Source organism: Sturnira hondurensis, unplaced genomic scaffold (assembly GCF_014824575.4).
Source record: "Sturnira hondurensis isolate 20B ecotype Veracruz unplaced genomic scaffold, ASM1482457v3 Scaffold0005279, whole genome shotgun sequence".
NCBI lineage: Eukaryota > Metazoa > Chordata > Mammalia > Chiroptera > Phyllostomidae > Sturnira > Sturnira hondurensis.
The window spans coordinates 15,325,360-15,468,784 of record NW_028077910.1 but is presented as its reverse complement, the minus strand read 5'-3'; the positions used below and the strand labels follow the sequence as shown (position 1 = coordinate 15,468,784).

The 143,425-nt window shown below is 42.1% G+C and overlaps 5 protein-coding genes across 9 annotated transcripts in view; 3 read left to right on the top strand and 2 right to left on the bottom strand.

Moving 5' to 3' along the window:
* Window positions 1-11,216, top strand: part of RSRC1 (arginine and serine rich coiled-coil 1) — a 322,201-nt gene extending 310,985 nt beyond the window's left edge. For all 3 annotated transcript variants that reach the window (XM_037046661.1, XM_037046660.1, XM_037046662.1), the window contains 3 exons: window positions 3,165-3,271; window positions 7,255-7,407; window positions 8,242-11,216. In XM_037046661.1, the coding sequence (XP_036902556.1) occupies window positions 3,165-3,271; window positions 7,255-7,407; window positions 8,242-8,334 (353 nt within the window). In that variant the 3' untranslated portion in view covers window positions 8,335-11,216. The remainder of the gene's footprint in view (window positions 1-3,164; window positions 3,272-7,254; window positions 7,408-8,241) is intronic.
* A 16,071-nt stretch (window positions 11,217-27,287) lies between these two features.
* Window positions 27,288-61,535, top strand: MLF1 (myeloid leukemia factor 1). Of its 3 annotated transcripts, XM_037046659.1 has the most exons (9): window positions 27,292-27,452; window positions 27,817-27,935; window positions 45,221-45,365; window positions 51,599-51,640; window positions 53,300-53,383; window positions 54,416-54,544; window positions 57,264-57,423; window positions 59,016-59,154; window positions 60,602-61,535. In XM_037046659.1, the coding sequence occupies exons 3-9, from the start codon at window positions 45,249-45,251 to the stop codon at window positions 60,705-60,707; spliced, it is 777 nt and encodes a 258-aa protein (XP_036902554.1). In that variant the 5' UTR covers window positions 27,292-27,452; window positions 27,817-27,935; window positions 45,221-45,248; the 3' UTR covers window positions 60,708-61,535. The 3 variants fall into 3 exon arrangements, with proteins under 3 accessions (XP_036902552.1, XP_036902553.1, XP_036902554.1); XM_037046657.1 differs by lacking the exon at window positions 27,817-27,935 and having other exon boundaries at window positions 27,288-27,452; XM_037046658.1 differs by lacking the exons at window positions 27,817-27,935; window positions 51,599-51,640 and having other exon boundaries at window positions 27,289-27,452.
* A 4,909-nt stretch (window positions 61,536-66,444) lies between these two features.
* GFM1 (G elongation factor mitochondrial 1) lies at window positions 66,445-105,689 on the top strand. Its single transcript, XM_037046654.1, has 18 exons — window positions 66,445-66,647; window positions 67,910-68,062; window positions 69,413-69,545; window positions 69,986-70,190; window positions 71,981-72,097; window positions 74,013-74,163; window positions 75,268-75,425; window positions 76,691-76,775; window positions 79,220-79,357; window positions 80,866-80,967; window positions 83,088-83,144; window positions 85,972-86,109; window positions 88,184-88,266; window positions 98,148-98,310; window positions 99,921-100,065; window positions 104,123-104,283; window positions 105,038-105,091; window positions 105,246-105,689. Exons 1-18 carry the CDS (start codon window positions 66,558-66,560, stop codon window positions 105,375-105,377), a joined length of 2,265 nt encoding a protein of 754 aa, XP_036902549.1. The 5' UTR covers window positions 66,445-66,557; the 3' UTR covers window positions 105,378-105,689.
* Window positions 88,296-94,409, bottom strand: LXN (latexin). The gene is made up of 6 exons (XM_037046655.1): window positions 93,900-94,409; window positions 92,549-92,611; window positions 91,289-91,466; window positions 91,053-91,189; window positions 88,893-88,955; window positions 88,296-88,630 (listed from the first exon to the last, which is right to left on the bottom strand). Exons 1-6 carry the CDS (start codon window positions 94,026-94,028, stop codon window positions 88,532-88,534), a joined length of 669 nt encoding a protein of 222 aa, XP_036902550.1. The 5' UTR covers window positions 94,029-94,409; the 3' UTR covers window positions 88,296-88,531.
* Window positions 105,690-109,860: 4,171 nt separating the features above from the next.
* Window positions 109,861-140,478, bottom strand: RARRES1 (retinoic acid receptor responder 1). Its single transcript, XM_037046653.1, has 6 exons — window positions 140,052-140,478; window positions 121,712-121,774; window positions 118,477-118,663; window positions 115,845-115,981; window positions 110,282-110,344; window positions 109,861-110,200 (listed from the first exon to the last, which is right to left on the bottom strand). Exons 1-6 carry the CDS (start codon window positions 140,424-140,426, stop codon window positions 110,048-110,050), a joined length of 978 nt encoding a protein of 325 aa, XP_036902548.1. The 5' UTR covers window positions 140,427-140,478; the 3' UTR covers window positions 109,861-110,047.
* Between the last annotated feature and the right edge of the window lie 2,947 nt (window positions 140,479-143,425).

The window sequence follows — 143,425 nt, the reverse complement described above, 5'->3', positions numbered from 1 at the left end:
CTAATTAGGGCCTATACAAATAAATTTTCATATTGATAAATTAAAGTTGGACCATGTGGTATAGTATACAGTGTAATTTTCCTCTGCTATATTAACACTAATAAAATATTATCCACTGGTATGAGATGTGTTAATATTAAAAAATTAGCTGGACAAAGACTCTCCTCTCATTCCACCTGCTCCGTTGGTCCAGTGCGTGATTAAAGTGTACAGGGGCTTTTATTCTGCAGCGTGTGGGACTGTTAGCTCTTCCACAACACTCCACCAGTGCTCGCTGTTAAGTAGGAAAATACATTCTTCCGAAGATGGGGGTGTTGGCTCTGGTGGCTGTTACTTTCAACCATTCCGTGTGTGATTTCTCACGGGAGAGAAGACTCGTTACAGCTGCCAGGGATGCACCTTTGGGAACACTGTCTTTCTCTTAAGTAAACTGGAGCTTGCACAAAACTATACAATCATAATTTGTGATTGGCTAGAAGTCAAGAAAAAGATTTTTCATAAAATGTTCATTTTTAGTGAAGTAATAAAATCAAATTTTTCATATCTTCTTTAACATTTAACCTCTTCAGCTTATGTCTGTTGGCATATAAATATTACTTCAATGCAAGTAATTCCCCCTTCTAGTTACCAGTTATTACAATTGTTTCTTAGAGAGTAAATCTAACCAGAGTCTAAAATCCCGACATTTTTGGATGACCTAGCTGAGTATACAGTAGCTCCTAATTTCTCTTTTTATTCTTATTAGCTTAGAAGAAGGGTTTAAACAGCAAGAGTGTGAACCATAATGTTGCGGTTTTCCTGCCCAGCTACTGTGTGAAAAAAAATATATATGAAATGGCACGTGCATGTGGCTATTTATTAAAGCACTAATTGTAAATGCAAAAGACTAGAAACTACTCAAATGGCCATCAGTTGGGCATTGGTGGGGAAAACTATCATAAATCCTTAAAAGAAATTGCTGCAGCCATGAAATGGAATGAGAAGTCTCTGTATTGCTATGGAGTGATAGTGAAGACATATTGTTAAGTGAAAGAATATACACAGGTATGTGTAGTATGCTGTTTTGTGTAAGGAAGAAGAGACTATGTACAGTTCTATTTTCAGAAATAAAAAATGGAAGTATAAAACCCCCAACTTAATAAAAATGATCACCTGTGGCTTGGGGAGCGAGCTGGGAGAGCAGGAATGGAAAGGAAATGTACACCTCTCTGATGTGGTTTCAAGTTTTTACTCTAGAACCATGTGTTTTATACAATTTTTAAAAAGCAGATGTTAATTGCAAAACCAATAAAGCAAGACCTAAAAGTCAAAAATGAACTGAAACAATGACTTGCTGCAAAACAAGTGTTGAAAGCTATTTTCACTTTTTGTCTTTTTCCATAAAAGTGAAAATCCTCTTCAGATTTTTCAGTTGACAAAAGCATGTACTAAGGTTGGTCTTTTGTGAAAGTGAAGTGACGTAATGGGAACTTCGGAAAAGCAGGGGGAATACGTGTGCGTTCTATCCCACTAGCTGAAAAGGCTGAGAAACAGTGACAATCCAGTAACAGTGCGCACTGCTACAGCCCAGGTCATTGCCTCCAAGAACCATTCTTCACTAAAAGGAGTCCAGGCTCTTTAAAGAAATGGCTACTCTCGAGTCTGGGATGGGAACTATTAGATGAGCCTGGAACATCTTACCACACCTTAACTGCTAGGGGTCACGTCAAAAGGATGCAGGAACCAACTTGAAGAGGTTCCACCACCCAAAGATAGGATAATTGGAACATCAGACTATGGAAATGACTACCATGGACTGAAATACATGGACTGTATAAATATTTATTAATTCATAGTGGTCATCTTTGGGCCAAAACTGGTAGAGGGAATGAATTAAACATATATTCTGCCTTCTTCCATATAGACTATATTTTACAGTCCCCAAGTAGTCAATGAGGGAAGTTCTTCATTATAGAGGAATCAGAACTGATAAATGTGGGAAGAATAATAGAAGTAGAAAATCACCATTTTGCAACCTCTAATGAAATGATAGATCTAAGCCACAAATTAGTGTCTGCTGGAACATCTAAGTAAGAGCTGGATGGAGAACTCCATAATAGAAGGGTCAGGCTGACGTCCCCGTGGACGCACTCAAGCTCAACCTCACTGTGTGTGGGAGCAGCGCACCCTGCTGTAATGCAGCAGGAATTACACAGCAGTGCCTGTGATGCATCCCGATCGAAGAAATTAAAACTGGATCTTATCAAGCCCCTAGACCTAACTACTGGTTTACACAAGCTGTCAGGGGGTAGAGGAGCATGTTGGATGACACCATGAGAATGAAAATAAGCAAAATCCAGAAGGTGCAACTTTTTAAAGGATAAATGATCCAGTTTCATCAATAAATAAATGGCAGTGGAAGGAAGTACAGTGGACTGGAAGTGATGAAAAGGGATTTGAGACATTTGTTAACCAAGTGCAACATGTAGGCCTTGCTTAGATCCTGTTTGAAGCACACCAACTGTATACAGGAATGTTTGGGGACAATCAGTGCAAATAAAGCACAGTCTGCATAAGGTGATACTAAGGGAGTTGTTGGCAGTGCTGGGTGTGAAGATGGAATTGTCATTATGTTGCTAGTTTTTCTCTTCTTAAGCCCTGTCTGAGATGTCTTCCGAAATATGTAGGGATAAACGTGGCATGATATCTGGAATTTACTTTTAAATACTCCAGGTCTACCCCCCAAAAATGAAATGGGGATGGACAGATTGATTAAGAATGACAAAGTTGATGGCTGTAGAGCTGGGTGATGACTACACGCGGATTTATTGTGCTTGTATGTGTATGTTCAAAATTAGGGGCAGGGGGTTGCTTGTTGGGTTTTTTTTTAAGTTCTCCCGCTAGGTTAGCCCAGATCAGCTGAGATGGTTGCAGCAGTGCCTTCTCGGCAGTGCTGTGGGTTTCAGGTGGGAGTCTTAGTGGGCAGGGGTGTTATATCTGCAGATCTTAGGGGAAGGAGAGTTTCATGCCGTAGCTTAACCATAACTGTAGCTTTTCATCCAGTTATATTCATCTTTTCATGCAGTTAAATTTTGTAAGGCAAAAATCACTTCATAGAAAGAAAGAACACTGCTTAGGCATAGTGGCATTAACAAGCTTACACCGACATTGTACTTTTTTTTTAGACCAAACCACCCTGGTAGAACAAGTAAAAAGAGTAAAAGAAATTGAAGCCATTGAAAGTGATTCTTTTGTTCAGCAGACATTCAGATCAAGTAAAGAAGTCAAAAAGGTAAGTTTTCATCCAGGCAGTATGAATAAACCTTTAGATTCCAACTGAAGAGATGTTTTATTAATGGATATCACTTAAATGTGAGTGCTTCTTCTAATAGATAGATGAAGTAGGGTGAGAGCATGTCAGCATGTTATTGAGAGAGAGCGCGAATGAACCAGTGAGAATCAGTTTAACTTGTCAAAAATGTGCTGTAGAAATGTATCCGGTGCCATTTGTGTTTTAAAATCCACTGCAGAGCCAAAGTGAAACAGCCCAGCAGCTCTGCGGCAGTAACACACATTTCATGGACGCACATGCATGGTTTCCTCTTCAGGTGCACGTGCCTCCTTTTCGAATTGACATTGGAAGAGGAAAATTTAAAAAGGGCTTTAACAATAAAATTATCATCCAAATAGTGCCATAACAAGTATCTCCACTCTGGCCCGGATGGGCGTCACTTACTCAACTCTAGTAAAGGCATTTTTTTCACTGGCATTTTTTTTCTGTTGAATATTTTGTTTATTCTTTCAGTCATCATTAGGGCTGCTTTTTTTTCCTTTGGTAGGAAAAGGCATTCTACATGAAAGACATGTAATTCTTAGTAACATACATGTAACAAAGACATAGTAGAATTACAAATTATTCGAAAATATTTTATGTCTACAGATTATAGAAAGTAATCCAATCAATTGGAAAGCCCAGAATTAGCTAGTTTTAGGTTGGATGAGTGTGACAGAGAAGCAAAAACTGCCTAGAAACATTATTAATTCAGCACCATGAGTTGAGTCAGTTATAAATGTATTTAGTTAAAGTATTTTACCAGCATTTTTGTTACTTTCCTCTAAAGTCACAACCGAATTACAGAAACCTAGGGCTTAGCGATGGGGAAGCCGTGGTCAAAAGCATGAAATGTAAAGTCAGACACACATGGAACCACATTCTGATTCCACCATTTACTGGCTGTGCATCCTTAAACTATGGAACTTCATTAAACGTTGGCTTTTCTTGGTCACAATGATCAGAAGAGCAGTGATGGGCCAACAATGAGTCAGTTCACACTCCACTGTAATATAAAACAGGGAGCCAATTTATTAGTTTAGAAAGTGATATCCTTTTCAGTTTCTAAAATGACTGTGTCTACAGTATAAGGTAGGAATTCAGAACGCCCAAGAAGCTGAATTATTTATTAGGAGATTACTTAGCACAGGGAGGTAAATTATCTCGTTTCATCCAGATCATGGGGGGACAGGATGGGCTATCCCTGATGCATAGCAAAGACTCTCTTAGGACCAAGTTACCCATGACCCAGATTTCAGTATCTTTCTCTCCTGGAGAGTTCTGCATCCGTGGGTATAGTGTGTATCTCTGATAAAGACTTTCTATACTAGCCACCCCTTCAGGTGGTAGTCTTTCTTTATCTATGGCAATTCCACTAATTAAGCTAGGGAGCTCTTACCAGAAAAGTGGCTATTACTAATGACGTGCTAAACATTGTGTCATGTGTGACACACATCGATGTAACTAGATTCACCCTCTGCAATCATGCTTCTCTTGTGAGTAGATAACCGGAGAGCTCCTGCCGCAGCATCAGCTTCAGGAACCAAGATGCAGCCGGTTTGCAAACTGCCATCCCTAATAACCGTATTTCCAATTATTCAGCCCTAAAATTGTTATATCTGGCAGATATCCACCTATGTTTAAAAGGAGGGCAATTTGTTTTTTAACTTGGAAGTCCAATTTCAAAACAGTTTTTCTAAACTGAACCACCAGGTGGCTGTACTACCCAAAGACAGATGCATGGTAGTGACCGTGCCCAAGGGGCTTTCACAGTCAGATTTTCGCTGACAATTCTCCTTACTTAAAGAAGCAGTTAGTGCTTCTCCTCACACNGATATCCACCTATGTTTAAAAGGAGGGCAATTTGTTTTTTAACTTGGAAGTCCAATTTCAAAACAGTTTTTTCTAAACTGAACCACCAGGTGGCTGTACTACCCAAAGACAGATGCATGGTAGTGACCGTGCCCAAGGGGCTTTCACAGTCAGATTTTCGCTGACAATTCTCCTTACTTAAAGAAGCAGTTAGTGCTTCTCCTCACACGTTTTAAATTAAGTATTACTGAGTAGCTTCCACGCTCTGATCCAGACCTCTGAGGACTTCACTTACGTGTGCGTAAGGACTTCTCAAAGAAGTAGGGACTGTGTAGGTAAAAAAATAATGAGATTGCTTGGTTTTTATAATAAAATGTTATTGCTGCCATACATTTGGCAACTAGAATAACAGCAGTCCACAACTCTTCACGGCAGTTGTACGCAGACATCCAGTCTTCCAGCTAAGTCCTATCCGAACAGTGAGACACACAGAATGACGAGCTCTTATATTTTCTGCACAGCACCAGGCTACCAAAAGATGCCCTGGCCCCCACTGGATTAGAATACTCTCCATTTTTCCCTGTGTAGAATATTGGGCTTTACTGATGTATATGTCCTCAGTTTTATAAAGAGCCAGTACAATATCACTTATGTGAGGGCTGTGAGTCTTCCAGGCCCATGTGCTGGAGGCATAGAAACGTTTGACACTTAGCACGGTGGGGCCAGGTCAGGAGGGGGGCAGTATTGCTCCGAAATATGCTGCCAATCAAATTTAACAAATATTTCTTTGAATATTTTATGTCACTTGTTACAACTTGTGATTCTGTGTTTATTTTGGTATTTATTTGTTAGCAATCTGTCAGTCCTGTTAGCAAAATGCAAACTCCAGTTGGAACAGGAAACACAACTCTTTCATTCTACCTTGTGTACCTAGTGCTTAGTAATTAATAGTGCTCAGTAAATACTGATTAAATAGATGAATCTCTGTTTCTAAGGTAAGTTATTCTAAGAAAGGATTAACTCATTCATGCATGTTTCACTTTCTAGGTGATGTTCTCAGGGAAATCTGTTTTGCACTTCAGAGAAGTGAATGTTCAGAAATAGAAATCAAAAAGAAAATGGAAATTAAAAAATAATAGGTACAGAAAAAAGGCTAATACATTGAATTAATCTCCCAATTGTCTTGCCTTTTTATTTTACTTTTAAATTTCAACCTCTCATCTAACCTATTTTGTATTATGCCTGAAAATTTTCTGTTAATCAGCTACTTCCCTGGCTTTCTCCTTTCTTAGGGAAAGAAATATTGGGATTAGCCCAGGTTAGCACATGCTGCTGGGTCTTCCAGACAGGGGCTGTGATTTACCAGTCCTTTTGTCCCCAGCACTTAACACGGTGCCTGGTACATATCATTCAGCAATAAAATGAGTGAAGTACTGATACATGATACAACATGGATGAACCTTGAAAACTGTGCCAAATGAAAGAAGCCAGTCACCAAAACACACATATTATGATTTCTCATACATGAGTGTCCAGAATAGACATCCATAGAGGCAGACAGCAGATTAGTGGTTGCCTGGGGATGGGAGGGTTGGGAGAAATGGGAGCAGTGACTTCTAATGGATACAGAGTTTGGGAGAGGATGACAAAGGTATTCAGAAGCTGCTTGTGGTCATGGCTACAAAACTATGATTAGGCTAAAAACTCCATAATTGTAATATGTGAATTAGATCTCAAGAACACTGCTATTAAAAGAAAAGTAACCTATGAATTTGCCTTTTATACCTAAAGAGGCCAACTAAGTGCTAGAGATTTGTTGCAAGCTTGTTTTCTGATAGAATTTACATATATGAAGTATTTTTTCAATAGTATAGACTCATAAGGACCAATTTCTTAAGAAAATTATGCTGATCATAAGAAATGATAAACATTTTCCTGGTGTTTTTTGGAGGCTTTTTTTTTTTTTTTTGCTTCTTTTAGGAATAATTATTTCTTCTCCAGTAATCTTGGGCTTTTTCACGATTAGTATCATCTCAAATGAGACTATTGTGCAATTGTTATTCAAGCTCAGAAATGTTATTAACACAAAATTCTGTTTCTTATGTGCAATCAGTATGGACTGTGTGTTTCAGTCAGCAGACCCCACTGAGGCGAAGCATGCAGCGGCAGCATCGGGGCCAGCGTCGGTGGTTGCTGGTCTGCCCAGCGGTGAGAAAGAAGTAGACCCGAACAGCATCCCTACTGCCATCAAGTACCAAGACGACAATTCTCTGGCTCATCCAAATGTAAGATCCTTAAACCTTAAGATTGTCAGTTGAGGTCTGGTTGACTGAAATTAATTCTTACTGTTGTCCTTTTGTGTTGGTGATAAGAAGACCATTGAAGAAAATGGATTCATATGTTCTGATTTGCTAAAAACAGGCAGATGAGCCAGAGAGCAGGGAGGAGAGGGAGAATGGTGGAAAGAAGGGGAAGGGACTAGTCAGAGAGCATGTATGAATGACCCATGGACATGGACAACGGGGTGAGGACTGACTGTGAGGTCGGGTGTGGGCTGGGTGGACGGGGGCAAAGGGGGAAAATTATGATACAATAAACAATAATAAACCAATAGGCAGCTGACCCTCAGCCCTTGGAGCTGTTGCAGGTATTTGAATATGGTATGTCCAACACATGTTGCCTGACTTTTAGAAGTAGTCTTTCTGTGGTTAAGAAAAAGTGTCAAAAAGAAGAGTTTTGTTCTGTGTTTTTAGTCTGCCACTGACAAATCTAATTCAGGCTCAGCTCTCATTGGCTACGAGCATGCCACTGACATATTTTGTGACCTCTGTCAAATGGTGTCATTTCACTGTCTTGCAGAAAGACTGCAGGAGATGCACTTCACAAAATAAGGTATAAAGTTGGAAACCAGTGATGCTGACATTAGTCCTCTTACTCCACAACTTTCTGATCATTATGAATTCCAAACAGATGATCTTCAATTAAGAAGTTATCAAAAGTTAAAACAGTATGCAAATCTCATACTGGAAGATTATTCTATAAAGGCAACTTGTGTCATATAAAGTCAAATCCAAGTTATTGGCAGACAATAACATTTTTTCTTTCTTTTTTTGTTTCAGCTGTTTATTGAGAAAGCTGAGGCTGAGGAAAGGTGGTTCAAGAGATTAATTGCTCTTCGACAAGAAAGGCTAATGGGCAGTCCCGTGGCCTAAATAATATGTGTGGTTGAATTAACAGTAACATTGAAAATTTAGGCTTTTAAATCCCAGTTTAACTTTTTATTCATAAAAAGAATTGACCCAATTATATAAAAAGGTAATCTTATTTCTTTCTTTTCTCAAGTGGGCTTAAATATTTGTTTTTTGAACTTAAACATTGTGAATATTAAAACTAGTATAAGATTGAGGAATGCATGAAATTGTCCTATTGTTAATAAAACTAATCCAAAAAATATCAATCTCAATAAATAGCACACAATAGTGTTTCTGTGTACAATTTTTAAAATATCAAGTTGTCATTTAAAGACATAGTTTTGATTCATCATGCGTATGTAAGAATCAAACTATGCTATAAATACAAGATTTCATCTTCCATGTATTATGAAACCATTTTTAATCTTTTATTTTACCTTACTGGAAAATTTTAGGCCCAGTAAAAAGCACTCTTAACAAGCTAAGCAGAACAAGCATGTTAATATTAAAAGAATAATTTATTTAATGAAAAACTTTGTAGAAAATTAAATATATTGATGATTTATGGCTTAGAGATCAGGTTTTACTAAGCCCTTCTTTTCAACGTGTTAGCAGAGTTAAGTCCGTCCTTGTAGAAATCACACGTTCCTGCTAGACCCGACCAGCTGGCCCAACACCCGTCATAGGGAAGGTGCGTCTGAGGAAGCAGTGAGAGTTCTCGCCTCACCATCCACTCTTCCCGGTGGAGGAAGCCAGCTACCTGTGATTCTGAGAAGACTGTCTCTCACTGTACAATGAATGCTTTTCTCTAGTAGCTGAATGAAAATCAACAGCGCATTCCATCCTGAACGTGCCAGAGATGAGGACTTTTCGGCCTTGTGTTATAAAACTGGCTTTCACCAGCTGACATAAATATTTCCCTTTCCTATTTTGTTCTGTTGCCTGGTCTCATTCTAAGTTAGTCTCTGTGGAGACTGTACCTCAGAACATAAGATAAACATGAAGATAAACATGTTGACCAATTTATGCCATATCTAATGATATCTTTTTTTATGTTTCTGAAACTATTCAAAGGCTAATAATTCCTGTTAAAAATGAAAACTATAAAGAGCTTACACTTACTTGCAAAAGGTATGGAGAAGAGACTGGTGGTAAAGTACACGTTTCAGACACAGGTTTTCACATTTTAAGCGGACGCCAGTGCCCTGTTTTCCTTGGCTGTGAGCGCCCAGTATGAACTCAGGTCTGCTTGGGTTTCAATTCAGATAGATACATTTTTAGTGACTTTAAAAAAAGATGACTATTTCTGAAATATTTTGTACTTCATTCTCTGCATAACTTGTGAACCATAAAAGCACTGCCCCCCTTCTGGAAAGCACATTCTAGTGGCAAGAATATGGGTTGTCACTGGGGCCCCGAGAGAGTCTCCGAGGACCTGGACCGGGCACTTTTGCTCAGTGTGACCGACGTTTCTCACCTGCGAACAGTGGGAACGCTGTGACCTGCTTTAATTATGAGTAATGCCAGTGTTCTTCTGTGGCAAGTCGCCCAAAATACAGAAGCTTGTACTGCCATAGATTTGTATTTTAAAACTGAATTTTTAAAGAGAATGAAGACAGAGAATCGGTTTTCTTCTTAATAACTAAACTCTAGTCCCTGCAGGAACTCTGAGTACTCTCCCTTCTTCCTGGTTCCTTTCTAATATGATTCATTTTAAGGCATTATTAGCTGCATTTTCCTACATTCCTATTGAAGACGAAAGTATTACCACACAAGCCAAATCAAATTGAATGAGGAAGACTTCATAGAACACTATCAAACATATCACCAAACTCGGGCTTGGTGATGCAGTATCCTAACATACCTATAGTATCCTAACATAATGAGCCTGTAAAACAGAGAATACCTTTCACGTCACTTGAATGATGACAGTGATTTGGACTTAAATGAGACCTCCAAGTGTTTTTCCGTAATGTTGACTTTGTGTACAATGATGAGTACTAATTATACAAGTCAGATTTTCATTCCTGAATTGAGTCCATTCTTGGGGAAAATGAGTAAGAACACCTTTTTTTTTCTGCTTCTCCCTACTTAAGGGGAGGGAGGTTCGTAAGTATCTGAGGACAGAACACTTTGAGTCGTTAACCTGCTTCCCTTCAGCATCCCTGTGTGTGAAATGAGGATACTGATTGTGGACTTGCCTACTTTGACTTTTCAGTGAAATGACATAAAAGAAAGCCCTAGACAGAAAAGGTTTACTATTTATGCCAGTGTGACATTTGGCTTGGTAGCCATCTTAACGTGATACGAAGCAAACAGTTGCACGGAAAACTATTGAAAACGCTGTGCCCCAGCTTCAGTGCAGTGCGCTCCCTTTGCGTGTGTTTGAGTGGGGGCCAGTGGGCCTCCTGCCTGCTGTCCTAGCCGTCCCTGAGCCCCCTGCCTGCCGAGACCGCAGGAAGCCCTATTTGCTCTGCAGTCACTGCCCTGACTGACTCGAGGAGTCTCAGGTCTTCTTTGGTCAGATTTATCCACTTTTTAAACTTTTTAATACCTAGCTTGTTCTAGGTACAATAAGGGCTGCTGGGTATACAGAGGTTTCATTGTACATGTGTACATGTGATGTAAGAGATGAAGTATTTAGTGGCAGAGGAGAGGGCATGATTGCAAAGAGGATAGAAATTACTCCAAGTTACAAAATTAAGGTGGGCTTCGTGGAGAAACCACAGCTGAACGAAGACTTGAGAAGAAGGCGCCTGGGACTCCAAGAACTCACATCCAGCCGCTCCACTTCTGATGGCTGCGCTAGGCAGCTGGGGACTGTTGCAGCTCTAACCCAGGGAAGAGTCCTGTTCATAAAAGACCCAAGTGGCCCTTCCCTCTCAATCTTATTAAAATTTCAGGAAAAAAAATGTAGGTTCCTGGTCACTCTCTGGCATTCTCTGATCCCTTCTTTTTTCAGTGGATAATCTAGCCCTTCATTTGGCCACTAGCATCAGCAGGCTTTGGCTCACTACTGCTTGTCAGCCAAGATGACGTGAGCCGAGCTGTGCGATGGTAGTTGAACGGAGATTTTCAGTACCTCTAGGAAAGAGTTACATCTGCCAGTGAGGCCTTGCACAGCCACATGGACCACTGCATGTCCACTGGCACTCTCTGTTTTTCTACTATGTGTTATACAAATCATTAGTTTGGAGCTGAAGGACACAGTTCACTTACCTATGATGAGATCCCTCCATAAATGTCCTTTGGTTGGGCATCAATGAAAATCATTACGTGAGCAAATGAGATAGTAACAAAAGCTAAGAATGAAACGAGACATGGAAGATTTTTGGTCCCCAAACCATGGATGAATTGATCTAGAATTCTTATACCCCTGTTACTCCTTTGTCCCCCCCCCCATTTCCCAACCCCCGTGCTCCTGGTGAGTATTACAAATGAGATTTTAAACCAACTCTGGGCCATTACTCAACTGATGCAGTGTTTGAATTGTTTAGAAGGTGTCTAAATGCCATCCTTTAAATGGAAGCCTTACTCTTTGGAACTCCCTTGTGGAATAAGGGGAAAAACGAATCATCTTGATAAGAAATGTCTGAGTGTGTGCAGCAAGATGAGAATAAAAACGGAGGTGAGAGAGAACATTGAATTCTCAGGTCCTCTTCATCTTCCATTGCAGGGATGGACGTTGGTACACATATTCGGCTCTTTTTTGGTGTGTTTTTTCCTAAATCAAAGAAAATATTCTGTCATAATATTTTTAAGTTATTTTTGCTATTCTCGTATCCCCAGAATCAAGTGCCATGCCTGACACAAGGTTTTCAGTAAATATTTTTCAATGAAAGAAGAGTGGATTTCTTCATCTCAGATGGGCAGTCTGTTTAACAGTCTGGTTATTTAAGTTACTGAAGTTATTTGGAGCCAGCGCAAAAATAAATAGGTGTCTGGGTGTGTAGACCCACAATGATTGAAAGCAGGGTCTTGTGGAGATGTTTCTACACCTGTGTCCAAAACAGCATTAGCCATAGTAGCTAAACCATGGAAGCAACCCAGATGTTCACGGCTGGGTGAGTGGATAAGTAAAGTATGGTACATACCTACAATGAAATATTATTCGGCCTTACAAAGGAAGGAAATTATTCTACAGTGTGGATGAACCTTTAGGACATTATGCCAAGTGAAATAATCCAGTCACTACTGTCTTAGAGTAAGTAGTCAAAATCAGAGAGACAGAAAGTGTAATGAATGAAGATTGCCAGGGGCTGGGGGAAGAGAAGAGGGGAGTGACTGTCCAATGGGGACAGAGTTTCAGTTTTGCAGGAGGAAAGTCATGGGCAGCTGCATGACTGTGAATATTTAATACACTGAGCTGCACATTTACAAACGGTAAATTTCACGTGTATTTTACCACAATACATGTAAAATTGCATACACATACATTAAATAAGCAAATAGATGAGTTTTATCACCCAGTTTGTTTGGTTTCTCTGATTTATATCTCCAAATGCCTCTGAGCAGACAAAGACCATTGGACGTCATGGAGAAGCACAGAGGACGTCGTGCCTGCTCTCTTGCATTAGGGACTGACGACGGGCTCGACTTGGCTAGTGCCATGCTTGCCAAACTGACTTTCTGGCCTGATTTTGTTACTGTATAAATATCGCTTCAACTGACCTGGATGTGGTCATTCAGGGCCCACCTACTGTCTCCTGTCGGAGGTGGCTCTCCCTGGCAAGCCATAGGTCAATTTTCAAGAAATAAAGGCTGCTGATACTGTAAGACAACACTCGACTCAGCAAGGTACCCTTTTATTTTTAGCCCTGAAAAGGAATGGCAAAACGATCCTGCTGCTGTTCTCAGAACGATGAACTGAACTGACCCTCTTACTAGCATCTCGTAACATGGCCCTCGAGCTTCAACCCCACGGTGTAAAAACCTAGTGCACTGCACGCAGCCTTCATGATCATGGAAAATGAACAACGAAAATCCCGCGTCCCAAATAAAACCCCAAACTGCAGTCTGTCTACCTGTGTATGTTCCACAAAAGTTGTCATAAACTTAAAACCAAATTGAAAACATACATTTGAGAAATCAGTGTTTTCCAAATACCAGCACCACAGATTGAATGGCCATATTGATGATTGGGTAAATGTTTCAAAGAATAAATTCTGTAACTGCATTACTTATGTAGCCCCATTGGAGTTGTTCTCTTTCCTCTTCCTACTCTGGTAAGTCTAACTGACCTGCAGAAGACAACTCATGGTAACTCATTTATAATAGTTTGGGAAAAATACTTTTTTCTTGAAATGCTGTGTATTTGAATCAACTGTAGAATCATTATATGAAGTAAAAATAGTCATCCAAAGCTATAATAATCTCTGATAAATATACTTATCTCTATGGTGAAATATTCCATTTAAAAAATGTGTACACCTGCCATAGAGCATAATTAGCATCCCAAGCCATGTCGCTTAATGGTTGTTCCAACAAAAACACTTGAACCTTCAAGGAGAAAACCGTTTTCACACTAACACATGTTCTCCAGCGACCACACCTTTCGAAGATCATGTGTGCTCTCTTCAGCAAAGGTGCTCAGAGACTTTTATTTCACCTGCTTTATAATTAATAAAAGAAGGTGACAAGTGGTTGGTAAGTAGATTAGCATCACCACAGCCTAGAAAATACCAGAGACCCAGTTTCTATTTGGGGCCCTTAACATCCCACTGAATATCTTGCTATGAAAACCGCAATGCAATTCCCAAGAGACATTGTTCAACTAATTTCTAAATTCCTTTGAAAGGCATTTACAGAGACCTTAGGAAGCTGTGAGTTATAAAAATATTGTACTTTTTATCTTATTTTTTGAAAAACCCATGTTAGAATTCCCACAATGTATGACAAAAAATCTGTTCTTTTACTAACAAAGGCAGCATGGATTTCAGGTGCATTTTTTACTTTTGGAGTTTAAAAAATCAATATAATTTAAACATCAATGAGGGCTTGAATATTGGATTCCAGTTCAGATGTGCAATTTTTAAATTAAATATGAATGGCCACCATTTACTAACTCTCCTTCTGCTAACCACCTCGACGTTCTTTTCAGTATCCACGTGCACATTTTCTAGAAAAACATGGCAGCGAATGGTCACATGCAGTTTAGTAAATCCGCATGTTTGCTCACCTTGTGTGAACACAGGCGACCTGATGGAAGAATAAAAATGGTATCATGTGAAATAAAAGTGATACCAAGAATTACACTTTCTGTGTGTTGGTTTCATAACTTTGTGATTTGTGTTTTATTTTTTCATTGGAAAATACAAAAAACACAGAAGGAAAGTAAATCGACTCACATGCAACCAATCTGGGAATGCGAAGCAATGCCTGTCCCTCCTGTTCTGCTCCTCTGTGCTGTGCCAGGTGACCGCGGTTCTTCCCAGCCTCTCCCTGTGCTTAAACACACACAGCTCTAGAGATACCGACACACTGGCTGTCTGTCCAGACCATGAAAATACACTGGTGTGCCTCTAACTTTCCCTGGACATAAGCCTTGGGTACTCTCCGAGTGGTGCTTTACTCTTTGCAATGGGCGCATGGAGTCTCTGAGACTGGAACTGCTGAGCTGTAGGGCATGTGCCTTTCACACGTAAACTACTATAGCAACAGCAATGATAAGTAAACTTTCGAATAGATGATTTCATGCAAAGTAAGATTGTATCAGTCCCTTCAAATCATTTGAAAGCTGAAAGGTCATTTTTTTAATTAGTGTGTATTGTACATAGCTAACTCTATCGCCCTTCATAATTCTTCTCCACTTTCCTTTCCCTCTGTAGTGTGCCAGGAGGCTGACCTTTACAGAGGCCACTGCCCAGTTCTCCTTGCCCTCTGCTTCTAGTTAGGTCCAGCTCATGGGAAACTCAGCCGCAGAGGGGAGAGAATTGGGCATCTAACCATGTTGGACCACGTCTCTGGTGTGGCTGCTTTCCTGAGGCCACAACTCCTGGGGGCTGGCCTCTCCCCCAGGATACAGCTCTCACCACGTTACAGTAGCAGCTCCCTCCTGCTGCCCCTGCCCACCTGGAGGCTGGCACGGTTTCCTGTAACTGCTAGTCCTGACTGCTTCCCTTAACCCTGACCATTCACATTCCTGTGAGCAGTGCTTTCATCAACCTTTTGAGTATGTCATCGTCTACTGCCAGGACAGAAGCTGATGAAACTACCTTCAGTGTATCAATTAGGGTTAATTAAGTATACCAATTTGTTTTTTCATAAATAATGGCAATAGCAGCAACAGTGAACAATGGCTTAAATTTTAAAAAATGTTTATTTTTCAAGAGAAAGTCATTTAAATGCAGCTGTGGAGTCCTGCTGGGTGGCATCGGCCCTTTCTCATCCCTCCAGAGGCTGCTGGGCAAGCGCCCTTCCCACGAGGCTGTGCAGCTGTAGCCGCAGTAGCTGGGCGCACAAACATTCCAGGCGGCGTGAGTGGCATTTAGACCCTGAGCACGCCTAATCACCATTGCTCCTCAGCTCTATTCCAGGCCCATACTAATCAGTTAAGGGTGTTCTCTGACCCTGAATGTGTCAGGTTTAGAGACGTCTGGCATGAATGTTTCGGCTTGTCTTTGTGTCCTAATGCTGTATCTTGGGGGGAGGCTCCAGGGGACAGGAGACACCAAATCACCCATTTAGCTCTGGTGCCTCATCACCTGCTCTTCCATTTAAATACTTTCCGTGTCTTTATTCAACTTTTTATCCTTTAAAGGTTAAAAAAAAAACACCTTTCATTGATCTTACATTGTGAGCACATGGACAATGCTTGATTCGATTGTAATTCTACATTTGTCAACCAACCTTGATCAATGATTTCCTTCTCCACCAGCAGGGTCTTCCTGTCAACAAGTATTTTAATTTACTGAAGATTGATTTAGCGAAGTGCATGATCTCATGCGAGTGAAGCAATACATTTGAATTTTTGCAGCCCGCTCTTGTTCCTGAAAAGCCAAGAGAAACCGTCTAAGGTAAATGACAGGCATATTCTGGCTCTCTCCGTCTTCGGAAGGAAAGGTTGAAAGGAGTCTGCCAATTTATCAACGTAGCAGATCAGCTAGGGATGAGGGCAGGAGCCCCACCTGGTGGTAGAGGCGCGTTTGCCTGGGCATGCTTATAATTCTGGGAACCGAGTGAGCTACCAGGCAGGGTCCCACAAGGGACATGAATAAGAACTCCCACTCCAACATCTAAGCCACAAGAAACAATATGTAGTCGAGTGTTTGTTACCCACTGTGATTTGCATGTCTACAAATTCTTTAATACTTCTTTCATTGAGAGGTAGGGTCACTGTGCCCTTCCTTGAATCTGGGCCATTCTTAGTGACTTGCTTGTAACCAACAGAATGCACCAGAAGTGAGTGGCACATCATAACTTCCGAGACTAATTCAGAAAAGGCTAATGCGTAATTCTCTCGGAATACCCCTGGAACCCTAAACTGCCATGTATGGCGACCAACTATTGAGGGGCGGTCCTATTCTAAGAACACCCGGGCGACGTGGACAGTCTGCGTGTCGGTGTTCTGGCTGGCAGCCTCATCTGAGGTTCCAGTCAACCAGTATGTGAGCGGAAGCTTGTCCAGCCGCACAGTCTCCCCAGCTGAGGCTCCTAGAGGTAAACTGTCTCCATTTCCCTGTCTAAAACCCTTACCCACAGACTCTATGAGCCTAACAAAATGGTTCTTTTCTACCACAAAGTTTGGGGTGTTTGTTTGTTACACAGCAATAGTGACCAGAACACCAACCCTACTGAGTCACTGAAAATCTGCTTGCAGCACATACTGATAAACGCTGACGTTTATTGGAGTTCTGAAAGCTGGGTGGCTGCCACCATGGATGGAGAGGCTGCATGACATTATGTCATGAATACATATATATACTCTTGTGAGTGATCTTATTGGATAAAGCCAACCCACCAAATGCAGGTAAGTTGGACAGGCAAATCTATAAAATGTTTGGGTTAAGTGACAAATACAATTAGAAAACAAGAGTGCCATGTAAAAACAAATACAGGGTTATTTAGTGCCATTAGCCAGCAATCAGCACGTCGTATAAAGCCGACTGTTGTAAGATTGAATGAGCTGTAATCATTAAAGTGACTGAGAATTAGGAAAGAAAATTAATTCCTAAAGGAAATCACTATAGATCTCATTAGTTCAGGAATAACCCACCTTAGGACTTTAATTAAAAATAATATTTATTCCAAATAAATGAGTGTTGGCAGGTTTCCATAGAATCCATAATCTTGGTTATGCCGAATCTTCTCTGATATTAAGGCAGACATCATTAATCTCCTTTGCCATGCCCTCCAGTCCGACAGCCCTCCCAGCGCTGGGGTGATTTCTTGCAGCAGCCTTTTTATCTTCACAAAAGCGTTATAACTCATGCAGATACCTAATGTAAAAAGGTCTGGGCAATTAGAGACAGCACTCTGAGATCTTCCCTGGCATTTTATCAGCTTAGAAAGCACCTCATAACGAGTTTGTCCCCCAGTGGAGGCCTGCATCCCAATGCTACCATCACATTAACAGTGGTTACTTTATTGTTTTATTTCTTTCCACCATTCTTTGTCCCGGGAAAGTATCAAGTGTTCCGTAAACACATACTCATGGAATATGACCAGATAAAAGAGAAATTCCAACAAGTCAGTGCAGAAAGTAGGGCAAAGGCGAGCATGACAGTAGAGAGGGAGGAAGAGCTCCCAAGGGATGAGGTTAATACCCAAAGTGTAACATACGGCTCTGTAAAGGTACACGCCTCCTAGCTTGCCATCTGATTTTTGGTTCATAATTTTGAAAACTTTGTCCTGTACCCGTTTTATTATTTTTGTACCTGTTACTAATAGATGCCCTGGGTTAAATCGTGTACCCCCCAAAATTCATGTCTCCCTGGAACCCATGACTGGGACCTTATTTGGCAGGATCCTTGCTGATGTAATCTAGTTAAGATGAGGTCATACTGGATTAGAGTGGGCCCCCAATCCAGTGACTAGTGTCCTTATAAGAGAAGGAAATTTGTACTGAGAGGCACACAGGGGAGAAGGCCGTGAGATGCCCAATGACAGAGGCAGAGGTTGGAGGGATACAGGGGCCAGCCAGTGAGCACTGCAGACTCCGCTAGCAGGAGGCGAGGAAGCCAGGGGTCTTCAGAGATCGCGGCCCTGTGGGCAGCTCAGTTTCCAGCCTCCAGAACTGTGAGAGAGCACAGTTCTATCATAAAAGTGCCCCCTTCTGTGGTGCCGTTATGACAACCTGAAGACACTAACATAACACTGAAACATGTTTTCCTAAGGACCTAGAGCACAAGGCCAGTACAAATATAAAGGCTTGGAAGGGAAACAATGAAAGAAAAGAAACAACATTCTGAAGATGTTGCCTGGTAACTTTCTGTGTGAAGCCTGTGGCTCTCCCGTGCTTGCTTGTTGGCTGGTGACAAAACAAGTAGCAAGTAAACCAGTGACAAATCTTAAGAGGGAACAAAACAATCTGGGAAGCATCTGGTCACATGAAGTTTAATAGATTGTTTTTATATGGATAAGTAGGCTTTTGATATTTTTAAAGATTTTTTAAATTTATTTATCTTTAGAGGGGAAGGGAAGGAGAGAGGGAGAGAAACATCAATGTGTGGTTGCCTCTCATGTGTCCCCTGCTGGGAACTGGCCTGCAACCCAGGCATGTGCCCTGACTGGGAATCGAACCGTGATCGTCTGATTCACAGGCCCATACTCAATCCACTGAGCTACACCAGCCAGGGGAGCTTTTGATAATTTATTGCATACTGTAAGAGCCTACTATTTCCAAAGCTGCACAGGGAGGACCATGTTCAATAAACACAAATCTGGAATACAGGCATTCTAGAGCACAGGCAAGGCGATTTCACATCCACTTTAAGGCTGAGCAGAATGAGAAAGCTAATACAATACCCAGAACCAGATAAACTTGTGCCAAACTGCAAATCAGATCCAAACAATAGTTTGTAACCTAAATAGCCTACAAAAATGAAACTGCTATCTAATGGCCCTCCTATTTTAACATATGGACAGCCACTAATGAGGTAGTGATTAGTCTCCACTCGCAAAACCCTTCTGCTCAGATTTGCCAAGAACCCAGTTTTGAATTACATTCAGAAGCCAATATTTGTGCATGACTGGGTTCGGGCATCTTCTCATGCCATGAAAACTCACGGTCTCAGTAACCAGATCACACACGCGAAGCCTGTGGGCCATACTCAGCCCAGAAGCTTGTTTTGTTGGCGTGCTCAGATATTTTATTTTAAATTTATTGCTCACTTTAAAAAATTGAAAGTTATTATGTGCAATTCCATATTACCAATGAACATGAACTTCAGCAGGGCAATCACCTGGAGCTGAATAGCAGTTGCCCCCCTTTGCTGGAGTCAAGCCCCCTCCAGTGCCCCACAGTGCCCACCCTTCTGGGGGCCTGCGTCTATACCGACAGAACAGGGTTAACAGAGCAGGTTCTTGGCCAGACTCCTGGAATGTGTGACCTTGAGCCAGAAGCGTCTCTTCTCTGACCTTTAGCTTCCTTTCCTGTCAAATGGGCATAATAATGGCAGTTATCCCATCAGATTGTTTGGGGGATTAAGGAAATTAAAACATGTAAGCACATGCCCCTCACAAGGAAACCCCATACATGTTTGATATTATTTTGATTATTATTAATCCTTATCCTCTTACCCATCCCATTTCCCTCACCTTTATTACCTGCATGCTGTTTGTGTTTTTGACTCTGGTTCTAAGTAAAGCCCCACCCGCAGTGGGAGATGGAGGAGATGACTGGTCTCCTGTGTGCAGTGGGGTGGCAGGGGTTAGACTGGGTGTATTGATGAATAGCCGAGACTCTACAGCCAGACAGCCTGGCTTCCAAACCCAACCCTTCTACTTCCTATAAATATGTCCTTAGACAAATAACAACTCTCCGAAGCCTGTGTTTACTTCCATAAAATAGTAATGGGACGGTTGTGAATCAACGCGCCTAGTACATAGTACATTTTAGCTTAATATTATTAACAAACACAGCAGACCACAGCATTCTCCTGCCAACCAACAACCCTAGGCCTTGGCTTCAGGGGCCACTCAGTGGTATGAGCCTGCAGGAGACTGTGTCCCCGGGGGGGTTTCCAGGTCCAAGGGAGAAATGAATTAGAAGGAAACCAGGTATAGCTTGAAGCTACTCATTATTCTCTCCCCGTTGCCCCTTTGTGACCCCAAAATATATGCCCCAGATAACACTTGCATGCCCTTGAAATTAAGACAGTTCTTCCAGGATGGAAGCAGATTCTTCTTGCCATTTCAAATAGTAAAGGCATCTACGCATATGACAAAGGATGAAAGCGTTTTAAGTTCTTAATGTTTTCCAAAATAATTTTCTCATTCCCTGCACGGGCTTCTCAAATGGTTGCCTTCGAAGTGGGACATCCACCCACAGCTTGAATTCTTTCCAAATCTTATCAGAGACTTAAAAATAACCTTTAAAATAATGCTTTAGACCATCACATCAAATAGTTCCTGAGACAGATGACCTCAACAGTATTTCTTAAAGAATGCTTTCTACTCCTCAACTTGTTTTAGGCTCCGTGGTTCCAAAATTAATCATTTTTTTAAAAAGAAGCAACAAAGTGTTTCTTCTATTTCATACATGAAAGCAATGTAGACAGTCACAGACATCAAAGTGTTGACGCGATGAGAAAATCCTCTCTAGGAAATTGTCTTCAGAAAAAAAGCTTTTCCGATCGTACTGGCAATAAAGACTTTAAAGTAGCTGAATGTTAGAGCGACTTTAAAAAGTAATCAAGATACACAGAAGCATGGTCACAGAGCTTTAGTCTTAAAAGCAAAAAAAAAAAAAAAATCCAAAAATCTATCAACTGTAGTTGGGCAAATTACCTAGGGTGAATCNTCAAAGTGTTGACGCGATGAGAAAATCCTCTCTAGGAAATTGTCTTCAGAAAAAAAGCTTTTCCAATCTTACTGGCAATAAAGATTTTAAAGTAGCTGAATGTTAGAGCGACTTTAAAAAGTAATCAAGATACACAGAAGCATGGTCGCAGAGCTTTAGTCTTAAAAGCAAAAAAAAAAAAAAAAAATCCAAAAATCTATCAACTGTAGTTGGGCAAATTACCTAGGGTGAATCCATACAATAAAATACTGCACATCAACCAGAAAGAATAAACCACTGCAACACACAACAATATGAATGAATTTTGCGGACACAATTTAAGCAGGAAAAGCAACTCACAGAATACTGGTCGTTTTTGAGAAAGACTGACTGGGAGCCATAGGGAATTTTCCGGGATATTTTGGAAATACTTTATATCTTCAACTGGGCAGTGTTTACATAAGTTTATGCATCTGTAAAAATGAATTACAGTATGTGCTTAAGGTGAGTGGGCTTTACCATATCTAAATTATTACTCAGTTTAAAAATAAATTTAAAAAACTAGTCAGGCCTTAGCTGTGGATTTTCAGCTACGCCTGGCCCCATTATGGGTTCTGGGGAAGGTTTGGGTTTTGTTGCTAAAAGAAAGCTAGTATAGCATGTTTGCATTTTACATTGTCACTCAAATTCTCGGTCTTTGACGTAATGGCCGTGATTTCAGTCATGAAAGAACATCGTGGTGGTTGTTCTTCAGGAAAACACAGAAACCCCCTTATGCGTTTAAACCAAAGGGTCTGCATCCACGTTGGGTCAGTCCCGGCAGCCTCGTGTGTGCAGGACGGCACACTGTCCGGTCCTTTCTCCTTGGGAGTGCTGAACACGGCATTCTGAGACAGAAACGACCCTGCCAGGGTCGGGGCTGGGTCACGGCCAGGTCCTGTTTCGATGATCACCACCTAGACGACCCTGGTGAGTAAGTCCCTCCCCCTCCCTCAGTCTCTGGGTTCTCACCTGCAAAATGGAGGGCTACTGAGAGCATCAGCTGGAATAACATTTGTAAAAATCTCGGTAAACACTTTTTAAATGGAAATTACTACTAAACACAAGTGAGCATGTATCTACATCTCTATTTTAAATAAGATTATGACATGTGCTCCAAAGTGTCCAAGCCTCAAAGATTTACTTACATCTAATAAATGTGGGAAAGGCCAAAACTTTTGGACCATATTTATTAACCGTAATATAATCTTTGGCTCGGCCCTGTCCCTACAGTGGGTCCTCGCTTCCTCCTCAGGTTTTTCTAGCATCCCCACCCTCTCTGGCCCTCCACCACTAGAGCAGAACATTCCTCTCTTCTCTCCTCCCAACCCCCTCTCTGCCACTGAATGTTAAAACCCTGCCCCTGGGGGACCGAAGCCTCAGCCTCTGCCCCCAAGAGGCTGCCTGGAACATCTTTCCACAAAGGCCATCTCATCACCAACACCCCAGAAGGGGACATTTACTGATGTTTCCAAATAAAATATGACCCAGTTACAATTTGTGCAGAACCAACTCCCAGCCATGGATAGACACAGCCACAGAGAAAATGAGCTATAATGGTCAGCATGGCTGAAACAGGCTGCTGCCTGTTCACAGTTTGCTCTGAACAAAACTCCTGGCCCTCACCTCAGTGGCAGGCACCACGGAGGAGAATTAACAGTAGAATTGAATGGAGAATTGAACTCAGGTTTGCTTGGGAGTTTTACTTCACTGGAGGAACACATGCTCTAGAGAGTGTGCTTCTTAAGGGAGGGGGTGCTGTTGGCATTTAGGACAAGACAGTTCTTCACTGTGCCAGCCGGTGCCCCTCACTGTGAGACGCTCAGGGTCCTTGGCTCCACCCAGTGAGGAGAATAAAGACTCCTTCAGGGATGCAGTGTGATTGACAACCAACTACACCTTGACATTGTCTGGCTGGGGAAGAGGGGTGTCACTCCCAATGGAATGGGAGTCAAGGACATAAATTCACTAGCAGGAAAATAAAAGTACATGTTTGCACATGAGTTTGGATGGAATTTGGCACTCACACCCTTCTGTTAGTGGAAGGAGTTTGGGCTTGAGAGTGGGGCTGCCATGGACGAGTGTGCGAGACCAGAGAGGGCCCCAGGCATATCATGCACACTGTTGGTTTGTGTATTTATTAGACGAATATCGCCATTAATGAAGGATTGTGAAAAGGCACCTGTTCCTAGTTGAACAAAGATGCCATGTGGACTAGAGGCAGCCCTGAGAGGGGGTTTGAAGACCCTGGGACCTATGCTGTCATCAATCAGTCATGTAACTGCTCTTCCCCTTTCCCCATTTGTCTTAAGGGTACCATGCAGCCCTGTTAGGGGAATGGTAAAATAGCTAGGTGAAAAAGGGTAAACACTAAAGAGAAAATGAATAATCTTTTAGAAAATAAATTCATATAACTCTAAATTTTTTTTAAAAAATTGAAAAAAACTTTGTGGGATGAGGACAGAGGCCCCAAAACTGTTAGTGTCTTGGTAGTATTTCCACGGTGCCCCCAGGACCAAAGAAAGACTGAGTAGTTGTGTTTATTATGTAGAAAGGTCCAAACGACTTAAGTATTTATGTTCTAAAAAAACTCAGTAGCCTTGTAAAAAATAATACAGGTAAGTGAATAAAACATATGTCATTCTTAGATACTCACACTCACGGGTGTGTGCAGGTTGGGCACAGCTCAACCTCTCAAACTCTGTAAACAGACTGGACTCTGCCACCGGCATTTCCTGTTCCACCGATTTCCACAAGCTGCTGCCTCTTCACCACGTCAACTTTTAAACACCTAGCTCCCCAAACGTAGGACATCATCTAAAGGAATGGGGCACAATCTAATATCAAAATATGTGAACCATGGCAGGGTAGGAGTGTGCACAATGTCAAACAGATGTCAAGTTTCTCTATTTCTCTCAAAAAATTGAACTGTGTCGTGGTGCTCCTTGTGAATTTGTTGTGACGGCTCACTTCCGGACCACCTCCTGCAGTTCAAGGCAGAGGATCAGGACAATGAAACCCTAGACTCCTTGAAATGAACTGAAGTGCAGGTGTTTATAATGGCCCAACATCCACAGCTCTGTAGAACTAGAATTAAGTCTGAAAAGTCCAGCACTCAAGAGCCTGTTTATTTCTCCTCGGGCCCTTAGGATAATGTCCTCAGAAGCATTTGGGAAATTCTGATGGGCTGTACCAAGGGTAACCACAGAACTGACTGGTGAAGGAGCTAGCTGGTGGAATGTAAGCTCCAAGAGGCCAGAGAGTTTTGTGTTCTCGAAATGATTACCTGCTTTTATGCTGAATCTCTAAGTACGGCCCACATCCCCATCCATGCAAGCAGCCCACACAAGGCAGAACTCCAGGCAGCCAGCCCAGTCCCATCGCCAGCTGTGCGAATCGTGGCAATTGACTTAGCCCTTCTGTGTCTCAGTCACATCATCTGTAAATGGGCATAAAACTATGCCTACTCCCTAAAACTCTTTTGAACATCCAATGACTTAATGTGCATGAGGTGCCTACGACAGTGCCTGGCACATATTCAGTAAACACTAGCTACTGTGATTCTACGTACAGACGAGGCCAGGACCCTCCCTTTGGTCCTGCTCAGCATCTCTATCCTCCCCTGCCTGGGTGTGCACCCTCTCCCGACTGACCCCCCTGTTATGTCCCACTTCCTACCCATCACCTCTGAAATGGATGAGGTCTCTTCAGCTTCGATTCCATTTCCTCTACTAACTTTTTTAAAGCATTTGTCATTCGGCCCAAACTGCTTCTAAAAGCTCCAGGTAGCTCCCTGATTAACATGCGCCACTAAAGTGTTCATGTTTTAACCATGTGATTCTAAGATGAATCCTTGTGGGAACAACAAACAGGGGCAATTTTCTCAGAAGTTGCTATACTTGACCTTAATCCAGAAGTACAGCCAAACCTCAGTTTTTGACTGTCTTGGTTCTTAATTTGGTTCTCAACCAAGTTGTTCATGGAAAAAAGTGTCTCTGTTGTTTAACAAAACTTCAGGTTTGGATTCTCTACCTGACAACCCTTTCATGCTGATACCTGTATGATCACTCATGCGTCTCTCAGGTGCAAAACAAAGAAGACTTGGTTTTTAAACAAATCACTTCTCGAACAGTTTTCCAGTAAGAATTAAGTTCAAGGACAAAGGTTCCATTGTATTTTAATGTTGTCATGATCACCAATAACTTACCCCATCTCATTGATTTTTTCCCAGATGTAGCTTCTTTAACCTCTTAGGTTGTAGTATTTTAAAGAGAAAATAATCCAGGTCTTCTAAAAACAGTTTTTTTCTTGAAACTAATTTAGAAATTTCGTAATATGTATACGCTTCCTTCTGAGGTCAGAGGAGAAGAAAATACCCTCTTCCCTGGGAGAGCGATACTATCTTCCCCTGGGCTGTGAGGTTTGCCTTACCTCATGCCACTAGTCTCAGAAGGAGGAGGCTACCGGAGAACTTGGCAAACGGCAGAGAGGTAAAAAGTCCAAAGGATTAAATTTCCAAGTCCCAAAATAACCCCTAAGTACTGCTGCCACCTCCAAATCAGGCCCTGCACGCTTCTTCACGCGGGCTGAGTGCCACTCTCTGGCTCCATCCCAGGAAGCCCCGGGAGCTGTGGGTGACCCTCTGTCTCCACAGAACAGCACCCTACAGAGGGTGGGGAGTGCAATGAATTAGAGGTGGACCTGCAAGGTGCATTTACTCTCTTCTTACAGTATCACCACTGCTTCTTTAATGTGCTCTCTTCCCCCTTCTCCTCCACCTGCCTCTAGTTTCCTGGAAGCCCACAGGACCGTGTTTCACAAAACTCAGTGAGCACCATTGTCACGATCTCTGCCCCCATGCTCAAATTCCACTTGCACTGTTTCCTTAGGTTAGCTCCCTTTTCACTTTAAGTTTTAAAGACTAGTTATTAATGTGTGCTTCGAGTTTAAAACCAGTTTCACTTGCCATAAAAAGAAGACACACATATAATTAAAACAAAAAGTGTAAAATAATGGAGTTTGAGTTGGCTAGGATTGCTTGCCGCCAGCCTTGAGCCTGAGTCCTGCTCTGCTGGGTTAAAGAATGGTGAAGAACTGTTGAGGACACGCCAGCATCAGGGAGACTTGCTCCTTGAAATAGACTTGTAGGGATGTCCAACCTGGGACCCCCAGGATCCCATGCAGCCCAGGATGGCTGTGAATGCAGCTCAATACAAAGTCGTTAATTTACTCGAGGTTTTTTGTGATTATGTGTCCCAGTGTATTTGATGTGTGGCCCAAAACAATTCTTCTTCCAGGGTGGCCCAGAGATGCCAAAAGGTTGGACACCCTGAATAATAGAGACTGGAAAGAGACCAACAAGAAAACAGTTTCCTCATCTTATTGTTAAATACCATGTGTGCATATAACTTAAGCATTTCCCACTTTGGGATATGCTACTCTGCGTTTTAGACTTATAAAAGCTTAAGTTTGTCGAACTCTTGACAGACGCTATTCAGCCGTTTCCTTCAAGCTCTCAGTACTCTACTAACTATACTCAAAAAAATTCTGCACATTTTTTCCTCGTTATTTTCGCACAGCTTTGACCAACTACCACTGACAATATTCCGGATATAAGAGTCTCTCCAGCGGGTTAGAAAACTTGACGAGTGAATGGGTGTGTGGATACTTCCAAGCTCAAATGCTGACCCATCTCCACTTTTCTGAAAACAGACTAGGGGGGTCCAGGCGGAGGGCGATTCGCCCAAGGTCACACGGAGGGCGGCCTAATTTTCGAGTTCCTGCCGGCGGGAGCACACGCCATCTCGGCCCCCAGGCGACTGAAAGAGGGCTCGCCGCACGGCTGGCACCGGGCTCAAGTCCCACCTGCTTGTTGATCGCAGTTGTCATGGCAGCGGCTCTTGTCCCCGCCTCGTCGTTGTGACGCAAGGAAACCAGCGTCCAATGGGAAAGCAGAACTGCGTCACGCTCCACCTTTCCTGACGGGCGCCGCCTTCGCCGCCCAGACAGAAGCGAGGACCGTACGGGGAGAGCGGACAGGCGCTCCAACCTCGGCTGCGGCGAGTTACACCGTTTCCAATCTGTCCGCGTCCGCCGCTTGAGCCGGAGCCGGGATGTTCAGGATGCTGAGCAGCGGTTTTGAGGATGATCCCTTCTTCTCGTGAGTGTCAGGGGCCCGAGGCCGGCGATTCCGCGGGAATTTAGGGATTTTCGAGGGGAGCTATTTTAAGGGGAAAGCGAGTTTTAGAGGACGAGAGGTTTTTCAGAGGGTTCCAGGAGGCAGGTTGGGAAAGAGGAGGGGTAGGGGAGTGAGAGAAGGGAGAGGAGGATTTGGGGGCTCAGTGAAGCAGGAGGGTTTGGGGCCTGGGGTAAAATGAGAAGTATTTGGGGGGCGAGATGGGAAAGGACTTGGGGACGTGGCAGAGGGGACGAGAGGGATTGGGAGTGTGTGAAGAGAGGTCCGAGTAGCCCTCCCCTGCCCAGCCCCCGACCCGAGCAGCCCTCCCCTGTCCCTCCGCCCCAAGCTGCTCTCAACTTGGCCAGACCTCACACGCCCCGCTTTGCTTCCCGCCTTCGGAGTGACGCCTTCGTAGCTGCAAGGACTTTGCAGGTGACGGTAACTGCCACCTCGGTGAAACTTCTGGTGAGAATTTTGCATGCTCACAAGATCCTTTCCACACACACCTGTTTTAGTTACAAGTGAGGGGTGAGGAATGTCCTTTAGGATTACAATTCTTTGTAAAGGGAAAAGTTTTTGAAACAGCATATTTCATAATATGAGTCTGTATGCGAGCACAATAAAGTTAGAGAACTGTGCTGTCTCTCACCTCCAAGGGCTGGGAAGTTGCCATGTGTGATGTTTGTTTTCTGTCCTCGCTCTGTTACAAAGCTAGCCTTGTTTGGGAAGGGACTCTGCTTTCTGTCAGAAGTACAAATAGGTCATCGAAGCAGGGAGAGGGTGCATTTAAGACCTCAGGTAACAAGTGCCAGCCCTGTGCACGGTTCCAAGTGGAAGAAATAATGTGATGCCTTAGGAAGATGATACTCAGAAGTTAATTACTTGTTTCGTTATGATCCAGATTTCTGGTTTGTTTACTTTTAATTCCCCCCTTTGGTGATTATATAAAAGTAATAATCTACTGACATCTCATAAGACAGGAAGATTTGTGATACTTTTGCCCAAATATTTTGCCAGTTTGAATTTTGACTAGGTGTCCTAATTTAATTTGGTGGCTTAAATTCTCTCTCTAGGCAACTTAGGGATTTTTTTTAAGGTTAAAATGTTAACAACTTACTACATAAGTTTTTTTAAAGAAAAATATTAACTTAAATGTGTTAGTACTATTTTAAAACCAAATAACATCAGGGTAATAATTGAAAGAATAATTAAAAGTAGAATAGATGAAGTTGTTAATAAGAAAATTATTAATATTTTATTCTAAAAGTTATTCATTATAATTAAGGTGTATATGGACTCAGGCAAAGTAATTATGCTGTTTTAGTTCACTTTGATTACAGTCCTTTGGGACATTTACAATTAGTGTGTCATTTTAACAAATTTCAAATTTTGTGTTTTGATTTGCACTTGTAAAAGCATCTGAGAGTAGGGACTAAATATATCCATAGATTAGTTGAGCCGTAGGCATGGTTCTTACGTAATTGTGTCAGCAGGACTATGCACTAAGAAGATTATGATAGACAACTTTTCTGTTTTATGTCCTTGATTGTATCAAAAAGAACAATGGCCCTAACTGAACTGTGAATGTATAATTAGTACCTTCTTTAAAATGTCCGGCAAAAGTGTAATTTAAACTCTTGGGTGACTCTTTTCGAGCAAAGGCAATGAACCCAAGAGTCAGGGTCAGAAATAGTAACAGACCACGAATAGAAGGCACGCCCGGGAGAACACTCTTCCCCTGGCTCAGCTTGGGCAGGACCATCAGTTACTAGGCCGTGGGTCTTTCAGTCATCAGTCTCTGTAGGCCTCTTCAAGTGCAGGGAGCTATCTCATAAAAATTTAGGTTACAATTATTGCAATTAACTTTATAAAACTGATTCATGGTTATAATTTTATTGCTCCACAATTAATGATAAAAAGAATAAACATGCTTTGGAGAGGTTAGAGAGAAAAAGAAGGTGAGTTTATAGTTATTTCAAGTGATATCATTTGACATACCTTTTGAACCTCAACCCTTTACATTACTTAAGTCCAGCATAAGGAATTCACTCCATGTCTTATACAAACATTATCCCTGTTGCTGACATTATGTGTCTGGTTATTGGGCTCCTTAGTGTGGGTAGTTTAACGTTTGACATGTAGAAAGTATTCAATAAATATTGAGTGATAATAATCTGGTGTCGTTTACTTTCTGTCTTCTAGTTAATCTGCTATTTATTGCTGAAAGTGATTATTTGCATTCAACAGATGCCACTGTGGGTGTTGGCACTTTCTAATTAGAACACAGCCATTTTCTAAATAACCCATCAGTTCAGAGTCAAGGATCTCAATATAAGTAATACTGTATTACTTTACTAGTTATTCAAAGTGAGATGAAAAATATATACTTCTTAGATGTAACATTAGAATTATTGAATAATTAGACTGGTGAAATTCTGTGGTCAAATTGTCAAATGCTTAAAATATCTGAATGAAAAAACAAACTGTGCTTTTGAATTCAAATATATCCATTTTAAATATTTACCTCCACATAACAGCATATATTAAATGTTTCATCAGAAAATTAAAGAGAAACTTCAAAAGGGATATTTTAAAGTTTGTTTTATTATATATTTGGGGCTTTGGGGGGCATCCTTTTATGTTTCTGAGCTGAAGTTATTTCAGTGAAAATTGACTCATGGCACACCTTTATATATACCTTGTAAATAAATAATACTTATAATTTGGTTAAAAATACAAAGGCTAAAAAAAAAGCCCTGCTACTTTCTGGCATACAGTTTTCACTCAAGAATACTACTTCCCCCTCCCGTTAGAAGTAAAAGTACGTATGTATTGGCGGGAAAATTAGTTTGAGGTTGAAGTGATTTTGATATCTACCCTAAACCCTAAAAGAGTGGATTATTTACTGTAAAAGTTTCCATATATTTAGTACAACCTGTAAGTTTCTACTTTGTACAGAAACAGGAGTCTTCTGAACTACAGACATGGAATTCCAATCGGACAAGTTCACAAAGAATACCTATGTTACCACATACAAGCTATTAGACATTAAAGGCTCGGAAGCAGGTTGACATATTTATCAGACTTATTTTTAATCATAAATCCTTATATGTCTTGGTCAAAGAACTACATATATTTATAGGAGGTTGCTTTTTCCATCTCCTTGGTCTCCATAGGAGCTAAAACTTGTTTCTCTAATCTCTATTTAATTTTTTAAAGGAAAGGAATTATTTATTTAAAAGTTATACAGACTTAGAGTAATGACTTCTATCTTCATTAAAATACTAAAGTCCTTCAGAATAGCCACAGATGCCCACAGTCCTTCCTTCTCCCCCTCTCTAGTCCAACCATATCTCAGGAAAAGAAGCAGAGGTCTGTGACTCAGGTTCCCGGCACCATCAGCTGTGTTGCTGCTGTGACCTCCAGTTAATCCAAAACCATGTGGCAACTTCTCATGGCCGCCGGCAAGAGTCCCTTCACCCCTTTTCTCTATTTAATTTTTTAAAAATTTTACTCACTTTGCACTTTGGAGGTACTTATTTTACACTTCTTTGGCATATTCACTGACTGAGTTGGAAGTAACTGTATTCCATGTACAAGGAAGGTATTGACTGATATTTTCTTGATTGAGAATATTGTCATAGTAGGAAATAAGACAGAATTACTTTATTAGATAAGTTTTTATGAACAATGTTTGAGTTACTTACATATTTGTTTTCAGACACATACATAGTTTGAGGTAGGGTCTCCATTAAGATTATTTAGTTTGGTGCCAGTTAGTATTCTAATCATAATCACTTAATAAAGGTAGCTTGAGAGTACTCAGCTAAAATTCAGACTTGATTTTCAGGATCCCTTTTATGCTAAGACTCCTAATAGCTACTGTGAGTTTTAGCACTTAAAAATTTGTTCTCTAAAATATTTTTATATAGATATTTCTTATAAATGAACTTTGCATATTTCAGAATATCATATATGATAGAATGAAGTACTATAACCCTTGAACTGAAAGAATTTATAAGGTAGATTTGATTTGGGGCAGTTTTGGGTAATTACGGAGCACAGCACACTGGTGACATAGTTGCTGGGTCAGGGAGTACCATTGGATGGTACTCATCATGTCCTAATGCTTAGTTCTGTCAAAAAACATAAATATCCGCACAAAGGTAGGGGACACTTGCAGGGTGGGAGGGGGCCGTAGTCATTCCTACAGCTCTCTTAGCATCAAAGGTTTGTGCCGAACCACCATTTTAAGCTGTGCTTCTACTCATTGGGAAGACAGAATTGCCTACAGCAATGTAGTTCATTCTTCACGTATTACTTAGGTTTCCACCATATGCTCAGCCCTCTGGATTCTAACATATATTTATAGGAGTTGTGGCTCGTGCCCTCAAGATTTTCTTAGGAATCTTATATGTGTTATTTCTAGCTTCAAAACTTGAATCGCCAGAGGCATTTTCTTTATGGACCCATATACCTCATTGAAACTAGGGAGCATTTCCTAAGGATCAAGAGAACCTTATCCATCTGCTGGCTAAGCTTTTGCTACATACGCATAGTGAATGGAAGGAGGAGTTTGCCCTGATGAATGGGGCCGCCATGTCAGACTGAGACCCTTATGTAATAAGTAATGTGATGGTTTTACTTAGGAGCTTAAATATCTGTGTTCTTTACAGGCCAACTGCAATTGTCAGCTGTCCCCGCCAAATGTTATCTGTGCATGTGGACACATACATATGTGTATATATTTTAAAATAGGACTTATTCTGAAGTGAACCTATACCAGCCCTTAAAAAAAGTTATGTTGAAATTCCTAAGAGACCCAGAATCAATTTAAGAGTTAAAATTTTTTGTGGGGAGAGGGAACAATAATTAATTTTTCCTAGCTTGTCATGGGTTAATAATCTGGAGTAGAAAAACTATATTTAGTACCAAATGTCATTATATTTTTGTTATGGTTATGGTTTTGCAAAAGGTAGTGTGGCTCATCATAATAGTATAAGTAAATTTTTCTTGAAAGAACAAAATACTAATTTACAAAACAGAACAATATGAATAGATAGAAACATATAAAATGATAAACTTCTCACCTGATAAACTCTGTATTAGGTTAAATTAAAAACATATTAAAACAACTGTTTACTGCCACAAGAGATTTTTGGCTTTGATGAAAAAGAATTCAGGCTAGAACAAGAGAAATCATAAAGTCTTTTCTCCAAGCTGTTGCTGTTCTAGGTAGACAGGAGTTGAAGTTACTTAAGGGTCCATCCAGCCAGATTTCTTCCTGAATGGCTCTGACAGGTGCAAAAGCCAGGCTGTAAGCTCACTTTTATATTAATGCTTTTTCCAGCAGGCAGCCTTCTGTTCATGTCACTCAGAAAATAAAGATTTATTTTTTTTAGCATTTGCCATACATATAAATATACCTACTCCTGTTCAAATAAAGAGAAACCCGGGCAACATTTTAAATTAGCCACATTTAGTTGTGGAATTTCTGGCCCAATTGTAATGCAATTGGAAAAATAAATCTCACTAAATGTAATGTTTCTATAGGAAAATAATAGCTGTTTAATACTCATTTATCCATAGTACAAACTCTAGTATTCCCTGAAGTATCTTTCTTCATTGCAGTTAAATCTCATCCACACACCTAAAGGGAAGGTTAACTGGTTTTCTTGAGTAACTGCATATTGATAAGCATGAACATTTCAGCATTTCAATCTCCATCCTTGTATCCATGTTCTAAGCTCTAAATATCCAGTGATTACAGAGCTCTAAGCAAAAGGGCTTTCTTTTGAATGGTTCATTTTAAAACATCAGGTGGGGCCCTGACCCCGAGGCTCAGCTGGTTGGAGTGTCCTGCCAGTACAAACCAGTATTGCAGCTTTGTTCTTCAGTCAGGGCACATGAAAGCAGCAACCAATGACCTCATCAAGAAAAGAAACAACAAACAGGTGTTTCTCTCTCTCCACCTCATCTCTCTCCCCCCATCTCTCTCTCTCTCTCTTTCTCCCTTCTTCCCTTCCTCTCTTGCTCTAAGGTCAGTAAATAAAAAGTTACAATATCAAGTGGTTATGATTTCCTTTAATTCTCCATAGTTCTATTTCTTTTTTTATTCTTGAAAGATATTTTTATGATAAAAAATGTAAAGATACACTACAAAAGTATAATTATATCAATAGTGTGTACTAAGTATCCAGAATTTCAAGATCTCCACCTACTAATTCTGTAACTGCTGCCATCTCCAATGTGTTTTAAAGGCACATTCCAGACTTTCTGTCATCTCACCCATATGACTCTATGTATTTCCAAATACATTTATATGTGAAAAATATGGTTATCTTCTTACATAACCACAATACAAAACCACGTCAAACAAAATGAACAAAAATCCAATAGCATGGTATCATCTGACATTATCACTGAGATATGAAATACTTTGGAATAATCTAGTTTTAGAGGTAAGAATTAGAAGCTTTCTCAGACAACGCACTTAGGGTCTTAGAACTACTCGAAACTTTTTAAATGTAAAATGTAGGGAGATACACCAAATTCTGATTCCTTAATTTTAAAGTAACTTTTGATCTTCAGGACTTGACTTAGAAAAACATAAAACAACTTCCTGTTTTCTAGAAGTGCCCTAAAACGTAAGCTGCTCGTTGTGTGAATTGATCCATTTAATTTGTAAAGTGTACGATCTCCCCATAATGAAGTTACCTGTGATTCAGCTACAAGAGTGATTCTTAAATTTTTAACAGGTAGAAAATCCAGGATTGGTAGTCTGTTAAATTTCTGGTGCCTGACACTCCCATCAATAATACAAAAATCCAAAACCAAAAATCCCACAAGAATTCATGGAAAATCAACTTACTTATATTTTTATGCATTGCGTGTATAATGTCTGTTCTTGTTTCTACCTTAGTATGCTAGAGTATGTTTCTCATTGAAAAGGATATAAAATATAACATCTAAATAAACCAAATGCTCTTGTGTCTTTATTTCCTAACTGAATTTAATACAACTGTGTTTCTCCAGTTAATACCCAACATTCATCTGAAGAGTTCCTTCGTTCTGATCCAGTTACTAATTCGGTTAAGAATGATTTGGTTTCTCACTCCTGTTGAAATTTTTCTGTTCCCGGTTGTGGCAGGAGCACAAATGGAGGAGTGAGAGTAGTGACGTGTTAAAATTTTTTAAATATGGATTATCAACCACCAGCAGTGGTCCTAATGCAGAGGTGGTTGGACATTGTCACACCAGTCAAGCACACAGAGCTCCTCCTAGTTATTTTGGTGTTTCATAACTACATTTCTTTTTCTACTTAACAGCTTCCTTTAAAACAGTTGGTATTGCACAAGAGTAAAGAGATCTGTAGAACAAGACAGTCTGAAGACACTCATATACAGCCTCCTTATTAGATTTATTTAGAGAATGCTCATCTTTTTTTTTGTTTTGTTTTAATACTTTGTAGTATCTTCAAATGTACCTAAGAAATGGCACAGCTTTCTGAGTAAAAGCCTTGATTATGATTGCTGAACTGTTAACACCTTATTCTTTATTTTTAGTCAAACTTCACTGCTGAAATACTATGTTTCTGAACTGCAAAGCAGCAATCTAATTTAGTTGACCTCAGTAGTTTCCAAAAAATCTTTTACATAACTTAAAACACTCACCTTTACACTTTTATGATAAAAATCAACTTAATCATTTGAAGCATTCTACATAACAAATTTCTCCATTCAATTTTCAGTAATTATGTTAAAGTTTGCTTGAGGCAATAAGGCCTCAGAACTACTTAGTGTTTTTAGAATACAGTATCAACCTTAGCATATTTTAACTAGTCCCTGACTAATAACAGCTGGGAAATATGAAATTTATCAAAACAAAACTTAGTAGCATCTTATTGTGAACACCAATATTTGACAAGCTAACATACATTACAGTTTTCACTGAATGAGATAAATAAGCATAATTTTAATAGCATTTTATTGAGAGTTGCCACAAAATAATCTTTATTACTCTTATAAAAGAAAAAAATTTTACAGGCTGGATTGAAGATATGCATTTGATTTGGAATTACAGGAATTTTTTCCATTTTAACTTTCCATGTTAATACATGCACCATTAAGACTTTAAAAAATGAGGTACAGACTTCTGGCCAAGATGGAGGCGTACAGACATGCTTTGCCTCCTTGCACAGCCATAAGAAAGATCTCAACCAACTTCAAAACATAAAACAACCAGCTCTGCCAGACACTTCCAATCACTTCCATACACTTCCAATCAAACTGGATGGAAGTCTAACAACCAAGGATTTACAGATGTAGTATTCATCCAGATAGGTAGGGGGAGCAGAGATGGGGGGCTGGGGAGAGGACCCAGTGTGGTGGTGGCCAAGCAGCAGTGGCCAGTGAACAGGCAGTCTTAAATTCATGTGTGGCAGATAAAACCCTGGAGGGACACCTGGGGTGCGAGCAATCCCAGCCCCAGGCCAGACTGTACAGCCCAGGATTCCAGCACCAGGATATAAAGCCTCATAACTTCTGGCTGTAAAAAACCAGTGGGTGTTGGGGTAGGGGAAGAAATTGCCAGTTTCTCAGGAGAGTCCATTCAGAGGGCCCTTACTGTCCTGGAATGTATGCAAACCCACCCGCTCTGGGAACCACCACCAGGGCAACAGCTAGTGGGGCACCAGCCGCATATGGGGAGTGGGTAAAGGGACTGGAAACAGGACAAGGTCCAAGTAAGAAGCATTGTTCCTTCTGCAGCCCCTCCTGCACAGGCAGCACCACAAAGTGGCAAAGCAGGTAGCCACACCCTGGCTGATACCTAAGGTTCCATTTCATACAATGTAATAGGTGTTCCAAGACAAGGAGTCAGAGGAGCTCTACCTACTACACAGAAACAAACAGAGGCTGCCAAATTGAGGAGACAGAAATATGGCCCAAATAAAAGAACAGATCAAAACTCCAGCAAAAGAACTAAGTGAAATGGAGATAGCCAACCTGTCAGATGCAAGAGTTTAAAACATCGGTGATCATGATGCTCAGAGAACTCGCTGAGTTCTGCAAATGCATAAAAGAAGAAATGAAGGCTACAATACGTGAAATAAAAATCCACAGGGAACCAACAGTGAAGGGAAGGAAGCAGGGTTCAAATCAATGATTTGGAACATAAGGAAGAAATAAACAATCTATCAATACAGAATGAAGAAACAGGGATTCAAAAAATGAGAAAAAAGACTTTGGGACATCTCAAAAAATGCCAACATCCAAATTACAGGGATGCTAGAAGGAGAAGAGAAAGAGCAAGAAATTGAGAACTTATTTGAAAAAAATAATGAAAGAAAACTTCCCTCGGTGAAGGAAATAGACATGTAAGCCCATGAAGCACAGAGAGTCCCAAGCAAGTTGGACCCAAAGAGGACCACTCCAAGACACATCATAATTAAAATGTCAAAGGTAAAAGATAAAGAGAAAATCTTAAAAGCAGCAAGAGAAAAGCAGAGCATCACCTACAAAGGAGTTCCCATTAGACTCTCTGCTGATTTCTCAAAAGAAACTGCAGGCAAGAAGGGACTGGCATGAAATATTCAAAGTGGTGAAAAGCAAGGACCTACAACCAAGATTGCTCTATCCAGCAAAGTTGTCATTTAGAATGGAAGGGCAGATAAAGTGCCTCCCAAAGTAAAGCTAAGAGTCCATCATCACCAAGCCCTTATTACATGAAATGTTAAAGAGACTTACTTAAGAAAAAGAAGATCAAAACTATGAACAGTAAAATGACAACAAATTTACAACTACCAACAACTGAACCTAAAAAAAAAACAAAAACTAAGCAAACAACTAGAACAGAAACAGAATCATAGACATGGAGATCACATGGAGGGTTATCGGCATGGAGGGGAAAGGGGGAGAATCGGGGAAAAAGGTACAGGAATTAAGAAACATAATTGGTAGGTACAAAATAGACAGGGGATGCTAAGAATAATATAGGAAACAGAGAGGCCAATGAACTTATATGCACAACCCATGGACATGAACTGAGGGCGGGGCATTGCCAGAAGGAAGTGGGGTACTGGGCGGAAGGGGCAAAGGGGAAAAATACGGGACAACTATAATGGCATAATCAATAAAACATACTTAAAAAAGTTATTTAAAATTCAGTAACATCCAAAATCTGGCAGTTAATACCTTTATGAAGTACCAAGTAGCTTTACATTTTCAAAAGTGCATTTTTGGAATATGTAATTTAAAAAACTCAAAAGGTACAGAAGACTACATGGTTAAAAGACTCCCTCATCACACTAATGCAAATATATACTTAATGCCAGCAAACTGTACATTTCAAAATGTTTAAGATGGGGGAAGCTCTTTGAGCTGTACGCATTATCTGTGCACTTCTCTGCATGTGCTATACTTGAACAAAATGAGATTAAAAATAAAAAGGACTTCCACCTTTGGCCCTCAACTACCTTGTGACTCTCCCAGAACACAGCCACTCTGATTGGTCCATGGCTTCCTGGGATTTTTTTCCTGCACATTTATAAGCATTTATAAATTAATTTTTGTTCCTTTTGTTCATTATATTACAAACTTTTTAAAAAATGTTTTATTTATTGAATTTATTAGTTAAAGCTACATAGGTTTCAGGTGTATGGTTCTGTAACACATCACTAATATATTGTACTGTGTGTTTACCACCCCAAGTCCCCCCCCCTCCATTAGCATTTATCCCCCGCCTTTACCTTCTTCTACCTCCCCCATCCCCCTTTCTCTCCATGAGCTTTTTGTGTCTACTGAATTTTTTTTCTGTAACCCCTTCACCTTTTCTACCTAGCTGTCCTTGTAATGGAGATGGAGATAAAAAGAGGAAAAGCTGTCTAGGGAAAAAGGCAGTGTTAGAAATGTTAGGTTTAAAGACTTAGGATAGAAATAGGCAAATGTTCCATAGTCAGTCTATCATTATTTGTATTTATATTCTGAATACTTTAGCAAGTATGACAAGTTTCTGGCCAAGAGGAAGTTGAAAGTCGGTGGCCCTCCAAGAGTCAGGCTCTATTTCCACTGCCCCGCACAGTGTCCTTTACATAGCTATCCAGTAAATGTTTGTTAAATGGATACTGTTTGCATCAGAACAAGCAGAAATTGAAGTAGAGGCTCTGGATAACATGGTTGAGGAGAGTAGATTAGTGTTCATTCATTAGTGTTTATCCTTGAAACATCTGCATTAGGTTTACTTAAAATGCTTTTTAAAATCCTGACTACCGGTTTATGCTCCAGATATGCTGAACCAAAAATCCCCGGGCGTGTGCCTCAGGAATCTGCATTTTATTAAGTACCTCTAGTGATTTTTAAGCATGTTCAAATTAAAGGAAATAGTCCAGAGAAAGTATGTTTTTAGCGGGCAGTGCTTTTCAACATTCTAGGGTCATTTGCAATTGAAAAATATTTGCAGAGCACCTTGGAGTACAAGAAGGAGAGCCTGAGGGAGGCGGGAAATGACCATGGGCTTCTGCAGGCAGGTCCAGGCCCTGCTCGCTCGCCCAAGGCTAAGGGTACCAAGATTTTGAAACAGCAGTAATGTGTCTGTGGGACCAGGAAGCGGTGCTGAGGACAAGAAGGAAACTGAACTATCAAAGGAGATTTTAGAGAAGTTTATAAAACAAGGCTCCGAATAGTGTATTGTCCCTCCGGTTGGAAACACTGCAGAGATTTCAAGGGTTAGGAAAGAAAATTTGGGTTTCAGTGATTGGAGAGTTAGGGTGATTTGGGGAGTTTTAGTTCAGAGGTGAAAGGAAGGAAAAAGGACTTGTAAAGAAATAAAGTGAATGAGCTACAAGGAAGTATAAATGACAGAGTATTTTCAGTGATAAAGGAGAGGGGACAGTATCAGGAAAGGGCTTGGGCAAGGAGTCGGGGACGTATACTAGATGCTTCTTTGCTACATTAAGGACAGAAAGTTGTTTTTATTGTTATGGAGTTCATAAACTCTTATTTTTAACTTTGCCATCATTTACTGGTTTCATAAATACCTCAAACGCCCCCTTGAATTATAGCAGGAAATGACAGTTACAAATCAGGCCGTTAGTGCAGAGAGCACGCTGCCATTGGTGTGGATGCTTCTTCAGGAGCTGATGCTTTCAAAATCCCCTTTGGCTTATCCTAACTCAGATTTATGGTCTTTATTACGGCCTTAATCATCAACCATAGAAATCCCATTCATCGCACTGGTGCCAGGTTAATCACAGGCTGTATTGCATAGCATTTCAATCTTCTAAGACTATCTTATGTAGACAGGCAAGAACAGTTGGAACTGTTTTACATAATGTGATTTTAGGAATATATCTGTGATAGGCTGAAGAATAATGGACCCTCTAAAGATGTCCATGTCCTAATCCTTAGAACCATTTAATACATTATTTTACATGGCAAAGGGGACTTAAAATTACAGGTGAAGTTAAGGTTGTTAATCAGCTAACCTTAATGTAGGAGAGTAACCTGGATTATTTACGTGGGCAGCATTGACCAGGAGAGTCCTTTCAATATGAGTCAGTGGGAGAGTTGAAGACACTATGCTGCTGGCTTTGAAAGTGGGTAAAGGGACTGCAAGCCAAGGAACACAGGCATTTTCTAGAAGCTGTGAAGGGCAAGGACACGGTCTGTGCCCTACTACAAGGAACACGGCCCTGCCAACACCTTGACTCTCGCCCAGAAATACCCATTCTGGGCTTCTGACCTCCAGAGCTGTAAGAAAATAATTTGTGTTGTTTTAAGTTACTAAATTTGTGGTAAATTGTCACAGAAACAATAGTAAACTACAATGTCCTAGTTTTATAACCTTAATTTTAAAACATGTAAGTCACTTCTCTGTCAGACTCTAAATTCCTCCAGCCTCTGTGCTTAATACACAGTATGCATAAAAATGTTCATTGAATTTTCTTGTGTATCAGATCATCTCTCCATCATTTGGGGAACAGTCGTTTACCATTCTTAAATAGAGTGCCCACTCAGCTGGCTTCATGCTACAACAGAGAAGCACCTCCATCGCGAGCAGTGCCTGCAGGTCTGAACTTCTTCCTTGATTAGGAAGGTGACTCCTGATTAGGAGGGTGTGATGTGCTCACTTACACCAGGGTTGGTTCTTTTCCAGCCCAAGTGTTTTAGTACATGAACCTGTGTCTCCTGGTCAACAGCTCCATGGGCTTCTTGTGCCCCACTTCCCGCTGCTCTGGAGTGCGACTGAGTCTGTCTGAGAGCCCCTCCCTCCAACGAGGTTTGTTTTATGCCTTAGAATCTTGTATTTTAATTCATTTGATCCCAAACGTAGTCTAAAATTTTGTGGAAATCTGTAGAACATTTTCTTAAGATGCAGAAGCAGATCTACTGGTAAACTACTTATTTTTATAGATTTGTGTTTATTTCTCTTCCAGTCTTTAGATGAAACCAACAAAATAGAACACTTGGAATGGAGGGAGTTTTAAATGTGCTATGCACTGCTCTTTGGGATGTAACATGTATTAGTGATCTATTGCTGCCTAACCTAGCTTAAAACAAATACTTACTATGTTATAATTCCTGTAAGTCAGGAATTCAGAAGCAGCTCCCCCAGGTGGTTCTGACTTACGGTTACTTAGGAAGCTGCAAACAAGCGTGAGTCCAGGCTGTGGTCATCTCAAAGCCTGACTGATGTAGAATCCACTTCCAAGTTCTTTCGCATGGTTGCTGGCTGGTCTCAGAACTCTGCTTCTACGCTCGTCTGTGTGGGCCTCTCTCTCCACAGGGCTGCCTCACAAGAGACAGCTGCTTCTGCGAGAGTAAGCCATCCCGCTGAGACAACACCCACGCAGAGGCCACAGTCTTTTAAAAAACCTAACTTTGGAAGCGACACCCCATCACTTCTTTGTTTTCTGTTAGAAGCAAGCCAGTAAGTCCAGCCCATACTTAAGGGGAGGAGGCTAGGTGAGGGCATGAACACCAGCAAGGGGAGATCATTAGGGGTCATCTTAGAAGCTGTCTGCTACACACATATATGAATTCATTAGTCTAGCAAACTGAATAATCAAGTTTATAGTATTCCTAATTGAAATTAAGTTGAATTATGTCAAAACATTTTGTAAAAATACTACAGTTAAATGTCCCGTAATAGAAGATATAAAATAAAAATGGAAACCTTTTAACTTTTCAGATGGGAAATCGAAGAAGGTACAATAGAACAATCAACATAAATTACTCGAAATAAGCCAGGTGGTGAAAGAGAAATACCATATGACATCACCGTTAACAGGAATCTAAACAACAAAACAAACAAGCAAGCAAAATATGACCAATAACACTCAAATACGGAACAGGCTGACGGTCCACAGGGGAGAGGGGAGAGCATCACAGGGGAAAAGGGGAGGGACTCACATGAACAAGTATAAAGGACACATGGACAATAACTAAGGTGGGGGGCGGAAATGGGAGGGAGGTGGGGAGCACTATGGGGGGGCAGGGCTGGGAATATAAGACAAAAAACTGTACTTGAACAAGAACTAAATAAAAATAAAAATTAAAAAAGAAAAAAACATAAATTACTCTTTTATCCTACTCCCCTTAGATTGTCTACTTCTTCCTTCCTCTTACAATTCTTTCTTTTACTTTTTAAGCTGTACTTATTCTTCATATTCTAACAGTAATCAAATGCAACTTATAAAGGTATGTGAAATGTTATGAGAACTAGAATTATTTCCCCACCTGGCATTGTACATAGATTTCACAGTATTATCGACTGTATTCCCAATGCTGTGCTTTACATCACTGTGACTGTTTGTAACTACCAATTTGTGCTGCTTAATTCCTTCCAAATCCCTTAGTAACCATCAGTCTGTTCTATCTGTGAATCTGTTTCTCTTTTGTTTCAGATCTCAGGGGAAGTATGTGACTGTGTAACCACTATGCTGTACACCTGAAATTAAAACAAAATAATATTGAATGGGAACTTTAATTGAAAAATAAAATATAAAAAAAGACTTGGAATTAAAGAAATACAGGTGAAGGAAAAGACATATAGAAAACTAAGTTAGAAGTAACTACTGCACAAAGATCATAGTCTGGTGAACACAAAAGACTTAACAAAAGTGCATGGCTATATGGCTGAATAAGTTGATGTTAAGAAAATAATCCAGTTTAAAAAAGGACGAAGGACCTGAACAGACACTTCTTCAATGAAGACATACAGAGAGGGCCCAGAGACATGAAAAGATGCTCATTGATCTTTTCATATGTGATCAGACATATGAAAATGGTCTCTAAAAAAGAGACCATTTAAAGCAAATAGGGAACCACTTCACACCATTCAGAATGGCCATCATAACCAAATCAACAACAAGTGCTAGCAAGGCTGTGGAGAAAAGGGAACCCTACTGCACTGTTGGTAGGAATGCAGACTGGTGCAGCCACTGTAGAAAACACTATGGAATTTCCTCAGAAAACTAAAAATGGAACTGCCTTTTGACCCAGCAACTCCACTGCTGGGATTACACCCTAAGAATCTTGAAACACCAATTTAAAAGAACCTATGCACTCCACTGTTCATAGCACAATTTACAATAGCCGAGTGCTGGAAACAGCCTAAGTGCCCATCAGTAAATGAGTGGATCAAAAACTGAGGTACATTTACATAATGAAATACTATGCAGCAGAAAGAAAGAGGGAACTCCTACCCTTTGTGACAGCATGGATGGAACTGGAGAGCATTATGCTGAATGAAATAAGCCAGGCGATGAAAGACAAATACTGTAAGATCTCACCTTTAACCGGAACCTAACTAACAAAACAAACAAACAAAATAGAACCAAACACATGGAAATAAAGAACAAACTGACAGTGACAAGAGAGGCACAGGGAGAGGGATAATGGGTGAAAGAAGAGGAAGGGTCATCGAGGAACATGTATAAAGGACCTATGGACAAAGGCAAAGGCATCGGGGTGGGAGGGGAGGATTAAATGTGGGAGGTGGGAGTGGGTAGGGCAGGGGAGAGTAATGGGGAGAAAATGAGGACAACCGTAATTGAAGAACAATTTTTTAAAAATTGAAAAGCAAGTTCAAGACTGGGAAAAAATACAAATATATATCTAATAAAAGTCTTATGTCTAGAGTACAAATCCTTAATAAGACAAACAACCTGTTGTTTAAAATCGAATAGTCATTTTTATCAAAGAAGGTATATGAATGAAAAATAATATAAAATAAAGCCCAATAAGATAATTGCAACACCTCTAAAATGGCTAAAATTAAAAAGACTGACAATGCCAAGTGTCAGCATGAATATAGCACACCTGGAACTCTCAGTTCACTGTTTTATAAAATTAAACACACTCTTACCATGCAACCCAGCAATCCCACTCCTAGGTATTTTACTCAAGAGAAATGAAACTGTACATACACAAAGATCAGTTCATGAATGTTTATGGAAGCTTTATTCATAAGAGCAAAAACCTAAGCACAGTTTTGTTATTTTATTGTGATATAATCATATACATATTATACAATGGACCTAGAAATAAAAATGAATGAACTCCTGATAGGTCCTCACTAGTGGATGTGTGAGAGGCAACCACACATTAATGTTTCTGTCTTTCTCCTTTCCCCTCTAAAAATAAATTTTAAAAAATCTTTAAAAAAAAAAGAATTTAGTTACCATAAGACCCAGCAACCCCTCTTCTGGTATCTCCCCTAACATTTTGAAAACTTTAATTCAGAAAGATATATGTACCTCTGTGTTTACTGCAGCATGAGAGTGGCCAAGATGTTAAAATAACTGAGGTGTCCTTCAGTAGATGGTTGCATGAAGAAGATGTGGTGCATGTATGCAGTGGAATACTGCTGAGCCATAAGAAAACGTGAAATGCTGTCATCTGTGACAACATGGATAGATCTTAAGAGTACTATACCAAGCAAATAAGTCAGATGGGGGCAGGAGAAAGCAGTGGGGGTTGGGGGTGGGGCAGAATTGGGACAACTGTAACTGAGCAATACAAAAAGTAAGTCAGATGGAAAAAGTCAAGAACCATATGATTTCACTCATGTGTGGGACATAAAACTGTAAGCAGCAAATGAACAAATAAGAGAAACAAAAACTCAGACAAGTGTGGTGGTTACTGGAGGGAAAGGAGGGTGGGGGGCTGTAGTAAGGGGTAAAAGAGAGATTTGACTTTGGCGGGTAAACACATGCAATATAGAGATGATTTATTTTACTCTTGAAACATATACAATTTTATCATCCAAAGTCTCCTGAATAAATTTAATTTAAAAAGTAAGAAGTCAGTGTTCTTTATCAGTGCTGACTAGAATTCATACTGTTTGTTGACTGCCCCGGTGGTCTCTACCTGGTAGCAGAGTTTTTCAGTCTTTGTGCCCATTGCTCTCAGTGCAGATGTTTGCTAACAGGTGTGTGTTACTTTGTGTTCACCATTTACATTTTATAAGGGGCAAGGGAAGGTGTATTTTTATTATACATAAGTGAATTACAGTAAATAAGAAATAGAACAGTTTTGAATTTATGAATAGTAGGTCTTTATAAAGCTAATTCCACTTCTATAAATTTTATTCATGACTAGCAGGTTTTTATGAGGTAATTCTATTCTCCTCAATTGTCCTTTTGTCTCTTTCAACAAACATATTACCTCAAAATACCTCTTTGTAGTATTTGCCTACTTATGCTTAAATTCCAACTTTTATTCTTACACGATTATATGTATTTTCAACAGAGATTCTTTTAATGCTCACCGAGAAAGTATGCGACAGATGATGAGAAGTTTTTCTGAACCCTTTGGAAGAGACTTGCTTAGCATCTCTGATGGCAGAAGAGCTCACGGTCGTACAGGACATGATGATGGGGAAAATCACTTGACTGTGAGTTCTTTCTTTTAATGTTAGTGAGAAGGTCCTGTCGGAATTTGGAGAATGGTATTACAGAAGAATATATCTATCATGCTCAGACATGGCTAGAGCGTATGTTATGGAAATAACTGTTCTATAAAGTGAGGGGCCTGTTGGAAAGCTGAACCCTTTCACAATGAAATGTAGCTGTGTGGTATTTCATGGTGCAACCCAAACATTTTGGGTCATAGGGTTATATATTATAAGCCAAACTTAAAGCATTATTTTCATATGTATATTTGTGATTTGTCCTCACCTTAGAATTGTTCGCCTGTCTTAAATTAGAATGGGCAAAGAAATATCCTTCCTGTCCCTTACAACACTTTCTTTTTTTCACTTTAAAATAGAAGCCAAAGCTATAGTATGATGCTTTATCTTTATTGAACAAGGAAAATCCAGCATTCTTCATAATCAATTGACTTCCTCGATCTAAGTTTCAGACCTTGAAAACTTAGATTAACTTGTAAGTAACTACATCAAAAGTCTTGCATAACTGCAATGTATTTTCATAAGTCTTGTCTGAGAGCAAAGCTAGAAGGTTACAAACATACCCAACGTAAAAACAAACCTCAGGATAGTTATATATCCTAACTATTTTCTGTTTATTTCTAACAGAAATGGTAGAAATGGTAGTTCTAGAATACCAAATCCATAGGAGTTTCTATAAAGATGAATCTGCAGGTGAAATGTAGATATTTAGAACTTAGTGAACATTAAATCAGTCATTTAGAAAAGCTCCAGAATCTTCCATAAAATTTTTCATATTTTCTGTTTGCAATCATCTTAAATAAAGCAAAATATTTTAAGTACTACTAAGAAGTTTGATGGATAGAATTACATTTGCAATTTAAATAAAAGTATTTTCACATTCTTTTTTATATACATATTCTAATATATTATTCACATTCTAATTAGCTTTCTATAATTAGTGAATAGTGGTTTTCATACATATATATAAAGAGAGAGAGACTGACTTTTGTCAACTTCCATTAGTCTCTAAAATTAAGATCCAGGGAAAAATTATCAAAGAGAGCAGAAAAATCAAATGTGACATTCTGAAATTTTATTTTTCACATAGCACTGAATTATCTTGTATATCTGCTATAACCAAAGCAAGGAAAGAGTAGGGCTATTATATAGGGTTTTGTATTTATGTACATAAATGAGCCACTCATAGCTTTGTGAAAGAAGCAAGAAGTGACCATTTCATCCCCTCGTAAGTATAGGAAGGAGATGTGTTTTTAATTCAGCTGTAAAGTTCTTGTAGAGGCTGCCTGTTGACATCAGCCGTGATCTTGCTGGTCATCATCCACCGGAGATGAAACTAAATCTAACTTTCCTGGATACCTGCGCCTAAAACAAAAATTAGAAATAAACTACAGAAGATGGAAGACAGTGCCACTCAGTTTGAAAGGAGCACAGCCAAATAAACAAGAGGCTTTTTGAGCATGCTAACTCTCCTATTTGACCTATTTTTTAATCCTAAAATCCATTTTTAGGATTTTAGTTATTTAAATTTTAAAGAAAGAGGAAGGGAAGGAGAAAGAGAGGGATAGAAACATCTAGTGAGAGAGAAACATGGATTGGTTACCTCATACACACCCCACCAGGACTGAACCCACAACCCAGGGATGTGCCCTGACTGGGAATTGAACCAATAGCCTTTCAGTTTGTGGAACGATGCCCAGTCAGTTTAGCCGCATGGGTCAGGACAGTCTATTTGAATTTTTTTAAAGATTTTATTTATTTATTTATTTTTAGAGGGGAAGGGAAGGAGAGAGGGAAAGAAATATCGATGTATGGTTGCCTCTCATGCATCCCCTGCTGGGAACTGGCCTGCAACCCAGGCATGTGCCCTGACTGGGAATCAAACCACCATCCTTTGGTTCGCATGCCTGCGCTCAATCCACTGAGCTACACTAGCCAGGGCTTATTTGAACTTTTAATAAAAATGTATGCAAAGCTCTTCTCTCTTTTCATGAAGTTATGTTTTAAAATGAGAGTGTTTTGATGGAGTGGTAAGAAATTATGCTGATGCATTTAAGCATAGTAGATGAAAATACATATTTAAAATAGACACCTTAATCGTTTAAAAAAATATTTGGGGCCCACTTTCTGACACTTGTCACCTTCATCATCCATAGTATCAGGGAAAGCAGACTCCCACAGCCATGCGTCAGCCATGCAATATTCTTGCGTTTGTCTTCAGAGCATTTTTTTCATTTCATGATTTCTTTATGGGGCTAGTTTTAAGGCAGTTCTCCATGTTGGGTGGGTTAATGTTTAAAACTAAATAGTTTAAACTTTAAATTTATTTATTCTTTAATTATAATTTATTGATTATGCTATTACAGGTGTCCCAATTTTTTCCCCTTTACTCCCCTTCACTCTCCTTCACCCAGCACCCTCCCCTGGCTCAGGCAACCACCACACCATTGCTCATGTCCATGGGTCATGCATACAAGTTCTTTGGCTGCTCCATTTCCCACACTGGACTTTACATGCCCATGGCTACTCTGTAACTACCTGTTTGTACTACACAATCCCCTCACCTCTTCACCCATTCCCACATATCCCCTCCCATCTGGCAACCATCAAAACACTTCCATATTCACGATTCTGTCTTTTCTTCTTGTTTGCTTAGTTTGTTTGTTTTTTACATCAGTTATTGATAGATATGTATTCATTGCCATTTTATTGTTCATAGTTTTGATCTTCCTAAATAAGTCCCTTTAACATTTCATATAGTAATGGTTTGGTGGTGATGAACTCCTTTAGCTTTTTGTGGGTTTTTTTGCTTTCTTTTTTTTGGTCTGGGAAGCTCTTTGTCTGCCCTTCCATTCTAATGATAGCTTTGCAGGGTAGACCAATCTTGGCCGTAGGTCCCTGCTTTTCATGACTTTAAATATGTCTTGCCAGTCCCTTCTAGCCTGCAAAGTTTCTTTTGATAAATCAGTGACAATCTTATGGGAACCTCCCTGTAGGTAACTAACTGGTATTCTCTTGCTGCAATTAAGACTGTCTCTTTGTCTTCCGCCTTTGGCATTTTAATTATAATGTGTCTTGGAGTGGGTCTCTTTGCATCCATTTTGTTTGGGACTTTCTGTATTTCCTGGACTTGCATGTCTATTTCTTTTACCACATTAGGGAAGTTTTCTCTCATTATTTTTTCAAGTAGCTTTCCAATTTCTTGCTCTTTCTCTTCTCCTTTTGACACCCCCATGATGCAAATGTTGGAACATTTGAAGTTGTTCTAGAGGCTACTTACACTATCCTCATTTTTTTGGATTCTTTTTCCCTCTTGTTATTCTGATTGGTTGTGGTTTTGGTTTTTTTGTTTGTTTGTTTTGTTTTATTTTGCTTCCTTGTGTTCCTAATCATTAATTGGATTCCTGGCTTTATTCATTTTACTGTTGTTTCCCTGCAAATCATTCTTTATTTCAATTAGTGTATCCTTCATTTCTGACTAGATCTTTTTTATGCTGCTGAGGTCCTCACTAAATTCCTTCAGCATCCTTATAACAGTGTTTTGAACTCTGTATCTGATAAATTGCTTATCTCCTCTTTCTTTAGCTCTTTTTCTGGAGTATTGATCTGTTCTTTCATTTGGGTCATGTTTCTCTGTCTCCTCAATATGGCAGCCTCCCTGAGTTTATTTCTATGTATTAGATAGAGCTGCTATGACTCCCTGTCTTGGTATTGTGGCCTAATGTAGTAGGTGTTCTGTAGGGTCCAGGCACACAGCTTCCCCTATTACCCAATCTCAAGGCTCAATGTGTGCCATTTGTATAGGCTAACTATACCCTTTTCTTGTAGGTGACACTTGGTTGATGTTGGCAGATCAATGGGAGAGATTTACCCGGGCCAGTCAGTTACAAAGATTAGATGTGACCACTGACCACCAATCTTCACCCTCTGTGGAGGGTCTGCTAACCCTGCATGCAAGGGCAGGGTCATGGTACTCCAGTGTGATCTAGCTGTCCACTAGGTGCACAGGGCTTGAATTTTCCCTGGTGGCACAGACCAAGGTCAGCCCCCACCTATGTTTTTCCAGGGCCACCCTGCCTCAGCTATGGAGCAATCCAAGATGGCTGCTACTTGTGCTGGGCTTGGAGATTCCCCAGGGAAAGCCAAGCTGCGAATCTAGGCTGGCTCTGCTAGTGCCCTGCCTGGGACCACTTAGCAAGTGGTACAGGAGCTGGGGTATCACTGGGGCCTCACTGAAGACAGCTGTTGCATGTTTGAAAGGATATAAGAAGTTGTGAAGCTTGAGCCCAGACCAGCCATTCATATGGAAAAAGCTACTATTAACAGCTGTAAGTTGGGTGGGATGGAGCCTGAGGGGATTTCCAGGGTGAGGCAAACAATATTTGCCAGCTTGATGGAGTCTCAGATGTGGCAACTGCCAGCTGGCTCTGTGTCTCTGCCCTCCTTTCTGTCTGGGAGAAAGCTGTCCCCCGGCTCTTGCCTTGATGCCAGACACTTCCCTTCTGCTCTGTATGCCTTTCAAGCTGCTACCCCAGTGCTGAAGCTCAGAGGGAGTGAGTCTAAGTTTTTCGTGGGTACTTTAAGAGGTACTGCTTGGGACTCCAGAAGTTTCTTCCACCGACTCAATCCCTGTTGGTTTTTGCAGCCAGAATTTATGGGGACTTATCTTCTTGGCACTGGAACCCTGGGCTGGGGGGCCTGGTGTGGGGCTGGGCCTCCTCACTCCCAAGATATTCCTCCCAAATTTTCATCCACCACACATGTGTGTGGGACCAGCCTGTTCCACATCTCCACCCCTCCTACCAGTCTGGATGGATGTGGTTTAATTCCGTAGTTGTCAGACTTCCATTCAACTCTATTTCTGTCAATTTGGAGTGATATTGTTCTATAATCTAGTTGTGATTTTAATGTGGTTGTGTGAGGAGGTGAGCCACGTTTACCTATGCCACCACTTTGACTGGAGGTTTTAAAAATTTATTTAATTAGGCAATTTGTAATTGAAGATGTGACTTCTGAACAGCTAACATTAAGATTGAGTGATGGTGCCAGAGTCAATAAAAAAGAAATAAAAAGAGGAATTTTATTGGTGTGTTCAAAACATATTAGAATTTACTGTTGTAGATACACAATATAAGTATAAATAATTTGACATATTTTTTTATTTAAATAATTTTCTCTATTTTTCAGTTGTTACACAAGAAGAAAATTATTTATCACTGACTATATATAGCTTTTACCCAGAAATTCAAAATTTATTTTCAACATTTGAAACTCTCAAGTAATGAGAGTTTTTGATTTATAGACAAGTATCTAAAATTATTTTTTTATTCATCAGTACCTATTGAGGAGTATAACTTTTGAACTATTACACTTGATTATTCCATTTTAACATTCTTATACTTAATATTCTTTTGCCTATCAAAGGCCTTAAACACTTTTAAATCTGTTTGTGAGATTCTTTCTGTATTATTTACTAAACAAATTAGTTCTTAGGAGGTATTTATTAAAATTTTTGTCAAATATCTCTACTAATTTTTTGAAGTGTTATTAATGTAGATAAATTTTTATGTTTAGGCCCTGACTGGTGTAGCCCAGTGGATTGAGCGTGGGCCTGCGAACTAGAGGATCGAGGTTCGATTCCCAGTTAGGGCATATGCCTGGGTTGCAGCCCGGTTCCCTGCAGGCCAACTCCCAGCAGGGGCCGCATGAAAGGCAACCATACATTGATGTTTCTTTCCCTCTCCTTCCCCTCTAAAGATAAATAACTAAATAAAATCTTTAAAAAAAATTTATGTTTGATCAGTTATAGGCAAGATGAATTGATCTTTTAAAAATATGAAATAGCTAAGCAAAGATGATATAATCTTAATTATTGTACATTATGTTTTAATTAATGTTGGTGTGAATTTGCTTTTCCTTGATAAATCTATGTCTTAATCTATAGCAAATACTTTTCCCACTGCCTTGAATAAATACTAGAGTAGTCATATTTAAAAGTGATATATGGCCTCCCCTATTTGGCCACCAGGCTCCTGTGAGGCTGTTCAATGAATAATGAATAGAGAATTGAAAAAAAGTATGTTGAGTTCTGTTTGATTAAAAGGTTCTGTAATTTTATTAGCACCGAATTAAGTGAGCATATAGTATATTTCTTTCTTTTTTCAAGGATTATCATGTAATAAATATCATAACCAAAATTAATTGGATTTTTTTTCTAGGCAAGGAGTTCTCTTGTGCCTTTTGGCAGTTTTGGTGGTATGGTTCGTATCATTAGACATAAAAAAATTATAGCAATATTTTCTAACAGATACTTATTTTTCATTAACTCAGGCAAATTTAATTGGCATGCAATTTCACTTTTATAGTGGCTTTTTAATATTTGTACTGAAAACCTGTTTTCATGTATTAAATTTATTCTAGAGCATTTTGGCATGTGTTTTCTAAAGTCCTGTTAACCTATATAAAATCACTTTTCAAAAATTAGGAGGACATTTTAGTAGATGAATGAACATTCACTCGATGTACAAAAGGGACTGAAAGTTGGAGACGTGCTTACGGTGACTCTCCAGAGGGTGAAGAAGCACCAGATTGGAGACTCACAGGCACATTTGGACAAGCTCAGATCATCTGCTTTCTCTTGGCAGTTTGTTCACGCTGCTTTTCTTTCCCACGTCCAGATATGCCTCCTCTGCAACCAGCCCTTCTCCCACGTTTCTTTGGGCTTCGGTCCCAATTTCTGTGATGCTAGTGTCTAACCCAGTCAAAGGCCATCTGAGGAGTAGCAGAGAACGGCCTGACTTTGGAACATTTCCTATGGATGCATCTACACTCTCATGAAAAAAAAATTTTATTTTAATTCTCTTGTGCCAGACTTTAACCATCTGTCTCCTTACACCTATAACATTTGTCCTTTCTGACTGAAGTTCTTAGTGGGAGAAATGATGAAGAAAAGAAGCAGTTATAGCACAGTCATCAGTGAAACGACAGGAAGTTCAGCAGGCTGTGGGAGCACAGACAGAAAAAAGCCTGTAACCCTTTGGTCCTGGCGGGGCGGGTAAGATGTTTAGCAGCATCCCTGGCCTCTGCACTACACGCCAGTCATTCACCCTCCTCAGCTGTGACAAACAGTATTTCCCTGGATAATGCCCCTGGAGTCACAATCTCTCTTGATTGAGAAACCACTGTTCTAGAGGATTATTAGCTTTCCTCCTGCAAGAGTATACTAGTGCTTTGAAGGTGTGCCCTACTGAGCCTTCGATGGTAAGCAGCAAATTCAAGGCCTATTAGTAGACTGAGTTAACTCCTATTGCTCGGACACTACAATGATGGAAAGGAGGGCTGTCTCCACTTCTGTCAGCCATGTGGTACTGGAGGTGACACTGGTATCTTATGCCCAAGTTTTATTTATCTGTGTGGTGGGGTGTTAGGAGAGTGAAGAAGGAAAGATTTGAAGACTAGTCTATGCTAGAGCTATTCCAGCCCAGAATATATCACTCTGTGTTTAAATATTAACTAAATTATGTTTTGAGCAAGTTGACGAATGATATGTATATTTATATGTTCTTGCATGTACAGGGTGGAGCAAAAGTAGATTTGCAGTTCTTACGGAAAATAATACAATAGTTAATACATAATAATACAAGAATAAACTGTTTTGATACAATTGTATGTGTATGTATGTATGCTTGTATTTATAGTATTATGGTCTCCTAATCATTCTTAAAGTGGCTGTTTGGGATTTTGTGTGTTCTTTAATTCTTTCTTTAACAAATCGTTTTCGTCGTACAGTCTTTAAATTATCTTTGTTTGGACAATTACTGCATGAGATCCTGCTGCATAAATTGAGAAACAAAATTTTGGAGAGTTTGCTTTGTTTCTTTTGTGTTATAGTTAATACCATACTTCTTAATACCCTGTAGCGTACAGATGTCAACCCTTTTCAGGCCATGGACCGAATGATGTTAAATATGCGAAACAGTATGCAGGAATTACAAAGAAACTTTGTAAGTACTAAAAAAATTGATGGGAACGTTGTTTTCAGTTATTGGCACCAAATTTTAAAGTAGTTTTCAAACTCTTTTTAACCACAGTACACAGTAGTTGAAAAATATATCTTCTATCATGATCCTGAATATTACCTGAAAAATATTTCATGAGAAAATGATCATACTATTTACAATATATGCTGATATTTTCTACGTTATTTCATATTTTCAAAATCTTGGTCACAACCCACAATATTGATTTCACAACCTATAAGTTTAACAATTAGCATTAAGTTTCAAAATGAAAAGAATGCAACCTCAAAAGAAATTGTTCTGCTGAAGGTCAGTCACTGCTGTAACTGAACATTTTATATGAATTCAGATTTTTTTATTAGTTTATAACATGTCTACTTAAAAGGAATTGTGTCATCTAAGAAATTAAGTTTGGGTGTTTAAGAAAAAAATCTGACAATAGAAATTTCAGGTATGATGTCCGGACATTGGATTGGATTCATATAGTCCAAAAACGTATTAAAAACATACTAAAACTCTTCCTTTTCTGCTCATAATATTAATGTCAAAACAGTAAGTTAAGTCGATATGAAAAGTATATTATTTTAGTCATCTAATTTGAAATCTAAGGATCATTTCAGAGCAATTTTAGTACCACAGCAAACTGGTACCCACAGGAGGTATAACCTCTTGGCATACAGCCGATTGGCTCAGCACGGGCAAGGTGGCACACAAGCATCGGCCACTGACTCAAAGTCTCATGGCGCCTACAGTGTATTTAAGTCTAAGCTGAAAGTCTAGGTCCCAAACACTTAAGGATCTTTGAGTGAATTGCATATTATTGCTCACGAGGACAGCGGGAACTGGTGGCTAAAATGGAAGGAAGTTAGGCCCTTCCTGGGGTGCCATTGGGCGTGCCGTACTGATGGTGCAGTGTCCTTTGTAGAACTTCCAGTCAGATTTGTTACTTACTTGCGTTCTCGGACACCGACTCTTCATTTCGACTAAACTCTCTGGCTTTACAATTTATATTTCTAGGATCACCTTTCAATGGATCCAAATGGACATTCGTTTACTTCTTCCTCAGTTATGACTTATTCCAAAGTAGGAGACGAACCACCAAAGGTTTTCCAGGCCTCAACTCAAACCCGTCGGGCTCCAGGAGGAGTGAGTATTTTCTAAGCATTCTTAGAGCTTTATAAAGTTGTGGAAAAGTAGAGCGCCTATGCCAAATGCTAATTATTAAAATCTGACCTGGTACTATGGGTGTGTGGAGGGAAAAAGACCCATGTTACCATGAAGAACAATTAGGCATTTATTGTCTGCCCGATCCCACATTTTTTATGCAATTATCTATTGATGTTTATTACCTTTACATGTTGACAGTTATGTAGACACTGAAAGAAGTCTGTTTCATAAAATAAGTGTCTACTTTTAATATATTATATTTGAAGTAAATACTTTTTTAAACTCATGAAATATTACAAGTAGATAGAAAGGATATAAAGAATAATATAAATTCCCATATTCTTTTCATCCAGCTTAGTCAAATCACATTTTTCTTTTCTTTTTTTCTGTTTTTTTTATTGTTGTTCGAGTACAGTTGTCTCCATTTTCCCGACACCGCTTTCTCCTGCCCCACCCACCCCACCTCCGACCCTCAGTCCTCCCCACCTTTGGCTTTGTCCACAGTTCCTTTATACGTGTTCCTTCATGACCTTTGCCCTTCTTTCCTGTTATCCCCCCACCTTCCAGTTACTGTCAGTTTCTTCTTTATTTCAATGTCCCTTGTTCTATTTTACTTGCTTGTTTGTTTTGGGTTCCACTTATAGGTGAGATCATATCATATTATTCTTTTACTGCCTGGCTTTTTCACTTACCATCATACTCTCCAGATCTGTCCATTCTGTCACAAAGGGTAGGATCTCCCTCTCTCTTTCTGCTGCATAGAATTCCATTGTGTAAATGTACCACAGTTTTTTGATCCACTCATTTACTGATGGGCACTTAGGTTGCTTCCAACACTTGGCTATTGTAAATTGTGCTGCTATGAACAGTGGGGTGCATAGGTTCTTTTGAATTGATGTTTGGGGATTTTTAGGGTATCATGCCAGCAGTGGGATCACTGGGTCAAAAAGCAGTTCCATTTTTAGTTTTCTGAGGAAATTCCATAGTGTGGAATTTTCTGAGGAAATTCTGAGGAAATTCCAAATAAATGACTAATTTTCTACAGTGACTGCACCAGTCTGCATTCCCACCAACAGTGCACTAGAGTTCTCTTTCCTCCACAACCTTGCCAGCTCTTGTTGTTTCTTGGTTTGTTTATGATGGCCATTCTGACCAGTGTGCAGCGGTTCCCTATTTGCTTTAAATGGTCTCTTTTTTATCTTCTTTTGAAGCAAAAACTTTGCAGATGCAGTTAAGCCTCCAGTGCACTCTACCCTCCTGATCCCTTTTCCTTTTCTCCCCCTCAAAGAGAGCTGTTTTCTTGTATCTGGAATTTATCGTTTTTATGCATGTTTTTACAATTTTATTACTTACATGTGCTTCATAAACAATATAAGGAATTATTTTCAGGTTTCTAAACTTTATATAAATGGCCTCACATTGCATGTCCTCTGCTACTTGACTTTGCTCAATGATATGCTTCTGAGATTTATTCAAGTAGATATGTGTATATCCGGTTTCTTTGCCTTCTTAACAGTATCCAAAATACAAATATACCGCAGTTTTAAAATCTATTTTTTTACTGATAAGCAATTAGGTATTTCTAATTTTTTATTTATTCATATTTAAACATGGCTCCTTGTGCAAAGGTCTAGGAATGGTATTGTTGGTTTGTAGGAGATTTGCATCATTTTCATTAGAAATTACTAAGTTGCTATCAGAGCTTCCACAAACTCTGGTATGAGAGCTCCCACTTCTCCCTATCTTGGTTAGTACTTATATTTAAAAAAAATACATTTGCCTGCCCTGTGATGTGAGTGGTTCATTTTTTAGTTCTTACATATAAGGCATACCTGTTAATCATGCTTTTGCAATGGTGCAGCTAATTCATCTCAGAGGTTGTAATTTCACCTTGCTGTAAGTGACATGCTTCTTAAATGGAAACAGAATATAAATGAGATGTCCCACAGCAAACCATGTTAGCAGTTTGGGGCTATCATCAATATTCTAATAACCCATAGAGTTCACAGGTGGGAGTCATGAGATTCAGTCCTATCGACCTGACTGCGGAGTCGTTACTTGCTCTCACCTGCAGGCACGCTGCTACATGCTTCCCGTCCGTTCCGGCACGTGTGCAATGGCAGTGTTGAAGGCACTACGTTTTGTGTCATTGCTTTCCTTTGTTCTTGTATTTGATTACACTGTTGAAAAAGGTTAACTTGTATTGGTTCTATTTGTCCTAGACATTTTCATTTCAAGCAGTTCAGGAAATATCAGAACTATTACCATAATTTTACTGCAGGGTGATAGTGGAACTGAGTACCCATTATTTTTAGACCAGTAGAGTTACTGTTTATTTTTACTTGAGGGTCTTATTCTTATAGTAAACAGTCCCTGAGGAGTTTAGAATTATATCCATTCTCTATATATTTAAATAGTAGTCTTTTTTTTTGCCTTGCTTGGTGTGGCTCAGTGGATTGAGTGCTGCCATGTGAACCAAGGGGTCACTGGTTCAATTCCAGGTCAGGGCACATGCTTGAGTTGCAGGCTGGGTCCCCAGTTGGAGACATGTGGGAGGCAACGGATCAATGTATCTCTCACACATCAATGTTTCACCCCTGTTCTTTCTCCATCCCTTCCCATCTCTCAAAAAATAAATAAATATTATGTAAAAGAAAGATAATAAGTAATAGCTAATTTTTATTTTTTACTTTTACAGATAAAGGAAACTAGGAAGGCATTGAGAGACTCTGACAGTGGAGTAGAAAAAATGGCCATTGGCCATCATCTCCATGACCGAGCTCATGTCATTAAAAAATCAAAGAACAACAAGACCGGAGACGAAGAGGTCAACCAGGAGTTCATCAATATGAATGAAAGTAAGTTATCACAGAAGATGGCATTCCTCCTCTTAAAGTCAAAGTAGCACCTGTAACTGGTGGACCTTAAATGTGTTTCATAGAGACATTTCATAGGATGTCATTTTGAGGTAGTTTATAAATGTGTAGGAAATGCTTTGTCAAAGTAATGTAATTTTGATTTCATAATTCACAACAGATTGTTTTTATAGTAACTTTTGATAATGCTCAGTATCATTTATTTTTTGTTTTCTATTTGGGAAATGGAATATTTTCCATTTTTATTTAGTAAGATTAAGTAAGCAAAATGGGTGTTAAATATTTCTGATTTTCAAAGAAGTACATTTGAAAAGTATAAAAAAGCATAAATAAGAAAATTAAAAATATCTGTAATCTCAATCCAAAATATCGACTGTATTTCTTCTTAATAATTTCATGTATAAATAAACATACCTACTTTTTTAAGTTAATATTTTACTATCTATATAATTTATATTGTGCTTATTTTAATTCTCCACTCTGATTGTGAACAGTCATCTATATTTTTCAAAAGCATTCTAAATGGTTACCTAAAAATTTTATCATGAATATGCCATAATTTATTTAAAAGGTTCTATGTTGTTGTGTATTTAAGCTTTTATATAAATAAGATTTTAATATCTGGTATTGTTAGAAATATGTGTTATAAATATATAGTATATCATGTGTATATCAAGTAAATCTTCTCACTGTCTAGATTTTATATTCATTCTTGAATGAACTTGTCTTTCTTGTATCATAACTCTTATCATTGTTGTTTTTAAGTTATATTCATCTCCTGTTTTCAGAAAATATCCTGAATAAATATATTTTATCATAGTAAAGGATTTGAATTACTATATAATTTTAGAAAAAGAATTTCTCTTAGGGTTGGAGTTTGATAAACTTGTTCTTGTGTAATGAGATGGAGACCACAATGCCTAACCTTTCTGTAATTTTAACCTCTATAACTGTGTCATGTTGAAATATATACAGAATACTTCACCATAATTAACACGATGAAGAAGAATTTAGTGAAGGGATGCATTATGATAAAGGTAACCTGAAAGACTGCACGTTGTCACTTACCTATTGCTGTTACTGTGGAAGGTAGATCATGTATTTCACAGTAACGTAAGTTGGAAGTCGAGGTTGGCGACCTGTCTTCGGACACTGACAACAGGAGTGTGTGAGGCTGAAGTGACCTAGGAGGTAAGGTTAATAGGAAGTGCTGGCCACAGGCGGAGTGTTTCCCTGCAGAGAAAAAGAGGATCACTCCGGGAAACCCAGTAAGAAAGACTGTAAGTCAGTGACTTGGGTCAAGTGGTCCACTGGGTAGAATACTACGATATCCAGGCAGGTCCGTGAAAAGCCAGATCATCAAAAACAAAATTGTCAGTAGGAACAGGAGAGGAACAAACAGAAAAGGTGATATTACCCTGCGTCAGAACCTTTAGAGTTGAAGCCGTTTCTTGCCTCCACCTTGAGGTTAGGCTGATGGAAACATCAGGGTAATGTGAAGTGCGTGGGCAGCAAGGTGTGTACTGACAATTGATACCTTCACACTTTCCCTTTTGTTTCAATGTTGAATGTAGGTGATGCTCATGCTTTTGATGATGAGTGGCAAAATGAGGTTTTAAAGTACAAACCGGGGGGACGGTGGCGCAATCTAGAGAACACCAGGATGCGGGGTGCTGGGCATGAGGATTCGGGATCCCGAGAGCTTAAAAGAAGGTAAACATTATTTCTAAAATAAATGGTGTTCTTTTAAGAAGACTTAAGGGAAAAGGTTATGTAACTTTACCTCCGTCATCCAGAAGTTCCCATTAACATCCTAGTGGTCTGTTGTCAACAGTATCTTTGGTGAAAGATATAATTTTACATATGTCTGGGTATACCACACACATTTAATTTTATACCTAAAAAGCACTAATATTTCAGGGTTACATGATTAGTAACTCACTTCAAATTAGTCTTCAGAAGATAAGGGCGGAATTCTCCAAGGAACAGGGATGTGCCACAAAGTAGTTTTCTTGTGAAACAGGTTTTAATGCGGATATACAGTAGGTGAAGTCACATGTTGTGTCAGGTGAAGACACTGGTATCTAGAGAGGTGGCAAGGGCTAAGGGACTGTATTTGAAAGGCAGGACAAAAATTTCCTAATAGGCCAAAAAGCAGTATTTAATAGCAAGGGCACTTTTAGACACTTGTTTAATCATCCTTTGGAATTACCTTTGGAATAGCTGGGAAGTATAACTGTTCAGTGTATAAATGTTTAGCATTTAGTGTATTTTCTAGAGGTGCAATTTAATTTGGGTCTCTGGGGCGGGGGGGAATGGAGAACACAATACCTAATTCCTATTGAAATTACACGCACATGAGAGAGAGACCTCAACAGCCCTTGAAACAGCAGGCCTGTTTGAGGTATAGGAGGGGGGTCTGATGCATAGGGCGGAGGGCTTCACAAAACCTGTGGGGGCCAGGGGGTGTTAAGTAAATCAGAAAATGTGTGCAGAATTCTATATGCTAGCATCTTTCATTTTAAAATACTTGTTTAGGAGTTTAGAGCCCTAGTAGTATTTTCTATAGAAAATCTGCTCCCATATTAATTTTAGATAATATTTGTCCCACTTTGACAAGTTTGTTGATCAAAACCTAACAGTGATAAGACTGACTAGGAAATCCAGATGCCAGTAAAAGAAAGCATGTCCTTTGTAGATGATCTCTAAATCTATGGTCCTGTGAGGGGCATTTTCTGTACACTAGTAAAACCATGCGATAGAACTTTCTGAAATTATTTTCTGTAGTAATGAAATGTTATATATCTGTCCTGCCCCAAAATCTAGTCACATGTCGCCATTGAGTCACATGTAAAATGTGGCCGGCGCACTGAGAAACTGAATTTTAAATTTTTATTTTAATTAATTTAAATAGAAGTGATATGGCTACCACGTTGGGCAGTGTGGTCAAACCATACATGGTGGAATCTGTCTCAGGAAAGCAGCTGCTGCTTCCTTAAGTGTTAGGCGAAATGGTCCGCCATGTGCTTTTCAAAGCCATTAAGGAACTGTTGAGATAAATCTTTGCTTAAGTCACAGTGGTTTCAAACATGTTTGCATTGATTTGTCAACCAGTGACCATTTAAAAAATGGTATTAATGTTCATATGTACATTTCTCAGGGAGAAACCTCTTCGAAGTCCAGCCATTGAACATGGAAGAAGAGCAAATGCTTTTGTGGACAAACTCAACATCAAAGGCTCACCTGTGAAAATCAACAAAAAATAAATAGCCTTGCATGTGAAGTGTTTAGTTTGGGTTGTTTTAACAGAGAAAATAATGGTGCTGGGTAATACACATAAGACCAATCTCTTGTTGTTAAATCAATACTGTACTTTGCAGTTTTCTTCTGTTATCTCAGTGTAATGGAAGTTGCTAGCTTTATAATTGTCCCTACTGGAAGAATAAAACTTTGATTTTCAACAACATGGCGAAGTTGTCAAACATTCTATCAAACTCTTTACTTTAAAACATACTGTTTTTAAAGTCCACATGCTTGATTTTGCTTTCCCGGTTATTTTCTGATTGGCTAGGTATTCTTTTATACAAGATTGAACGTGGAGCTAGTTTTATATAATTAGTTACAAGAAAGTTAAATTTCTAAAAGGTGGCCTTGATTTTTACTAACACTACACTAGAGTCATGTTAATAAAGGTTAAAATTATTTAGCTCAAATGTTATGTGTTGTAAAGCCAGCTAGCTTAAGGAGTTTTTTAAAGATAAAGCAAAACTATACTGTCTTATGAGAAATTAGTTATTATTTTGGCAAAGAAAATAAAGAATCAAAGAGTTTGTTTTTAAAGAAATATTTTCAATTGCTAATCTTTGTGAATTTCCTTCTTGTAGTTTTTTTATAGCATTTTTTCTATATCAATGTTTATTAGGCTTTACATTGACCTTTCTGTGTAACTTCTTAAGGTAGCATATTTCTACTCTCCTTTCTTACAAACAGCTTAATCTGTCTCCGTGGTTAACACTCTAAAGTCAGAGTGTCCTGCTCAGCCTTTCTGTGACATTTAGAAAAATGCATTCGGTATTCTGCAAACCCGAATGATTGATTGTCTCAAAATTTCTTAGACAGTTGATGTGTGTGTTTGAGCAAGGTATTTAATAATTCAGTTGTTCCCTTTTTAATTATACCATTTACAAAGTCAGCTCTAGCATTTTTGTTCTAGAATTCGAACATTAATTTGTTTTTATAAAAGTTAGGTTTGAACTTTACTAGAATCTAAAACTTTATTCCTTATGTCTTTGTTGTGTCAAGGGGAAAAATAAAAGCAGAAAATCCACTATTGCTCTACAATTCGAATAGCGTCCTTTTTTGCTTGGGAAGCAGAATCATGTGATTGTCCTCATATTCTTCTAGTGTTCTGCACCATCTTTTGTTAATGTTATTAATCATTGTTTCACGCCTTTAGTTAGTCACTAAGATAAGGTGCATATGTATTGATTAATTTTTATAACAAAAAGTGCACAAGAATTAAAGATGTTTAAAATTTTTCTTTTCTACACACTTTAGTGTTCATAACATATATAACAATTGGGTGATTGTCATAAGGCATAAATTTTAAAAAACACTTGTATAAATTCATTTCATAGAGCAAAACCTCAAGAGTAGACATTGTAGACACTGTAACTAAACTCCTTTTGCCTAAATCATTATACTTATGATAACTGGAATCATTATATTCAAATATGAAGACACTTTAATAAATAATTGTACTTAAAACGGTGTAACTTCGGTGCATCATATAGTAGTTTGAGAATTCATGGACACTTTTCCTCCTAGTTTGTTTACCATTAAAGTTAAATAAAAATTGAACTAAATATATGTATTATCCCACTGTGCTTCTTCCTAAGGGGCCACTAGACATACAGAGATTAAATGTCAAATCTTTTATGTTCACATCATGCTGACATTGTCTTTTTTCCAGAATTTATTTTTACCATAGTGCAGAAGTCAACCAGCATCAAAAAGAAGGCCCTCTGTGGCTTGCAGTTCACATAATGTATTATTTTTCCTTAATGGGCAACATTGATCTTTCTGGAACTCTGGGTCTCCTGGGAATGCAAGGATATTAACAATTTGGTGGCTGTGGCCTTAATAATAAGGCTGAGTTGCATACTTAGGCTCCTTGCAACTTGAAAAGTTTTCCTGGTGCTGGCAAGTCCCAGTGATAAGTTTCTGTGATCTTCCTGACTCCATTGTCCTGTACTGTCACAGGGCGATTCCGGGAGCAGATTGGGGTCCGATGGTGTTGTGCTTGTGTCAGTGTAACGGGATTTAGAGGTGGGGCCTTGAGAGCTGATTAGGTCAGGAGGGCGGAGCCGTCTGGAATTAGTGACTTTGAGAAGTAGACTCAGAGAACTCCCTTGCTCTTTCTTCCAGGTGAACACAGAGTGAAGTTACTGCCTTTGAACCAGGAAGTAGTTCCTCACCCAAAGTCAAATCTCCCAGCCTTGCTCTTGAACTTCCCAGCCCCCAAAACTTTGTGAAATTTCTATTGTTTATAAGCCACCCAGTCTACAGTACTTTTGTCACAGCAGCCCAAAGGAACTGAGACAGTGGTCCCAGGCGATCAGACTAGGACGGTTGGGAGATTCTACCAAGGCTCAGCCTGGACTGCAAACAATAGGATCTTCATTGTGGTGAAAATGTACATATCTGATACTTCCTTAGGCCCCTTTTACGTAGGTTTGCAGTGATCTGCATTCTAATGATCTCTTTGTCCCCGTGTCACGTGGTGTTTGGGGGTTCTCATAGATTTGGTGTCCTCTGGTGAATTTTGCTTTAAACGCCATCTGCTACCTTCTGTCTGCCTTTCCACCATCTTATAATATTTGTTCGTGAAAACTTCCTTCAGGCTTGCCTTTGTATGAGAAGTTTGCTTTGGGAGAATCCTTCTGCCCACGCATGTTGCCTTCTAACCACACGTTTCTCGGGTCAGTAGTCAGCCTGAGACGGACATAGCAATGCCTCACATTTGACAGAACATCAGTCAGCTCTTCATGGGTTTGCTGGCTAAAAGATTTGTATTACCTCGGGCATAACTTCAGCGAGGCCTTGCAGTGACCACTTTGGGGAACTGGGGCATGTTGAAGACCTTCCCTTGAGAGGCGCGTTAGAAGACTGCACCAAAAAATACAGGCAAAGCCTCCGTGTCACTTATCTGAAGATGCACACTTTGTTTCTGTTGAAGCTGCCTATCTTCTGTTTTCATGCTTCAGGACTTTTTAACTCTGCAGCTTGTAGTTAAACTCTCTTCTTGAGGAGGGAAAGTAATTAGACTTTTACATGGATACTCCCATATTTGTATTATTAAATGAATGAAACAAGGAGGCCATTAGATTGAGGTGGCTTTCGTGCCTCAGTAGCTCCTGGGAGCAAAGCAAAACCTAAGCCTGTAATGGCTCAAGGTGAAGAAATTGAAACCTAAAGACACCCAATCACAAACAGCCAAATAGGCTTTCCTAAGGAAGGCAACAGCTTGAGCTACAGTCCAAGACTTTCATTGTTTTGCTTCTGCCTCGTTGTAAGTCTTTCCCCAGCTGCCCTTGGTGGAGAACTGCTAATCACTTGTGGATTGATGCTGCCCATTGCAATCAATTTGCTCGAACAAAAATATGCCTCAGTTTATCTTTTAGCAGTGCAAAGCTGGCTCTAGCTAGCTAAATTTAGCTATGTTTTAGCTAAATTTAGTTTTTCAGATCTTCAGTTAACTTTTCAAAACCTTAGAAATGTTAACCCTTAGATACTTGGACAATTTCTGAGTAAAAGTGATACAAATCTTTGGTTACTAAAGATAGTTTCAATTTATCTTCATTTATATACTTTATCAGATGACTATGAATTTCACACTGTGCAAATAGGTGGGTGATATATTTTTATATTTTACCCCTTTATAACTTAAAAGAGGTAATCTATAATGTGTACTCACAAAGACTGAGCTAAACAGTGGTTCATTTTCTGTCTTTCCATTTTTTTATATAGAGAAAATAAAAATTGACTACTTTGGTTAAAAGTGGCATTAAAATAATTCAGAGTATATATGGTATAATAATTACAGACGAACATAATTAGTATAAATTTATACTGAAGGAAATTTTGTTAAAGTAGTAATTTCAGTGTAACTGATACACTTTTATTTAACATAATTATCTTAAAATTCAAGTAAAAACCTTAATTTTATTACTATTTACATAATTATGTATTCAATTCATGTATTTTTAAAAATATTTTATTTATCTTTTAGAGGGGAAGGGAAGGAGAGAGGGAGAGAAATATCAATGTATGGTTGCCTCTTGTGTGTCCCCTTCTGGGAACTGGCCTGCAACCCAGGCATGTGCCCTGACTGGGAATCGAACCTCGCTATCCCTTGGTTCTCAGGCCTGCGCTCAATCCACTGAGCTACACCAGCCAGGGCCTAATTTATGTGTTTTAGACAAATACATATAAACACCATTAAAGACTATGTAATTAAAAGTCTATAAGTGAAAATGTTTAAAGTTACAGTCAATGTTAATGGATTTATCAAAGCAGGTCATAAACCCTTTATTGCAGATTACATGGATGATCTGCAAAGAGTACATTCAAAATTCATCATTGAGACTTTGATTTTTCTTCTCGTCCCTTGTAATTTGCTCTGATTTCTATTCACTTGGTCTCATTCATTCATTCATTTAACAAATGCTTATTGAGCACCCTACACATGCAAGAGGATACAGCAGTTAACAAAACCAAATCATGTCCTTACGGAACTGACATTCTCACTGGTAGTCAGACAATAAACAGATATCAGATATCTAACTGTCTGGATATAGCTAAGAAATGCTCTGCAGGAAATTGAAGTAGCATGAGAAGACAGAAAAACTTGCTGTTTTGGAAGAGTTTGTAGGGAACATCTCACCTAGAAGCTGTTTGAACAGAGAGCAGAAAGTAAGTGGAAGAAGCTCACTGGTATCTGGGGAAGAGCAAGCACTCCGGTCATGGGAGGCTAAGCAAAGAGGCCAAAATGGCTGGAGCAACAAGGCAAAGGAAGTAGAGCTACACTGACCGTCAGCTGCTCAAGCAGAGCCCTGCAGCTACGTGCTTACTCTGACAGGGAGGGGAAGTCATTACCGATTTTTTAAAAATCAGTCATGAAAAATTTCAAACCCACAAAAGTAGAGAGAACAGCAACAATGAATTCACTGGATGGAGTGTTGACCCACAATGGCGTGATCTGGCTTAAAGGGATCCTTTAGTTACTGTGTTGACAATCGAAAGAACAGCAGCAAGGACTATTGCAGTAATTCTGACGAGGTGTCAGGACTTGAGAGGTGAGGAGAAGGGGCAGGTTCTGGATCTGTTTTTGAAGGTAGTGCCTATATCATATGGTGACTGATCAGGAGTGTCAGAGTGCCGTCAAAGTGAGTAACATTTTTGGTATGGGCAATCAACGTTGTTCCCGTTCATACGATGAAGACTGTGGAAGTGTTTGGGAGGAAGATCAGAAGATCTCTATTTTGGACATACTACGTTTGAAATGTCGCTAAGAGACTCAAGTGGAATCATTAAGAATACTGTCTTCCTTGAGCTGGGCATATAACGTTTAACATCAAACAATGTCAGAACATATTGTAATGAGAAAATGCACAAATGATGGTTTATTATTTTCTTACATTCTTTTCAGGTCAGTTCCTACAATAATTTTTTATATTTGTATTAGCATAGATAACAATTGTGCATTTTTCACTTAAATTGTGTTACAAACATTTCTCCACATTGCTGTATCAGCAAAACATTGACGTTTAAAGACTGCATCTTTCTGGAAGTATGCAAAAGCCCAATTAGTGCCGCAAAGCGACGGCACTTCCTCTTCCTAGCCGGTAGATGGCGCCCGAGCAGCAATTGGAGCTGCTCTGCTCAGAGGTCCGGAAGCTCCTCCCTCTTTCCCTACTTTCCCTCCCTCGCGTCCTTCACCCCGGAAGTGCTCGCCTGGCACTGATTGCCGGCGTGACTTTAAACGCTCTGGTTTCGGTGAATGTTGCTGAGCGCACACGGAGTAGCTGAACCTCCGCACCGGTTCTGCATTTGTCATGAGGCTGCTGGGCGCAGCCGCTGTCACGGCTCTGGGACGCGGGCCGCTCCCGCGGATCCCGGCCGTCCTGGGCTGGCAGGGAAAGCAGGTATTTATCAGTTCCCAGCGAGATGGGACCGAACTAGGGACTGGAACTTTGCGTCCCTCCCGGGCCAGGGAGGTAGTAACACCCCTTCCCTTCCCGGCACTTGGTTACTGACAGCTCTGAATACAAGAGCTGTGTACCTCTGTGCTGAAAAGCCCCTCGTGCCTTCACAATTACTTGTTACTCATGAACAGCGTCTCGGTGCCCTGGGAAGTTGGACGTGCCCCGATTTATGGTTAAGTCTCTTCTTTTTGGTATCCCACCTTAAAGAGAAGTGACTGGAGTGAAGTCAAGACAGCTGAAAAATTAGTGTGTCCAGGGCTCGAACCCAGACCTTCTTCCTCATTATCAAGCGCTCTTTTTCATTGTAGAGCGTCATTGGTCTGACTGCCCACTCTTTCAAATAACTCAACCCTGGGTTATTTGATTTGGCGCTCAAACCTCCCGGTCCTTTTCCGTTGTCTTGTTTCTGCCTTGTGCGGGGGGCGCAGAATGAAGAAGTGTGGTTAGGTAGGAGTGGAGTCTTTCCTATCATGCAAGCTTCATTTGCTCCGTTTGCTGATGTCTCTGGCATTGACTCAACTAAGCGCCTAACACCTAGATACCTTTTAATATTTTACCCGTATTTTCCAAGGTCTTTTGCTTTCCCCTTCCCAGAAGTGGCTGCAGAGGTTTATATCGTGTCTTGTCTCCATAAAATTCAAGATTTTTCCCCTCCCCACGATTTAAATAATTTTTTTAAAATGTGACTAATTGTTTTTGTGTAAAAGAAATTGGAAACCTTTTGTAGGCTGTGTGGGAGCTATTTCACCGCTGCATAGAGCATGCAAGCCCTCAAACAGCCTTGCTTGTGGTGAATTACAATAAAGGGGTAGGGAAAAAAGCTAAGTAAATTTTAAACCAATAACTGTTTCCTATTAAAGTTGTTGTTGGCAGCTGTCCTTCTGGTTTTATCAGCCCCAGTGTATAGTTTCAAACCTGTAACCTTCAGTAAAAGTATCTGCCCGGTTTATCTAATTATTTGAATATTTCTTTTTTGATTTATTTTTATTATTATATCCTTTTTAATTTTAGGAATATTTTTCTGTCCTTTCTTCCAGTCTCTCCTTTGCTTCCAAGAGTTGCAGGTTGAGACATTTATTCTTCTGACTTTCCAGGGTGTCTGGGATGATGTTTTGTGTCCATGGAGAATCCTCGGAGGAGAGATGTCCCCCAAACCCATTCCAATTTCTTGCTGTGCAATGAATTGGACTTTCTTTTTTTAGGTTAATTGGAAGGTCTGCCGATGGTGTTCTTCAGAGGTGATTCCTAATGAAAGGATAAGAAATATTGGAATCTCAGCTCACATTGACTCTGGGAAAACTACTTTGACAGAACGAGTGCTTTACTACACTGGCAGAATTGCAAAGATGCATGAGGTATTGGTTCATACAGATTCCAGATTAGTTAGCTTTGTTTTTATTGTTTTGTAGTTACGATTTAATAAGCTTCATAACCTGAAAGGGTCAAAGAATGGTTACAGTGGATGTTTAATCAAGTTCCTATCCCAATAGGCTTGAAATGTTGCCCTAAGGACTCTGTCTAGAGACCATCATAGTAGGTATATTGAGTACCAGTAGATTGTCTTTTGAGAATGTTAAGTCAGTATGATGTACCCTTAAGCAACCATCTAAATTGTACTTATTAAAAAAATTGTACTTTAATAAAATAAAAATTTTATTATATTTTTAATCCTCACCTAAGGATATGTTTATTGATTTGAGACATCAGTGTGAGAAGGAAATATCAATCTTTTGTTGCAATCCCCCCTCTGCCGCCCCTTGCCCCACCAGCCCCGCCAGCCCCACTAGCCCCACTGCCTCCCCATACCTGCCTGGACCCAGGGATCAAAGCCACAACTTTTTGGTGTATGGGACTGCTCCAGCCAAAGAGCCACCCAGCCAAGGTGCATTTACATAATTTTTAATGTTATGGAGAGATTTTTATAGTGTTAAGTGGAAAAAAAAGATTTAAAATGATGCATAGTATGGGCTTAACAGTTAAAAATACATATATCATCCCTGGCTGGTGTGGCTCATTTGTTTGAGCATTGCCCTACAAACCCAAAGGTTTCAGGTTCAATTCTTGGGCAGGGCAACTGCCTGTGTTGCAGGTTTGGTCCTCAGTTGGGGTGCATGCAAGAGGCAACTGCTCAGTGTTTCTCTCCCTCTCTCCCTCTCTTCCCCACTTTCTAGAATCAATAAAAGAAAAAAACCTTTAAAAAATATATCAGAAAAGAAAATATTTAAGAAAATCTTGAAACTTTCCTGAAGGAATTCCATCATCATTGAGTAACTTAACTTTTCATTTAAAGATACTTCTTCAGATAAAGATCATCTTCTTAAATCACATGCTTTGAAAGCTGAGTCCTTCCCACCCGGGCCTCAAATCCATATGCAGCAGAGCAGGGAAAATTCTGTTCTCCGAACATCTGCTCTGAACATCTCCGAACAGACTAACACAAGGCTGGAATAGGACCCATGCAGACGGAGCAGGGATGGCTCTCAGACGGTTGCTCTGGTGCTAGTGGCTGAGAACCAGTGAAAACAGGGTTAGGCAAGTAATGGAGGGCGAAGCCTGTAGTGTTTTCTGTTTCATGAGGTGACGTGGTTTGACAGATGAGGCTTCTGTGCAAATCACATCAGTGTTCCGGCTGCATCTCACTAAAGATTTCTTTGCTTCTTGGAATGCAGGGATGGAGCAATCTGAATTGCTGTGTTTGTGTTTAGGTGAAAGGGAAGGACGGAGTTGGTGCTGTCATGGACTCCATGGAACTGGAGAGACAAAGAGGAATCACCATTCAGTCAGCGGCCACCTACACCGTGTGGAAAGATACCAATATCAACATTATAGACACTCCTGGTGAGTTCAGTTCCTGGTTTTATTGCAGCTTGTTTGGGCAAAACCATATTTAGCGATTCTGATTCAGCTCGTTTTCGAGTATCAAATAATACTCAAAAGTGGGACTGAGTCCCTGTTGGGGAACTTTGACTTGGGTCCTAGAGCACCTGGTCCTCCTGCGGTTTCCCTGAAAAATAGTGCTAGTAAATCTGAGTAGGAAGGCTGTGCCTTTCACATGTTGTAGCTGATTCCAGAGGTTCCCATGACCTCGTATCTCTTTGAAGCGATCTTGTGGGGCTCCTGGACCTTATGGTGATGAACGGTATTAGTGATTTAAAAAAATTCACATTCTAATTAGAAGACTTAAGTGATGAGCAGAGATACGAAGACTTTTAGTTATACATATTATAAAAATGCACACTGCTCTTTAAGACCACCACACCCTTCTTTGTCTCCTCTAGGGCACGTGGACTTCACAATAGAAGTTGAAAGGGCCCTCAGAGTGTTAGATGGCGCCATCCTCGTGCTGTGTGCGGTCGGTGGGGTGCAGTGCCAGACCATGACTGTGAACCGGCAGATGAAGCGCTACAACGTTCCATTTCTAACTTTCATTAACAAACTGGACCGGATGGGCTCCAGCCCCACCAGGGCGCTGCAGCAAATGAGGTCTGAACCTTGGAGAGGACAGAGTGGGTGTGATGATCTGATAACGAACTTTGTATTCAGGACAGTTCATTCAGTATCATTAAGCTTTATTCTTACATTTCCCCTCCTTTAAAAAATGTGTTTATGTGAGTGACTTACTTGAGTAAATGGAACACTGAAGTCAGTAGTTTGGTTGGTGGTGTGATCTCATCAACTGCCTTCTCTAACATGGGGAGAATGGGACCTAAATTGTAGGGATGCTGAAGGTGAGTTCAGTCTCCATTTTGCTGTAATTAGAGAAGTTAGAACCTAGAGTAGGTTCTAAAAGTGCTTTGCATTTATTTAGACAAATGTAGAGGATCCTCTTCGCTTTCACCTTCACCCGAGGAATGTAACTGAGGCCCCGAAGCGTGTGCTGCATCCCCTTGCTCTCGGGTGACACGCCTGCTGAGACAGCATAACCCTTCCTCTCTGCACCAGACAGAGCCCAGGGGGTTTCAGAGCACGTTCCGTTTTGCACAGTTCTGTGTGTTTCAGAGAGCCCTGAAGAGAGGCGGGTTCCGCTTTTTACCCCCTGCAGAGGTGTGAAGGGAGCTGTGGGGTTTCGGCCCAGCTCACACAAGACAGAGCTGATGGCCGTGGGCGGCAAAGGTGAAGAGAGCGGAAGACAGAGTGATGACAAAGGAGACGGTGGTGGGGAACCCACAGTGACCGTGCCGCTCTGAGCGCGTGGATGGAAGTGATGCGTTTGAGAATATGAGAGTGCAACTCTTCTTTATTAGATACTTATAATATTTTCTTGGTAAAATGAACCATTTTCACTTTTTGCCTTTATTACTCATATTTTAGTTGTGCTTGGCAATGCAGGGACTCTTTCTGCCAAGCCTTTTTCTGAATTTTAGGAACATTCTTTTTTAGCATCTGTTTGACCACTTTGGTTTATATCACTCCCTTTTTCCCTGTTTTCTCATTTTTGTAACTACCACCGAACAGAATTCGAAACTTCTGGATCTGGTCTCTGTGTTTTAACTTTCCTACCATACTTTCTTCTGCTTTCTGTCTCTATTTTATAATGAGCAGTGAGTGAATTATTGAGGGCAATTTTCCAGTTCACTAACCTGCTGTTCATCAGCCTTTCAGTGATTTAGCCTGTGTTTTTCTTTTTAATTTTAGCAGTTATATACAGTTTACATAAACTTTATGTAAGTTACATAAACTTTCTCTTTTATTGCAATATCCTTATTAATAGAGGTAATTCTCAGACCTTTATATTTTATTTCTTCTATTAAATCTCTCCTTGGAGGTTAGTACTGTTTCTTGAACTCTCGTGTCTCTTAAGCTATTGGTTTCCTTCAAATATTTGGAGATGTCATGTTTTCTGTCAATAATTATAGATGGGCACCTGGAGTCTATAGCAAACAGTGGGAGCCAGAGCATGTTTCTTCTCAAACGAGAATCCCAGCCTGTAAGCATAGTTTCCAGTCGGCTGTTGTGCCCAGTGATGGTTATAGACTGATGAGCAGTGTCTGACTTCAACACCTGCACTGAGAGGCTTCCTGTCAGAACTTGTCCAGACAGCTGTAGTCTGTGGCTGGAGTAACTGATGGCTGATTCGATGTGGGCGTGGCTATCCCAGCATCCTTTCAGAGTGCTTTGTGTTGACGAAACAGGGTTGTGGCTTCCTGGGCACACGAGTCTGGCCGGCAGTCCAGTCTCGTCCCAGCGGCTTTCTTTCCTTTCTTCTGACCTGCTAGTGACACCCTCCTAGGTCTACAACATCTGGCGTTGACTCATTTTTATTTTTATTTTAGGTCTAAACTAAGTCATAATGCAGCGTTTATGCAGATACCCATGGGTTTGGAGGGTGATTTTAAAGGTATTATAGATCTTATTGAAGAACGAGCCATCTATTTTGATGGGGACTTTGGGTAAGTATTAAAAATATACCATTAAATGCTTACATTTTAGAAAGTACTAAAGAGAAGGAAAGGATGAATTCTTTAAACATAAACACGTTTTTTGAAATGTTGCTAGAAGAATATCCTCTAAGATGACTTTGTTTTAATGCCTTTAATCCTAGTTGCTTCCCATTTTGCTTAGTATTCATTCACAGGGAGAGTCTGTCACTTGTTGGGTGATATGTTCGTATCACATGATGACATGGACAGTGTGGTAGAAGGCCTTCAGTTAGTGATGTAATGCACATCCATTTATCAGCTCATTCATTCTGTGGACTTTTAGGGAGCAGCTGTGTCCTGGGTATTGTGATAAAAACTGGTAAGAAAATAGGAATCATAAATATTTCCTCTACCTACTTCATGGCATTACAGAGATAAAATGATCAATGTATAAAAGGCAGTTAGAAGTTGTACAGATGTTTAGGCATTACAAAAAGCGAACTGACAACTGTTTGACACAGTATTTGGCTTGTCAGTCAACTTTTGGGTGACTTTAGGATACAAAGTACTGTAATTGCTCGGTGGTCATCAAACCGTAGCATTCAGAAAATCACCTGGAGAGTTTGTGTGTGTGTTAACACACATACTCTTGTGTCCACCTCCAGAGATCGAGTCAGTAGATCTCAGGGTTCAGCCTGGAGGTTGCATTCTGGAAAACTCCCAGTGATGCTGATGTCCCAGGCCTGCAGACCACCCTTTGAGTGACACTGATCTGGACAGTGTGGGGGTCATAAACGACCCTTTGCTCTGAGAGTGGCCCCAATAGCCTCGCAGTTTCACACTTTCCACCTCTGCTGTGAGCTGGGGCCACTGCCCTGGCCAGTGGGTGAAGGGTGTCGTCATAGAACAGAGGTTTATCTTCAGCAGCCATCGTGTAGGGCTGTCCCACAGCCGGAGTGTTTCTCACACTTTGTGCGCGACAACTGAGTGATGACAGCAGAGTTGGCCTGTTACTCCTTCAAGTGGGCATAAGGCCCAAGAGGCAGGGATTTTTATCAGGTTTGCTCATTGCTATTTCACCAGCCAGAGGGCTGTCTGATGCATAGTGGGGACTGAACAAATGTGTGTAAATAAATCAATCAGTCCACTTCTCCAGAACTACATCAGAACCACAGATGGAACTTCTTAATAAACCTGCCCCCTTTCCCAGCCCTAGGCCACTGGGTTTGTGTATTTTGATGATTCTGTTATAAAAGTCAAAGAACCAGAGAACTTGCTAGAAAGGAAGAAGTTAAGCTCTAAAGGCTACGAAGAACATTCTTTAGAACTATTTGCAATTAGCTATTTTTTATTTAGTTATGTTTTTTCTGGAAAGATTATTCTTTTGATATTAGTTTCATTTTTAAAATACTTTGAAAACTTTCATCCAATATATCTAAATATCAAGTATATTTGCTTATTTGCTGTATATATTTTATTTGTGACTCCTCTCTGGCCTCTAGAGGAGTGGGGAGCTGGTGCCAAGGTGGACAAGTCTGTCGTATTTAGTGACCCTTTTTACTAGAAATGGGGTGGTCTGTGTGACAAATTACGCGATTGGGTTTGTTATGAATGGAAAGAAATAGTCATGTCTCTAATTCTGTGGTGTTTTGATTAATTTGGTTAGTAAAATAGGTGTTCATATGGCTTGGGAGTGAGGTTGGCTTTGAATCTTGGCCCTTCCATTTACTAGTCTCACAGGCTGGAACAATTCGCTTTGCCTGTTTTGCCTGCTGCCTGAACTTTAAAGATGCCTATCAGTGTTATTTACCGCATTGATGCAAATATATCAGAGCCCTTTCTCATCTAAAAAGATTATTGGCTATTAGTTTAACTTTTTCACTGGTGCTTTATATGTTTGATTGCATATCCTTAAATTATCAAAATAAGCCATTTCTGTTCTTAGCCAGATTGTTCGGTATGAGGAGATCCCAGCAGAATTCAGGGCAGCAGCAGCTGACCACCGGCAGGAGCTGATTGAATGTGTTGCCAATGCAGATGAGCAGCTTGGTGAGATGTTCCTGGAAGAGAAAATCCCCTCAATTTCTGATTTAAAGGCAAGTGTTTTCAAAAGAAGCCTTAAATTAACCAAAAAGAGAGAGAGAGGAAGTTTTGTTTCTCAGGGTGTGAACATGATGCCTTTTTAAAAAAAGTTATATTACTTATTTTTTAGCGCATTTACACAATGGAATACTGCTTGGCCATAAAAATTCAGGTGGACCTGAATATGATGCTTTTATGCATGGGTTTTACTAATGAAATTGGAATAAATTTATTTAACATAATTGGTTTCTTCAAAATATACTTTACATGCATATTACTGTCATGAAGGGTTCTATATAACTGAGTTACATGTTATATAATATATATTGTATTATATAACTAAGTTATATAATATCTTAAAATGGAAAGACAGTCATAGTTTGTTCTAGGAAAAAAGACTCTTACACAGCCAACCTTTTGAGTACATTTGTATTAAGAAAGAAAATAAATATAGAAATGATACAGCAATAAGTATGTATGTTCTTTAAAAAAAGAAAATAAATCAGTTAATTAAATGACACTAAATATTTTTTATTAGATGAAACATTTTTAAATGTTTATGGTTTAAACATTTAAAAATATGCAGAAGTACACAGCTGCTTAGTTTTCTGCCCCCTCCCTTAAATAGGTAACCAGTTAATAAGTTGCCAGTGTATCTTTCAAGATAGCTCTTCGGAGCTATATGTATACATATATATACATATATATGTATACATATATAAATATATATAATTTTTCCTTTATTTTACACAGTTAGCATAGTGTTTTACATAGTGTGCTGTCTACACTGTTCTTTGTGTGTGTCTTCTAAGTGTGTATATATGTGTGCGTATATATATATATATATATATATATACTTTTATCAAATTAAAAATTAGTGACATTCCAAAAGTGTTGAAAGCAGCGTTTTAGCCCCAAAAAGGCATCTGATTTTTTCTCTTTTTGTTTTGTATTTTGACCGTAAGTTACAGAGGACCTGATTCTAGTCTCCACTAGAGCCAGTACTCCAAGGAGTATTAATAATTTCTTTCATTTTTTAGTTTGTAATTGGTCTGAAACATAAAGTGTGTGACTAATCATTTAGGATTGACTAATCATTATTATTTTTTTTTTGGTAGCTTGCAATCCGAAGAGCTACTTTAAGTCGGTCATTTTCCCCTGTCTTTGTGGGAAGCGCCTTGAAGAACAAAGGAGTCCAGCCTCTTCTGGATGCGGTCGTAGAGTACCTCCCAAACCCGTCTGAAGTCCAGAATTACGCTGTTCTCCATCAGGAGGAGTGAGTCTTGGGAACAGATTCTTAGTTTATGCAGAAATGCTCTAACATTTATGCACCGAGAGAATGTAAGAAGTGTTCTGGTAGTTGTGTTTGTGTTATTTTTCATAATTTACCAAAACAGTTACCATTTCTATTTGGGTAGCAATTTTCGCACATACAAAAATATTATTCCAGTTCCCATATTACACTGTATTTGTGAGTTAGAAGTATTATTTGTTTATTATCCATCAAGGTTTACATCATTAGAAAAATTTGGGACCAGCTGTTCTCAGTCATAATTTTTTTAAAAAAAGGCTACGTGTAGCAAAAAAAAATTTTTGATTCTCATTGATTATAAGGTCTGTCCAGAAAAAGTCCAGTCATTGTTAATATAATTAGAATGCTTTGCACAGTATTGATGTAAACCTGGAAGCCAAGGAGAGTGGGCTGGAATGCCCATGAGTGAACAATGACGACTTCACTGTACTAGTCGGTGGGGGTGGTAGATGCCATTGAGTGAGCATGTGTACGGTGTGGCCATCACATTGAAGATGACTGAGCGAGTAGAGCAATGATTCTGCATCAAATTTTGTGTTAGGCCTGAACATTCCTCCACAGAAACTTCAGATGATTCAGAAGGCCACAGCTGTAGGAAACTGGTGATTGGCAGCTTCATCACAACAATGTGCCCACTCATGTATCATGTCTTGTGCAGAGATTTTTAGTGAAACATCAAGTCACCCAGGTGACTAAGCCCCTCTGTAGCCCAGATTTGGCATCCTGCTACTTGCGGCTTTCCCCAAAACTGAAATCATCTTTGAAAGAGAAGAGATTTTAGACCATCCATGAGATTCAGGAAAATATGACCAGACAGCTGATGGCGATTGGGAGAACTGTGAAGTCCCAAGGTATCTACTTTGAAGGGGACTGAGGCATCATTGTCCTACGTACAGTGTTTCCTCTATCTTGTATCTTCTTCAGTGAATGTCTACTTTAATATTACATGGCTGGATACCTTCTGGACAGACTTTGTATCTTTCTTTTCTTTCTCTATCAGACCATTTTTGTGGGTTTTTTTTAGTTTCCTCTGCACCTGTCACAGTGTAATGACTAAGGCCATAGAAGTTATTCTTACAGATTTCTTTCAGTGAAACTTCACTAATGTGTGCAGTCAGAGTGTTTGGCACATGTGCTTTTTCTCAGATGATATTGTTTGATGAAACAAATTGATATAAAAGAAATATCAAATATTGCATCTCACAGAGTTGTATTTGCTTTACTTTAAGTGACTCAAAAGAGAAAACCAAAATCTTAATGAACTCCAAGAGAGACAATTCCCACCCATTTGTAGGCCTGGCTTTTAAATTGGAGGTAAGTTGCTTGCTAATGTATTTAACTGTTATATGTAGAAATTTTCCTTTAGGCTTTTATTCCTACTATGAAGTAACTCTTATGACACATTTGGTTGCAGGTTTCTCCGCTGTTACTCTTTTCTCTCCCTTTCCATTCTGACTCTGTGGAAGGAGGTGACTGCACTTCCCACTCTTAAGGAGTGGAGATTACGCTCTGCCTCCTTGAGGGAGCCGCATCTACTTAGCTTATCTGGGGTTCTTCTGTATGGGAGAGTTGTCTTTTCCCCCGTTTATGTATTATGCATTCAGTCATTTGTTTACGTCAGTATGGACTTAAGGGCATGTACTACATTTTGCCGTGCGTACTGTGCTGCTGTGTATGGTGCGCACCTACATTTTTGTGCGCACTGTACATGGGAATATCGTACTCGTTATTATTCCCATGGCTTGCGGTCATTATACCCGTGTATAGTGCGCATCCTTATTTTTCCCCCCCAAATTTGGGCAAAAACGTGCGCATTATACACAGCAAAAGATAATGCTTAGTACTTTGAATTACAAGTCAGTGGAACGTTACTTGTTTTGTTGCCTAGATTGGCCAGGTTTGGCCCTTGGAGCTCCTTCAGTTGGCTCCCGTGGCGTGCCCCAGTGTTTGATTTTCCCACTGCTTCCTTCCCTTTCTGGCAGCGCTGTGTATTCCAGGCTTCTCTTGAATATTCCCTGCCCCGGCCCTAGAATCAGCCTGTTCTTCAGGAGTCCTGTTCCTTTTAATAAAGAGAATGGGATCAGAAACCAAGATTTGGCCACTGGGTATGCTTTTTTGTTGGGCTGTCTTTGCTTCTGTTCTTATTATTTTATGTGGGGAAAGAAAGGTGGATAAGTTGGAAGTGGTATGGACAGAATTATATTTGGGGGGCTTTTTCCAAATTTTAAAATTTTATAATGTAATTTTTTTATCAGCAAAATGAGAAAAAAAGGTAATTTTAAATTATGAAGTAGAAATAACATAGCAGTGACAATTTTTATACATAAATCTTTAAAAAATACATATTTAGGAATACTTTCTTAGGATCCCCAGAATAATGATTATATAGTTAAAGCTACAGAATACATTAGTATTCAGTGGTTTATATCACCAAATTGCATTCATACTCAGAATTAGTGTATTAGATTATTTTGATGAATCTTTATCAGCAGAATATTATTACTAAAATCATTGCTGACTTCATAAATGAAAAATGTTATTTTAATATTTTGCTTTGCCTTAATTACTAATGATAGAGAATATTTTTTCATATACTGTATTATGCAGTTGTGTTTTGTAATTCCTTAGTAATTGCCACTTTTATAAAAAATTAGGGTCAAAATTTTTATTTGTATGAGCTTTCTCTAATAAAGTGAATTTTTTAAAAACAGTCAGTACTTTCAAATTTATACAGTCAAGGCTGTGAATCTTTGTCTTTAGTCGTTCTTTCGATTTTAACCTTAGAAACTCTCTTCTTTGAATATATTTAATAAATGCTTCTTATTTTATACTTTTTTGTGGGGGGGGGGGATTTTTTTGCCGTTAACCCAACTGGAACTTGCTGTGCTGTGTGCTGTGTGCGCCGAGGCAGGGCCCGACGGACCTCCTCTCCCTCTGACAGTTTGTCCGGCGACCGGCTCTGAACGGTGCTGCGCTTTCCCATTGGTTGCTGTGTCTTCTGTATCACCTCCTGATGAATGAGTTAAACATTTTAGGTGTTTATACGCTACTCTGTGGAGTGCTCAGTCTAATTTGTGCCAGTTTTGTACTTTTTAAGTTTTGGAGGATTCAAAATGTTTTAATATTAGTTTTAGTTTCTTCTCATTAACATATATTTTCACAAGTTTTTTACTTTTTACCTATTCCTCTACATGACTTTTAAGATCACTAATCAAATGTTTAAAATTTTTTCTTGAGATTTTGATTGCAATTGTGTTAAACCTATAAATTAATATGGGAACAATTGTCAAGGTTTAAATATGTATCTTATTAATATTCAGGAGAAATTGATCCTTAATTATTCATTTTATATTCAGTTACTTTACAAAACTCTAACATGTAAGATTTCCAGGTGATTATCAAATTTTTTTAGATGTCTTATTATTACTAATGATATTTCTGTTGTCTTTCCAATAATTATACCTTATTTTTATGTCCTATTATAGTAAACTGAAATTATGAAATAATACAGAAAATAAAAGTATAGTTCCTTAAATAAATAATTTAAAATTTTTTTCTAATAACATTTATTTCAGAGAGAGCAGAAGTGTTATCTTGGATTGTGATACCAAAAAGAATAACAGCTGTTTAATTACCTGTATTCAAAACTACTAAAATTGGTGAGGGGATATCCGGACATGGTTGTGAAGTTTTCCTCCTGATTTTGATTCCTATGTGTTTTTTTTTTCTTTCTGCCCTTCCCCACTCTTGACTTCTAGGCAGGTCGCTTTGGACAGTTAACTTACGTCCGCAATTATCAGGGGCAGTTGAAGAAGGGCGACACCATCTACAACGCACGGACGAGAAAGAAAGTGCGGGTGCAGCGGCTGGTGCGCCTGCACGCCGACATGATGGAGGCGAGTGCCTGGTCGCCGGGAGGTCGGGAGTTTCTCCACTTCGGGCAAAATAGGTCCGCCTTCTCGGTACCCCAAGCCCCACGAGAAAATCACTTGCAGTTGAATGTGTTTTCCTAACTTCTTCCTTTCTGGTTAGGTACAATTCTGATGCAGCACTTCAGTGTGGCTACATCAGCAGATGTTAGGAACATACAGTTCATATCATTGTTCGTGAGTTAGCTGGGTTTCCTCAGTCCCCGAGGTTAAGGAGAGGGGACAGTTAGTTCCCCAAAACTCAGAACACAAATTCAGCGCTATCCTCAAGAGCCGTCATTACACAGGATACAGTAGGTTTTTAGGACAGTGGTTCTGAAAGGTGAGGGTAGTAAATTCACACATTGTCCCATTTTGTTAACTAAAAAATTCTGAAATACGGCCCATCCGAAAGTTCTGTGTAATGCTAGAGCTTTATATTTGTAGAACTCACCCCAAGAATGGCCATAACGTGTTAGAATCCATCTGTAGATTTCAGGCCTCCGAAGTCTGGTCTGGGAGATACATTTTGGCTTGAATTCTTGAATTGGTTCTGAATCTGTCCTGGCCGTCTATGGTCCACACATAGGGTTAGGCCTTGGTAGGAATGCCAAGTGTGTGAGGTTATCTTTTTCTCTTTTATCTCCTTTTCCCAGTTCAGCACCATATTTCCCGAGGAATTTTAGTCTAAGCAAGGTCCTCAGATGTTCAATATTTTTTGGTGCTCGTAACTTTTGTAGCTCCTGGAAGATGAATAGGCAGTCTTTCAAAATTAGACAGAATTGCTGTTTTGAGATATAGGCAGCAGGGGGCAGGCTAGAGAGATTAATGATTGTCACAACTGTTTTGTGGGCCAGAAACCAGGGAAATTGTACAGCTGTGTAACCATTAAAGTAAGACACACACACACTTGCTCGTTCACAGCCACAGCTGGTATGAATGAACTGTCGTGTAAAAGGACAAAAACAAGGAAGTTTAGAGGCACCAGTGCTTTGTTCTTAGACTTCCTGTTTTCTTAACTGCATGCATCTGTGAGAGATTAAGATTATTTTAAGTAAAAGGGACTCCACTCTCCCGCCTTTGTTTTCAGAACTTCCGTTGTAGGCTTTTCTCATACACCTTTGTCGTCCGCATCTTGTCGTTGGACTGTGGCAACACACATGGTACATGCTTTTAATCCCTGGGAGTGACTGCAGAACCAGGAGGCTCCGCGTTCTGTCAGCACTGCCTCATGGTAGCAGATACACCCAGTCCTGCTGCCATGGCTCTGAGTTCCCATTAGAGTAAAGTCTTGTCTATTGAAATGGGGTTTAAATAAGGGCCCAGTTTAAGGTATGTCTTGCCACGGTCAGTGTTGCTTTGATTCTAGCTAATTCATTCTTTATAAAATTCATGGGGAGGTTCTGCCATGTTTGTCTATGCTCAGTGGGCTTCGTGTGCAAGTTCTGTCTTGCTGCCCTGTTCTGATTTGTATTACTTGTTATTTCTTTATTTAGGATGTTGAGGAAGCATTTGCTGGAGACATCTGCGCGTTGTTTGGCATTGACTGTGCTAGTGGAGACACATTCACAAACAAAGATAATAGTGGACTTTCTATGGTAAGTCATTTAATTTCAAAGCTGTTTACCACTTGAGTTTCAAAGGTCTGTGTTTGTATGCAGTACATTTAGTACTTCAGAAAAACCATCACAGTGGTTTCATTGTGTAGTGCTGTGAACATCAAGTATGGGTTGGTTGTGACTCTTTAAATGCCGGTTGGACAAGTGTGCTGTGTAAGCTAATTTATCTGGCTTTTCTTAGTAAAGTCATTTCACGATCCTCTAGGGTTTCTAGTGTAGGGAGGAAATCTCCTCTACACAGGAAAACACACCTGGTCTGTGTAGCTCCGATTCCTGAGCTCTGCCTCCCCATTGTGGGTAGGTCTCCAGTTGCTGTCACCATCCCCAGGCTGGTCCCCATGGAGTGCTCTTCCCTTAGTAACTCAGCAACCGGAGTAGACCCTTCCCTCAAGAACTGTAAGAGTGGACTAACGTTTAGACTAGACTTGGCTATAACATAACAGAAGGGAACCAAGATGTGACTAGACAGTTGGACAGCCTGCTCTGTGGCACACATAGGTCCCTTTTTACCACGGAGGCACCCGGAAGTAATTTGAAAGGAAGGAAGGAAAGTGAAAGAAAGCACATGCTATTAGTACAGACAGACCCTGGGAAAAGCCCTGAGGCTGACGATCCACCTCTGTACACAGAGGGCAGGGAAAGCCTGGAAAAGAGGCAGGCCACTCCAGTCTGGCACCTGACAGTGTTTTTCAAGGGAAGCTTACATGGGAGGCACATCTTGGGCAGCTGCAAGATGAAGTGGGTAGTCTCTGCCCTTCCACCAGGTGCCAAAGAATTATTCTATAGGGTAAAAAGAGGGGGGCAGTCACAGGTGCTAGTACAGGAATGCTACCTGATGTGGAAACTACAAAACGTGTTTGACCAGGTCAGGACCTCAGCCTGTTCCAGGATCCAGCTTGTAACAGAAGGCAGGAGAGGGGTGCGTTCTTTATGTCAGAGTGAACATCAGTTAGAGTCTGAGTCTTCAAGGGGGGGTGGCAGTAAGCCACCTCCGTTCTGCCCAGGTCAGCTCGTGGTCCACACAGTGGTCACGCCGTGGAGTAGTCTCTTCTCCACACGTGCTTCCGCAGTTCCTGCTGTTGGATTCCCTTCACCCACTTCCCAGTTTTGTCCCTTTAAGAGAACAGATTGTTCCACATACAACAAGACTCTACTGAATTTAGTAAAGAAAGAATATGACTACACAGAGGATAGGTAATTTATAGGGAACAAATTGACAACGGATCGTTATGTAAGCACTGGTCCAGCCCTGACAGATGAGCACTGTAGTAATCCCAGATCATATGACAGACCCATAATTTTATAATACAGGGTTTTGTGTAAAATATTGTCTCATATCTGGTTTTAATGTTGATGTAAGACAGTACAAAAATTAAGTAAATCTGTGCAGGCTTTGGGGGGGCTCTGGATAAGAGGACTGCCGTGTGAGCAGGATTAATAAGGCTTTCTCCGTGTGCTTGTCATTAGCAATAGGAAGCAACCGGGGGTGTGTGGGAAGTGCTTAGACTTTCAATCAGACCTGGGTGAGAGTCTGCCCTGTATTACCCACTGGCCTTTGGCCACATTATTTTCTCTTCTTTCCTTGCCTTTCAGATTTTATTTGTAAAATTGGGTTAATAAGATCTGCCTCTCAGAGTTGTGGTTGATTAAATGAAGTATCATGTATAAAGAATTTAGTGCCCTTTCTCTGTTTCTCTTATCATAATTTGATTAAATAATTTATCAGAAGATAACAGTAAATGTAGCCACCAGTCAATCAGAATTCTACATTTCAGCATTTGGATTCATTATAATAATTATGTTAAATTGAAAGTATCGATAGACTTAAGGGTCATAAACAGTTAAGTAAATAAATAGATACTTTATTTTTGTTGTTTTGGGAGGGAGGAGATCATATAAATGGATGCCTTTACTTATGAATATATTAACAATTTTATTTATTTAATGTGTATAGTACATGCTTTTAACTCTAGGGTACATGTTGTCTAGCCTAAAGATGTTTAGTGCTTTTTTCTGACCGTTAAGATTAATCCATCCCTGACTCTGATTCATTTAGTACTATATTAGAGTTCTTCTCTGTTTTTTAAAAAATATTTTAGGAGTCAATTCATGTTCCTGACCCTGTCATTTCAGTAGCAATGAAGCCATCTAACAAGGTAGGAATTTGCTTTAATACTTATTTATTTATTAACAGAGGGAAAGGGAGGGAGAAAGAGAGGGAGAGAAACATCAATGTGTGGTTGCTTCTCACGCAACCCCTACCAGGAACCTGGGCCACAACCCAGGCATGTGCCCTAGAGTGGGAATCGAACCGGTGACCCTTGATTCACAGGCTGGTGCTCAATCCACTGAGCCTCCTTAGCCAGGGCTAAGCTCTTTATCATCTGACTCCACAACACACATGATATCCCCTGATAACCAGCAATCTTACTGTTTCCATTTCCTCTTTTAGTGTTGAGATCACTTTTTAAAATTTACCAGTCAGTAAGCAGTAATTAGTCCTCAATATATTTAAAGAAGGTGATGGTATTTACGAGACTGCTTCATAACTTTACTAAGTAAAGCTGTAACTTGCCCCAGACTGGTAAGTGTAACATCCTAGGTTCAGATCGTTAGAGGATGGACAAGGGGAAATAGGCATTTGTCCTAAGTTGTAGGAAACCCGCACTTAAAGTACATTAGAATATTGCATAGATTAATTGCCTCATGGATCATAATGCATCTCTAGATTTGTTGTAGTTATAAAGTAAATGTACAGTCATAACATGGAAAGACTGTTTTTCTCACTTCCAAATATAACAGGTTTATGATTGGATATGATATTGAGCTTTTTACAAAACCAAGATAACGTAAGTTTGCATTCACATTAGCTTATCATTGGAATTGAATGTTAATTGTTTAGTGCTTAAATTCTTTGATGTTCTTAGCAATCACATTAGTATGGTATTGAACTCATTCATGCACTGAGTGAACAGTTATGACTTCGTGTGATCTGGGAACTGTCATGTACAGCACACATTCTGGTTGGTGTTGTGGATGTATTAACAGTGCTACTTAATCTATTTTGAGCAACTTGAGATTTTACAGACCCGTTTCATTATAGAAAAAAGAATGTTGAGGTGGCAAGAAATGTTATAATACTCCCACCTCAAGTTTGAGGGAAAGCAAATCTTACATCTTATTATAGTAAGATGTCACAGTTTATTCCGAGTACTTTGCTTAATTGTTTGCTTTTCCCTTCAGAATATGCAGGGCTAGAAGTTAAAGATAGATGTAAGACTTTTGTCCTGATAGTTTACAGTAATGGAAGGAAATCAAATGCATCAACATCCCGAGGGTTTTTTTGGGTCTCAGGATTATTTGCTTGCTGGAGTGAATAAATTTAAATTAAATAATGAAATCACTGCGGAAAGCTGTTCATTTCAGGAGTGGAGGCAGGGATGATCTAGTGAGCTGAGAGTACCTGGCAAGTACAGGGAAAAAGAAAAAAGACTTTGGAGACAGACCAACCCCAGGTCATTCTCAGCATTGCCATGCACCACCTGTGCAGTCTTGAGCAAGTCACATCACTTCTCTGCACCCAGTTTCCTCAGCTGTAAAATGTGGATAATTCTGTCTTGCAGCATTACAGTTGGAATCGGAGATAACATCTACAGAATATGGAACACACAGCTCCAGGCATATGTAATAACTTAATGCTGGTGATTCAGGGTGTGTCAGTTTTCCGTTGCTGCCATACAAATTACTACCAACTTAGTGTCTTAAAACATCACAGATGTGTCATTTTTTAGTTGTGTAGGTGAGATATCTGATGCAGTTCTTAATGAGCTTGAATCAAGGTTTCGGTGGGACTGCGTTCCTTTCTGGAGGTTCCAGGGGACAGTTTATTTCCTTGTTTACTCAGATTGTTGGAAGAATTCAGTTCCTTGTGGTTGCAGAACTGGGGTCCCCATTCCTTGCTGTCACCCGAGGGCTGTACCTGGTGTCTAGAGACTGCCTGCCCCCTTCCTCCCGTCTCTCATGCCTGCGACAGTGAAATGAGCCCTCCAGTGCTTTCAGGGGTGTCCAACCCACAGGCCGCATGCAGCCCGGGATGGCTATGAATGTGGCCCAACACAAAATTGTACATTTTTATACTTGGAACATTTTTTTTTGCTCATCAGTTTTCATTAGTATTTGTGTATTTAATATGTAGCCCAAGACAACTCCTCTTCTAATGTGGCCCAGAGACGCCAAAAGGTTGGACACCCCTGCATATGTTTCTTGCCTCTTCCCTCTTCACATATCTCCGACTTACCCTTCTGCATTCCTTTTCCATTTTTTTAAAAGCCCGTGTGATTACTTTGGGCCCAACCAACCTATTTATGTCTGTTCCCTTAATCACACTGCAAAGCGCCCTTTACCGTGTAAAGAAACATTCACGGGTTTGGGGGTTGATGAGCGCAAACCCTTGGGGGGCCGTTACTCTGCTTCCCCCGGAAGGAAAGTACATCTAAGGAGAATAAAGATGCACAAAACCACTTCCAAACAGGTTGTTTTGAAAGTCTTAGTGCGGCACTTGCCTGACTGTTGGTCTTAACTGTCCTCTGAATCTGCAGTAGAGTCTTGGTAAGCATGCCTAATCCTTTGATTATTTATAGGATTTCTGAAATCTAACACAGTAACACAGATTTTACTTTCTGCTTCATGGGTAGTTTTCCACTATTGGACAGATTTTGTCAGTGTAGTAGGAGAGGGTATCAAGTTAAGTCTTAGACTCTTATATCTTGGTATGGAAAGAAAATTCCATCAGCCAGCTATTTCCAGCTCTATTGGCTGGGTGGTATCCAAACTCACATATTTAAAGGCTATTTTCTAGGAATTTGATGGTAGATCACTTTTATTTAACTGCGTATGTATTTAATTTTATGCAGTGAAGTTCTTTCAACAGTCCCACTGCTTATCACAATTAGTAAACTCTGTAATGACTTTCTTTTTTTAAAGAATGATCTGGAAAAATTTTCAAAAGGTATCGGCAGGTTTACAAGAGAAGATCCCACATTTAAAGTTCATTTTGACACCGAGAGCAAAGAGACAGTTGTCTCTGGAATGGGAGAATTACACCTGGAAATCTATGCTCAGGTAATGAATAACAAGGAAATTCAATTCAATTGATTTTATTTATGTTTGTGTTTTGTTAAGAGTAAAACTCTGTCATTCTCAGTATAATGTCCATCAACTACAGTGGCTTTTCAGTCTCACTCCGCTTTGTGTCCAGATGCGGTGTACTGCTTCCTCTACTGGGTATTACAAATCAGCTATTTTTGCTCTGTAAGGCCTTTTATTGGTAAAGCATTGCAGACTTCTAGAGTCAAGGTGCAGGGGATTCGTAATAAGAGCATCCATCCATCCAGGTCATGGTTGGTTAGGTTCAGTACATCTTGGTCCCAGCCTTAGGGAGACAGCCTGCAGGGAGAAACCTGCTAAGTCGGCCCACCGGTACCCACTCTTCAGGCCATGTCTTGCTTGTTTTATACTCAAGTCAGTACTTGGAGATGATTATAATATGGATAAAAGAATGGGTAGATGGAGAGCAAATACAACTAAGTGACGAAGAGGTAGGCAACCTATCAGATGTATAGTTCAAAGCACTGGTGATCAGGATGCTCTCAGAATTAGTTGAATTTGGTCGCAAATTAAATGAGAAAATGAAGACTATGCTAAGTGAAATGAAGGAAAATGCACAGAGATCCAACAGTGATGGGAAGAAAACTGGGACTCAAATCAGTGGAGTGGACCAGAAGGAACAAAGAAATAACCAAATAGAAAAGAATGAAGAAACAAGGATTTTTAAAAAATGAGAGGCTTAGGAACTTTCAGGACATCTTTAAATGTTCCAACATCTGAAATATAGGGGTACCAGAAGGGGAAGAGGAAGAGCAACAAGTGGAAAAGTTATTTGAACAAATAATAAAGGAGAACTTCCCCAGTCTGGCAAAGGAAATAGACTTCCAGGAAACTCAGAGAGTCCCAAAGAAGTTGGACCCAAGGAGAAGCTCACCAAGGCACATCATAATTACATTAGCCAAGATTAAAATGAAGGACAGAATCCTAAAGCAGCAAGAGATAAGGAAACAGTAACCTACAAAGGAGTTCCCATCACACTGTTAGCTGATTTCTCAAAAGAGACCTTACAGGCAAGAGGGGGCTGGAAAGAAGTATTCCAAGTCATGAAAGGCAAGGACCTACATCCAGGATTGTTCTGTTCCACAAGCTCTCATTTAGAATGGAAGGGCAAGTATAGTGCTGCCCAGATAAGGTCAGGTTAAAGTAGTTCATCATCAGCAAGCCCTTATTATATGAAATGTTAAAGGGGCTTATCTAAGAAAAAGAAGGTAAAAAGCGTGTATAGTAAATGACAACAAACACAATTATTAACAACCACACCTAAAACAAAAACAAAAACAAACTAAGCAAACAGAACAGGAATAGAACCACAGAAATGGAGATCACATGGAGGGTTAGCAACAGGGGAATGGGAGGAGGGAGGGGGGGAAGGTACAAAGAATAAGTAGCATAGATGGTAGGTAGAAAATAGGGGGAAGGCAAGAAGTGTGGGAAATGTAGAAGCTAAAGAACTTATGACACATGGACATGAACTAAAGGAGGGTAATGTGGGTGGGAGGGGGTGTGCAGGGTGGAAGGGAATGAAGGGGAGAAAATGGGACAACTGTAATAGCATAATCAATAAAATATATTTTAAAAAAAGAATGGGTAGATGAGATATGTACCTTCCTAGGAAACATTCTGTGTACATCTGAATGAAAACAAGATGCATAACTTCAGATTAAAAATTCTAATTGTGATCATATCTTTGCAGTTGAGACAGTACAAAACTCTGACAACAGATCCATACACTCTTCCAGTGAATATGTAATAAGATGGAAAAAAGATGAAGTTTTAGTGGATATATCAAATGGATATAAGTGTAAATTAATCAGTCTAAATTAGAATGCACGTATATAGAACATATAAAAGCAGTTTTATTGCTTAATATTATGTAGCTAATCCTTGTAAGATACTTAAATGTTTAAGATTGATCATTTGTTTATTATATTTAAATAACTGCTTCCAATAATTAAGATTTTTAGGATTTTTTATTTTGATTTTCTAAAATTTAAATACACCAAAAAATTATTTCCCCTGCTCTTTTTAGAGGATGGAAAGAGAATATGACTGTCCTTGTATCACAGGAAAGCCAAAAGTTGCTTTCAAAGAGACCATTACCGCCCCTGTCCCGTAAGTATGCTACACAATTGAACATACTATGAGGCTGTAATTGAAGCTTTTTATTATGGGATATGCACAGCACTGTTGCTGTTATTAAGATACTTTTACATCATGAAACTCTTTATTATGGAAGCTGTACAGTTCTGTGCTGTAATCAAGACTTTTATACAGACCGACACTGGGATATACACTTATACAGATTTGCCTGGCCCCTTAAACGCTAGATGTCAGTGACGAGTGACGTACACATCAGTAGTACGCACGGGGTCTTCGCTCATTCCAGCTGTGCCTCCTTTGGCAGACGGCTGTGATGTTTTACTTTAGTGCCATACTGTGGGTGCCAGAGAACTTGCATTTGCCAAGGAATAATCTCCTGCAAGTAAAGGAAACTAATGCTATGATAAAATTCAGAAAACATTTAAGAAAACACAGTTGGATTTATACTTTGTTAGAAACAAATAGCCCTCATAAAGAATATCACAACACAAATTCATTTACTACAAGTATAATATACCTGGTGCCTATTTGAATTTACATGAATTCTGATTTAGAGTCAGAATTAATAAGGCATAGGAGCTATGAAACAAGTATTGATTTTCAAAGTGGCATCATGTGAAGGCTAAGTGATACTTTACCTGAGATGCAATGTCGTGAAGTAGAATGGTGTAGTCTAACTCAATGAAGTCGTCATTTCTTTGCTGTAATAAATAAAAATCTGGTGTGTAAAACAATATCATTGGCAAAAATAGTACTTTAATTTTTAAAATCAGCTTTCATTAGATGATTATAATACTTCCACTTAGGTAAAAATAAAAATTTAATGTCATAATTGATTTAGCCTGATGGAAAAACTTTCTCTTATAAATAAGTTTTTTTTTCAAACTACAACTTAAAATTGTGATTTTTCATTTGTTACTCTGCAAATCATTTCCCTTTCTGTTTTTAGTTTTCGAGTTGCTGTAGCTGCTTACGAGCAGTAGTCTGTAGCTAGCCATTCAAACTCCCCTGATGTGTGCAGTGTGCAGAAAAACATGACTGAAGAGATAAACTACTGAAATGAGTGTTTACACTAAAGGAAACCAATTTTGTGATAGAAATTCTCTTTAAAAAAATGAAAACAGTAAAATTTAGTGAATGTAGTTACCTGATTTGATAATTAAAGCTTTGATCTGTGCTGCTTACCGCTTTGTGCACATCAAGTATCGATACGGTCAGCTACCCAGAAATGCTGCATCCACGTGGCTTAAAACCACAATCACCAGACACAGGGCTCTTAAGGCTTGTAATCAATGTACTGAAATAAGCCCCAGACTTCACAGGGCAGCACAGGCTCCTGTGGCTCCTTTGGTTGATAGTGATTATAAGTGACCCAGGGTCAGATAAAAATATACTAGTGTCTCCTTATGGTATCTTGAAGTAATCCTTTCTTTGGCTAGGTCAGCCAGCGAAGAAAGAATGTCGTTTAAAAGATAAGGTAAAAATCAGATAAGGTAAAGATCAGTGTTGGGTGTTACTAGGTAAAGATATATAATAGTACAGGGTCTGGCAGAAGTAAGGCCTGCTTGTGGTTGGTCGGGTAATAATATGGGTGTAATAATTTACAGTTTTAATTTGAACATTTCATCTAAAATGTCGCATGGTGTGCTCGAGTGTGATATGATCATGTTACAGAATTACATGCTTATGATTTTGTAACAAAAGGGCATTATTTGTGCTGGACCCTGAGGCAGTGGTGAAACCCTTCTGCTGAGACTTTTATTAGTGCTTTAAAACTGCCGTTTAGAAAAGGTTTCTTTCCTAAAACTACTAGCCCTATCTTTTTGCATATCACACTATAAACACACAGTGTGAAAAGACATGAGTGTGGTTACATATTCTCTGCAACCTGGACCAGTCGGTGTCTCAGTTACTGGAGGCCATGGTACACATATAGGGATGATGTAATTAGGATCGATGTCTACAAAAATGCACTAGAAAAAAGGACTGTTTCTTAAAATGTCACTGTAATGTTTGCGTTAGGTATTCAACACCACACTCTGAGTATTGTAACTGGGTGCCCTGCCTTCCAGTGCCTGTGAGTATCTAGTAACTTGTTGCAAAAGCTTTTGGAGTAAAGGTGTTGCAGGCACTGCCTTGCAGTCACCCACAAGCTGCAACAAGTCACCGGAGAGTCTGTCTTTTATGGAGCTGACTAAAACTGCCGTGGTCTCTTTGCACGCTGTCTTCCTTCTTTTTCATACTACGAGTTGACATAGTTTTTTTAAGGTCTAAAAAGAAGCAGTTTATAATAGTCATATCAGACTTAAGGAGAGCAGGAGGATAAGGTATGAGGTTATAAATTACAACTCAATGGGTTATAGAAAAAAATCATATACAGAAAGCTTCATAAAGCCTGAGATGCTAATATTTTTGTCCTGGCCGACCTCTGGCGAGGTGGGGGGGGTGGGGGGGGTGGGGAATGGCAGCCATGTTTCTGAGTACCTCTGGCACTGCGATTTCAGGAGAGGAGGAAAGCAGAGGTAGTTTCAGTATTGACTGTAGTAACTTGAACACTAAACTTAGGCTGCCAAAGGAAGTAATCTGTATTAAGATGAGCACAAAAACCGACTGCCAAATTATTTATAATTTAAGACTTTGCTCCTCTTGAAACTGCACCTTCACTTTCTCTGGCCTTGATTGGAATCGCTTCTCCTTCAAAATCCTAGGTACACTATTTTAAATACAAAATTAATGATTCATAATACTTCCAATAAATATTAACCATATTAATAGCATATTTTATAGGCATTACTTACCACTTGCTTGACGGTTTGAATTTTCACCATTTTATACCATGTGTTTTCAGTAGAATTCTGCCATACTATATAACCACAGGCAACCCAGGCTAAATGTCGAACTGGCTTCATTTCTGGAGATATGTTTCCAAAACTGTCTGGTGAGGGAAACATGATAAATGGGATAACTTTATATATACAGAATTAACCTTTTACAAAATCTAAGTTGTATGTTTTCCCATGCCATATTTATATACCTGGTATGTTTTGTGCTTCCATTGGTTCCTTCATGGATTTGAGTCTTTGATAAAATGTGTTATCTTCTTCATCTGGGTTCTTTCCAATTTCCCCTTCAAACGTGAAGTTGACTTCAGGTGCAGTATCTTGTCCCACTGGCGGGTAAAGTACTTCAGCTGTGCAGTTCACTGTCACTTGCTGTTTGAGACATTTTGCAAAAGATCTTTACATGTAGGCAGCCATCCATTACTAACTATTACTCTTTGAGATACAATATTTAAAGCAGTGGCCCCTCCCTAATGGTGTTCTTTCAGACTTGCCTTCAGTGTGCCTACTCCAGAGGTAATCTAATTGGGGGCGGCCTGGTTATTTTCTGAGATGTATCTAAAATAGACAACTTATTTTATAACTTGTTTGGCCTTATCTTTTAAAGCCATCTTAAAACTTGGAATATATTTCAGTATTAGTGGAATATCCATTTTCAAGGCCAGATTTTAGTCTCACTTTCTATACCAACTCCAGACTCTGGTTATTTTTTAATTCTTTCTATTCCTCTGCTCCAGAAATAACACATTTTTTCAAACTGAGACACAACTATCTCTATCTGGATGTAAAATTTAAAGATTGTATGTAACATCAGTTCTGCTTCAAAAAGATGATTGTCTAGTGGCCCAGATGCCTTTTAATGCATCTTATGTTAGCCTGTATCTCTTCTGAATTATGCTTAACAAAAGGGCAAGCTTTTTTTAATTTCAGGATGGTTACAGTTCCTTCCTAATACAGTTCCTTTATTACTCCTTTTGAGTTTGTCCCATTAATAATGTGACAAGTATATGAAAATTTCCCTCCTCCATTACTGAACCATTCTTATCTGAACATGGTGATATCGGTTGGCCACTCTATGGCTCATAAATTTTTAAAAACACTTGATTTCTTTAAATAAAAGAAATCAAAGGCAGAATGAGAAAAGGCACACAAAGTGATGGATGTTTGGAAAGTAATTTATTTCACTTGTTAATAGAGGTCAGACGCCCTATGAGTATGACATTTGAACCGAAGTCTGTGGAGTCTGTCTTTTTCCTTGATCAACAGAAATATTTCACGTATCTCAGAATACCCAAAAGGAGTAAAAGCTGACTCTTGAATGGTCATTATCTGTTCAAGGCAGGGTTTCACGGCAACTTACGAAAATACAAATTAACCCTAAGATTTTATCAGCAAAGGTAATCTGGAATATTTAGAGTCAAATTTCATTTAATAATAAAGGATATTTCACTTACTTTTTGGATAATTTCTTCCACAGAAAACTTAAGGCGATACTTATGTCCTCGTCCTGGAATATCCTAAAATTAAGGAAATGTGATGAGTTACTATGACAATAGTAACAATAACTCAGTTCTCTGCATTGTTAGAAGAATCCATTCCCATTTCGTTGGGGGAGGGGGTGGCTGACTGGTGGGAGTAAATAAAGCCTCAGACCTTAAAAGTATATGACTGTTTATGAGACCTCGAGTCTCACAGGGACCTCCACTGGGCTTATTTTGGAGGAGAACACAGGGTCTGCAATTCACTTTCAGTGAGAGGACTTCAGCCTCTGGGTCTGTGATCCTAATTCTCTATATAAGAAATTTTGAAACAGCTTTTAATTCTAAAGATGACAAACGGGCTACATCGTTGAAAAAATTTTTCATAGAGCCCTGTATACCCTCCAAATAGTGGGTAATAATTGAATAAATAACTATTATTTATTTATTTATAATGAATAAATAATTCATTGAAGGTGAATTCCATTCTGAGACAGATTACTGCAAAATGATTAGCATAGTAAGTACTGTTTTTACTTGTATATTAGTAGACCTGAAAATTTATACTTTAATAGATTTTATAACAGTAAGAAACATTTAGATATTTCACTTTTGAATCAAGATACAATGGAGCATTTATACCTAATTACCTGATTTGCTTCAGTTAACCTCTACTCCCTGTCAGCTCTTAAAGACTGTTAGCAGTTAAACTAATGTCTGATAAATAATGAACAATCTCCAACCCATTAGATTTTAGTAAAATGGAAACAGGCTTAGTGATTGCTAAGGTCTAAAGCATTTAATTTAAGCTCCAAACCACATAATTCAGGGCCATCTGGTGCGGCAGTGTTCGGGGCTTCGGCGCGCACTGATACCGGCTCTCAGTTGCTCCTGCTCTTTGTGGCCCCTTTCTTGTTGGTCAAAGGGGCTGACGAGCATTGGTCTTAAAATGAAGAACCATTTGCAAGACAGGAGCTCTGGCTGATCCAGATTGTGGAGTAGTAGATGAGAAATGTCATAGCAGTTTTAAGATTTTCTTTTTGAATGGTTCCTACAGGTTTCACTCGGAGAAAGGGGAAAATGCTGCCTCCCGTCGGAAACATTTTCCCATTTCCTTGTACTAGTGCCCATAAAAAATGATCATGTCTGTGCTGTCCCTTGACCACCAACAGACCAGGGCTGTCCTTGGATTTGCGTTGTCGCCTCTTCCCCGGAAACATCAACCCCTCTAGATCTGGCAAGGGCAGCAGTCAATCCCAAAACGCCGGAAGGGCGGCTGTTGCAGACCCTCGAGAGTGGAGAGCCGGCGCCCCGCTGCTGGACTCACCTCCATGCTGGCTTGTTGGACTGTCTGCACCAGAAACACCTTGTGGGGGGTCCCCTGCTGATAGTTAATGCAGTTCTCCACCACCGAGGCCGCCCTGGAGGCGGGGTAGTGGGTCGGTGGGATTTCCATTCTTGGTGAGCGCAGCTCGGGTCTGCTCCAGCCTAGCCGGACGCCACGAGTGCGCGTGAGTGCGCGTCCGGCCCGCTGTTGCCGCCTGTGGCGGGGTTGCAGTGCTGGGTGGGGCGTGGGCGGGACCCTGGCTCTTTCCCCGCCTCTCCCTCTTTCCTGCCCTCCTTCCTTCCGCTTCAGGAAGCTGCCTCTGGGCGCTGGCTGAGGCCGACCCTGGCCCTGCTCCGTGCACTTTTACCCTCAGGTTCCCTCCTAGCTGGCACTTCATCCTTCCTTTTTGTAGCCCTTACAGAAGTGCGGGATGGGCTTTTTGGCTTTTGCCTTTCTGGAGTGTCTCCTCTGGAGCCTCCAGTTTCCTCTCCCTAGCAGGCAGTCTGGTTGCTTTCCTTGCAGAATGAAGCGCAGCTTCCTTGTACACCACCCACAGTATCACGCACAGGTCAAAGTGCAGAGGAGCTCCCGGCAGTGACTAGATTCTCTTCCTTCTTTCCCTTCCCATTGTGAGCGTCCAGGAACAGGGTTGCTGTCCCCCACTTTTTTTCGGGGGGGGGGGCAGTTCTGCCCAAATCAGGGTGTGAGAGACTGCAAACCATAGCATTGATTTGGAGGATTATGTGATTTGATTCAGGAGAAATTTTAAAATGTGCTTGCACCATCTCTCTTCACGTAGAATGATGAGATTTTGATGCACAGTGTGCTTCCAACCTGCTCAGTCACTTTGAAAATTTAACTGTAAGGATTAAACACCCTTAAAAACTGAACTTATATGGAGCCACTACATTGAAGTTGAAAAGCAGGGATTTTTAAAGCTGCTTACTTCATTTAAGCAAGCCCAAACTCTTAGTAGGCAGTGCATTTTCCATCTAGATTTCTTAATTACTTTCTTGGGTCTCTTTTGAAGGAGATCCAATTTAGGCCGTTCAGATTTTCCGCAGGTCTGGAAGCTAAGGTTTCTTCTCATCAGATGTATTGTCAGAACTTCACTTTAGCTTGTTGGCTTGGAAATAAAGATTCCTCTTTTTCTCAGAATGGGTTCTTGAAGATTTTCTTTTTCTAGGCCTATGTCATAGTGCTACTTTAAAAAGCTTTAAAATGTATAATAGTAAGAAGTAAGGCTTCTTCCGTGCTTCTTCCGTGCATTTTTCCGTGCTTTCTAGTTATATTAGCCAACAACTATGAAATAACTAGAGAGTGAAGGGGTTAGTGTCTCCTCGAGGCTTTTTCTAAAAAATTGAAAGTTGTTTTTCTTTTGAGGAGAAGAGGTGTGAGTAATTTGGCCAAACCCTGAGGTTGTGTCTGTGTGTGTGTGTGTGTGTAAATGGTTTGGATTGTGTGCTCCTTTGACAGTATCCAGGAAAGAGTGGCTGTCACGTTCTGATGGCACCGAAAGAGCTTTGTGTTAATAATGAATTGTAGTTCCACAAATAGCTGGTTAACGTCTGTGTCCTTACCAGAGTGGTTAGAAGCACACCGTGTGTGCTTCCTAGAAAAGGTCGCCCTTTGGAAGCTTTAGGAAGTTGCTGTCTCTATAGTTCAAAGCTAATGGTATAGGTTAGGAATTAACAGCATTTGTTAAAAGTACACATACCAATTTAGGTTCTTTTGAAAATATAAATATATTAAAAATGTAACTGCCTATTTAAATCTTAAACTGCATTAAGAGAATCTCGTTCCTGCCCTGGCTGGTGTAGCTCAGTGGATTGAGCACAGGCCTGCGAAGCAGATGATTGCAGTTCGATTCCCAGTCAAGGCACATGCCTGGGTTGCAGGCCAGTTGCCTGTGGGGGACGCACAAGAGGCAACCATACATTGATATTTCTCTCCCTCCCTCCTTTCCTTCCCCTCTAAAGATAATTAAATTTAAAAAATTAAAAAAAGATAATTTAAAAAAAAGAGAGAATCTCATTCCTGTATTTGAGTCCTTGAAATCTTACTAAAGCTTCATGAATGGTTAGTCAAGATTATCCTCAAATAATGTATGGGTTATCTTGAAAGTAACAAAATTATTATTTGCCTCTGAGAGCAGGTAAATTATAATTTTATATAACTATAAATATAGAACTAAGAAAAAACGTATGGCTTGCAACTTTGGTATGGCTATAAAGTCAAATGGATCTACAGCATAGAGATAGTAAAACCGACACAATTCTAATTAACATTAATTTTAATGTGAGCAGTGACGTTTTGCCAAAACGAAATGACCTTTCACAGCATTTCAGTGATCTCACTGTGGGGGCATGGATTCTCTTAGTGTAAGCTTGCCTGTACTCTTCACTTCTCTGTTTAAACTGTTGTACAACTATTTGTATAGCACCCTGGAACAGCTTTGGAAGGGAATGCTTCATTCGCAGTTTAAATCAGTTTATGTTCTTATTAGCTCTCTAGAAGAACGTTTGATTTTGAGCATCGGTTTGAGTGCAGATCCTGACTGAGCAACGTGACCACTGTTACTGTGGTTGGCACGTTACCTTCTCTAACCCTCGGGTTTCTCGTCTGGGCAGTGGTGGTGAAAATGGCCTCTACTTCGTCAGTTTGTGGTCCAGAACAAGTACAGTGATCCATAAAAAGTTCTGGATACAAATCTGGCGCAGAAGTGTTTTGTTATTTGGCCTCCACTTGGTTATAAACTCATACCTGGTCCCTGGACCTCCGGGGATGACCGCCTAGTCAGTGCGCTGGCCCTTGGAGGAGCCCTGTCCAGTGGAACCTGGAGCAGTAGCGGACGCGCTCTGTCTATGCCGTCCTGTACGGCAGCTGTTCTCCACATCTGGCTGTTAGCCGCTTGAAATGGGACCAGTGCGTCTGAGGAACTGCACTGTAAATTTTATTTAACTTTAGTTAACTTAAATGTATATATCAGTGCTTACTAATTACCATATAGACAGCACAGATCTCTAGAGTATGATGTATAGATGTTATGTTTTTGTCAAATTGAAGACAATTTAAAATGTCTCAGAAGCTCATGCGCACCTGACAGTATGTCGGTGAACCACAGTTTGGAATCCCTTCACTAATTCTGTGGTGACTTGGCAGTTGTTTCTCTTCTGCTTTCCTTCTCTTTGGTCTGCTGACTGTTTCATCTCTCCCAGGAAAATTAACCTTCCAGCATTTTTTTCTTTCCACCCCATCCTGAAGCTCTTGACTACTGGAAGATTACTTAAAGGATTTCATCAGGCACATTCACATTTAGGTTCTTTATGAAATAGCCTAAATGGCAAAAAGATAATGACTGAATGTGTCATTCAAATAGACACATATACAGACACAGTTTGGTGTTTACTTCAAATCACTAATAGCAACATAAATAGAACAGATGAAGCATTTTACATACATATTAAGCATATGTAAACATAGGCTACTATTTCACTGAAAAAACATTTCATGAGTATCTGCTGTTTGCAAGACATTTCTTCCTTTAAAATGAAACTTCCTCAAGACTATAAGATAGAAGAGACCAGCTCCTTTCAAAGTTGTCTGTGAATGACTGCAGATAAATGGACATGAATGAGTGCGCGTTCCCCCCTCCGTATCCAGGGTGGTTTGGGAGAAGTAGGTACCAGTTTTGGTAGGAGATGCTACTCAGGTCTCTTCCTGAAACTCCCTTTTTCTGTATTGCGTCTGTCCATAATGTCCAAGTCGTATAAAATCACGTAGCAACCATCTGAATAAATTAACTGCAAGTCTCCCATTTTCAAATAATTGTCCTCAGTTGTAGAGACTTAAGGAGAGAGCATTCTTCCAGGAAAGGGAGGCATTCCGAAAAAAATGAGTAAGCTCTTTGGAATGTAGGCTATTGGAATGAGAATCTTAGACTGTCTTATTTTTCTTATTAATAATTACTTCTACTTTTCTACTTGGGAAATGAATTCAGACTTCGCAGGATTGAGGGCGTGGATTATTTTGGTGGTGTGCCCCTCTCTCGCCTCCTAGTACGAATGGAAAGGAGAGAATTCCTTTTAAAATAAATTCTGCAATAAAATTTTATAGCAAGGCCATCATATTCAAAGAAAACATAAAAATGATGAAATGTGGTTTTTCGTTTAAATCAGTAGGAGTGATCTCATTTTGGTAATTACATAATGCTATGTTGATTTTTTTTCCCTCCTAAATTGCTTTCAGGTTTGAGTTTACACATAAAAAACAGTCGGGTGGTGCAGGCCAGTTTGGAAAAGTGATGGGTGTCCTGGAGCCTCTGGACCCAGAGAGCTACACTAAGTTGGAGTTTTCAGATGAAACATTCGGGTCAAATGTGCCAAAGCAATTTGTGCCTGCTGTAGAAAAGGTAATATATATATATATGTTTATTGCATTTTACAAAATCAGAAAGTTTTGGTATCCAATCATGTTTCCATCACATTGTCTTCCATGGCTGATTTTAATTACAGTGCTGCTTCTTTATGTAATTGTTAAGCTTTCCATCCAATTATGAATCCTCAATTCAGTAAGTTCAGAGCTGTAAATCTGTAGTATGATGCTGAAAGGAAATCATTCTGTTTTTTAATCATGGTTATTTCTCTTGGGAAGTTGACAAAAGTTCCATATTTCTCTTAATAAATTAAAACTACTCCATTGCTTGTGATCAGCAGTGTAAATTCATTGTAGTCCTGAGGTTCCCTGAAGGTTTTAGGTGACTGCTGTGGTAGAATGATTGTTAATTCAGAATCCCCGCAGCCGGGTGGGGCCGTCAAGTCTGCTCCCGGCTTCTGTGCCCCGCGGTCACTCCCAGCGCTCAGAGCCAGCTCAGTGTCTGTGAAGTGGGAGTGAAGGACTCGGACTGGAGCGCCTCACAAAACCGAGGGTCACAGAGGACGGCTTTGCTTTGGAAGCCGTGACGTGCTTTGCACATGGAAGTGGTTAGTGTATTGTTTGCTTTCTAGGTCACCAGCTTTAAGGCTGCTGTAAACTTTTAATAACTGTTTTTACAGGTTGAGAAACCTATTCATTTTTAACCTTTTAACTTACAAGTCTTTATTAACAGGTAATAATTTTGATTTCAATGGTGATAGCATTTTTTGTGATTGGTGTATTTTATTAATTATACTTTCTTTCGAGACAATATTTTGTCAGTATCTTCTGTTCTCCGAGATTAATGTAGCTGAGTAGTGCATGGGTGTTTTTCAGCAGACAGTGGTTGCAGTTTTGGAACACCAGAGCTGCACTGTGCTGCATGTGCAGTCATGTAGTTGTTTTACCAAGAAAAATTAACTTGACTTGTAGGAGCTCTATGAATGTATGTTAACGATCGAATGAAAAAGAGCTGCAAACTTACCAAATTGTACTCTTTAAAGAGTAAGTGAAGAGTACAATTTGGTATACTTCAGTGAAGCTGCATTTTAAAGAAGAATTGCATTTGGAAAAGCGACCTCTTCATTTTAGTTTTCTGACACTACAGCTATTGTGCTATGATCTGCGGGGCGGGGGGCAGGGAGGCGGGGGTGCACGCAGTGGCGGGTGTGAAGTAGGAGCTCAAGACACAGCTGTAGATCGGATGCTGANGGGGGGGGGTTCTTTTTGGGAGTTCTTTAGATTTGCCTTTAACATTGCCTGTAGGTGTCCCTGTAAAATTAAGGTCACACTGTCACTCTCGTGGGTTGAGAGTGTTATATGTGATTTCTGAAGGTGAGGTTTTGAGAAGGTGATTGTTACCACTCCCAGCATCACTTTCAGACCAGCTCACACCTTTAACCAGTATACTTTTCCAAGGGGATCACTCATCTGGATGCCAGAGTAATTAAATAGTAGGCTGTTCAACTTTTAAAACCTTTTTTGAGGAGTGAAATACAGCAAACACAAAAATGTTAAACTTCTGGATACTGAAATGTTTGCGGGTCCTGGGAGATGCATCTATAAGGCCAAGCCACTCACTCCAGAGTGGTGTCCATTCACTAACAGGGGTTTCTGGATGCCTGCGAGAAGGGCCCTCTGTCTGGTCACAAGCTCTCAGGGCTCCGGTTTGTCCTGCAAGATGGAGCGCATCACATGGTGGATTCCAATGAAATCTCTTTCATCCGCGCAGGAGAAGGTGCTCTTAAACAAGGTATGCTGGGTCCTCGCGCTTGCCAGCCCCGGTGACCATTTCCCTGTGCTGCTCTGGTCTTCCCTTCCAGAGCACTGGGCGGTGCACCAGGGAACGAGGCTGGGCCTGCGCCAGTGTTCATAGAAGCCAAGTGGGCATAGAGGACGCTGTTCTCTCTCTTCTAAGATTAAAAGCCTACCCTGTTCTCCTAAATTATTTGTTAATTTTTATATATTTAAAATCATAAGTAAACCAAGTTTTTAATAGCAAAGACAGAAATGCTCAGAATTCTAAGAAATAAATGTTAACTACAGTCATTCTGGTTTTTGTGATTTGTTCACATGTCAGGAAATCCATAAAGTTATAAATAATTTTTTTTCACTTAGGACATTGAATGCTTTTAGGCAATTTGAGAATGGCAAAGTATTTTGAAAGAATTTAGTAAACTATATTCACAGTGTAGACTTCTTGCTGAACTGCTAAAACTGTCAGCCTTTCTCACACAGAATATTATATATATTAAAAACAGAAACAAAAAAGGCCCATGAAGCAGAGCTCTAAGCAATTGCAAATATATCGGATGCATTGCTTTCAGGAGAGGAAGCAAACGACAGTGCAGCAGTTGGACGTCAGGGTCCTGTGGCAAAAGAACTTCAAAGTCGTGTCCTGAGGCCAGAAAGCTCATCCTCTCTGTCACCTTTTCCGTATCTGTTCTGCGGCCACTTATATCGAGTGATGTCTGTGAGCATCTTCAGGAAAGTTATATCATGGTTCACAAAACATTTCAGAAATGTTTTTGACATTTCATTTCAAAATGGACAGTAGAAAACTAGATTAATGGACACATTTTCTAAGCATTCTGTAAATCACAATTTTATTGATTCTGTATGAATTTTGGACTTTCTGTTGTTTTTGATCTGTCTGCATCTGTGATCAGCTGGGTCAGTGGTTGGAAAAGGTTGTTCGTAGCCAGTTTGCTAATTCGTTATTTTACTGACACTAATGGGAGACATTAGTAATTTCTGCTTTTGTTTCCTGGCTGTGAGAGGGAGAGAAAATCCTCCATTTTCTTTATGCCAGCTGTGTATTAAAAATGCGCTTGAGCCCTGGCCAGGTGGCTCAGTTGGTTGGAGCATGTCCCGTGCACCGGAAGGCTGCAGGTTCGGTCCCCGGTTGGGTGCATACCGGCGGTGGCCAGTCCATGTTTCTCTCGCACACTGATGTTTCTCTCTCTCCCTTCGATCTTTAAAAATCAATAAACATATTTAAAAATTCGGTTGAAATCTATGATCTAGAACTCCTGAGACACACTCTAAAGACTCTGTTAATAGGAAAAGGGGGAAATAAAGTCACGAAGGGAATAAAACTTTATCAGGGGTGATTGAGATTACAACACCTGCCCCTTTTCCTCCACGAGTTTGCTACTGTTGTCTTAAACTGACACATAGGTTTTAATCACTTTATGTTCTTTTCAGCTTTATGGAATGTAATTGACAAAACTGTAAGACATTTAAAGTTTACAGTGTGATGATTTGGTAAATGTATACATAGTGATACTTTTTAAAAGTACAGTTAAAACAAATTAGAAATCACCAGTAGTTCAATGCTAGTTCTCAGGTAGAAATTGGTGGCTTTCCTGGAGGTTGAGGTTACAGGTTACATAAAGCAAGAAAATTGGTATGGTTATCAATTAACGAAGAGCCTCATTTTTTTCATTGTTCTTGCATGAAATGTAAATGAATATAGATGTATCTGCTTATAATATACACTTATGCATCCATGAATATTAACTAAACAGTTCCGTATGTACCATTTAATTTTTAATTATGTAAGTCTATAACTATTATTAAGTATGACTAATTGCCTGTTGAGTGTGCAAAGGAAAAAGCATTAGATGATAATTGAATTGAGAAGTTTGGGGGATTTTTTTTTGTCAGATAAACAAGTGTGAATAAGCAGGGTGCTGGCATGAAAAATGAATTATTTTGCTATTTCTTCATCTAATTCTTATTTTTCTGTGAACAAAAGACAGAAATATGAAGGATAAAGAAAGCTTTTGCCAGGTTCAGTAAGAAAATCACCCTTAAGCACACATTTCCATTGAATGTCATATGAGAATTTTAGGGCAAAAATATTGATAAATGAGCTTAGTATTGAAATAGCTTATACTTATCATTCTTGATACCAAAATTGGAAGAGAAACAGTTTATGTTCCTGTGTGTTTTTTCTTTTTTGCTTTTTTAATCCTCACCCGAGGATATGTTTATTGATTTTAGAGAGAGGGGAAGAGAGAGGGTGTTAGGGAAAAACACCTATCTGTTGCCTCTAGTATGTGCCCCAAGCAGGGATGGAACCCTCAACCTTCTTGGTAAACAAGACGATGCTTTGACCAATTGGGCCACATGGCCAGGACCCCAGGTTTTCATTCAAAAAAATGAAAACTGAAACTCTTTTCAATCACTATTTAAACTCTGACCTTAGATTAGTCAGTGATGTAACTGCAATGTGAAATTGAATATTATGGGCATGGTTCACCTTATGGATGTGACCATGCCCTCATTTCCTATGACCAAACTTTAGAAAGAGCACTATGCTTGGTGTCCCAGAAACATTGAACTTGTAGCCACTCTGTAAGAGAAATAGAGGCCAGCCAGAGTCATGGGGAGCTCATTTAACCCAACAGGACTGCCACCTTCTAAATCTCCTGCCCAGTTACTTGCTGGGCTTTGAGTTTAAACCCTGGCTCCACTGTTTCATACTTCCTCCATGGAAATGGGCAAGTCATTGGGACCTTTTTGTTTTTAAAGATTTTATTTATTTTTATTTTTAGAAAAAAAGGAAGGGAAGGAGGAAGAGAGAGGGGAAACATCAATGGGTTGTTGGCATCTCATGCACATCCTACTGGGGACCGGGCCCACAACCCAGGCATGTGCCCTACACTGGAAATTGAACTAGCAACCCCTTGATTCACAGGCCTGATGCCTTCTTTAAAAAAGATTTGTTTGTTTCTTTGTTTGTTTGTTTATTTATTGAGAAGAGAAGGGAGGGAGAAAGAGGGGGACGGAAATATTGATGTGAAAGAAACATTGTTTGCTTCTTATATGCCCCGACGAAGCAACTAAACCTGCAACCCAGGCATGTGCCCTGACTGGGAATCAAACCAGTGACTTTCGCTTTGAGGACAATGCCCAACCAACTAAGCCACAGCGGTCAGGGCCAAAGTCTGTAATTTTTTTAAAGATTTTATTTATTTATCTTTAGAGTGGAAGGGAAGGAGAGAAGGAGAGAAATATCAATGTATGGTTGCCTCTCATGTATCCCCTGCTGGGAACTGGCCTGCAACCCAGGCATGTGCCCTGACTGGGAATCAAATTGTGACCTCTGGTTCACAGGCCCACGCTCAATCCACTGAGCTACACCAGCCAGGGCCAAAGTCTGTAATTTTTAAGTGCAAAAAACTTAAGACATGGACAAATTGTGTTTTCTAAAAGGCATATAACTTACTAGAGGCAGAGTGGAAACTAGAAACTTGGTATTCCTAATTCTCAAGCAGATGTTGAAATTGTTCAGCCTGGAAAAGGAAGGACAGATCTCAGACGTGACTTGGTTGTTGTCTCCACGTCTGTGAAAGGTGCCCTCCTCCCCGCTCGTGCCTGTGATGGAAGTTGTTTGTGTACAGTTAAAACTAGTTGTCTGCCAGGGACCAACAAGAAAGAATTTTCAGAGAGAAAGAATAAGTAACTCTCACCTGCATAATTTAAATGGTAAAGGACTTGACTGCATGTGACTTTAAGACCCCTTATATATTATCCTCTGCGGCTTAAGGATTTTTTAGGATAAAATGACAGTAATGGAAATACAAATACTGATACTAAGTTTCATCTTTTTGAAATTTTCATTTATAAGAGTGACTCTTACTGCTACAGGAAAAGGGGTCCAGGTTAGATATTATAACCTCATCATCTGTGTGTGTGCCCTGGGAGAATACCTTCTGTCTCCCCTTTCTAGATCTGGGTGGAAAAGTGTTTCAGTTTGCTTAGAGATTAACAAACTAATATATATCTGTTTTTAAATTCAGCCCTGGCAAGTGCAACATTATGTATTATTGAACCCATTATGTCTGTGGAAGTTACGGCCCCGAATGAGTTTCAGGGAGCAGTGATTGCAGGAATTAACCGGCGCCACGGGGTGGTCACGGGGCAGGACGGAGTCGAGGACTATTTCACACTGTACGCGGAGGTGAGTGCTGCTGGTCCCAGCCAGTCTCACGTTCATTGACCACAGCCAGAAATCAGAGTCAGCTTTTGTTTTGGGGGCTTGTGAAGCAAACTGACATATATTCCTGGCTATTTGGGTGTTGAACTTGTGACTTATAGACATGTGGCAATTTCTGTAATTTACTATTAGAACAACTCTTAAGTGCAAAAGCTAAAAATAAGATTCATTTTATGTAGGCCTTTGTGAATATGTCATTTTTTTAGATATTTGGTTATTTTTCTCATTACAGCTTTATTATGTCATCTCTAATTTAATGGGATGATATTTCATTTTCTTACCTGCACCTTACTTGACTTAAATCTCATGGGAGAAAGTATGTTACCACATTCTGTAAGGCTTCCTAAAGACACTGCTATCAGCAGATCATTAAGGTGTCCAAAGAAAGCTGTGTTAACACTCTCACAGAAGAAACGCTCCTGAATGCTGAGCGCCGCCGGAGCCGGGAGTGGGGGTGAGCACAGCAGGCCATCAGCGAGGTCTGCTCTGTGAAACGGAAACATTTGGTTTCCAGTTGTGACTGTCAAATGAAGTGATTTTCAAATAGGATTTCTACTTGTAGTAAAACAAAAATATGTTTCTTTGGCTCCTAGTTCTTTTAAACAAAGAGTTAGTAGAAACCTAACTCTAAAGGAATTAAGTGGCTAAGGCTTCTCTGTGTTTTTTTCAAACGTTTTTCAATGAGCAGTGCTAAAATGTCTGCTGTGTCTGTTTCCAGGTCCCTCTAAATGACATGTTTGGTTATTCCACTGAACTGAGATCATGCACAGAGGTGAGCCGGTGCTTAAGTTTCACTTCAGTTTCCTCGAAGAGGTTATACTACAAAATGATCACATTTGAAATCTTGTTTTTGCATGATTTTACTTGATAGTTATACATTTTTTTAAATCTCTGCTTTTTTTCTTTCGTTTTCTTTAAATTCCCAGGGGAAGGGAGAATACACGATGGAATACTGCAGATACCAGCCGTGTTCCCCGTCCACACAAGAGGACCTCATCAATAAGTATTTGGAAGCTACTGGTCAGCTTCCTGTGAAAAAAGGAAAAGCCAAGAACTGACTGTCCCCATTTACATGGATGAACTTGAACTGAATCTGCAAAGTTTAGATTTTTAATGGCTTCCAGTGGAATGAATTCAGGCAGAAATAAGAAATTTTGGAAGCCCTGTCCATTTTACTCGGAAGCTCCTCTCCTATCAAAGTCAATTCGGTGTATATCTCAACTCTGTTGGCTGCTTTTGTAGTTCACTGAAAGGCCTCAAATAAAATATGCTTATTGCTGAAACATATGTAATGTTTATTTTAAGGGGGGAGAAACATATTAGTTACACTTCTAAGCTTAGAATATGTATAACCTTCCTTTCCAAATTTTTTTTAAAAAATCATTTATTTTTAGAGAAGGGAAGGGAGGGAGAAAGAGAGGGAGAGAAACACCCATGTGTGGTTGCCTTTTATGTGGCCCCCACTGAGGACCTGGTCTAACCCAGGCATGTTCCCTGACTGGGAATCGAACCTGCAACCCTCTGGTTCGCAGGCCTATGCTCAATCCACTGAGCTGTAGTAGCCAGGCTCCTTTATTGCATAATAGAAATAAAAGAACTTTTAAATTCCTTTGTTTTTCTTGATTTATGGATTTGGCTTTATAACTTAAGGTTTCCAGAAAAAAGATTTTTTAAAAGTATTGAGCACATGTTTTCAAGGCATTTGCTAGATACTTTAAATGCATTGATCTAATTTGGTTTTCACTACCCTGTGAAAGTAGGCACTACTGTGTCCATTTTGGAATGGAGGGAGTGAAAGCACAGAAGGTAAATTACTTGTCCAAGACCGTGCGGCTTGCTTAGTTTTCAGTTGACAATTTAAATTGATTATTCATTATCTCAAGTGCATTTGCCACATGAATATGTCAGTGGCTACAATACCATCAAGCCTGGAAAGCGCTGCTGCTTTGGCATTTCATCGGCATCTCGTGCTGTTGAAAGCCACGTGGACTATCGTACCTGATGCGGGACCACTTTCCAAGAACCCGGCACAGTCCTCTGGCTATGCCAATTAGGACCAAGATGGGTAAGTGTGGATGTGTTTAGCTGGTTAAACATTCTGGTTATAGAGACACAGTGTCAGAAAAGCGTTTAATCCAACACCAGCATTTCATAGACGGCACAGCCCAGCTGGTGGGAGCAACGAGAATGGGGTCCCATAGTACAGACCTAGGGTCAGAAGCCACACTTCCTGCTCACTCACTAGTTGGGTTAGAGTCAGTCCAGGACACGTAGCAGCCAAAGTCTGTAGCAAGAAAGAAGTTAAAGAGACTACCTGAGTGAGGACCTCTTCAGTGCTACTGTCGGGAAGGAGAACTGCTGACTCATCTGAGGAAAGGCAGTGCTGCCTGCATTGGAGGGGGAGGGAGGGGCGGCACGTGCAGACTCGCCCTGACCCCACTCCTGGCTACACTTTGAAAACCGCCCGAGGACCTTGGGAAGAAGCCCCCGCCAACCCCAAGGCAGTCCGCCTCTCTGGGTCAAGATCAGAAGTTTTTCAAGTGATTGTAATGTACAGGTAAGATTACAGACCACTGCAGTATTGCTGGCACCTTCGAGACCTGAGATGGATTCTTTTGTGCGTTGGTAGCGTTTGGGCTACTAGTTCTTAGTTCGATAACTTTCCTTTGACAGCAATACAAGCAATATCCTGTTACTACTTTCTCCTTGCTCATACTCGGATTGTTCAGTGGTAAAATCACTGAAATATAAACCATTCTGAAGTTTTATTTGAATAGTTTTGAAATATGAGTGGATCTTAAAATTGATGCCAATAAAATTAGAGGGCCACCAGGAAATAGTAAATTGTGACATGAAGGAATACATCTGTTTGTAGGTGCCAGCTGTTTGCATTGCTAAAACTACAAATGGTTGAATTAGAGGTTTTACTGCTGCTTGACTCGTCTTCAAATAAATAATACTAGAATGCAGCATTGAAATAGTTCATTGCGCCCTGGCTGGTGTAGCTCAGTGAATTGAGCACGGGCCTGGGAACCAGAGGATCACGGTTCAATTCCCAGTCAGGGCACATGCCTGGGTTGCAGGCCAGTTCCTGGCAGGGGATGCAGTTCCTGGCAGGGGGGGCACGAGAGGCAACCGTACATTGATATTTCTCTCCCTTTCTCCTTCCCTTCCCCTCTAAAGATAAATAAATTTAAAAAATCTTAAAAAAAAAAGAAATAGTTCATTGCATTTGAGACTATTGTGAGCATTCACATAAGTGCCAGGCAGCATGTAAGGCGCTGTAGCACTTGAGAAGCCAGGAAAGGTCACAGACCAGCATCTAAGCTGAGAAAAATGGGTGTAATGAACTCTCATCATGAAGGACTGTCATTCAAGGGCAAATATAGAAACTTCCAACTGACTTGCAAAAGAACTTCTAACAACTCATAATTCAGGCAGGAAAAGAAATGAAACTATGAGTAGAATCAAATGGAATGTAGACAAAATCTCAGTACTGCTGGGTTTGTCTTAAAGTTCTCAAAGAGGCCAGGAAAAGGATGGGGGGCTGGATACAGCTGTCATCGGCGTGGACTGATTTAGGAGAATTTAGACCTAATGAAAAGAGGGCTGAAGGAATTCAGAGTTTTTCATGTTATCTCAAAACAGATGGAAGTAATTTTTCTCTACTGTAAGCTAGCAAAATAAGTATTAGGAAAATCAAATCAGCAATTTTAGAATTTGTGTGTGAAAGATGTTCTGACAGTGATGTTGAGAAATTTTTAGTTGGTTTAACTGTTGTGGGTTTTAGAAATTTATCAATGAGGTAATTATATGTATGTCATCTGTATGTGTACAATTCCCCTTCATTATCTATTAAACTGAAATAAACCTGTTACAGGGTCAGTATAGGGCCCTGAGCTGATTGAAATAGGGTAATGTGTGAGTCTAATCTCACTAATTAAAAATGCCTTTGGTAGGATGAGGGGAGGTTCTGGAACCCGAAAGCCCTCCTTAGCCCTCAGTGCGTGACACTGCAGAGTGACTGGAGGTCAAGGGTGTTGGGTTTGCCATGACAATGTTCCTGGTACCTTCTCTGGAGACTTTTTTTGGAATCTCAGTTAGAGGAGTTCATCCTTTCATTTTGGCATACTCTAGTCATTATAGGTTATTTTAGAAAAAGAGTTTTCTCTGCATTATGATGCAGGTGGGGAGATCTGATGTTTTCTTTAAATGGTGGTTTCCAGTGCTTGACATTGGGGTTTTAAGTAGAAAAATATATAAACTAGGTCTAAAAAGCAGTGATGGCATCCGTCTTTTAGTTTTGTAAGAATCCATATTTTAAAATGTTTTTTCTTCTGTGTAAAACTTTCCAATTTTCTAATAGTGCAAACATAAAAGTAATATTTTGGTGTATTTTAAGGCTGATACTTCCTAACCGATTACTACCCAAGGAATCTGGCTAAAGGTTTTTACACACAGGTGTGAGTACTCCATTTAATGACACTCATTTTGGGAGGCAAATGATGGCCATGTTTCTTGGATCACTTCTGCCTGCCCCTGGTCGGTCACGCACCCACTCAGATTACGGCGCATGTTGTGTCTGCTTTTGTAAATTACTTAGGCCAACACTGGGCCCAGCTGTCCTTAAAAATGAAAATTGTAAATACTTGATATATGGGGTTGGCCAAAAGATCCATTTAGTTTTTTCCATAAAATAAAAGACACATTTTTCATTTTCACCAATAGCTATTGGTTTGGATACTTTGAGAATGTCGGCAATCTCCCACATGATAGAACGTACACTGTTCTCAGTTAATGTCTCAATTTGATCAGTATCAACTTCAACCGGTCTACTTGACCATGGAGCACTGTCCAGTGAGAAATCTCCAACATGGAATTTCACAAACCACTTTTGACACGTTCAGTCAGTCACAGCACCTTCTTCACACAGTGCACAATTTTTTGTGTGTTTCAGTTGCACTTTTACCTTTCTTGAAATAATAAAGCATGATATGCCAAAAATGACACTTATTTTCTTCCATCTTTAATATTAAAATGGCTACACAATATTCACCATTTTTGATGTTTTTTTAAAAGCATGCTGATATGACAGCTGTCACAATACAACCTAAAAAAATTGTTTTCAATGAAGTTAAAAATAACTAGGCACTACTAGAGCCGTCTTATGGAAAAAACCAAACAAACTTTTTGGCCAACCCGATACTTTTGGTTACATCACAGTTCTGTTCAATACCTGTTGTTGGCAGGCTGCTTTACATGCAAGTAAAGCAGTGTATTCTAGTCAATACATGTTGTTGGCAGTGTCTCTGCTTTACATGCAAGATACTATATTTATAAAATACAAATTAAACAATATTAAGAGTTCATTTAATTCCATCTTAGCACAATATTGACCTACACAGACAAATCTCTACAAACACATTTAACACAGTTTGTTTAGAGATGTAAACATTTATTTAAAAGTAGCTATCAAGTTATAAAAGAATACTTTGCTTGAAATCATAAAAAATAGGAAAATTCCTTTTAAACAGATAACATTTTTTCTACAATTTGCTTTCATTGAAATGCATTTATTATCTTTTAAAAACTTCAACATCTTTTCATTTTTGAGCATCACAGTCTTCCCCAAATTACTGGAATGCCTTATACCTTAGCTATTTTACTAGAATAATGATTTAGGCTACAGTCATGTTGTTTAGAATTTGGGGTAAGCAGATTTTTTTTCTCAGAAATTACTAAGCTCTGTCGGCGCCACAGTTCCAGATCCTTCCTCAGTTCCAGAGGCTTCGTCCGGTGTCTGCTGCCCCTGGCAGTGGGACTTCAGCTTGAGTGGTTTGCCCGGGTACCAGACCAAGTGAATACGGCAGGGGACGATTTCCTAGGAAAGAAGAGTTCTGAAATATTATGATCTGCAAAACCTCCTGGTAAAAACAATTCTATATTTAATTTTGTGTTTTACCTGTGTTGAGAATTCACGGAGCAGAACAGTATAATCAAAGTCAATTGTGTCATCATCCGTTTTCTAGAGGAAGGAAAAAAAGAGGGTAATAAATAGGCAGGTTTATATTAGCTCAGAATCTGCGAGGCTTATAAACTGCATGAATGCCTTGAATCTCCTTCTGCCTCTTGGAGTTGAGCCTCAGTTCCCTTCATCAAGGATCCTACATCAAGATATGGAAGTCACAGATTACTGTTAGGTTACTTGTAGGAAAATCGAGTTGAATGTCTATCACTTTTTCTCTACTACTTACAGTTTTGGATGGAGGCTAAGGTCAGTGGGGATAGAATCTTCTGACAACCTTAGGAATCTTGGTACTGTGCGTGTGCTTTAAGCTGATGTGTTGGTCTTGAAATGCCAGGCGCTAAGACAGGGGCAGGGCAACCGTTACTCCCAGGGTGCCCCTGGGCCAGGTTCTGTGCTGGGCACTTTATTCCTGTTGCCATGTCATTCTGACAGCCTTACAAGAGTGTGTATTACAAGCCTGGCTTTACAGGGGAGGTAACTTGAGGTTACAGCTAGGAAGTGACACATGGGGGACTCACGCCCAGACCTGCTGACCCCTCTGCCCACATGCTTCATGCTTTACCACGTTGCCTGAAAGCCCGGGGCACTGCATATCCATCTGTAGGGCGGCGGGCAGTCCTCCTCACTGCCCACGTTCTCTGACTTCTGTAAGTTTCATTAGTGACCAAACCAATTTACTTTTTTTTTTGACATTTCCTGGGTTGTTTTCTTTGTTGGGGGGTGGGGAGTAGGCTAGGGTGTTTATCTCTTTCTCTTTCTAGTAAAAATGAAAGAGAAGAAATAAAAAAATTAATTCAATTTGGATTATAATTTTAATCTATCCAGTTTTTGTTGAGACTATTACAGAATATCAAAATGCCGAGGCAAACAACAGGACTTGATAATAGGTTTTGCTTAAAATGATGGAGATGTTTACAAGCCATGACATTTCCAGCAGGTGAGGAGGACGCTGGAGGGGGAAGGTACAAGAGGGCCCTAGACCGATCAGAAACTGACTGCTTTTCCGCGGTGCCTTTGCATCATTAGGCAGGCGCCCCTCCCTCCTGCTGGCAGCGCACACGTGAACGCTCAAAGCCAGTGTCTGAGGCACAAGCTGCAAAGTCAGAGACCTTGTTAGAAAATTTGGTGACTCTCTGATAAAGGAACCCTTTCTGGAGGCCCCCCAGGGTCGATCGGGCACCGCTGGGTTCGAGAGTGTCACCAAGCCGGCTTGATCTTCACTTGGCAACGATCTCACCTCGGAAGGAACTGTTATCTAAGACAGCCAACTCGAGCAGGCTGCTGAGTCGAGTGCTTTTTGTCTCGGGCTTTTGTGCTTCCTACACTATTTCTCAAGGCCTAGTAGCCATGTATTTTTCTGTAATGAAAAAACTGGTTTTATCCCTGGCTGGTGTAGCTCAGTGGATTGAGCACAGGCCTGTGAAGCAAAGGGTCACTGGTTTGATTCCCAGTCAGGGCACATGCCTGGGTTGTAGGCCAGGTCTCCAGTAGGGGACGCATGAGAGGCAGCCACCCATTGATGTTTCTCTCCCACTCTTTCTGCTTCCCTTCCCCTCTCTCTAAAAATAAATAAATAAAATATATTTTTTTAAAAACTGGTTTTACTTAAGGGGTTTTTTGGGTCAATGCCTTCTTATTCTGTTTCTGAAAGTAGCATTTCTGAAAGAAATCATGGCTGTCTCCAGATTTTTAGCAAAAAAAAAAAAAAGAGGCAGGTCTGGAAACAAAGGGTGGGATTCCAGTTGCATTTGACAAACTGCTCTGCTAAATACACGGTGTTACCCATTTTGAATGCAAAGAATTGGGTTATCTCGATGCTTGGAGAGCCTGGGCACATAATGAAGACCTTCCTCAGTAAAGTCACTGAGACCCTTGCATGTCTGTGTTTGCGGATTCTTCCGCCTGCAGGAGGAAGCCCCTTCAATGAAACCAAAATGCAGGGCTCATTGAAGACGGCAGAGGGGACACTGCAGAGGGGACACTTCGCATCCCAGCCTGGCTAGGTATTCCAGGGCTGGACTGTCCTCACCAAATTGAGCTCTGCCAGGAAGTCATTATTTTTAATACTATTCAGAAATAATCTCCTTGGCTTCTCTTCAAACCATCACGGATGCCAAATCACTATAGTCCAAACTGGTGATGATTTACTGTGACGATTCCTGGTAACTCAGCACTTCAATCTTCCTAGAGAGACAGACTGGAAGTGCTTTGTGCCCTTTCACTTACTCACCCCCCACCCCACCCCCAGCCCTACCCACAACCCCCCACAAAAAAGAGAGAGAATGACCCCTTGCAGAATCAGTGAGGTTCGAGTAGAGAGTAATAAGTAAGCTTAGGATATTGGTAGATGCTGTCAAAGATAGATATCTTAGCTGAAGGAATAAGATGGTTTCTGTAACGTCCCCTTGGCCAGTGGGGCCTCCAGTTGCGGTGGGACTTGGACAGACTGACTGCCGTGTGCTGCAGGGGGGACCATCTGGGGTACAGACAGTGTCTGGTATTGATAAGAGTTAGAACAATGCTCAGTTTTGCTTTTCTCAACTCATATTAAAGGCTCAGAGTATAAGGAAAGTCTTGATCCATTTTTCCCCTCTAGCCAGCAGCTACCTCCCCTGTCCTTGTCATCATCCGTGGGGCACTGGGAGTGACATCTGTGTTTGGTTCTAAAGCAGTAACTGTGCCGGTTAAGATGGGTCTTATGTTGTATCTGCACCCAACAGAGCCCGCTCTTCCCCCGAGCTTAGTTCATTTGAAGCTGTGGGTTTATAAGCCTGCAGTTCCTTCTACACTTGCATTAAAAGATGAGTTTAACCCTGAGTGTAATTCCCACCCAGAAACCTTCTGGGAAAAGTGCAGTCGCTGTACTTTCCTGAGTGACCTAGGGCCGCAGGGCACCTCTGGGGACCTCCGTGTGTGTGCTGGGCAGTCTCGGCTCTGTCGGCTCTGCCATCCAGCTTCTCATCTCCCGGGACAGCAGTGCCTACATTTCCCAACTTGGGTGACATTCTAAAACTCGTTTGTTTGCTTGTGGCTGAAAGATCATGAGAATCTTTAGTAGCCACCGAATGGCAGAATTTGAAAATCTGGGAATATGTGCATACTTTTCTTTAAGAGCCGAAATGCGTGTTAACTTTGAAACCAAATTACCCAATTTCATCAGTGCTTTAGGTTTTTGTTAGTTGTAATGACTTCAGTGAATTTGTTAATCCTCATTTAATAGGCCCTAAGAGATGAAGCAATATGCCTTGGGTGACCCAGCAAGTCAGCTGCATATTCATTTATTATTCATCTAAAACACAAACCCCACAATGTAAAAAAAATCAGCATTTTTGTTGTCCACCCCGGCCTTGTTCCCGCTTTCCCACTTGCCAGTGCGTTGAGGGGTATTAATGGAAAGATAGAGGACTGGCTAGAACGAGGGAGACACGGTGTGTCCTGGTGGTTAGTGTGGCAATGTGTCGTGTAAATCTGCAAGGGAAAGGAAAACACTGGCCTTGAAAGATCCTAATTTTTTTCTGTTCTCTCTGTGTTGATCTGCTCTGGCTGAGTTTTCCTCTCACATTCATTATCCTGACACTGTCTCCTACTCTGTAAACAAAATAGTTCCCCCAATTTCTCAGTTCAGGGAAAAGCCTCTTGGTAAGGAAACGATCATCTTGGTGAATGAGAAAGAGACGGAGAGAAAGAGGGAGCAAGTTTTATCTCATTGTAAAGCAACAATCAATCAAATGTAATTGCTATCGAAATGTACTCTTTAAAGGGAAAGAAATGTGTTCATTTCTTGAACACATGATGAGTACGTGTGTAGTTGTCTGATTTACAGGTGGCCTTTGGAAGGCTCCCCGAAGTACTACGGGCATTGCTAACGCTGACGTGAGGCTGGGCAAACCCTCGCCCTCTCGGATGTTCACCACTGATCCTGCTGTGGGTCAGTGCGCTCCACACATCCATAAAGACATCGAGTTGTAGAAAGGTATCCTTATGGTTGGCTCTGCTTGCCTCTCTCGGAGCAGTCGATCTTGTTACTCTGGAAACTGCCCATCTCTCTGTGCGTCACACTTGTGTGGCTAAACCCACCACACTGCTGATTGTGCCTGGTCCCTGGCTAAATTAATGCCTGTAGAGGTTCCATGTGCAAGTCCTCACGCTCCCAAACCTCCTGCCTCTCAGCTGACGGCTTTGCCTGGTTTTTCACTGGGAAGACAGAAGCCATTGAAATAGAGCTTCTACAGGCTACCACCATGACAGCCACCCCCCTACTGGCATGGTAGCCCCTCGTCTCTGCCTTCCCGGCAGGTGAGTGCTCGGCCTTGCTGTCTGAGCTCATCTCCTGGGCTGACCTTCTCCTCTCCTGCCTGCTCAAAGATCTTAACCCCAGCGGTTCTTCCTTCTTGTTCCTACAAGTCCGACTTTGGCCCCTCTTCTAGATTTTTATCATTGACCTATAACTATGCTGTTAAACCTCCCAACCTAAAAATACGACCAGAAACAAACTGTTTCAACCCTGTGCTTACACACCCTCCAGCTACAGCTCCTCCCCCTCTTTTACTCCCCACGACAGCCAACATTTTGGAAAGAGATGGAGCGTCCACCCTCTCTGCTCCTACTCTCCCCTGAACCCACCCGCATCAGGCCTTTGCCCCACTGTGTCGGGGAGATGGCCCCAGTGACTTCCAACTGCCTTCATCAAATGGGTGACTCTCAGTCTTCATCTCCTTGACTTCCCATCAGCTTTTGATGCAGTGAGTCGACCCTCATCCTTGAAACACTTTCTGTTTTCAGTCTCCCGCCTCTGAAGTTGGACGTGTTCCAGAACTCAGTCCTTACGTAGTCCGTCTTTACAGCACTCATTCTCTGCTGTCTCACCCAGTCCTGTGGCTTTAAAACCCACCTGCATGGTGATGATTCGGCCCAGGCCTCTCCCCTGAACTCAGGCCCTCGTGTACAGATGACTACATAGTACATCCTTACTTGGATATAGAATTTAGTATGCCCCAAATCAAGCTGATTCCTCCCCAAATTTGCTTTTCTGAAGTCGCCCGCCTATCAGTGGGAGAAAGCAGCCGCAGCTTGGGCTCCCTCTGCCCGGAGCTCTCTTCTGCCTCTCCCTTCCCTGGGACCTCTGCTCCAGTGGGAAGGGGCTTACTTTAGACCACCTTAGCAGCAACTCGGTCAACACCCCCATTCTCTTTTCCCTACTTAATTTTTCTCCATAGCACTGATCACCATTTGAGAAATATTTACTTGTTCGTGAGTTCACTGTCTTTCTTATCTTCCCTCACTGGAATTAATCTCGACGATGGCAACTGCACTGTGTTTTTTGTTCACGGCTCTATCCGTCTCTAACACAATACCTGGCCCGCTGCAAAGATGTATTGAATGAATGAAGGGCAGTTCAAGCTTCTGATGTGAAGTTACACATCCACAGTGATTTAGTCTAAGCACATGGCATTGGTTGCCTCTCTTGAGGCACAAGTGAATTTTTAGTTTTCCTTACCCACTGCTTCACACTGGTGAGCTGTGCCAAGTGGTATTGTAAAACATACGTTGTCGTTTCCCACAACACGTAAGAGCTGCCCAGGACGGCTAGATCCCACATGGGTCTCAGAGCGGGATCGATGTATCCGTGACTGTCTGAGAGCACAGAAACAAAAAAACAAAAGCGTTCATATTAAGCCTTTGGGGCACAGAAATCTCAGTAATTAAGTAAGGGCTGGGTCACCGCAGGTGTCTCTCTCACAGCAAGCCCCGCAGCAACACGTCAGTCTGTTTCTCCGTCTCGCAGAGACGTACGTGCTTTGCGCAGAGCTGCCATGAAACAGTATCGAGGCTATTTGCTGTGTTATAAAAAACGATGCTCAAACACAATCTAAAATCTTGTTAGTGGAGAAGCATTTTATAATTAGATCGGAACGCCTCCCAGCCCGCATTCCCCTCTGCTTTGGGGTCTACGTTCCCCCGTGATGGGCTTTGCCAACCTGCCGGCTCTTTGTCCTTCTCTGACGCACGTGTTGGCAGCATCTCTATCGCTGTTTTTGAACACATGAAGAAATCAAGTGGGGTTTTCCTGTGGAATTTTTTGGGGGGACCTGAAATCTTTTAAATTCTGCAAACATTTGCAAAAAAAAAAAACCTACTTAGTATCAGATACTGCTGGAGGTAGGGAGACAGTGATGAATAAATGACCTCCTGTGACTTTTAGGAACTCAAATTTTAGCAAGTAATTCATGAGCTAATTGTTCATGGACTTGTGAGATGAAAACCCATTAGCAGAGAAGAGAAATTGGTCGCACTAGAGGAGGTGAACAGCGTGAGCGTTTGAAAGTGCGGATGCGGTGGCCCTCCCTGGAGTCTGCAAGGGGCTGCCGCTGAGTGGGATCTCCTGAGATCCTAGCCGGCTAACCCAAGGATCCATGGTTTTCATTCACTTTATCTTGAACCAGACATGTTCAGTTTTCAATAGGCAATTTTATATATGTACATAGGCTATATATAGCACCATTAACTATCTCTGCTGAATTTAAAGGGACAAGAGAATTTGTAAGTTTTGTTGATGAAAAGGTACCCTCTATTAATAAAAGTTTTTGAAGCTTTATTGTAGCCACATTAAGTTAGATTATAGTAAATTGATCCTTGTGAGCATATAGGCTTTATTAACTGAACATGAACCAGTTAATCCGCACTTTTAAAAAGTATCCAAAATTTGCCCTGGCAGGTGTGGCTCAGTGGATTGAGTGCTGGCCTGTGAACCAAAGGGTCACCAGTTCAATTCCCAGTCAGGGCACATGCCTGGGTTGCAGACCAGTTCCCAGCAGGGGACACATGAGAGGCAACCACACATCGATGTTTCTCCCCCTCTCTGTCTCTCTCCCTTCTCCTCTCCCTGAAAATAAAAATAAATAAAAATCTTTTTGAAAAAAGTGTCTAAAATGTAGGGATTTTGTGGCAGATCTTCAAAGAAAAGGTCCTATTACAATTTCTAAAATTTGTGTTCTAAAGAGGACATATAAAAACCCTATATGTCCTAGCATTTCCCCAACTAATGCTAACAAGAGAAAAAATCCTAAATAACTATATATTTTAAGTATTTGCCATTAGCCCACTTATTTCAAGCAGTGCTAAATAGAAACAAATTCTGTGACACAGGATCTGAGTTGTTCCTCACAATCATTTTGGAACAGGATTCAATCTGAGTGGTCGGAGAACTATAGCAAGAGTTATCCAGGCTTCTGAATTTCAAAAACACAGGGATCGGTGGACCAGCTCCAAGTTTTCAGAACACTGCGTTCCGTGAATTGATGGGGCCCGGACTCTGGCCCCATCAGGATGGAGTGCTCAGAGTAGAGACCACAGACCTCCCACACTGACATGGGTCTGTCACAGTCTCTGGGCAAGTGAGGGAACAGCAGTAGTCAGATGTCAAGCTTCATGCCCAAGTGCAAGTCCTGAGATGACTTTTGTGGTTTTGAAAATTGAATTTGCTGGTAAGTGCCGAGTCTCCACTGCTGCCCGCACACCGCTGAGTGCCCAGACAAATGAGCTCTGCTTCGCGTCAGCGGCGGACGGGGCTCGCTCCTGATTAGAGATGGCACCACAGCCCATTAGCTGTTGCCCTAAAATAAGATAAACTTGACTCCACTGCAGACTCTAGCGAGGCCTGGGGACGGTTGGTTGGCTCACTCAGGCCTGGCGGGGATGGCCTGCCGGGCACAGTGGAGGCCCTGGCTGGTGTCTTGTCACCTCAAGCTTCCAAAGCCACCACCAGAAACCTCTAGAAATGTCCTCTCAGGTTCTGGACCCTACCTGGGAGAGTGCACTCCTACATGCGCGTCTTGTTTCAAGGACCTTTACCATTCCTTGGGGAGTCATCTCTTGTCTTTCCCTTGTCAGAAGAGATCAAAATGGCACAGACCCTACACTGTACTGGAGGTGAAGAACAGGAAAATGGTATTTCTGAGTTTTGGTCAAATAATGAGGGTAGTTGCATTCTAACGTTAAAATGCAACTACCACATTTTATAGTTGCATTAAAATGCCCTTGGGGGGATAAAAACTTAGATGATGATTCTTTTTAAGATTCTGTAATCACGCACATTACTGAATATAGAAATTCCAGACATTGGTTCATACCAGGTATGCTGACTACCCCCACGGGGCTTTTAAGCTGCTTCAGGTACTTGTAAAGCAGGTAATCCTCCTGCTGTACTTTGCTCTTCTCCAGGAACCGTGCACAGGTGATGTTGACGGCCGGTCTGGCCTTCTCCCTCTTGAAAAGCACATGAGCGGAACACTCACCCAGAGGTTCCTCCTTACCATCCTGAAATGAAGATTTCAGAATTAAAGCAATTGGTTCCTTCTCACTCCCCGCCCACCCCAACACACAAACACACACGAGTGAGTACTTCCTTGTACCTGGCAGGTGTCAGCGGTATCAACAGAGTTGGGGTCTTTGCTTCATAGAAAGTGATTTTTGTGCTCCCAGCTGAACACAAACACAGTCCTTCACTCTTTGCTGTCGTGTAAACTGCTTGCTGATGGTGCCCTTATAAAAGAATGCCAGGCCTGTTCCAAAGTCACACCACTGATGTCTCGTGAGCACTGCCTGGATCCAACCTCTGGGACAGTGGGCACCTGACTGTCTGCTGTGGACTAGTGTGACGCTCCATGGGCCTCCAGCTTGCTAACTTGAACCAGAAGGTGAGACTGGTTCCTATTAACAAAAATGGCAGCATCTTCATGCTGCCTTAAGAACTTGGTCTTCGTATTCTAACTTTACAGATTGAGATACTGGAGTTTAAAGAGGAAGCCACTCCGTGCCTCACACTAGGGAGTGGGAAGCCAGGACTTGAGCTCCAGTTTGATGACAGAGCTCTGTGCGGACCCCGTGACTCGCCTCCCCGCTGTAATCCGGACACAGTGGAGGCTGAGACCACCGGGATGGGGCTGATCCCACTACCTGCGTGACCGAGGTACGTTTGTTTGCATTCGCTCTAAGTGTGCCCGCACTGAGCGTTCTGGGATCCCCTTCCACGTGTCCCACCCAGGGACATCTGGAGCTGGATGTTGACGCATCAAGTGGACAGCAGATGAATGACTCATTTTCAGGACAGTGTTTCTCCACCCTTTTAAAAAGATCACGTATTCCCAGAACAAAATGTGTACATGGGCATCCCATCGACACTGGGCCTAGAATTTGAGGAAGTTCATGGGCCCCTAGTCATGGCTCCACTCAGACCCGTCCATGGGCCCCAATTACAAACTCCCGTGAGCTATTGAGTTCTTATCACTTTTTCAGTTGTTTCCGTTGGGTGGAGTCTCAGTTGAAACAACAACCCCCCCCCCCAAAAAAAAACCTTAAATAAAAGCCCCCAAGGAAACAACTAGTCTTTAAAATTGGGTCTGCTTATTGGCTTTCCAATGGCAACTTTTCCTCCTGTGAGTGCTAGTTTTGAGAGAGAGGACATTTTCCTGGTACACCAAAATCCTGCTAAATAGTGCAACACAGAAAAGAGGTGAAGGGTGTCAGGAAGAGGCTTGTCAAGGGCAGAAGATGGGCTGCCACGTCCTTTGATGTCAAAGCTGTTTTCAGGGAAGAGGGAAAATAACAGGTGTCGCCCCCTTTTTGCTTGCCTTGCCTTGCCTTCCCCCCTAACAGCTCCACAGAAGCAAAGCAGTTGTCGGAAGACGACGGGGCTCTTTTTACTCCATGAAACAGAGCATTTCAATGAGCTGGCTGTGCTTTTCAGAGAAACACTGTTGGTCAAAATAACCTAGTAATTATTTTCCCTTTAGCTTTAAGATAAACTTTTAATTTGCAATTAAAGGCATCTTCCTTGTGCTTTAAGAAAAATTTTAAAACTCTGGCTGGTGTAACTCAGTGGATTGAGTGCTGGCCTGTGAACCAAAGGGTGGCTAGTAGGATTGTCAGTTCGATTCCCAGTCCGGGCACATGCCTGGGTTGTGGGCCAGGTCCCCAGTTAGGGGCACTCAAGAGGTAACCACACACTGATGTTTCTCTCCCTCTCTTTCTCCCTCCCTTGCCCTCAGTCTAAATAAAGGAATAAATAAAAATCTTAAAAAGAAAAAGAACAATTTTAATTCTTAGGTTAATCAGCAAAGTCAGAGTATAGTATTGTCTTGCTAGGACTTGTTTCTGAACACAGGCAAGCGCTTCCCCCAAAGCACCAGGCCGAGGACCGTGGCCTCCCCTCCCTCGGCCACCTGGGACACCTCAGTGCTGGATGCTGAGGGCTCATCTCCCTGGCTACTTGGATTCTGCAGCACACAGGGAGAATTTGGGCTGGTCTCCCTCCGCTCTGTTGCTGCCTCCCAGCTTAGCCCAGCACATGGAAGCTCATCTGGCTCCAATTTCTGTGTTTTCTGTTTACTCTCTTCTTTGAGGACAGGGGGGAAGGAAACTGGCAAACCATGGTCCTTGCCTGGTCCTTGCCTGCCTGGTCAGAACCATAGGGAGGCCCTGGCTGGTGTATCTTGCTTGGGTGGAACATCATCCTAGGTTGCCTAGGTTTCGGGTTTGGTTCCCGCTGGGACACATAGGAGGCGACCAATCAGTTTCTCTCTCACATCATTGTTCCTCTCCCCCTCTCTTCCTCCCTTTACCTCTCTCTCTGAAATCAATAAAGCATGTCTTCAGGTGAGAATTTTAAAAAACTGCAGGGAAGCTGATGATGCCTATGGCATGCACGGCCTTGCTCTGTGCTTTCCCGAATGCCTCTATGTAAGGCAGCTTCTGGAATTGGCCTCATGCTATGCTGGTCTGCTAACAAGAAATGTCACCAGCTGACGGGAGGAGGAACAGGTTGGCATTTGAGAGTGAATCATTCTAAGGACTCTGGGGTGTAGGGAGGGCTACCAAAGGGAGCTGCAAAAGTCCCTCCCGGGGCCCAGGAAGGAGGAGTAAGGGCTGTGTGGACGGTTTTAAAGGTAGCTCTGCAGAAGGAGTAAACTCTTGAGCTCCTGCCTAGCTCTGTTTCTCAGTTCTTGAAAACAAATAGAAAATAAAGGCAGGAAGAAAACCCACAAATTTTCAGGTCACTATATATTAATATTCTCACTCTTTAAAGGTGTTATTTATTTATTTTTAGAGAGAAGGGAAGGGGGAGAGAAAGAGAAGCATTGATGTGTGAGAGATACATCAATCAGTTGCCTCTCACATGCCCCCAACTGGGGACCTGGTCTGCAGCCCAGGCATGTGCCCTGACTGGGAATTGAACGAGCCACCTTTTGGTTCACAGGCCTGCACTCAATCCACTGAGCTGCACCAGCCAGGGGCAAGATTCTTACTCTTTATAAAATACATTCATCCAAGTTGCTAATAAATACTTCATGAACTCGGGCAGCTTACCTTTGGGTTGTAGCGCTTTGTGTTGAATGCCTGTTCAGTGTGATATTCCTTCCTCAAAGTCATCTGAAATACAGAAAGTGAGTCTTAGCTAACATCTTCATTGCCGTGAATCGCCTCCTGGGGGAACATGGCATGGGGATGTTGGCTGCAGCCGTTGTACCTGAAGGCCATCTGTGCTTCTTCAGCGGGAGGAGAGAGCTCCCGTTTGGTCACATCATGCCTTTCGCCTCTAGCTGACACCTACTCACAAAGAGGAGGCTGAGAAAGGGAAATGGTCGCAGCAAGGCTGGACGCTGGCTCAGTGAGAGCAGCTACATGAGCGCAGACCGGTGTCTGCCAGACTGTGGAGTGGGCTCCTTCACACACCCCCCGTTCAGTGCCTGTCCACGCCCCTCCAGGGCCCTGGGCTGCATCCCTGGGGGACACAGGCCAGCCTCTCCCTCCTGTTGAACAGGGGGTCTGGCCACAGAGGAGTACCCAGTAATAAAAAGTGGGTTTTCCGATGGCGACACTGAGGGAAGGGAGCGGTGGGGCAGAAGTGACTGTTTTTACCACAGTGCTGTGGAGGAGGGACTGTGCCATGATGTGACCGTGGCCCAACCAGAGAGCTAGGTCGGGGCGAAACAGAAGCTGGTCCCCGAAGGCCCCTTAGAGAGGGCCTGATTGACCCTCTCCCCCTGCCCCACAGCGTGCTGGTTCTTGGCTTCCCCCATCTGACACCGGTACCCGCCCCCACCCACCAGCCATCCTGCCCTGTTCTATATAATTCTTCAGCAACTGCCAAGTAGCCTAGAGAATAGCCACTCCATCTTTCTTTCCACTGCCTAAGACCTGCCTTATGTGTAAATGTCCCTTAACAAACTGTTAGGTGCCAGACTGGAGTGGCCCACATATTTACCCTTTCCCGGTCCTCCCTCACAGAGGCAGATTCTTTGGTCTCGGGGCTTTTCCCCGCATGTGTGTGGGCCAACGGGTGGTGAGAGAAAGACGTCTGGGAGGAGGCAGACAGCTGAGGTCTGGAGGGCTGCAGGGAGCCAGCCACTCCTGCAGGGGGAGCTGCTGAGGAGGTCAGAGCCAGGATTAGCCCTGGTTAGATTCCCTCAGCTGTTAGGGTCGCTCCTTCCCTTCAGCTTCCACAAGCAGACACCTCTCAACTTTGGAAACGTATGTTTAGCCATTTTAAACATATAAGTTGATTCCAATGCATATTTTTAGACTACATACCCAAACCATTAAGGCGATTTAAACTGTTTAGAACATTTTAACATCGTAGGCCATCATCTTTTTTTGTTTTTGTATATATTTTTCAAGCAAAATGATCATTCAGCACCAGGGGATGTTTTCTGAGAAGAAAAAAACTGTGCTGCAGGGAGCTGAAGTTATTTCATACAATCTTGATCAAGTTACACTCAGGAAACATCAATTTCCGTCATCTCTGAGCCCGGGAACACAATAACTGAACAGGATTATCTTATCTGAAATAGACTACATATCAGCTGCTGCTGCTGCAGATTCTTAAAAAAAATTCCGGGAAACTGAAGAACCGGGGGATAGGATTTTGTGGCTGTTATCCACATAAAGAATATTTAAACACGCGGATGCACAGATGTTGCTGGGGGTAGGGGAGCACCCCGCACCCAGGAGAAGTTTGCTTAGGGCTCAACTTCAACCTTGAGTCAGGTTCTGGTGTAAACTGGAACACTTGACCTCAATTTACAAAATTCATACCCACAAGCCTGTCTTCTCATGCATTCACTGTTTGCCCCCTACTACGCCAGGCACCCGGGACATATGAAGAAACACAGCGTCCAGTCCAGTCTTACTTCAGAAACCTGCTTCTAGAGTGGACACAGGCAAGTCAGCAGCTGTGCAGAGTAGCTCATCAACGTGGCTGAGTGCTGTCTACGCAGAGGGTGCTAGGCTAGGGAGGCTTTCTCCAGCAGGTGGGGCCTGAACTAGTTCTCCAGGAAACACGTGCTGGCCAGGCAAAGGCATGGCAGTGGCGTTGGGGATGAAAGGGGGGTTCTTTGGAAAGTAGCCTCGATCTAATTGTAAATTCCTAACCGACCAGGTCACGGTAGGTGGTCATGTTCCAGGCCTATCACTTCTTTACTGAAAGGTTTCAAGTCATTTTCTTGTGCCTCTAAGTTAACACACCTTTGAAATGCCAGATGTAACACCCCTCAAAGGGAGCACTGGTGCTCTCTTAACACCATTTAAGAGAGGACATAGTCTTCTTAACTATCCTGTAATCCAATCCCCACCTTGCTCCTCCCACCTTCATGCCATCTCCCCGACAGTCCCCACAGATCGTTTGAGATCTTGCTCCCTGTCACATGTGGTCAGTTTGGCTCAAATGAAGCCTTACAAAAATTCCCTGTAGGTCTGCATGTTTCTTACATTGACAGTATAGGGGCTGGTCTTCCAGGGAGGCAGGGAAGCTAGGAAAAGGCTGGGGTGGGTGGCCCCGGGTCAGGAAGGACTCAGTTTTATGAAGAGGACTTAGAACTTGATACCAAAGTCTGCGGGAGCCCAGGAAACCTATCTGCAGTACTCAGGGCCTTGTGGTGCTAGGCAGTTAGGCAGGCATGAGCCGAGCAGAAGGAGGGGCCCAGCGCAGTGCTCACTCGGGAAGGGGCCCCAGGTGCCGAGCAAGGGCCCAAACTACAAGCCCTGGCGCAACCACTCCCTTAAGCATTAACCCCTGGAGGTGACACCTAGGCCTCAGCTGCGGTTCGGCTCCAGGCCCAGAGAAGCAGCAAAGCCAGGCAGAGGGATGCTGAGGCTGATAGCTAAGGACCTTGGGTGCCGGCCAATCAGTGGAGATCACAACTCTGAGGAGACACACCCAGGAAGCTGATTAATGTTCTATTGGGATGCTCCCCTGAGACCTCAGGTAAAAGCCCTCAGGGTGGAGGACCCAGCAAGGCTCTCTCTATGGAGCTTGCCAGCACCTGTCCCCTCCTCTTTTCCACAGGGGCTTTCTCTCCGCCCCCCACAAACACACACACACACACACACACACACACACACAGCCACCCCCAGCACACCTGAACCTCTCCTCCCCGTCTTGTCGTGTCTCCTCCCTCAGGGCCCGTATGTCTCTCCCCGACTCCTACGCTCCAAGGCCCCTTCTTTTGCTGTAACTTGTTTTCTGAGCCCATTTCCTCTTCGACTCCCTTCTTCTCCCTCTGTGGCTTTCTAAGTAAACGTCCCCTTGTATTGTGAGTCTTGGCCCTGAAGCCTTCCCTTGTCCGGAACTTCAGAACTGCGGCTGCTGAACCGTGGTTACCGCCTGGTGCCATTTTTCTGACACTAATGTTATGAAGAGTCCAGACACAGCTTTAAGGCAGCCTGGGTCAGGGTAAAAGTTCAAGGTCTGTTCACTACTTTTATCGTTACTAAAATCTATGCTCATGAGGGAGAGGAGGCACTGTGGTAGAAACCAATGCCTGGTCCCAGTTCGAGGCTGGGGGAAAATGGACACACAGATTCCTGTCTAAAGCCTGGGTTTGCTCCTGAGGCTCCCAGTGAGTGAGTGGGGGGTACAGAGTGCGACCTGCAAGACAGCAGCTGGAAGAGGCTGTCTCCGGGCATCTGTCTCTGTTCCCTGAAGTTCAGTGTCTTCACTGCCCCCACCCAAGTGAGAGGAACACATGGGGCCGTGGGCCTGCTGCCTGTGACACCCTCGGCCACGCTGGGCCCCTCAAACAACTGAACTCACAGAGGGCAGCCCTGCCACTTGCCAGCAGGGTCTGTGCCTTACTTCACCAGCTGCACCAGCCTGGGTGGCCTCCTGCCCACTGCATGGAGGACTTAGGAGTCTGCCTTTCACAGGCATGTGGGGCCCCTGAGTGCAAGCCTCTTACACAGGAGTCAGGGCCGCCCCTATGTCTGCCAGGCAGAGAGTGACGGGGTCTGTGGGGAGGCCATTCATGAGAAGAGGAGGGGGAAGCAGAGATGGCAGGTGCCATCTCTGGTGCTGGGGGCACTGGAGCCGTCTGAAGACGGCTGAATGGATAGAAGCAGATTCAGGAGAAGCGGTAGGCGAACTCAGGAGTTAAAGATTTCAGCCTTAGTCGGTGGGCTTAAGTGAGTAATGCAGGTGGAAAGCAGTTATTCTGGAAACTGGAATGCTTGACTCTAGGAGGGTGAGTAGCAATTTGACCATTGTGTTCCAGGGGGTCTGCAAGCCGTGGAGACAGTGTCTGAGCCACGGGGAGGGTACGTCTGTGATGCAGTTAAAGAATTGTTGATCAACAATAAAGAAATACTAGAAAAATTGCTGCCCGACTGCAATTCATCCAATGAACCCTTTTTTTCTAAACCCCTTATCTAACCTTCTATCTAATTAACATTTTTCCAAACCCCTTACCCACCCTTTCTTCTCCTTATATAAAGGTTGGCTTGGGATGAGATGTTAAGATGGTTTTGCAGGTGAATCAAGCACCCATAAAGATTCAATCCTCGTCTCCACTTATCAGTTCTGGTAGTGATGGGCAATGCAAACGCCGGAACTCCGGCTTCTCTGGTTCCAGACGTGGTGGAAGCCATTGAATTTGATGCCGTCCCCAGGGGAAGGTGTGTACACCAAGAGCTCTGAGGACCACCAACCGCCACCTCAACATTAAATTCCGCGTGCTCGTTCACTGTATGTGTGGACGTGCAATGTGGATGAAAAAAGATCTGATCAGAAATTTCTTCTAGGCACGTCATGGTGGGTGGTCATACCCCAGGCGTGGACGTTTTTCGTAAAAGACTTATCTTTGCCCTAAGCAAGTCCAGTCATTGTTTCTGTGCATCTTCGTTGACACACCTTTGAAGTGACCACCCCCGAGAGAGCACGTGGTCTCGTTCACTATCCTGTAATCTGATCCCTGCCTTGTTTCTTCTCACCTCCAGGTAACCTCCCTCACTTCCCTCCTTAGCACCAGACGTAGAAAAGAAGCAGCTCGTCTCCAGAACGAATGGGATCTTGCTCCCCGGCGTGCGCCGTCTGCTTGGCTCAGGTCAGTCAGCTCTTACACAGAGTCTCCACAGGTCTGGATGTTGCTCGGGTCAACCACAAAAATAGACTTTTTTATTGGTGATGTCATTGTGCTTGTTTTAAATAGAGTGCTTAAGATACTATTTGCCTCAGCAGTACTCTGGAAACGCGTGGAAGCCTGGGAGGGACCTGTTCTCCGTTGGGAGGGCACTGGGGGAGGTGCCTGAGAGCTGGGTCAGGGTGCAGCTCGGCCTTTTGAAGTGCTGTTTTCCTCACTGATTCGATTTCCTTACTTTGTTTTAATTAGGCACTCTTAAAAGCATCTACATTTTGTTCAAAATAGACTTTTGTATTTTTAGCTGTACTTTATCATTGATCAAGATTCAGCTCTTTTATCTCCCGCTGAGTCATGAGTTCCCCAGAGGTGCCTCTGCTGGGCCTCCCGAGATAGGCCGCAGCCACTGCCCCGCAGGCCTCTGTCTGGGACTAAATGTCTCGCTCCTGCTGTGGGTGGAAATTATTCCCAGATAATGAGCGGCTACCTATTGGGAACTCTGTGCTGGGTGCAGCACACAGGGAACAAACAGAAATAGGCCTTCCCTCTGGGCAGTCAGGTGGGGAGAAGGGCTTCCCACAGGTCACGGTAGGACTGGTTATTTGGTCGAGCGTGGCTTAAGAGCTATAGGATAATGAGAGAATTGATCCAGCCCAGAGACGGGAAGTTAAGCTACACTTCTATGAGCTGAACCCTGAAGATGAAAAAGGACCTGACTGGGGGGCTTGGAGGTGGGGAGCTGGGAAATCACTCCACACAGAAGGAACAAGGAGGCTGAAGCCCAGAGGGACCAGAAAGAGGGGAGCCGGGATGAGGAAGAGGCAGATGGGGGGGCAAACAGGGCCCCTGCAGGCTACACTGAGAGTTTCATCCTGAGAGAAACAGGATGCCCTGGGCAGGGAGGCAGGATCTGGAGAAGGCTGGAGCAAGGAGAACTGCTGCTGGAGTGAGGAGGCGTCTGGAGTGAGTGGAGAGACCACAGGCAGCCAGTTGATGGGTGGGTGAACAAGGCGGGGATGGGAAATGCAAGGAAGCATGTGCTGGACAGAGAGGAGTCCAGCACCAACAGCTTTGTAACTCAGGATCAGAAATGATCGCTAGAATACAAGTTTCGTATTAAGACAACATTATTAAGTCGATGCTGGTACTTACAGAACGACAGCCAGCCGGCCTGTGGGGCCTGTGTGGGGATCGCCCTGAGCCTGCTCACATGTCTGCATGCTAACAGATCTCTCCTACCCACTCAGACTTACGGGTAACTGGAGAAATGGAACTCCAGGAAGCAGCGGGGTATCCCTGCACAATGGCCGGACTGGCAATAAGTCGGAAGGTGGAGAGGGCCGGGCCTTAGCTGGCTCGGGGAAGACTGCTCCTGCTCCACGATCTAGCAGCCCCGCTTGTGGGTAAGTCTCCAAAGAAACGGGTGCAGGGGCTCACAAGGGACTCCTAGGAGGGTGCTCCTCGAGGCGATCGGGGGTCCCAGGAACTGGGGGTGCCTGCCACAGAGTGCTGTGCCCACGGGCCACACACACACAGCAACACAGACAGACCCTAGAGGCTGTGCGTGACAACAGAAATGACCAAATTCGTGGCATCCATAGCGTTTACAAGCAGTTGCAAAATTAAAGTTTGCACACAAACCAACCATATCATTTACACAAACACTTGCTGGCAGAACAATACACATTAGACCATTTCAAGTGGCTTCTCCTGGGAGGTTGGGGTGATGGAAAAGGGGATAAAATAGAATAAATACATAAACAGCAGAGAGGGGCCTCCAGGGACCCGAACCAAAAAGTCTCCCCCTCAGCACTGCACCTGGACCAGCAAGCGCACCAACGGGCTTTTAAAAAGAGAAAGTCACTTACAGATGTGTTAAGTGCCAAGGAACTCGGTATGGTGTCCCCACCCCATATCTTAAAGTCGTGTCTTTGTCCCTTACGTTGTCAGTCTGATTAGATTTGAGGAGTGCGGTAAACCGCCCACTCTGTGTGGCTTTGGATCTGGAAGCTCAAGGTCAGGTGGTCCTCCCTCGGCCTTGGACACAGGTTGCCGCAGCCATGTGGTGTGAGGCTATTATTAAAAAGCAAGAAGCTAAGCAGACATTTCTGCAAGAGCCAGCCTGGTGCTGGGGGCGGGCAGCCGCTCTCCTCCCTGAGGTGAGGGGTCTTCCTGCACCGCAGGCCACAGCCCGAGTTCCTTCCACCCCCAGCTGCCCAAACTGTGCATCTGCGACATGGACTAGGAAGTCGCACATTCCTTTCTTAAAACACAGCCAGAGGCACAGCACATTGTTCTAATGTCTTCCAGGAAAGGGCTCTTTCTATAAAGAGCAAGCCAGCAAACACAGCAAATGACCTTGTGACTACATAACGTGAAGGAATGAATTAGTAGCTCTTTGCTACGGATTTCTTTTTAATTACAGCCATCCGCCCCTATCTGAGGGGGGATGTTTCAAGACCCCCAGTGGATACCTGGAACCTCCATACATTGTGTTATTTCTATACATGCATACCTAAGATGAAGTTTACCTTAGAAATTAGGCATAGTAAGAGATTAGCAACAGTAACTAATGATACAATGGGACAAAGATAACAACACACTGTAACAAAAGTTATGTGACGGTGGCCTCTTCCTCCTCCTCTCTTAAAATGTCTGATAACCATGAGGGCAACTAAGTGACGACCGTCTGGCGGTGTTGGCAGCTGCAAGGGATGGTCCATGTCCCGGGCAGAGATTTCATCACGTGACTCAGAATAGCACTCGGGCTTAAAGCTCATGAATTGTTTATGTCTGGAATTTTCGATTTAATATTTTCAGACCGCAGTTGACCTCAGGTAACTGAACCCGGGGAAAGCAGCCCTGGGGATCCGGCAGTTCTACAGTCTGTAGAAGAGAAGACGTAGGTACGATCTCACCTAGATTCTAGAACTAAATGCTTGATGATCAGAGACCTCTCATGACGTGGGTTAGGTTCTAACCTGTTTTTTTGGTGTGTTTTATTTATTTTTTAGGGGTCTTGTGTTTTGCTGCCACTGGCCTTGAATACGGGCAGAATCCAGCTCCTCTCCAGTCTCCCCCGGGGCACAGCTTCTGCACACCACGCCTCATAGCGGGCTCCTTAGGAGAATGGTCAGCACTTGGTCTGGGGCTTTGCTTGCAGTCAGCTGGGAGCTGGGGAGGAGACAGGCCGCTACTCACGTCCTGGTTGAGAAGTGTGCAAGGGAACGCCCTCAAAGGACTGAACTCGTCACTACACTGTGTGCGTGTGTACTCTCTTTGGTGAAAAAACGCCCCTCAAGTCCTTTTTAAATCAATAGCAAACATTTGTTCACTGCTTGTGTGTAAAGCATCCTGCTAGCTCCCTCACATGCCTCACGTGGTCCGCACACAGGGCCGGCGTATCACTCACTGCATCACTCACTAAGGCCCTTGGGGGACTGCTGCTATCCCCATTTTGAGGGTGAAGAAACTGAGGCACTGTGCAAAGTGAAAGGATTGCCCAGAGTCACAGATCTCGTGAGTAAGAAAGCTTCTCCGGGGCTGCCACGCTTCCCTCACGCAGCAGCAGGCTCTCTCTGAGAGGGCGTGTGCGTGTGTGTGTGTGTGTGCGTGTGTGTGCGCGCGCGCACGCGCACAGGATAGGCGGGGACTGTGCTCACTACCACGGTGCCTGTAGACAAGACCACACCGAACACTGAGAGGGGCAGGGCGTGTGTGGTGTGTGCGAGTTTCCTGGGGCAGTTATAACGAAGTACCATGAACCAGGTGCCTTAATACAACATAAATGGATTCTCTCTCAGTTTGGGGGACGCTTAAGTGGAATCCTTCCCTGCCTCTTCCTCACCCCTGGTGCTGCCGTCAGTCCTTGGCCTGCGCCGGCCTGGCTCCGATCTCAGACTCTGACTGTAAATGGCATATTTCTCTCTCTAGCTGCGCATGGCCTTCTCCTGAGGACACAAGTTGTAGAGCCCTTGCTGGTTCTCGGGCCTTGGTCACACCTGCCAGGACTCTACTTCCCAGTAAGGTCTTCCTCACAGGCATGGGGCCAGGGCTTCGACACATCTTTTTGGAGGGCACGACCCACAACAGCCTGGAAATGAACATGATCTGAGACTTTGGGACGGGCCCTGGATGTCGTCTTTCAGGCCAGGTATAAACGGGAACACGAGCCAGCGCAGGTGGGGAAATCTCCAGGCAGATGAGGACTGAGACACGCGGAGAGAAAGGGAGGAGGCGTTCAGCACAAGGAGGTGATCAGCCAGGTGGGAGATTAGCAAGTTAGTGGAGGGGCAGACTTGGAGCTGAGGTCCAAGTGGGTGGGTGCCCTGGTGGGTGGGGGCCAGGCTAGAGGAGGTCTGCCTCGGGGACTCGGTTCCAGAGCAGTGGGTCTCAAACCCGCACTGCCACAGAACCTCCTGGGGGCTAGAACAGGGCCCTGGGACCCTGTTTGGTAAACTTGATTCAGTAAATCTGAGGCAGAGCCTAGGAATGGGCATTTTCATGAGTTCCAGGGGATGCTGATACCACTGGTCCAAGGACCACACTTGGAAGAATTCTCTCTGGATGCTGAGTGAAGCCACTGAAGTCCTGAGGGTGGGGTAGAAGGTGACATGTGGCTCCAGACAGTCACTAGAATGCAGCTGAATGAGGACAATTGGTTCTCTCTAAATGCCTGAGGGTATCACCAGGCCTAAATTAAGTGGAGGAACATTGTCTCCAAGTTCGGTGACCTGGAGTCTCTGGTAAATCACGTCATGGTGCCTTAGAAACTTAGGAGGCAGGTCTGCCCTCTGCACCCCTCTAGGGTGCAGCCGAGAAACTTCGTGGTGACCTGGGATGTGCTCTTTCCAAGCAGGGATGTCTGAAGAAGGCAGTCTGGGCTAAACCAGTTTGCGGAGAAAGTCACTCCTCGCTTCCTGTCACATGGTAGCTCCCTTGCCACATGAAGACCGTCCCATGTGCCCCAGAAAGTTAGAACTGCACATTCCAGTAGCAGCTCTACAGAGTCATGTCTTATCCTCAGAACAAAGCTGTTTACTGTAAAACATAAAGCTTTGTTTTCACGGATCAAAGACTCCTCCTCCAGCACCTGTCTGGACTACCATTATAGTAGATGCGATCTGATGTTCATTTAAGTAAAGTCATTGAACTATTGGAAATAAACCTGAGGAACTTGACGAGGGATGGAGGACAGGTGTTACTTATTCCAAGAGCACCTTTCGGAAACATAATGCTACTTTTAAACTCGCGGTGGCACCCGGGAGAAACTTTGCTGCCACAGCAACGCCGTGACTCCAGGAGTCCCCAGAGACACGCTTCTGCCGAGAGCTAATCTGCAGAAAGAAACTGCTGTGCTGTGGCGAAATGCCATCCCTTGTCCTTCTGCCCTTGGCCTCTAGACCTGGTCCCACCATGTTGCCTTAGAGCCAGTGGTGAGGACTCCAGACTTCAGGGTCTCAGGGTGGGGGCTGGGAGGTGGGTGCCACTCCAGCTGTCAAGAGCTCCTGGGTGACTCTGATTTTTTTCCCTTGCGCACTGGGCGTCACTGGCCTGACAGATTCAGCTTCTAAATGTCCCCTCCAGCCTCCACAGTTGGTAAGAAAACATAAATGTCATGCCATTCCAGTAAAAGTGAGCTTCATTTTATAAGGTTAGTTTTATGAGTCATGCTTAGTTGGAGACAAGTAAACAGCTCATTTGTGGATAAAAAAGGCTGTGCTGTTCTTAGGAGCAGAGAGAGCATCAGCGCATTACATTATATGCCAGAATTACCTTGTTGCATTTCCCCCTCTCGGGTAGTGCCAGATGGAACAGAGTTTATGCAACACAAGTCCTTGACTTTTAGATCAGGCTCGTCCTGTGGGGTCCAGGGCAATCTCTGCACATGGACACTTTGCTTTAGTAGGTTAAGTAGTAGAGGAGAGAGAGAGGGCAATTTGTGGTACACAGTGTGTTCATTAATCTCTGTTTAGCCAGCTGATGGCGGGTACCCGTCCTTGACCCCTTGAAAGGAGCCACAGTGGATGGAGATGGCCCGAGGCAGTGTTCTCTCCAGCAGTGCCTCTGGCTCAGGGTGGGGCTAATTCAAAAAGGTTGGTTGTAAGAGGGGGTCGAGCAGTTGTCTCCTGCCTGCCTCTGGAAGGCCTGGGAATGGTCAGGGCCTGGCCTGGTCTCCCGTTCTAGGTGCCCAGTGGTCCCAGCACCCTTCCAGCTACCTTTGTTTTCATTTAAAAATATTTAGTATTTGTCTCTTGCAGGACCTTAGGCTGGCACAGTGGAAGGGATGGACAGATAAAGAGATGTACTGCCTTCTGCACCTGGAGAAGCAGGCATGCCCGCGCACATGCGCGCACACACACGCACACACGCAGAGCAGAAATCAATTGGCTGTTGAGGACCAAGGAGGAAGCAGCGCCTGACAGGGTGTGGAGGGCGGCACTTGCAGAGGTAAGGAGATCACCTGGCCTGCAGAGATCAGCCAGGTGAGAGGAGGGACAGGAGCTGCCCATCCTCAGGCACAGTTGCTCGTCCAACATGATCTGGCATGAGCTCACAGCCACCGAGAGCTGGGTGTGGTGGGCTGAGTGACCACCCCCAAAGGTGTCCCTGTCCTGGTCCCTGGGACTTGTGAATGTCACTTTACATGGCATGGGGGACTTGGCCAGTGAGATTAAGTTAAAGATCTGGAGATGGGCAGAGTGTCCTGGATTATCACAGTGCCTGCACAAGGGTCTGTACAGAAAGGGAACAGAAGTGTTACATTGAGGGAGGCTTCGAGCTGGCTGGGAGACAGGACGGAGCAGGAGCCAGGTGTGCCGGTGGGTGGCCTTTGGAAACTGGAAAAGGCAAGACTGCACTGGCGCCTCCAGAAGAATGCTTTCCTTCCAGGACCCTGACTTAGCACAGAGAGACCCATCGTGGAATTCTGAGCAGAATTATAAGAGAAGAAATACATAGGGTTTTTTTTTTTCACCTACCAAGTTTGTGGTAATTTGTTACAGCAGTGAAACGAACACAGAGTCAAAATTACTTGTGATCCTAAATGTCCTGTTGTGTGGGCACACCCCCTGGGGCCACCATGGGAGCATGTGTCTCCCACACAGCAATGGTACAAGGTCCCCTTTCATCGCTGGACTTCACTGACTAGAGACATCCCGAACCGCCGTAAGGAAGCCCGAGTGGAGATCTGCAGTGGCTACCGTCCCCAGCCACTGTGGGACAAGCTCCACAAAACGTGTCAACCCAGGCACCGTCGCAAAGGCAAACGAACGCCACGGCTGCGTGAATCTCCAGAGCAAATGATTGCCAATGTGTTGAGATCGAGGGTCAGGTTGGATTTGGGAGTGTGTGTGTGTAGCATTCCATGTCCTGTTAATGGGAGTCGTTTCAGGTCTGCATATTTACATCTGCTCTTCAGCAGAACAACTCCGGTCCTTCTAGGAAGGGTGTGCAGCCAGACTGCCTCCTGGTGCTGAGACGTACAACCTGCCACCAGGGGTCTTTATTTGGGGCCACTACCAACGCTCTGTGATCACACACACCCTTGGCCATGACACCTCGTGTGGCAAGACAAGTGGGAGATGTTGTAGGCTGGTAAAAATGTTTGTGACGTGAAAACGATTTATTACCAGCTGGTTAAAGGCATTCCTACTTCCTAGCTCATCCAGGAGCAGTTGGCTTGGGTGACCGGGGCAAAGTGCCCAGGAGGCCAAGCCCTGCCTTTACCCCCAGGGCCAGGTGGCCTCTTTCCTGCCCGTGCTGGCCCCAGACTCTGGGATCGGGGCCTGCAGTCCAGGTGGGTGCTGTGGCAGAGGCCGTGGGTGCACCTGTCCCACGTCAGCAGGATCAGGGTCTGGGAGGAAGGGGGGCCAGAGCCTCTCTGTTCTGTGCTTTCCACATATTTTGGTTTCACCTCCAGGGCAGTGAGGGCAAGGAAGAGCCTGAATTCACCTTGCAACCCCCACCCCCACTCCTGTTCTTCCATCAAGTCTGTAAAAGCACTTAGGAGCCTTCCTCGAATGAAAGTAAAGATTATTGCACTTTGGTATTTTATTACTGATCTCTCCCCTCCATATTCACTGCGGCCAGTTCCATTCTCCAGTTTCTGCTTAATGTATTGCCTTCCTATTCTTGTGAACAATCATCTCTTGAATTATCAACGTTAATGGAGAGAAGACTTCAAGAAGGGCAGCAATTAGGTGAATTATGTGGTATTAGAGTGCTTTATAGATTGAAAGGTGATGAAGGAAGGTTTTTCTTAGTAGGGCAGGTGGTCACCTCACTGTCTCGTGGCTCAGAGGACAGGCTCCAGTCTGCCGTCAGCCACAAGGGCAGGCGCCCACAGGGATCCAGACGGGAGCCCCGCCTGCCTGCACCAGGGAGGCCTGATCTGGACAAAAGTCATTTGTTTTGCTCCCAAACTTGCTTAAACCAGGTGTACTTATTACCTGATTGCATAATTAATTGTTATATATATATTGGTGAAGAGTGAGCAGCAAAAAAGATGTCATGTCCATGAAATCCAAGTGAAATTATGCTATAGAAAAAAATTGATAATGTCAAGCCTCTAAAACTCCTATTGTTGAATTGGGTGTGGATGAGTCAAGATTGGACAAGAAGAACCTGGCCCCAAGTAGCTCAGTTGGTTAGCATGTCGTCTCAATATGCCAAGGTTGTGGGCTTGATCCCCGGTCAGGGCTCATGTAAGAAGCAACCAATGAATGCATAAATAAGTGGAACAACAAATTGATGTCTCTTTCTCTCTCTCTCTCTCTCTCTCTCCCTCTCTCCCTCCCTCTCTCTAAAATCAATAATAAAAAAAAAAGATTGGGCAAGAAAAAAGAAGGAAAAGCAGAGGGTTATGCACTGTATTCTTAGTGGGTGCTCCCTCCACTATAAGTAAATCAAACACAAATCACAGACCCTAATGGGTGTGTTTTCTTGCTAAAAAGACTGCAAGGACTGCCAGTTAGATAGCCTTAGCCCTGTAACAAAAAATAGGAGATATGATGACACGTACATTGATTTTAATTTAGATTGGAGCAATTAGGAAAGCACAACTTTCCGCCACACTTTGGTCAGCGGTTTCAATTGTGTGCATTCTCCATTCAGCTGTTTCAATTGTGTCCATTCTCCTTAAGCGCCCCATCCCCAGACACTGGCTGATCCCTGAGTGGGTTGACACAATGAAGTGCGTGCACACAGAGATCTCAGCCAGCCGCTCACTCTGCATGTCAGGAAAGGGCTGGCCTCTCACCAGCTGCTCAGGGCAGGGGCCAGTGGTCCCAGGACTTGCTGAGGGGCCAGAGGAGACCTGTCTAAGTGTGAGAGGCAGCCTTGAGTAGTGGGGAGTGGGGCTGACCCAGGATACTCTGGGTAGTGTAAGAACTCTCAACACCTCAAAATCGCCCACCATTGATCCTGAGGCTGCGCCATGTGGTATCAGAAAAGTCGCAGCTTCCTTGGGCATGGAAGATCAGGGTATGGGCCGGAAGGAAGTGGCATCAGGCAGGGGGAATGAGGGAACAGAGGCCACGGTCTGCGACTTCGCCATACAGTTCGCAAACAGAACAAAACAGAATGCTTGCTAACTCTTCCACCAGTTAGCCCTGATTCCTTCTCCATACTTAATTGCACCACAGCCATTAATTATTATATTTCACCACTAGAGGGCAACAGTGTCTCTATGGTGTAATGGATTCTTGCAGAACCAAGAAATCACTTAGAATAAAGGAATTTTGGAGCGGGGAGAGATCTTAAAAATGATTTGGTTCACTGACTTTCAATTTTGTTTAGCAGAAACCCACAGAAGGAACTGCATTCTTCATAATGCCCTAGTTCACACACACACATATGTATTTGAAACACCATGAGGTACTACTTACCTTTACTTCAGCAGTGCACCCTAATACTTTGTATTCCAAACCATCTCAATAAAAACAAAAACCCACAAAACAACTGCAACCTACTAAGTTGGTTCCATAACCCACCAGTGGGCCATCACTTTGAAAATTCTGCCTTGGTCCCAGAATCTTCCAAAGGGATGTGCTGACCCTGAGGATGGAGAGGGATCCCGACCGGCTGCACTTCTTTCCCCCACCCAGCCACCTGCCCCCCTCCCCCGGGGTCAGACCTGGATGCACAACAGATATTGTGCAGCAACTGGGTGCTTGGTTTGAAAATACACTGATTGGATCAAGAATGCCAACCTGCGTTTCGAGAATCTACCAGTTTTGACTTATCAGTGCTACAGCTGCTCTCTAGTCACCGGGGCAGAAATCCCTGGGTCACTACCTTGAAATCTTCGTGTGGGTGGTGTCTCTGCTCCTCGTTACTGCAGCGGAGGAACAGCTAAGCCGAATGAATCTCAGACACCTTCCTGATGATCCCACCCCAATCTGAACTAGGGCCACAGTCTCTAGCCCAGTGCCTGGCACATAGTAAGTGATCAAGAAACAACTAATGGATGAATGGACTGCCCTTCAGTATAATGGTAACTAACATTTTTATACTTTACAATTGGTACTTTTATCACCTTAGATGACTCTTAAGAATAACTGGCATGGTTGGCAGGACATGAATTATTTCCATTCAAAATGAGAAAATACCCAGAAAAGACTTATATGAGCTTCTGTGGGTTGTGTGGCTCATTGGGGGCAAAGTGAGGGACTAGACTATGGACTCCCTACAACGACCCCTTGCTGGTCCCCCATATTCTGGAAAGACAGTCCACGGCAGTTCCTGGTAAGGGTCAGCATGCCCTCTGCTCTCCACCACCTCCTCCTCTGCTTCTGTCACCCCCGAGGGTCCTGGCATGCCATTGTCACAAGTTTGTCATGCATTTACGATATGCCTGCCCCAGGTTGCCTTGATCACCCTTGGAGGTGGGAGCTTCTTTAGCGATGATATTTGGAGGAGGCAGAAAAATGGAGGACAATAATGTCCCTGAATTCCTGGGAGAAACTGAAACCACTTCAGTCTCTAGAGATTCTTGGCCCTGAAGATTACTAAGCTCCTTGGCTCCTTGGTTTTAAAGGATAACTACTTCCGGAGGGAATGCAAAGATAACCCGATAACCATGGAAGTTATTTGTTCTTAGGGTCAATGCTCTGAATTGTTCTACTTAACTCCTCCACCCTTTCATGCATACCTGCCTCTAATTCACTTTTAATACCTTTTTTTTTTAGTAAAAGTGCAAACATATTTACTTCCCTGTGACTTCTAATTAATTGTCTGATTTCCTCCACCCTATTCCCTCGCTTTGGCAGAAGCATCTACTATTACAGATGAAAAGAAGTAATTACAGAACATTTACACAATGGAGTACTACTTGGCCATGAAAATGAAGAAAATTTCACCCTGTGCAACGGCGTGGATGGACCTGGAGAATATTATGCTAAGTGAAAGAAGCCAGTCAGAGAAACGTAAATTCCATATGGTTTCATTCCTATGTGGAATCCAGTGAACAAACTGAACTAACAAGGAAAATGGGGACAGACTCATAGATGGAGAGCAGGATGACACTAGTGGGGTTGTGGGGGAAGTTAGAGGGTGGGGGGATTGAGCAAAAAGGAAAAAGGACTCATGGACATGGACAACAGTGTGGGAACTGCTGGGGATGAGGTGGTAAAAGGGCACTAAATGGTAATAGGAAAAACTCCAATAAAGATTAAATAGAAAAGAACTGATTAATAATTTTAAAAGCCCTGGCTGGCATAGCTCAGTGGGTTGAGTGCAGCTGTGAACCAAAGGATCGCAGTTCGATTCCCAGTCAGGGCACATGCCTGGGTTGGGAGCAGGGTCCCCAGTGGGGCCGCGTGAGAGGCAACCACACATTGATGTTTCTCTCCCCCTCTCTTTCTCCTTCCCTTCCCCTCTAAAACCCTTTACCTCTAAAAATAAAAAATAAATGGAACACTTCATGATTTAAAAAAATTAAAAAAAAAACAGTAACTGAGCTCTTTTTGGAAAGGAATTTTTTAAAAAACTCATGTTTGAGAGCAAATTTATTTTGTGAAAGATGTCAGGTCCCCCCACAAGGGGGTAACTAAATGGGTGAAAATGCCAAGTATTTTATTTATTTTTATAGTTTTAGAAGGAAGAAAAAGGTCCTGGAATTTGCGAAGTGGTGTGCGGCAGGATGACGGCTTTCCATCCCTGCTGACCGCCAGGCAGCAGAGCGTCGGCAGCGCCCCTCGAGCCTCTGGGGAGCGGCTGCTCGCTCCTACTTGGATAGCTAAGTTCTAAGACTCCGTTTTATTTCTTTTTCTGAACTCCCCCCCCCCCCAAGACAGCAAGGACTCTTAAAACAGGTGACACGAATAGTTTGCCTTTTCCTAGGAACGCTTTGATTTCATCCTTCAGTAAATTTAGCCACCCTGGCTGCAGATTTAAGTCTTTGAGGGACCCGGTCCGAGCCTCCCATGGCCTACCCCACGACTATGGCTGACACCAGGTAAAGAACAGCCTTCCACTAACTCCTACTGGCCGTCTTTCAGACTCTGCCTATTTACACGCTAGACTCAGGGCTAGATTCTTTGAGGCTGAGTCTGCAGGCTCTGTGGAATATGTGGAAGTTAGTGGAAAGAGAATAGTTACTTTGGGGGCAGACCTAGTGTAGTTTCGAAACTTCTGTATTTTCCGTTTGATGAAGAAAGCGATGTAACTCTCCAGTCACAACGTGGCACCTATAGTCAGTGCCTTGTAATCAGTAACCAAACCACCAGCTGGAACGTTCTCCTTCTGTCTGCTCACTTAGAAAATGCCAGGATGACCAAAGTGCCTCCACCCAGACAGGTGTGTAAATTCCAACCACGTCCTGAAGCCCTTGCACAGGGCCGCAATAAAAAAGCCAGTGAGTGGGTCCGCGGCCCAGCGTGGGAATTGGCTTAGAATTTGAATTTGTAAATCAAATTCTCCCAAGGCTTCTGCTGGAGTCACTGGCGGGTCGTGCCCGCCAATAGCGACCACCCCTGGGTACCCCCAGGCAAGACCAAGCCTTGCCTTTCGGGCCTGTTCCTCAGTTTCCCCATACACCTCTTTCCCAGGTATGGGAGGTGCCCTGTGAAAACATTTTGGCTACGCAAATGCCGTAAAGAATCAGCCCGTTTTCCGCGAACTCTGAACACCGGCGTGCGCCTTCCACGCCCTGGATACTTCAGGAGCGCCGAGGCGTCACCCCAGGCTGGGTGGCAGACCCGCGGCTGGGCGGACAGGCGCGCGCAGGCGGGCGTCGCCGCCCACGGGGCGCACCGTGGGGCCCCTGCCTGCGCCCGCGACGTCGCTCCCGCACTCACCACCACGCTGCCCCCCTGCATCGTGGACAGCTCTCGCAGGGCGCTGGGCGAACCCACGCGGAAGTTGAGGAAGTGCAGCGCCGCGTGCGCCGCCTGCGGCAGGATATCAGTGAGATCCCAGCTCTGGACCCGCCCGTAGTGGCCAGGCACGTGCGCCCACTGCTTCTGCATCCATTTCGAGAACTCCCAGAGCTCGGGCCACTCGTACTCGTCTGCGGACTCCACCGGCTCCGCGGACTCCACCGGCTCCCCGGGCCGGGCCGGCGCCGCCCCCGCCCCCTGAAGGGCGAGCAACAGCAGCAACGCGAGCAGCGGGGCCGCGGGGCGCGGGCCCCGGGGCCCAGGCGCGGACAGCGGTTGCTGGCGGGGCTGCATGGACGCGGGCGGGCTGGCGCGGCGCTGGACCGGCCCAGGCTGGGAGCTGGCGTTGCCGGCGCTGGAAGAAATAAGGCCGCGGCCGGCCCCGCCCCTCCGCCCCTCCGCCCCTCCGCCCCCGGGGCGGCCTGCAGCTGGGAGCCCCGGTCCCCGATCGGCCGCGCCCTCTCGGGAATTCCCACGGACCTCGGCCCCTGCTCCGCGCCCCACTCCGCCTGGGCAACCGCTGCCTGGGCTCGGAGCCGGGACGCGGCGGCGCCTAGGCGGCGCGGGGCGGAGGTGTCAGACCGTCCCGCGCGGGCAGGGGGACGGAGGGGCAGTGGAGACTCCTCCCCCGAGAGGGCGCAGCCCACCCGGCGCCCCGCCGCCGCTCCCCCAGCCCAGTTCGTGAACCCAGCTTTTCTGTCCTGTGGGTGGTGCGGTTTCAAAACTACTGCTTTCAGCGTCAGTTCTTGAAGGCTTGGCGCTGTGACTTCCCAGAGGGTGAAGTCGCAGCGTTGGGGGGGGGGGGGGTCGGTGTAGCACGATGACCATGGAAGTGGGACAGGTCGCTGGAGAGTTGGGGCTGGAGAGGAGGCTGCAGTTGTCAGCTGGGCAGAGTCAGATAAGGACCAAGAGGCCCCACTGGACTTGGGAACAAGTAGGTCATTGATAACCCTGGTGAGAAGCAGATTTAAAGGCTGGAGGTGGAAGCCGGATTCCAGAGGCGTGAGGCGTGGATGGGGCTTTAGGACACTGGAGGATGCGAGGGAATATTGACAGCTCTTTGTAGACACGTGGCAGTGAAGGGATGAAATGGCTACTGTTTATGACCCACGGACAAGAGGGTAAGCCCAGAAGAACCAGGGGGTAGAGGGCAGAACTGATACTGCTGGGCGTTTCCAGTATCCATTTCTCCATCTCTCTTCATCTTGTTAAGGGGTCCACCCCTTCCCGATACCCGCTGACTCCTCCGTCCCACTGTGGAGCCAAAGGAAGTTCCTTCAGACCCGGCATGCGTGATTCTGGGTGAGATGCTGGGGGTGGGTGGGAGGTTGGGAAGTTGGGCGGCGATGCCTGAATGGGGACCGGGCTACCATCTCTCGAGATATCCTTCCTCCCCCACTTCTTCCTGTGGATGCCGACGGTCTCCTGTCTGTCCTTCCGATGGTTGCTGCTGCCGATGTTTATGGGACGACTACTCTGCTAGGGACAATGAGGGAGACAATCTCGGAGTACACGTTCTAGACAGGGCGGGGGGGGGGGCGGCCTAGACAATGAAATAAGCAGGGAGATGTGCCCTGTGTTGGATTTGGATGCAGTTACATGCAGTGGAGAAAATTCAAGCCCAAAGAGGGGTGGGGAGTTGGGAGGTAGTTATGATTTTAAATAATGTGGCCAAGGCAGGCCTCACTGGGAAAGTGCTGTCTGAGTAAGGACCGGAAGGAGAGGGGCAGCAGCCAGGCAGGTGTGGAAGAACCCAGCAGGCAGGAGGAACAGCAGGTGCAGACACCCTGGGGCAGGAATCCACTGAGCACGTGTGAAGAAGAGCAAGCACGTGCAGCTGGAGGGAGAGTGCAAGGAAAAGAGTACCAGGATGAGAAGCCAGGGGTCATGGGGGATGGGGAGATCATGCGGGACCCACGGGCCTTGTCATGGCTGGATGTGCGGCATGGAGGAACACTTCGTCACCCTAGCAGCCGGAGAATGAAGGCCACCTGGAGAATGACTGAGCCGAGAGAGTGGAAGAGCCTGGGCTCTTGGCGACGTTGCTGAGCACCCAGATCAACGGATCCTGGGACAGCCATGTTCCATTTTTAAAATGTTTGAATTGTAGCATTCATCTTATAAACAGATTTTCCAAGATATAGGAGAGTATTTCCTTTGCTGAGAATTGTCCATTTATGACCTTTGTCCACTGATCTGTGGGGTGTTTGCACTTCTAATTGATTTGCAGAAGCTCTTCAAATACTAGGGAAATTGGGCCTTAGTCTGTCATGGGTGTCATTACTATTTTTTTCTCAGTTCATATACAGCGTTTGTGTGTGCAGACTGCTCCACCTTGCCAAATGCCACGTGTGTGGGTGATATTAACTGCACAGCCCTCTGTCCAAAGGGCCCGGCCTCTGGGGTCATTTGTATCGCCGCTAACCCTGGTCTCTCCTCGTTGGGGTTGGGTGGTTGAAGCCTTCTTCCTGCTGCAGGGAGGAAGGTCCTATTGAGCCGGGCTGGCCCCCAGCCTTGTGCCGAGGTAGATGTGTCCCCACCAAGTGTGTCCCATGTGCCATGTTTCCTAGTTCCTTAGTCACTGTGCAGGTCATCATCATTTTTGTACAGAGAACTTGGTTTGTGTTTAAGAAACATAATAATACAAAAAAACTGTAGTGACTTTTAATCATGTGAAAAGATGTTGAGTACAGAGGGTGAGAGAATAAATTGACACAGCCTTTTTTTTTTAGAGCTGTTTGCATGTCCATCAAAATTAGCCATGTACATAGCTTTTGACACAGCAATGCTACCTCTGGAGTTTATAGCAACAATAAATTCACACGTGTACACAAAGTAGTGTGGATGAGAATGTTGGTCTCTGCATGAGGTTTGCACACTTCCCAAATATCAATATCCCATTTTCTGTTCTTCATTCCTAGAACAGTGCTCGGCACACCATAGGCACCCGTACATAATCTGGGGGAAAGAATGAAACGTAAAAGCCTGGAAAAAAATCTAAGTTCCACAGTCGAACAATTCTGATATCTGAGTTACTGCACCAAACCCAGAACCAAGTTGGGTTCCTGAAATAAAAGAATTAGTTCAGCGGCGCCAATCATGAAAATAAGATTGACTTCAGCTCTGCAGAGGGTGGAACGTCCAGGAATCAGAACCAGAAATTCGAACCTGCGTGTGAGCGCTCAGGCTTTTTACTAGGAGTGGGCTCTTCCATTTCGGTGTGAGTTTCTATGGCTGCAGGGGGCGACACATGGTCACTCATTCCACCCCACCCACAGGTGCACCCTGGTCTT

Bases quoted from the DNA above. Each gene is read 5' to 3' on its own strand.
- RARRES1 (XM_037046653.1), bottom strand. From the start codon at position 140,426: ATGCAGCCCCGCCAGCAACCGCTGTCCGCGCCTGGGCCCCGGGGCCCG. The intron at 115,982-118,476 runs GTATGAACCAAT...CTGTGCTCTCAG, and splicing joins GGGGGTAGTCAGCATACCTG to ACAGTCACGGATACATCGAT. The intron at 110,201-110,281 runs GTAAAACACAAA...CTTCTTTCCTAG, and splicing joins TCCGTGAATTCTCAACACAG to GAAATCGTCCCCTGCCGTAT.
- LXN (XM_037046655.1), bottom strand. From the start codon at position 94,028: ATGGAAATCCCACCGACCCACTACCCCGCCTCCAGGGCGGCCTCGGTG. The intron at 92,612-93,899 runs GTGAGTCCAGCA...CCTTAATTTTAG, and splicing joins TCCAACAAGCCAGCATGGAG to GATATTCCAGGACGAGGACA. The intron at 88,631-88,892 runs GTAAAGTATCAC...CTTTACTTGCAG, and splicing joins TTCACGACATTGCATCTCAG to GAGATTATTCCTTGGCAAAT.
- GFM1 (XM_037046654.1), top strand. From the start codon at position 66,558: ATGAGGCTGCTGGGCGCAGCCGCTGTCACGGCTCTGGGACGCGGGCCG. The intron at 70,191-71,980 runs GTCTGAACCTTG...TTTTTATTTTAG, and splicing joins AGGGCGCTGCAGCAAATGAG to GTCTAAACTAAGTCATAATG. The intron at 98,311-99,920 runs GTAATATATATA...ATTCACTAACAG, and splicing joins TTGTGCCTGCTGTAGAAAAG to GGGTTTCTGGATGCCTGCGA.
- MLF1 (XM_037046657.1), top strand. From the start codon at position 27,406: ATGTTCAGGATGCTGAGCAGCGGTTTTGAGGATGATCCCTTCTTCTC. The intron at 51,641-53,299 runs GTTCGTATCATT...AATACCCTGTAG, and splicing joins TTGGCAGTTTTGGTGGTATG to CGTACAGATGTCAACCCTTT. The intron at 53,384-54,415 runs GTAAGTACTAAA...TTATATTTCTAG, and splicing joins AGGAATTACAAAGAAACTTT to GATCACCTTTCAATGGATCC.